Raw genomic sequence first — 144,179 nt, 5'->3', positions numbered from 1 at the left:
TGCCTAACTTGGTTTTCCAAGTTTTTGGATGCTTACACATTGAGCTTGAAAATGATTATTGTTTATTGCATAAAAGACTTTAGAATATTCTCCAATTTGTTGTTCCCTTGTGTATCCACTGCATGATTTGACGTAGAAAAACTAGGGAGAATGTTTTGTGCTTGAGGCTTTAGTTGATTTTAGGTGATACTCCATGAGAGGTTTGTATGATTACGCCATTCACAAAACATTATTTGTTATACATTATTCAAACAAGTGTGCTCCACCACAATAAACACATACAATTGCATTGGCATCAGTCACGACTTTGATTGGCTCGACATCTATTGCGTCAGAACTCATTATCATGTTATTTATCATAGGTTGTAGTCTCAGTAACTCCTTGGACACCAACTGGATTCTTTGGGATATCTATGGTGGCTGCTCTAGTAACTAGCCATTGGTAGGTGTTGGCAGTAATGCTTTTAATCAATTTGTACCCTTCTTAATATGACTTAGATAACAACGCACCACCAAAAGATCCATCCAACATTTTTCTTGATGATTGTACAAATCCATTATAAAATTTCATCGATTGAATACAGATTGGGATCCCATGGTGTGGACATTGCCTTAACAATTCCTTAAATCTTTTCCAAGCATCAAACAAAGATCCATCCTCTCTTTTCCTAAATGAAGTGATTTCGTTTCTCATTTTCACATTCTTAACATGATGGGAATACTTAGCTAATTTTTCAGCCAAGTCATTACATGTGGCAATAGAATTAGGTTCTAAAAAATTGATCCAACTTTATGCTTTATCCCTTAGAGAATATGAAAACAACCTCAATCTAAAAGCATCATTAGTAATCCCATGGATTTTGAAAATAATAGCAGTTTCCAGAAATTGCCTCAAATATGGATATGGATCTTTAGTAACAACTCTTGAACATTAGCTAATAGCTTAACATTTGGAACATCGTATGCTTAAACTCAAATCGTGCCACTGTGAGCCATGGTAATATGATTCGCATGTTCATGACATTGGGATCAAACACAACACAATCCCTAATGTTTGTTTCTTTGTCATTGTAAATGCAAACAATATCAATTTCTTCAGTGACTTATGCTTGCTCTAGTTGTGGTTTTCAAAGTGAAATTCGAAGAATTCTTCAAATAAATGAGCAGGAAGAAAGCTTTCTGGAAAGTGTATGGTTGTTTGAAATCTCATTAGTAATTTAAATGTTCTATCAGATTTAGGGTCTCCTATGTATACAAGAGTCAGCAACCTGAGCATGTAGTAATTATACACTCGTCGTGTTACCAAAAGACATAAAATGTCAAAAGCTCAAATGTATTTTTCACAAATGTTTTAGAGAAACAAAGTTCTATTTACACAATCCCCGACAACGATACCAAAAACTTGATGTGTTAATTATATGTGCAAGTACACGCAGTCAAATAGTAGCAAATGATGTAAAAGTAAGAGTATGGATTCCACGGAGATTGTAATCACTTAAGTTTATTCTCAATGTAAAATATTGTGAATAGTCATGAGAAAAATATAACAATGATAGTTGGCTATCACAATTTTAGGTTGAGTAACAATTAATAAGAGTAAAGAAGTTAAATCAAAAGCGAGAGTCGTGTTGGACAATGATTAATTTAATGAGTTTTCATATCTTGTGTGCGTCTGATGAGATCTGTCGTTAGGGGTGTACGTGGGCCGGTTTGGATTGGGTTTGGCCAAACCTAATGCCCAACCCATATTAGACACTCCGGTTTGGGTGATGTAAATTAACCACTCGTTATATCAATGGGCCGGTTTGGGCAAACCCACTATTTTTCGGGTTGGGTTGGGTTTGATAGTGGGTTGTCCAAATAATTTTTTTTGTTTATTAACATTAAAGAACTAAATGATGAATTATCATATTTTTTTCATAAAAATTACTCAAAATTTGTATCTTCTTTAAAAAAATTAGATAATTTATTTTCACTATCTTTTAGCATTATATAATAATAAATAATAATATCAACTAATAATTTTTTTTATAAATTACTAGCAACAAATTCAAGTTGCATGAGATAAAATTGTATTAGCATTAAAATATCCAAAAAATGAAACATTCAAAATTAGTTAATGTCATGGTTCATTAAAATAGTAAATGTTTAGTGACTAAAATTACAATTTCTAAGTTAATATTCATCAAAATTATTAAAATTGTAATAATAAATATTTGATTAGTGGGTCAGTGGGTCTTTTGGGTTTGAGTTGGGTTTTGCCCGAAACCCAATTTTTTAAATGGGTTTTTAGTTTTGAAACCCATATCCACCCAATTACCCGACCCAACCCACTTTTGTGGATTTTTTGGGGTGGATTTGACCGGGTTTTGTCACTTTGTGGGTTGACCCAACCCATGTACACCCCTATCTATCGTGACATATGAGGCAAAAAGTAATCTAGTGGTGTATGGTTATAACATCAAAGTATATGCATTAATTTAAGGGAACAAATCTCTAGGTCTCACAATAACATTAAAGCAAGTCTTGTTTAACTTTCGATTTCCCCTATGATTGTAGTCCTTTTTTACTAAAGTGACTAATCAAAGAGAATATGTTTATCCTACCATTTTCAACCATATTTAATATGAGTTATGCTAGTTAATAGATCTCTTAATCATAAAGTGATCGAGCAGTGAAACACACACATATATTATATATATATATATATATATATATATATATATATATATATATATATATATATATATATATATATATATATATATATATATATATATATATATATATATATAATATTTTTTCACATAGTAAAATGAATCACTTCAAATCACAAAATCGAACACAAAATACCGCTTTTCATTAAATTTCATATTGCTCAACATAAAGAGTTTTAACTCATGGTGAGCAAAAGAAATACAACAACACAAGTTCTCAAAGTTAATATTTCAAAACACATATAAAAAGAAAATGGAAATCTAAGTGTAATACTCTACTCCTTGCAATCTTTCAATCAATAGGAGGTGAATTTTGTTATGCCTGTTCGCTAATCACTTCTTCAATACGTGGAGGATGAAAGGATTTCTTCACTTCTAATTCATACTTATTTTTTTCAAACGAGATATTTTTCTAAGTTATTTCTCAAGTCTCTCAAATTCTAAACCTCTTTCTCGTTTATTCAAATTGGTCCTTTTATATCATTATAGATTTTACGGTTTTCTTTGAGCATGGGATCATAGGCCTTGTGACTATCCATTGCTTTGGCCCATGAATATTGGCTTATTAATTTTTCTTATACTTTTGTACCAGTACCAGGTAGTACACATCAACATGCAAGTGGAACCATGTCTCGTGGTAAGCCCGTTGCGCAAACATACAAGTTGCACATAAACTTTAGCATACAACAACTTTTACAGGTTTTATCTTGCAGTGCTTGATATTATCCATCTAGCTTTCTAGCTTAACTAGTGCTTTCTTCTTATAGCTCATGCCACGTTTGTCATAATATGGGGACCCTTAACTCTTTACAACATCTTTTAGCTCTAGGACTTACTAGGAAGTGAGGTTAGCTTGGAACTGTCTTTTTGTCGTGTCACAACTAATCACCATAATGGTCATACACAAGTGACAAACACATAAAATTCACAAAAGAGAGCACCTGGTGTGCTCCATGGTAATAAAGCTAAAAACAACAGAATCTACTAATATCAACATAATAAAGCTTGTTATGAAAAAACAAATCAAGTAGTAATGGCTTAAATATCTCACGAATAATGAGTTATAACTAACCATATATAGTCATGCAGAAATCCTTTAGCCCGGATAGCTGTAAGACATTGTGAAACCATGGTTCATCTGGTTGTGACAACATTTCTACCTTTCAGCCATGTGTAATACATTTCAACGTCTCATGATACTGTAAAAATAAATGCATTATTGTTAGACAATTTAATTGTTATAACACAAGTATTTAACAGAAACAATTCAAGTATTCATGTTACCTCTCCCTGCCACACATTCCTAATAATATGATGTTCATATAAAGGAGATAGTGAAAGGTTTAACGGGGCTCCAGAAAAACTATTAAGCACGATAACAACAGGTTTAACAGTAGGTACAATGGAAAGTACTAGAGTACCGAGCAATGTTTTAAAACCCGGACCGGTGATCGACCCGGTCATGATACTGGGTTAATGGGTCATTGGTCGAACCAGTGGGTTATTGGTCGAACCGCATGACTATTAACCCGGTATTTATTAAAACATATAATATAATTTAATATTTAAAAATCATATATATAATATTTAATTATTTAATTTAAATTATATATACTTATTTATTTATTTATTTTAAATAAATCAACTTTAAATTATAATAATTATAATGAATTTACTAACTTTGACATCAAATTTTACATAGTCTGGTGGCAATTACTACTTCATTAATACAAAAAGAACCTGAGTTCAATTTTGGTGGTTTGCATTTTGCATATTATTTAACTATATTGCAGAACTGGGTCATTGGTTTGTAACCGATTTGATGATGTCATACCGGGTTAACTGCATATCTGCCATGTTTCAACCTTTGTTGATTCTCAGCCATTTTTTCTTATAACTAAAGAAGAACGTGCATATCATGATCAAAGTGGTGGAAACAATGTATTATCAAATCAAATTTCAAAACATAATGCAAAATAGAGAACTCTTAAATGTTGTTATCCAAATTTCAATATTTGAACTTCACATAATCAAAAAACAAAGCATGCATTACAAACCATAACCTCAAAAGTTCAAAATTTTAAACTAAATTTATTTAGGAAAAAACAAATACAACATACGTATTGCTTGTAACCTAATATAGCGTAACTATAACCTATTTAGAAAATAAATGCATCACAAATAAAAAAAAAGTAAAGAAATGAAAAACTTATCAAATGTGAGAGATGAATTATCTTAGTTTAAATGTAGTAGATTAGAATATGACAAATGTGTTAAGCTTGAATGTAGTTAAGTATATGTTGTGAAAGATTGAAAATTCTCTATGCAGAAGTAAGCATGGGTGAACTCTATTACATTTACGTTCAAATTTGATGGAATGAAAGAGAATGAAGATGAAAATATATAAGCACAAATACTTAAATGAAGGCGTTCAAATTTGAATCTCCATAAGTTTAATCGACAGATTGGAATCCAAATTAACCCTTTAATATTTTTTCATAGTTATGAGTTTGAGTTTCAATATGGTGTAGTAAGGCGCATTCGAATTTCAATATCCACAAGTTTTTAATCTGAATTTCAGTATCTGTACTAATTTTTATTTATATTTTGCGTGCTTCAAATTGAGTTTATTGTGTTTCTAATGCATTTTGATATTGAAATTCATATTCCAAAAATATTTTAAAAATTATGCAAGTGTATGTGAGTAAGGTATGAGATATAATGAGTAATGTCCTTTGAAATTTTTTCTCACCTCTATACCTTCTGGTAAACCCTTGGTGAAAATGCAAAAAAATCCATAGAGTTTAGAGATGCTTCATCATACGCATCCATTTTCCACAAAATTGAATGCAAACGAGTGAGCCACCCCTATTTTAGTTTGAAGTTGCATCTTCAAACGTGTATTTGGTATATTTCGGATATGCATATCCGAAAATGACATTAAAATTTCAAACAAAAACATAGACATTATGAGGAAGATCTAGAAACTACAAGAACTAGACGTTAAATTAAAACACTCAACATTACATAGATAGTCGTTAACATAAACTTAACATTATATATCATTATAACAAGTAATTCTGGATGTTACAACATATTAATGATTTCTTTGATGGATCTTACAATCTTTGCATCCACTTCAATCGGACCATTTGATGCATAACGACAAAAAGTACTCCACATGACCTCTAAATCTTCATCCGTGTTCAATTAAAAGTTGGTGATCTGTATGTCCCCTTTGCTGTCAAACGAGTGTGAATGATATTTGAACTTGACAACTCTTCGATTTTCTAGATGTCACATGAGAATATTCAGTTTGGATATCAGATGGGCGGGAGGGTGTCCTCGGTGACCATAAATTGAAGTGACGACTTCACGCAATTGAAATACACAATTGCAAGGCTAGAATATGAATTCATTATCTGATTGTGGTGTGTTTTGTATAAAACATTGGATGAGAGAAATCCTATTTATATAAGTTTTGGATCATTTCAGACCTTAGAAACCCTATCCTGTCATTATGACATTTTTTGGAGATGCATGTCTGAACATATCATTCTTTTTTATTTTGCAAAAAAAAAGGGTGTTTACGGATATATATATTCGTAAAGTGTCATGTTATGTTTTTATTTATTTATTTATTTAGTATGAGATGTATCAAGATATGCATTTCTGAATTCACCATAAAAAATTAAAGAGATATATATCCAAATTAATTTTTGTTAAAAATGAAATGATTGTTTGATTTACTAAAGATAAAGTGATTTAAGATGCGTCTAAGATGCATACTTAGAGGTTGAGGTTAGGCATGGCAACGGGGCGGGTCGGGGACGGTTTTTACCTCCCCCAAACCCAAACCCGAATCCCCAATCAATCCCCGTTACCCGCCCCAAATCCAAACGGGGATGGGGAATTAAAACCCAAACCCGTCCTTAACGGGTTCGGGTTGGGTTCGGGTATCCCCGCCCCGCCACCATGTATTTCGTAAAATCAATTTTTAATAAAAATATTTACTTTTTCAAAAATCAAATTACATTATAAATAACAAAATAAAACAATCTCAAAAAATTTCATACATATATTTCAAATATTTAAAATAACAAATACAAATCAAATTATTAAAACATTAGCCACATATTTAATAATATAAATTATGAAATATAAATAATAATGTATATATTGAAATAAACGGGGCGGGTTCGGGGTGGGTACTAGTGTCCCCATTACCCGACCCATCCCCATGTTTTCTAATCGGGGAAAACCCAAACCCGAACCCAAACCCAGTCAAAGCGGGTTTTCCCCGTCAACTTCGGGGCGGGTTCGGGTGGGTACCCGTGGGTCTGGGTTTTATTGCCATGTCTAGGTTGAAGGTAATTTTGGGGTTTCAATTTTGGGCCGTGAAGCCCACATACAAGAAATTCCAACGATAAACGCCAACAGTAACAAAAACCGCGCTTCTCATACAAGAACCCCAGAATTAGGGTTTATGCCTGAAAATCAAATCCAACTCCATTTTTACGCTCAAACCAACGCTTTCTTCCACCTCACAAACCGAAAATGGAGCAAGAACCATCCACACTCGGAAAACGAAGAGAATCCGAAACCACCAACACCGGCGACGCTTCTTCAAAACCAAAGAAACCCCGCAGTTTAGAACGCACATGCGTCCATGAAGTCGCAGTTCCAACCAATTACACCTCAACCAAAGATGAATCCCTCCACGGAACCCTCTCCAATCCTCTCCACAATGGCGCCATGGCGAAAACCTACTCCTTCACGCTCGACCCCTTCCAGCAAGTCTCAATCGCGTGCCTAGAACGGAACGAGTCCGTTTTGGTTTCCGCTCATACTTCAGCCGGAAAGACTGCGATCGCGGAATACGCGATTGCAATGTCGTTTAGGGATAAACAGAGAGTTATCTATACTTCACCGTTGAAAGCTCTTAGTAACCAGAAATACAGAGAGCTTAGCCAGGAGTTTAAAGATGTAGGGTTGATGACTGGGGATGTTACGATCTCTCCGAATGCGACGTGTCTTGTTATGACAACGGAGATTCTTAGGGGGATGTTGTATCGTGGTTCGGAGGTTTTGAAGGAAGTTGCTTGGGTTATATTTGATGAGATTCATTATATGAAGGATCGTGAGAGAGGTGTTGTTTGGGAGGAGAGTATAATCTTTTTGCCGCCTGCTATTAAGATGGTGTTTCTTTCTGCTACTATGTCGAATGCTACGGAGTTTGCGGAGTGGATTTGTAATATACATAAGCAACCTTGTCATGTTGTGTATACTGATTTTAGGCCGACTCCGTTGCAGCATTATGTTTTTCCCAACGGTGGGAATGGGTTGTATTTGGTTGTGGACGAGAATGAACAGTTTAGGGAGGATAATTTTGTTAAGCTGCAGGATACTTTTTCTAAGCAGAAAGTTGGTGATGGGTTTAGGGGTGGTAAGTCTAATGGCAGACATGGGAAAGGTGGTTCTGCCGGTGCTGGTTCCGACATATACAAAATTGTTAAGGTCAGTAGTTACTTCTGCTATTCCGTGTGTTAGTCATCAACCATAGTTGTTAATTATATGTATTGTTTAACAATTTACTTTGTCGAGGATCTTGTTCATTGTGATGGAAACTCGCTTATTAAATGATTTCATCTGTTTTGGCTTTAATTGAAATATATAGAATTTTAGGAAAGTTTAGCACGCAGACATATTGGTAGACTATATGAATATATTGTATTGTATATAGGGAGTTTAGTATTAATAGGAAAATTAATATAATCTATTTTTTCCGGGTACAAAATGGGGTAATTTATACAATGTTAGGCTTTTCTCTTCGGAGAAGACAAGCCCATGTTAGAGAGCTACCACCCGTTCTTCAAGCCGAACATCCTGCATTCAGGATTCTTAAAAAAAATGCAACTACTTAAGTAGTAAATTGTTGATTGATGAGTTCTTGATTCATTTATTCGCTTGTCAGCTGATTAACAGAGGGGGAAAAAGAACGAACCGATAAACACATTGTGAATCTAGATGGATGGATACTTATTATAAAGAATATATTCAGCCAAGATTGAAACATTTTATTGTTATAAAGAGCATATTAAAGCAATAATAAAGCCCTCCTCCATACATTATGAATCTATATTGTTTTTTTTTTTTTTTTTAATGTTATAAGGGCAATGAAGCACATGTACGGCAAAATCTCTGCCGAATTGTATATGCCGTTGATACTTATCGAAGAAGTATATCTATTTGTTTATTTTAAAAATTTAATAAATTCCGACACGGCGGCGATGCATGCGGCTCCCATATATGCCATGGATATGACAATGACTCTTCATTTTTTTAGTGCATCAATATCAAATTTTTTTTCTTTAATGACCATTCACTCACCTTTAATTACATATTCTTTTTAATAACCCACTTAAGTTTTCTTATTGTTGCCATTATTCTAATTGGTTTATTTACCCACAATTCCTTATCAATTACCAATGTTTCAAATTTAATTCAGATCAATGGTTACTTTACACATTCGTAGGTGCCTAATCACATTAAACCAATAATGTGCAATGTTTTGATTTACTTTGGGTCATTTGAGAGGGGTATACATCTTGCACTTTTGATGATATCTACTAATAACCAGTTGCTTTTGAATATGATTAGGCCCTATGCAATAGGCACTAAGACATGACTGCGGATGTGTAAAGTTCATGGCATTTTAAAAGAGCGTCCTTTACACTTATATTGACGAATTTTGTAGCTTTATGATAGAAACCGGTACCAACATACAAATTAAGAGTAGAAACTGACTTTTTTTAATGGCAGAATGTGTTTACAACAGACACATAATTACAAACAATAAAGATAATACAAAATACGCACATACTAATCCAAGAGATTTGAGAGTCTTGGTCTCTCCCTCCAAGAATTAGAGAGCTTGTTCTCTCCCACCCAAAACCATTCAATAACTATACTATCATCTGTTTCTCCCATCCTTTCCCTATTTTATTACTTTTTATTTTAGTTGGTATATTTCTCAATTTTCAGATGATCATGGAAAGGAAATTCCAACCTGTCATCATCTTTAGCTTCAGTAGGAGAGAGTGTGAGCAGCATGCAATGGCTATGTCTAAGCTTGACTTTAATACCCAAGAGGAAAAGGATACAGTGGAGCATGTTTTTCGGAATGCAGTGCTCTGTCTGAATGAAGAAGACCGGAGCTTACCTGCTATCGAGCTGATGTTGCCACTACTTCAGCGAGGAATTGCTGTCCACCATTCTGGCCTTCTCCCTGTCATCAAAGAATTGGTCGAGCTTCTTTTCCAGGAAGGTCTTGTAAAGGCCCTCTTTGCTACTGAGACAGTAAGATTTTGTCAAGCTTCTGATTTTTCTCCTAAAATTCTCTTGATAATTATTTTTGGAAGACTACTTAGATGCATTTTTCTACAGTTTGCAATGGGTTTAAATATGCCGGCAAAGACTGTTGTATTCACTGCTGTTAAGAAGTGGGATGGTGATAGTAACCGATATATTGGCTCTGGTGAATATATACAGGTGAGTGATGTTTTTTTTTTTGGTTAGTGGTGATTGAGGACTTATTCATTCTACCGGGCTATCACATTTCTTACTTACTACTAATAATATGGTCCCTTTAGATGAGTGGAAGGGCCGGGCGTCGTGGCAAAGATGAGCGTGGGATTTGTATCATAATGATTGATGAGGAGGTGAGTCTATTGCCAGTCATTTTTTGTTTTCTGTTCCTCCAATGCAGCATAATGAAATATGCACTCCAATGCAGCATAATGAAACACACACCTACACTGTTTTTATTGAGCCTTTTCCAAAGTATTATTTTAACAGTCACCCTTCTTTCTTAATTTTACTTTTACCGGGATAATTTAAAAATGGCAATTTGATAGTTCTTTTTGACAAGTAGACTTGTTATATGATTAAATATATTTCCTTTAAAAAATAGCTTATATATTTTTGCTTTGATAAATATATTTCCTTTAAAAAATAGCCTATATCTTTTTTAATGTTGTTGGTCGAAAGATGGTTCAAAACATTTAAGGTTGAGTTTATTTCAGAATCATCTTGTAAAAAGTGTGAAACAAAATTCAAGATTAAGGTGGACAATTTGTAAGTGTTCTAGTAAAACTGTACCAGAAGAGATAGGAAAACAATTTGTTGGCTATCATTATTCTCTCTGAAATGGGATTGCAAAATTCAAGGGAAGTAAACAGTGTTGTCTGTTTACTATTCTAATTTTAACCAATCAGCTGTTGATACAGTAGTCAACAGAACTGTTATTGTGCTGTTCTAACTTCTAACTAAGTTCTGATACCTTGGCCAACTATACATACTTCTCGCATAGTAATCATCTAGTAGCAATTTAAATAAACTTAGCAAAATGGGTTTGATTTCTTTTTATTTTGAAGTTCTAATCTGACTAGAGTCAAGTTCAATAGCTTAGTTTTATTTTTTGTTGTAATATTATTTTATTAAAACGAGATGGAGCATGATACTATTTAGTTATGTGTAAGGCATATGTTTCAACTCTTTCAAGACTATGATAAACCCCATGAACAAGGAGGTTACCTGCTCTGTTTGTAATAGCATGTAATTATTTGTTATTATATTTTTCTGTTTTCTCTTCATATGTTCATTAACAGAATCTGTGAATTAGGCTTTCAAAAGCACTTTTTTTGTATAATATATTGGACATGTATTTGTGTGTGCTTGATAATTCTGTTATTTATATACTAAATCTTGTTGATTTTTTTTGTACTTTCCTTTTCACGTGGTATGGCTGCAAAACTATAAGTTAGATGCTTTATATCATGTTCGCATTCTATTCTTAGTTATTATGGTATATGTCAAAGTCTATGGTTTGATTTTAGACAGAAAACTAACACTTGTTGTTTTTGCAATACTATTTGCGTGTGCTTGAAAATTCTGTTATTTATATAGTGAATATTGTTGATTTTTTTGGTGCTTCCCTTTTCACGGGGTATGTCTGCAGCAACACAATAAGTTAGGTGCTTTATATTGTGTTCGCATTCTATTCTGAATTATTGTGGTATTGTATATGTCAGTCTCTGGTTTGATTTTGGACAGAACTAAAACTTATTGGTTTTGCAATACTGAACTAAACATTATCGAATTGTTTTACACAGATGGAAATGAATACCCTCAAAGACATGGTTCTGGGTAAACCTGCTCCTTTAGTTAGTACATTCAGGCTTAGCTACTACTCAATTTTAAATTTGATGAGCCGTGCAGAAGGCCAATTCACTGCCGAACATGTGATAAGAAACTCATTTCATCAATTTCAATATGAAAAGGTTTGTACCTAACCATTTCCTTTAAAACATTATTTGTATTTCGTGCACTGTAACTGTGATGTTTAACTTGTGGACTCCCCATATTAAGGCCTTACCTGATATGGGAAAAAGGGTATCTATGCTGGAGCAGGAAGTAGCCTTGCTTGATGCTGCAGGAGAGGTAATCTTTATTCCTGATCCATGTTTTTTTTGTAAATTATATTTTCTGTGTGGCTTTAATATATTGATATTGATATTTGATTTACTATTTGCTATTATTCTTTATTTGTGTAGGCTGAAGTATCTGACTATCATAAGCTGAAATTAGAATTAGCTCTTCTTGAGAAGAAGATGATGTCGCAAATAATAAGACCTGAAATGATTCTTTATTTTCTTGTCCCTGGTCGATTGGTAAGTGGTAGTTATCATTGGTGCGGAATTGAGTATGATATCATAAATTCATCCATATGTGTGTGTGTGTGTGTACGTTTTAATTTTCAGTATTTAATGTAGATTATTTCTCCTACATTGTCTCTGGTTTATACTTGTATCAAACGCCACTAAAATAGATGGTTTTGTTAATCTTGCAGATTAAAGTAAGAGAAGGCGGGACAGATTGGGGCTGGGGTGTTGTAGTCAATGTTGTTAAGAAACCTGTTGGTGGTTATATAGTTGACACTTTACTTCATTGTGCACCTAGTTCAAACGAAAACAGTATGCGGTCAAAACCATGTCCACCGCGCCTTGGAGAGAAAGGTGAAATGCATGTGGTAAGCTGCCATTTTGACTGTCACACTACTTTTTCCAGGCTCTGTTGTTTACTCACTTCACTTTACATATCCCAATAACATCTACGTTCTCTTGACTGCTTCCTTTTGCAATAGGTTCCTGTTCAATTACCATTAATCTCTGCCCTTAGTAAACTAATGATATGTGTACCTCCTGATCTCCGGCCCTTGGAAGCTCGGCAAAGTATACTCCTTGCTGTTCAGGAGCTGGGCAATCGTTTTCCTCAAGGTCTTCCAAAGCTCAACCCTGTAAAGGTAAAGTTTTCCATCCTCAGCTATCTTAAATTGTGGTATGTTCTCTACTTTTGCTATCAGAATTAAGGGGTGACTGTTCTAGGCACTTTAATGTTTCACATGATATTAGACACGATTTTTACGTAAACTGTAAGACAAAAGCTGTAGCAAATTTATTGCTCTCAATTCTCAAACATTGTATCTTGGCAATGTCTGTGCTTGTTTTAATATTTTTATTGCTGAGTCAAAGACCTGCCTTTTTGCATCATATTTTTTCCTCTTCATCGATGTTAATCTTATAATTTCTCTATCTCATTGTCTTTTAAGCAAGGAAGGTTATCTTAGCACATGCTCACAGCTGTATTTTAGTGATCTTTAAAATAATCACACCATTTATTTATTGTTCTTAAATAAATTTCCAGGACATGGATATACGTGATTCAGAGATAGTAGAACTTGTCAATCAAATAGAAGAGCTTGAGAAAAAGTTGCTTGGTCATCCTATGCATAAGGTTTGCTAAAATTAATCTGGTCGATATTCTGTACGTATAAATGTGATGATGCTGGTCTTTGGTTTGAATGTTTCTTCAACACTTTGCTGTAAGTTAGGTTCAAGATGTAGATCAAATTAAGAGCTTTGAGAGGAAAGCTGAAGCAAATCATGAAATTCAACACCTGAAAGCAAAAATGCGAGACTCCCAGGTATTGACTTTGCTGAGGCCTCATTATTTGCCAAAGTTAATTATTAAGCTGGACTTACATGTTGGAGTTTAGAACTGAATGGGAGACAATAAAGTATGTGTATGCATTATTACATATAAGCTTATGTAACCAAATGTGAATAATTGACAACTTAACAGTTGATGGGAGGTTAATATGATAGTTTTGTCCATGACAAGTAATGAGTGCACCACCATTCTTGAATGTGAACAATTTTTAACCGTACTAGTTTATTTATTTTTCTAAACTGTTGAGTGCAAACTTTATATCAATATTTCAGCTGCAAAAATTCCGGGATGAACTTAAAAATCGCTCTCGAGTCTTAAAGAAGCTTGGTCATATTGATGCTGATAGTGTAGTTCAATTGAAAGGAAGGGCTGCCTGCTTGGTTGACACAGGCGATGAACTCCTTGTCACTGAATTAATGTTTAATGGTGAATCAATATGCATTTGTTTGTTCTTTTTTTCTGTATGGCTTAGAGTTTCTGTTACATAATCTGATTTTTCTCCCGTATATTCATTTCTCTTCCTCATTAGGCACTTTTAATGATCTTGACCATCATCAAGTTGCTGCTCTTGCAAGTTGTTTTATACCAGTAGATAAATCAAGTGAGCAGATACAACTGAGATCAGAGCTTGCGAGACCTCTACAACAGCTTCAAGACAATGCGAGAAGGATAGCAGAGGTGCTCTATCATTTAACTTAATCTTTTTTGTGAATTTGTGAATTAAATCATAACTGGGATTACTCTATGGTTATAGATACAACACGATTGCAAATTGGAAGTAAATGTGAATGAATATGTCGAATCAACAGTAAAGCCATTCTTGATGGATGTAATATACTCTTGGTCTAAGGTTCGTAATATCATATTTTTGACTCGAATATCTTTTCTTCTTTTAAGCCGTTTGTTAAAATGAATTAATCTCAATACAAAAACCTATTAGTGGGGAATGGTGTGCAATGCCATAAGTTATTATTTTTTGAACATTAGATTCCAGCACTCACATTTCTCTCCCTCCCTACTAAAAAAAGAATAGAAATTGAGGTATATGATATTTAAGCCGAATCACACCTTTAAATTTAATTCTTGCCTTGCCCGCCTTGCAAATGATGGGCAACTTTAACAAGAGTTAGCTTAAGGAAAGTTAGCATTTGACAGTCCAGGTGGAGGAGGAAAGTAAAAAGGGTTGAGGATAATTAGATATTTTCTTATAATATTCAGTCATCATTCTACCTGTCGAGAACCCTTCTGATTTGGAGACACTGTTTTTTATGAAGTTGGAATTATGAACACATGCTTGTGATTAGTAAAATTCAGTCGTCGTAATAGAACCTAAATCATCCATTGAACATGCCTTGATATCAAAATTTGTGAAATGTAGGCATTTGAGTTGGTTGTCATGGTTGTTAGCCAACATAGCAACACGTGTCAGAAGCTCTCACCTATTAAAGGGGTTCTTCTTGCTTCATAATGTATGGATTTAAAGCACGTACTTAGACAATAAATTAACAACTTAAAGTGCACATACATACATACATACACACTGGCCTGTCACTGAAATTTCATTGTCAAATACACTGCGTAAACATACACATTCTGCTACTCTTGATTCATTACCAAGGGGTCTTCAAAGTTGACTCAACTGTGCTGATCTTAATTCTTTACCAAGAGGTCTTCAAAATAGACTCATCTGTGCTGATTGTTATACTAAATCTCATTTTAGGTTGCTTGCATTATAAGACACGTATAGACATCCTCACTGCAGCAGTTAGTATGCTTCCTCTAATGAGTGGAAGAAATGAGTAGTAGTTAATGTATTGGTTTGTAAGTTTTTTATTAAACTCTTGTTTATTGTTTCTTATTTTTGACCAGGGATCTAGTTTTGCTGATGTTACTCAAATGACTGACATCTTCGAGGGCAGTATCATTAGGGCTACTAGAAGGCTTGATGAGTTTTTGAATCAGGTAACCACGTGGTTTCACTTCCAATGGTTGATTTGCCTTGTACTTTCTTGCAACTAAACAAATACACCATTCTATGAATAAAAAGTGAAAAAGAGCTTTTAAAACTATCAAGTGTATGGGTTAAAGTAGCGGTTGTTGACTTGTGTTTAAGCAATTATTTTTACCGTTGTAAAATTCCCTCATGTTAAAAATTCTCTTTCAACACATTTCCGGCTTAATTAATTGTTTGAAAACAAAATGGAAATAATAAACTTGACAATGAGTTTTTAGTGTTGTGATTTGCAATGACCGTCTTTACCTCTTTCCAGTTGCGTGCTGCTGCTGAAGCAGTTGGAGAAGTTGACTTGGAGAAGAAATTTGCAGCAGCAAGTGAAAGCCTTCGACGTGGTATTATTTTTGCCAATTCTCTATACCTGTGATTTGTTATCCTGCCAACCACTCCCTACATTCTTGATTACTCTGGCTGGAGGAAAGCTGCTACCTTCACATCCCTCCTTTCTGGGTGCGCTCAATACGTTCTTAATTTTTCTCTTGTAAATACTTTTTGTTCAATTTAACTGCTCGTAGTATAGGAATTGTTGTACACTAGAGTGATAGATGACCTAATGTGGTATGATCATTGGATCCATTGATTTTAATTCAGATTGGTAATATGTTTCTCATGTAAGTCTACCTTCAGAACCCTTTGTCTGCACCGGGGCTTGGGGAGTGGGGTAGCAAAGAAATTATTTACAGATGAGTCATTCTGGCATGTAAACATTTCCAAAGCCAATTTTTTTGGTTGAACTGAGAATATGGATATGCTAATTGGAACTAGAGTTTTGGTTTGACAGTTATATGGATGTGAATGAACGAGTTCTTGAACTGTATCAATGGAGAATATATTACCGATCTCATATCTAATTTATCTACCACTTTTTTATTCATTCTATCGAAGTAAATTATTTATAATGAATTGTTATTTTTTAAGAATTTAATAGAAATACACCGACAGTGTAAAGCAGTCTACACTCAGTGAAATCATACCCGTCAATATATAAAATTTTAAAAATATTGTTATAATAAGTTCATTTAGATAATTATTGAATTGTTTTCATGGTTTGTTTTCTAATTATGTTAATTTTAATATTACAAGATCTTAGGAGTCTAATGTGAAAACTTAAAAAAGTCGGATCTTTAATTCTTGATAGAGTTTGGAGCAAGCTTAAGAATTAGATGGAAAATGTCTATTTTTTGATGGTAGAAGTACCTCAATAAAAACCGATGTTCATGCTTTATCTACACTTATGTGTAAGCATGACAATGAGTCCCGGCAGAGTCAAATCAAAATTCAAATTATCAAATAATCTCTGTATTCTGTCCTGATTTTCAATGAAAATGAAAAATTAAAAATCCAAATAGATTCAGATATCTGGCTATGTCACCAATCATTTAGTAAAACTAATTATTTTTTTAATGTCAAATTACATTTCAGATAATAAAATAAAATAATTTTAAATTTTTTGATTGATATATTTTAAATATTTTAAATAATAAATATAAATCAACCTATCAAAATATTAATTACATATTTAATATTCTTAATTATTAAAATTAAATAATAAAAAACATAACTAAATGTACGGGGCTGATCTAGGATGTTCTCATATTTTATAATTGAAGACAATTTTAATTAAGTCAAAATGAATTTGATCAAAATGAATTTTCTCCGTCAAATTCAGAATATGTTCGAGTGGTTTTTCAAGAGTATGGGGTTATGTTTCTGTGTCTAGTTATGTGTTGTTTTTTATACTTAAGAGAAATTTGTAAAAAAAACTTGTGACTTGTTGGATTTGATTTTGTAAAATTATTTAAATTTTGTTTAAAATTTTAAAACAATAAAACATGATTGGTAATCTAGTTTTACAAAATTATTCTCTATTTTAATTTTAAAAAACTAAAAAAATTAAAAAAGATTTTAGAATTTTTGATTTTTGATTTTTAGTATTTAAACTTAATAAGAAAAAAACAATAAAAATTGGTATACTCTTTATAGTTTTTTTTTTTACCAATAATCACCTAATGAAATTAAAATACATTAATAACCATATTTTGAAAAGAATCAAACAAATAATTAGGTTTCAGAAATGAAAAAAACGTGCGCGCCAGTTGAGATGACGCATGCACTTAATTTTAGAGAGGATGCACCAGTCCATTTGGTGCATGCATTGCATGTTTAGGAAGAGACACCATCTCAACTGGCGCATACGTGCATGCATTAGGAGGATTAGCCATCTCAACTGACACATGGGTGTATAAGACTATTTTATAAATGATTTTATTTTCCTCCACCATTCTTCACACATCTACTCTTCATAACATCTAAAATGGTTTTCAAAAGGATGGCTATGTTATTTTTTGGCTATCAAACCCCGATTAAAATGAAATATTGGAACATCCACTCGATGGACCATCTTAAGAGGTCATTGATCCGTTGGTTAAACGTAGGGGTGTCAGGCTTACCCAAACCCCGGGGTCCATCTGCACCCAAATTCGAGTCAACGGGTGAAAACTCGAGTTGACTGAGTTCGGGTTCAGGTGCCACCCGATATTTCGGGTGCGGGTTTAGGTTGTGTAAAACCCGCGCCCTAAACCTGAAATCACACCCGATTTTATATATATTAGAAAATTATAGAAAAATTGTAGGAAAATGTAATTTATGTATTTTTCTGTGGGTTTGGGTGAAAAAAATCGAACCCAACGAGTGTGGGCGTGGGTGTTCTTTTGCCACCTGAATAGCCTTGGGTTCAGGTGGTGATTTCGAGTGCGAGTTTGGGTAGTGTGAAAATTGCACCTGACCCTACCCGTTGTCATCCCTAGTTAGACGGGGATATCCAAGATGGCGAAGTCATTAGAAGAATTCAGAGACAAAGAACGACCACCTCACTTGCGACTGGAAAACCTCAACGTTGGTGGGAGGACGTCAAAAATGACAGCGACGTTATAGTGATGATGCATGGCACAAATGAAATTGGTTTGACACTTGTAATTTCTTAGATATGATTATGTGCTAACTAGTTTAATTTTATGTTAAGAAGGGCTCGATTTGTTGTAACAAAGATGCTTAATGAAAAAAGTTTCGTTCAGATCTAAAAATAAATTACATTGTATTAATAAAAAATTTATGTTGTTGATCTTGTAGCACGATTGAGACAATTTTTTCAGTTGTGTCCGACCTGACGACATATACTGCACTTTATTTCTAGCTTGTCAGTCGTGTCCATTTCAGTTGTAATACACTTGTTTCTGGGACAACTATTTTTCTTCCTTTGCATTTGGTCGTTGTGCAAACAATTTCCCCTTCATACGCAGAGCAAGCTCTCGGCCTTGTAAGCGGGAGATAGAAAGGATAATGCATATTGATGAGCATACACACATGCCACAATGAAATGGGAGAATGACATACGAAAGGCTTGTAACTTTTATCGCACACCTACGAGATGACAGTAGAACCTTATACTCTTGTCTTGACAACCCCTCGTTGTGATTAATCGTGTCTTTCACAATGAGATTATGGTTATGACGGTCGAATCTGGTAATAATATGGGTGTTGGATTTGGAATTTTCTTCCTTCATAAATTTCATGCAGCTTTCACTCCATAATTGTCCTGGTTGTAGCACTACACTCCACTTTATACCTCTTCTTACGAACTAGCAAAGCCATCATAGAATAGGTTGATTTCACTAAAGCGGCTACAAGGAGGTTTCACATGCCTTTAAAGACACCGTTCATTGATTCAACAATATTCGTGGTCTTGTGGCCCCGTCGTTGTCCATTATCATATGACCTCGTCCATTTCTCCACTAGAATATTATCTACCCACCTTCCGACATCAGGATTTGACAATGTAATCTCGATGCGACAGTGTTTGAATGATGGTTGAGTTAATGCATATCCCGTGTTCACAAGAGTTTACCAATAAACATACACCGTCAACAACAAACCCAACACACTTACACCACTCAACCAACACAACGAAGACATCGATCCACAAACATCCGATCAAATCACCATGACCAATACCAAGACCAACAAATGCCACATACTCAAACTCAAAACTAAGAAAAAATATCTTACAACCAAAACCCCATGTGGGTCCATCCATTAGTCACCTTAGCCCCGATCTAGGTGAACATGCAGAATATTTCCCAACCAACCTAACTCACACGCAACCATCCCATCACCGTAGCACCCAACACATCCAAAACTCGTATGGCTAACAAACTCAACAAGACCAATTTCCTTTTTACCCCACTTATTGAAACGACCAGTGCTACCGACCACTCATCGAGCCCATACCCCATCCAACACGATCAAACTTTAAGAACATTGGTAACCGACTTTTCAAAAGTGGGTCTTGTGGATATGCTGACCTGACAAATTTTATGGACTCAGATCGCATTGACTTCGCGAGACACACGATCCAACCGTAACATGAAATTCATAAAGGACGGGTTACTAGGATAGGACAGGCACAAGGAAATTAGGTCTTATTGTAATTTACATTTCCACTATGTAATAATTTATTTAAATCATTATTATTAAATTTTTTTAGTTTTATTTTTAATAGTTTTTTATTTTTAAAAAAAAGTGCAGATACACCCATGCGCCAGTTGAGATGACACATCGCCATGCATGCATGCATGCATGCATGCGCCATTCGACTTGGCTTGTATGCAGTGCATGTGCCAGTCCATTTGGCACAATCTCATTAAAATTAGTGGATACGCCATCTCAATTGGAGCGCACATTTTTTTCATTTTTAAAACATGGTTATTTCTGTAATTTTTTGTAAAATATAGTTATTGATGTATTTTAATTTCAATAGTTGATTATTGAAAAAAAATATATTTTATTGATGATAGATTTTTAATATTATACAACTTTAAAATAATTTTTAAAATTAAAATTGTCAATTTTTTTTCAAAACTATTTCTTAATTAAATGAAAAGAAGATACACAAAAGAAAAAGGTTCATGCATAAGTAGGACATTCAAAAAGCGTATGATACAGTTGAATGGTTATCCTCCTTCATATTATGATCGAGCTTGGGTTCCCGCAGATTTATATCAATTGGATTATGGCGTGTGTGACAACAATTTCATATCGTTTCTTAATCAATGGAGTTCCGTCTAAAATCCTCAAGGCAAAACGTGGTCTTCGACGGGGGATCCCATCTCACCCCTCCTTTTTTTCTTATCATGGAGTACTTTCATCGCGTCCTGCAAGGTTTATGTTTCATCCCCGATTTTAATTTTCATCCAAAATGTGAAAATTTGAAGATTATCAACCTGTGTTTTGCTGATGATATCCTACTGTTTGTGAGGGGTGACCTTGTTTCTATGAAGTTGATCATGGATAAAGTTAGGGTTTCTCATCTTCTACGGGCCTAACGATTAGCATCCCAAAAAGTAAAATTTACTTTGGAGGTGTGGACGTTACTACTACTAACATCCTTCAGCAGTAAACTGGTTTTGCTATTGGCTTAATGCCTTTCAAATATCTTGGAGTTCCACTGGCCAGTAAGAAATTGGCTATCTCTCAATGCCAACCGTTAATTGAGAAAATGCTTGCTCGATTAAAACATTGGAGCACCAGACTTCTCTCTTATGCGGACAGAATCCAACTTCTGAAAATTGTTATTTTCTCTATTGCTAATTATTGGATGCAAATTTTCCCTCTGTTGAAAAAGTTCATTTCTCATATTAATAGTTTTTGTAGGAGATTTCTTTGGACTGGAAAAGATAATATTACCAGAAAAGCTCTGGTGGCTTGGGATCATATTAGTGACCCTCTCTCTGCAGGTGGTCTGAACTTTACTTCTCTTATGGAATGGAATAAAGCAATGATAGGAAAACTCCTTTGGAATATTTATGAAAAGAAAGATAAGCTTTGGATTAATTGGATACACTCTTACTACTTGAAAAATGAGGATCTTATGTCCTTTTGTCCTGATGTTCATTGCTCTTGGATTCTAAAAGCAATTTTTAAACATCGGGACATCCTCGTGCATTCCAATGGAAGAAATTCCAAAGTACAGGAAAGTACGTTACGAGAGAGGTCTATCATATGATGAGAGGGAGCAAACCTAAAGTGCAGTGGAGGAATATCTTCTATGAGAATCTTGCTAGACCAAGATCTAAATTCATCCTTTGGATGACTTGCTTAGATAGGCTACCCACTAAGGACCGTCTGCACCGCTTTGGAATCGTCACTGATGGCAAATGTGTGTTTTGTAATGAACAAGAAAGTTGTAATCACCTCTTTTTTGAGTGCAATGTCACTAAAAGAATTTGGTTAAATATCCTCATATGGAGTAACAATAGCCCGGGGGTTGTAACTCAAAATTGATTTGGTTATGCCATATGATGCGTGCAAAAGGTAGCAAAAAAGTATCATGATAATTGCGCTAGTTGAAACCGTTTATGCAATTTGGACAACCCGCAACAAGATTATTTTTCAGAACCAACCCAGTGACTCTCTCCACAGTAGGGATGTGATTAATATTGTACTTTTGAGAGCGAGTAGTAATAGGAAATTGAACAGATATTGTAATGGAAGTAATTGTTGAGCCTTTTATGTCTGCTTGGGTTTTGTGGCCATTGTGATGCCTGGATCACTTGATCGACTTTGTACTTATTAATTTTTTGAAATAAAATTCTTCTTTTGATCCCAAAGCAATAGAAGAGAATAGCGGTTTGGAATATTTTATTTAATTATTATATAAATATTATTATATAGGTATAAGAATGAGAGTACATCAAGAGTGAGTTGGAAGTTCCGCAATGCTTAGAAAAATGGAGGTTGAACACTTTATAAGTGAGATTACTCATATACCTATTACTTTAAGATTTTGAGTGAATATGTGATGTCTCTTTCACTTGTGTGTTGCTCTTGATTCAATGTGGATGCTCCTCATGATGACCCAACAGTGGTATCAGAATGATGGTTTAAGGGACCGACTCCTAATATCGATAGTCTTCCGGACAATGGGGTAGTAATATAATTTAAAAAGTTATTTAAAAAATTTAATTAATTAATATTATATAAATATAACATAAAAATGTGAGGCCCTAAGTGGTAGTTTTGGTGGGCTACCCCTAGGACCGGCCTTGAGTACAAGTGTATCTGGATGAAAGTGTTTTCGTTTCAGAGGGAGTATAGTGGATATACTCACACTTGAGAGGGAGATTGTTGTGTACAAGTGAGTTGGAGTCCCACATCGCTTAGAAAAATAGAAGTTGAACACTTTATAAATGAGATGATCCATACACCTATCCCCTTAAGGTTTCATATGAATATGACGTCTCTTGTTATTTCCCCGTTGTCAAAAACTTGGGTGGTAATATTTTGGGGATTAAACTGGTGCCTCTCTTATTAGTGGCATTGAGAATTATGAATTGGTACCCAATGAACCTTCAACTCATCCTATTCAAGGTCTCTCCTTTTCCTTAAATTATTGGTATTATTTGTTTTATTAGTTGTCAATTACTACAAGACTTATGGGATATCCAGTCTTTGTGTTTGCTTAATAGCTTATGGGTAATTGTTTTGTAGCAAGTGCTATGAAGTCAAAGAAAAAATCCCTTTGAATTCTGGGAAGAATGGGGTGGAATGGTGAACCACCATAATTTTTTTATTGACCTTGACAGTGGAAATATGTAACTCCTAGATCAAGGTAAAATGCAACAACTCTAGTTTAAAACATATGCAATAATATTATAAAATATTTTTGCATATTAAATCTAGTTATAAAAAAGTTTTAGAAATTGACATAACAAGCTAGTTTACAAATAATATATCATCCAAAATAGGAGATGGCAAGAACATAAGCTATTGAAAATGCAGAATAATTATAGTACTAGCCACATAAAAAAAGTACTCCAAAGTGTGAGTGAAAATGCAGCACAAGAATAAGTTGCCAACATGATAACTGAGCATTCCCCTTCACTAACTCCAAATAATTGAGTAATTGTACCTGCAACATTATAGTAAAATAAGCTTATGTAAAAGTAACATTTTAATATTATTTTTCTTTAATGATTTTTTTAAATAACTTACTCATTGATACTGCAGGTGGAAGTGCAAATTGAAGTAGCAAAACAAATTGATACAATGGATCAGGATGGATCAGACCAAAATGGATAGCACCTTTGACAATTCCAATACCTATTAATGGTAATGCTATAAATCTAGCCACAATAATTCCAACAATAACTGGAAATTGCTTTCCTGGTCCCTTTAAACCTAAAAAAAATAAAAAAAAATAATCATCACATTTCTTTTTATAAAGAAAAATACAAATTCATTTGACAATTTTTTAATTTATTTATTTACCTTTTACAAGATTTGCTCCAACCAACAAGGTCATTATAGGAATGGCTGCATCCCTATAAATAAATTTTCAAAAAATTATAATTTTATTATTTAATATAGGTTTAAATAGTTTTTTTCCTGGTAAGTTGTTGTATTTTTTTGTCTCTGTATTTTTTTTTTTGATAAAATTCTTATATATTGAATTTAATTTGGTTTTAGTCCCTAAAATAAAAATCCACAGAAAAATTTGCAGGTTTCCTACAGATTTTCCTTTAAATTTTTCATCAGATTTTATTTTTAGGATTAAAACCAAAAGGATTTTAACATTCAATGTTCATTTCCAAAGAAAAAAAAACACAGAGACAAAATAAAAAATACGCTAACTAACAAGAATTAAAAGACTATTTAGGCCTTTAATATATTAAAAGTATGTAAATTTTTAATATGAATTTTAGGATACTTACCCTACCATGACTATAGTGTCTTCAATAACAGCAAGAGGAGCATTGTTTACGATCAAGAGTTTTCGAAAAATAGGAACTATGCCAATTATTAGACCAATAATCTGTTTATAAGATTTTCTTTGTAGAATGAGATGAATGAAAAATAATATAAAACACAAAAAAATAAAATAAAGAAAAATCATCTTACTGCTCCAATTGTTTCTGGTTTAAATAGTGCTTTGAGGTTGATCTTTTCTACTAATACTTTTATGTGTTCCATAATCTTTTCCTTTTCTGGTACCTAAAAAATTCTTGAAAATATAAGATCATGCATAATTTCTATCTTTTGAGTAAGAGAAAACAATAAAAAAAATTAAAGAGGAAGTAAATGATGTAAACATACCTTTACTCTTTCAATAGAAGTTGTTGTACATTCAATTTCAAGTTGCTTCACATGATTTGTATGTGATGTATCTTTTGAAATGTTTTCTTGATTAATTTCTAATGTAGAATTTGGAGTAATCATGGAATCATCAACTTTAACTTCATTGGAAATTTGGCCCGAAGATATGCTCACAAGTTTGTACACAATTGTCCAAAAACAAATGGATCCTATCTGATAAACAAAAAACATCTCGATATAATTATTGATGGACCTAGAACAAAAATTTATATTATTAGATCTGAATACAATATTGACAATGTCGAAGTATAAATTCTCTTAAGAGATTTTTACGATTTAATGAGATCGTACTCGATCCAGACACTTTACCTTTATTATTTGTGTACAAAATAGACAATTCACATAAAAAGATATAGATTTATAAGCATTACATATCGGTTAACCCTAAACAAATTATACTTAAATTTCAAAAGTTATAAATTAGTATCGTACCGCCATTGATAGAGAAATATAACCTAGTGCATTTTTTTGACAAATATCGGCATCTCCAAAAGGTTTGCTTTTTTGTTTACAAACAGCTGGAAGAATAATCAAAGGCAAATTTCCAAGATTTCCTACACATATTAAACCAATTTAATAATTAACATGAAATCTTTCTTCATATATATACAAAAATTAGAAATTATAAGTGATTGTAATTACCTGCCGCGCAACATCCTAAGATAAGACCATGAAGATGATGAGGAACTCTAATAATTTTAACAAGTAACAATCCAAGAGCAGCTCCAATTGTAAATGTGAGAAGAACATTCAATGGCAAGAACCACCTACATAATTTAACTAATTAGACATAATTATAATTCAATAATATTTTCTTTTATTGTAGTTTTAAAAAAGAAACTTACAGTGTAAGCAAGCTCTGTGGAGTTATTGTTTCAGCCAGTCTGCCACAAACAAGAGCAGGGGAGAAGACAAAAAATACAATCTATGCCAAAAAAAAGAGAATGATGTCAAAATTATCATATAGTAATTATTTCATTTTTTTTTCATGTTTTGTTTTATAAAGAAATAATAAAAGATTCATAAATTTATTTTCAAAGACTTTTTTAAATAAATTTTTATAAAGATTTTTTTCAAATATTTTTTTAAATAATTATATAATTTTAACTGTGTTTTAATTTTTGATAATAGACTTTTTAATCTTTAAATTGTTTTTGTGGTACATCTTTAAACTATGGGCCAAAAAAAGTCCCAGTGTTAAAGAAAAAATCACATCAGTGGTGTATTGAGAACCCTGTTAGATGGGCAAAAACAAAATTGATGATGAATTAATTTATATTATGTACCACAAAATTGAATGGTGATTTATATAAGCTTGATAAGAGGAGAGAGGATTTTTAGAGAGAGAATGTTTAGAGAGAGAGAGAAGTGAATGTGGTTGATCACTTCTTAGTTTTTCAAAGCAATTCCTTAGACATATATCTAATTAAAACACTTTTTTTAAAAATATTAAAATGATACATATTAGAATTTTGATTGATTGTATATGTAATATTGATTTGCTGCGCTAGTATTACACTCAAAAACAAAAATGTAAATTCATAATATTAAAAATCTAAAATATAACTAATTAAATTTAAAAGTTGTAAAATTTACAGTAAAAATTAATTACATGTTTGACTTTGAAAATTGAATACACGTGTCTGTTTATATTAGTACATGTCACATGAAGCATTTTACCCACAATTCATAGAGTAGTAAAAAAACCATTTATGAATGATTCATCACAAGATAAAGTTTCATTAATGTCTCAACCAACATAATCAATTCATTGCATGAGTTCTTTTGTTACCGAGTCATCATAATTACTACCAAAAACTCACATACATACCCAAAATAACAATATCATGAATTTGTCAATTGATCAACTAAAGTCATATTCAATATTATATGCATTTGTTGTCTTTATCATATGAATTAACTATAATTTATTTGTTATTATAAAATTGGTGAATAACATTATTGATATCATAATTTTCCAATACCATTTTGTCACGATCTATTTCAATGTGACAAAGTGTTCTTTAAAACCTTGTTAACAATATTATACATTTATCAGTTGAATAAAACTCACATATACATAATGATTCATTCTTAGATTTTGAATGCCTTGTTTTATACTTTATATTCCAAAAGAAATGAGCATTTGGAATATAAAATAATTTAAGGAAAAAAAAAAAAGCAATGAAATAAACTTACAGTATTCAACTTTTTTCTTGAACTTTCTTTCCTGAGTATATCAAAACGATCAAGTGCAAGAAATGTACCAAGAACAGTCATCAACAAAACCTTAACAGTTGGCATTAATGCAACAACAAAAAGCTTCCAGAATTCCATTTTGTTACTACCCTGTTACATCAATCAAACAAGTTTTTCAATTAAACAAACAAGCATTATGTTGATTTGTTGAAAAATTATAACTTAGTTATTTTTCTTCTTCTTTTCTTTCTTCAAAGTAACATGTGAATTAAAAGAGAAAGATAAACAATGCTGGTTACCTGATGATGCTCTCTTTTTGAAGGGACTAGTTGTTTGTAGTAAGTATAGTGAGTGTGAGAGAGATATGATGATATAGGTTTGGAATATGGAGACTTGTTTATAATATATATATATATATATATAGCTCTTCTATTCGAAAACTACGTGAAGAAATTAAACCAACTATATATCAATTAAATACTATCTCTTTGTCTGTTCCAAAATAAAAATGTCACATTTGTAAAAATTATTTGTCTCAAAATTATCATTTTTAGTTTCCAATGTAATTTTAGTTTTTATCTTTCAATTGTATTCTCTAATTAATACTCTTTATTTATTATATTTTCTTAATCCGTATGAAAGTGTCAACTATGACACTTATTTTGGGACGGAGAAAGTATTAATGTGTTTGAATGTGATTTTATAGAAACGGCTTATTTTGAATCAAATTTTAAATTGATTTTTCAAAATCGATTGAAATCCAAACTGAACCGAAGGTATGTATGTTAATACATATTTTATTTTTTTATTAATATAATATATTGTATTAATTTATTATTTGATGATACTTACTTTTAAACTATTAATTAGTTTAATTTTATTTATTTATTTTTAATATTTTATTTATTTCAATGATATTTTTATTTTGTACTATTAATTCATATATTCATTAATATTTTTATAATTTTAATATATATATATATATATATATATATATATATATATATTTTTCGCATTCTAGTTACTAGGAAAATGGGGCTCTAGTAATCCAGAGCTCGTGTCGAGAGATTATGGTACTGGTCAATTATTGTTTCCACCAAAAATCGAACTCGGTATTCCCCGACCCTTCGTCCTTAGCATGAGTTTGTTTACCACTCGATCCAAATAAATTTAGATTGGATCGGATCAATTTTTTTAATCAATCATTCAAAATAGAACCAAACCGCAATTTTTTTTTTAATTAGCTGAGTTTTTACTTTAAAACCGATCCAAATCAAACTACAAACACATCTAAAAGTAGGGGTGCTCGCGGTGCGGTTTGGGCGGTTTTGACGAAAAAAATCATCCGAACCGCAAGAGAAAAACTAGTGCGGTTTGGTTTGGTTCGGTTGACTTTTAAAAAAAATCCGAACCAAACCAAACCAAACTAATGCGGTTTGGTTCGGTTCGGTTGGTTCGGTTTTTTACAAATATTTTATTGAGCCATACATACACATATATATGACAACATAATTTTATATTTAGACATTCATACACTAACAAATAACAACAAAACTCGTCATATTTTGACAACAATTTTCCATGTAATATGTAAAAATTAAATTAGACAAAAGTGGAATATTAAACATAAAATAATAGCATAAAACAATATAAAATTATTATAATGAAACAAAAAAATAGAAGAGAAGAAAGATTAGTGAATGTGAAAAAGAAAAAGAAAAAGTGTTGAGAGATTAGAGAAGAAGATGTGCGATAAAAATGAAACTGAAATACAGAACATTTACATAAAAATGAGAAGGTGAAAAAGAAAGAATATAGGAGAGTAAAGATTATAGAAGAAGAGGGAAGATGTATGTAGCAAAGAAGGTGAAATAATGTTATTAGAGATTTGAGAAGATCGGGACTAAAATTATATGTGTAAGGATGAGAAAATTGTTCGTATTCATAAGGCTAATGTATAGGGATGGCAATGGGTAGAGTTTGGGCAGGGTACTATAGTACCCGTCCCCATACCCGCAGTTTTAAAAAATCTCCGTACCCGAGCCCAAACCCGCGTGGGTATCAATATTCATGCCCGTACCCGTATCCTGTGGGTACCTCAATGCCCATACCCGTACCCGTTTACCCGCATTTATAGTAAAATTAAATCGTTTAATTACAAAATATCATATAATTTAAGTCTTTTTAACAATATTAAAAAAATTATGTATGTTATTGTTGAGTTAAGAAACAAATAAACACTTTTATTAAAATGTGTAATGATTTAATAACGATATATTTAAAAAAAAAATAGAATCATGCATTTTTATATAATAATATAAATGACATTATAGAAATATGTAGTGTGGGTATGGGGCAGGTTGGGTAGTAAGGTACCCGTGCCCGCACCCATACCCGCATATTTTAATGGGTAATTACCCGTGCCCGTGCCCATACCCATTTTTATGGGTAATTATCCTACCCGATATGGGGTTTTTTGGGGTACCCACTGGGATGGGCCAAATTGCCTACTAATGTATAATAGGTTTAATTTTGGGTTGGGTGTGAGTTAAGTAAAATTTAGGTTGTAACATAATGCGGTTTGATTCGGTTTACAAAATACAAACCGCAACCCGAACTGAACCGTGCGGTTTTGTTAAAAAATGACCCAAACTAATCCGAACCAAATGCGGTTTTTTGCGGTTTCGGTTTGGTTTGGTTTGATTTGGTTTGCGGTTTTCTATTGGGTTGGTTTGGTTTTGAGCACCCCTATCTAAAAGATACATGGAAACCATCAATATTGCCTTTCACTTTAAAATCATCTACATTTACAAAAAGTGAAAATAGTAAAAAATTAATAGCTCATTTAATTTACTCTACCTCAATTAAATGATGTCATGTGTCAAGTTTCCACTTAACACTTTTTCAAGTTTCATTTTTTTCCTCCTACACTTTTTCCTCCTAATCATATATATATATATATATATATATATATATATATATATATATATATATATATATATATATATATATATATATATATATATATATATATATATATATATATATATATATATATATATATATGATTATTATACTAAATTAGTATGTAGAATACAATGTTGGCTTTTAATTTTGTTTTTAGAACATATTTAAGCAATTTTATTGATTTATTATTATTAAAAATACTAATTAATCCATTTTTGAATTTTAATAAAATTAACAATTAATTTTATAAAATTGAATAATACTTAATAACGCTGCACGCAACTAACTTTCTGTCTCACAAATTACAATCAATAAAATACCTATTTTATTTTAATTGAGATCTAAAATTCTTATTTTAACATGTCAACTTTTTTTTTCTTTCTTCATTTCACAAGACACTTTTTTTCTTTTTTATGGTTATTTAATACAATTGAGTTCATATTATCATTATCCATTTTATAATTAAATAACACAATTAACCAATTCATGTTATCATCATGCTTAAGAGTTGTGCACATAACTAACTTTACATCTTACGGGTCACTTTCAATAAAAATATGTATTTTATTTTAATTAATACTTATTTTTAATTGAAATACATAAAAATATTTTCAAATTTCAAAATTTTCTTTATTTTCTTACTTTACTTCACGACCATTTTTTTCTTTTTGTATAATATAATTGAGTTTGTATTATTATTGTTTATTTTAAAATTAAATAATTCTTTTTAAATTTATACATATCTAAATATAATTTATATTGTATTAATTAAGTCTTAAATAAACAGTTTATACTTACATTATATCATGGGTGGTTTACTTTCAGATTTATTATTATTATTATTTTTGGTTACCACTTCATATTACCTTAATGTATAAAGGCAAATTTCATTGAATATAAATAGAAGGAGAGGGACCAAATCAAACCCACACTAAAAAAATGCGTAACTCTAAAGTTAGGCCGACCTAACTTGTTAGAATAATATTAATAAGTTAATACTTACAATTATAAATTTATATATATTTTTCACGTCTAATGTTATTGAATTTGATATGTGAATATAAGCAGCATGAAGTGTATATATAGTTTAATTAATAGATTCTAAAATTACAAAATCATCCCATGATGAAAATATGCAGTTTGTAGTCTATATTTCTTCCAAACCTCATCCAAACATGCCTAGCATACCCAAAAATATTATACCAACAATCCGACATTACATATCATTAACGCAATATATGTGCATCAGTCCTTATACAAATTCATCAATTTTTTATAATTTCTAAAACTTTAAACATAAATCACACATAGCACATATGAACACGACTCATACCGTTTTCATAAATTAAAACATGTAATTTTCATGGTAAAATCAGTGTACGAATTTCACAATAATGACATAAATTATTTTATGTTATCACAACAATCACATTCATCTCATTAATCATTCATCAATGGGAGAAAATGAGACAAAACCTAATGGAGATTAAGAACTTCTCCATATCCAATTATGCAATCAACACCATATTTAGACTAATATCCCCCCTTATCTTAAATTTCCAACAGCAATTCCAAGCCCTAACATTCCCCAAACATGTAGATTCAAACAAGTTCACTTTTTTTTTTTTGTTGTTGTTATAATTCAAGTGTTTCTCTAAACTAAACATGAGCAGGTCCATCAAATTTGGAAGCTTAAGAAAACATTTAAAATATTTTTTTGAAATAAAAATATATAATGATAAACTTTGTATTAATTTTTTATTTTAAATTAAAAGAGACCATCAATAAATTTTTTAAACTTATTATTTTATTTAATTTAGTATGTAAATAAAATAAATTAATAATTTTTAAAATATATTAATTTGATTAATTTATTTCTTATTTAATATTTTTAAAAAAATTATATGTTACTATTTATTAATATGGTTATAGGTGAGTTAAATTTATTAATTGTATATAATTCCTAAGCCACATAATAAAAATAATTATTTATTATATTTATATAACTCAAAAGTTATATTAGAAAACAAGTGTTATTTAGAAACTTAATTTAAATATTTATTCGTGCAAAAATAATAGATTTTAGTCAATTTTTTATGATTAAATAAAAATAGATAATATTAAAATCAAAATTACACATAATTTTCTCAAATAAAAAATAAAGTATTACTATATCTATTTAACAATAATTTTATATTTTTATCAAAAAATATATTTATAATTCATTTTAAAAATGATTAAGTATACCATAAACTTATTATTAAATCAATGGCCAATATCTTTAACCATGGCTTTGAATGAAAATAAAAACCACATTAATCTTTAAAAAAAATTAAAATATACTCCTCTATCTTATAATAGGCGTCTTCTTTCCTATTTTTATTTATCTCAAATTATTTATTTCTCTAGAATACCAATGTAATATTTATTATTTATTTTCATTAACTTACTCTTATTTATTATATTTTAAATCACGTAATTATTTTACTATTTATTATTAATATAATTATTTTAGTAAATAATATTTATTTTATCATTAAAATCAACATAATTAATCATTATCAATATGAAAATTCAAAAAAAAAAATATAGTCGGACCTAACATAAAACAGAGAAAAAATAAATAACAATCTAACAATAGATCTAGTATCTTCTAAAATTGTGTGGAATTTATTTACTGCTTGGCAGGCTTTTGCTATTTATTATGGTCAAACAAAAGGTTATAGCTCAAAAAGTGAGGGAATGCTTTCTCATTTTCTTTCATTGAAAAGAAGAATATTGAAATGCTCAAGAATTTCTAGTCCTAAGACCACACCTTTCTAGTTACTAATTCAACTGCCTGTTTTCCTTCCCTTCATTGGCAAGGTAAAAAATTACATTAAATTACCATCGATTACAAAATGATATTTTTGGTGCCTAATACATTGAAATACTAAACACTAAATTCATACACGTAAATATATAACTTTCTCTTCTTCAAATTATTTTATCAAATGTTAAATATTACTATTAGATGTGACTATTTGATTTCTTAATTTTATTGTCAGTAAAAAGTATTATCTAATTTATTTTTTGAATATGTATATTTAATATTTTAAAATAATTTTTTTATTTACATAAACTATTAAAATATAGAGGATTTTATTTTCACTAGAGAAATATATAATAGAAAAAAATTTATAACTCTAACAATGAGTTTATAAGTTAAAGATATTTTAAATTGATAATGATTGTGTTTTTAAAAATATATATAAATATTTTTTTAATTTCCCAAGAAATTAACCATAACTTATTTATTAAGTTATATAAAGATTTTCTTTTAGAAAGTATATGTTAGAACTAGCAAATTTGTATTTTTTCATATACTCCCTCCGTCTCATATTATTCGTCACATTTGGTCATTTCACATAGATTAAGAAATAATAAGAAATAAAATAGAATAGTGATTTTACAAATTATCCTGATTAATTATTGATGTATTCAAATTAGCATTAATGTTAAACGAGAAAACAATAAATTAAAAGTATTTATTAGGGGTACAATTGGAAGATTAAATATAAAATTGTCTTGATAATCTAAAGTGACAAGTATTTTGGGACAAATTTTTTTCTATATGTGACAATTATTTTGAGACGGAGGGAGTAATATTTTTCAATTATATTGTATATATAATATGTGGAAAACATTCTCATATAATCTCCACCCTTTATTTTAAAATCTAATAGTTCAGATTTATTCTCACATTCTCATATAAAAAAAGGCATTCTCATATGATATGTCATATATATATATATATATATATATATATATATATATATATATATATATATATATATATATATATATATATATATATATATATATATATATATATATATATATATATATATGGTACGATGAAGGATCAATCAACAAGTGGTTCAAAATCTATATCTCAAAGATATTGAAGGGAAAATTAAGGCCTAGGACCAAGAAGGTACCCTCGTAGAGGAGAATGATGCAATCATTATACTCACGAAAAATCATTTTATCTTCATTAAGGGTCAATACACCCCAATCCAAAAAAGGACCACATTCATTAAGGCATGAATTCTCAAGGAAATCAATTTCGCCTCTTAACTTTCCATTTAGGCTGGTATGCGACCAATACAAAAGGACAAATATGACATAAGCCTTCACACTGTCATGCCGAGACAATGGCTTGTGGTAACTATTATGAGTAGGCTAGAAGAGATAATAGGTAGGGTACGATCCAAAGAAAGAAATGAGTTTCTCAATTACTTGCAAGGTAAGGGTGTTACCCTAGGGAAAAGCATAAGAGATTCAGGTCCAAGTTACATCAAACATAAATCCTACAACTCCCTGTTTTCTATGTCTTAAGAATAACAGTTGGATTATAACCACTCCTCTATATAAATGAAAAGCGCACCATTGTCAAGGTACATAATTTAAATTCAAACTTTATTCGTTCTTTTCATTCACATAACTTGAATATTAAAATACTAACTTCACATATGAGTCTCTTCATCACACCATACCTTTATTTGTGTACCTTCAAATTTATTGCAACCACAGTTCTCTAATCAATTCTAATCTCATAGTAAAACAAGTGCATTAATTTCATTACATACCTTCAAATTTATTTGATTTCATAGTAAAGTATTTAAACAATGGAATTAAATCGTTAGTTACTTTGATATGCTCCACTTCATTTCACCACTATGTTATATTATGTTTAGCTATGTTCTAGTGCATGTCACTTTGTTCCACTATGTTTAGCTATGTTGCAAAGTGTTGAACCGCAAAAATTTACCACTCAAATTATTGTTTACAAGTATTTATCTTTTATTACTTAGAAAGAAAAAAAGTAAAATCTTTAATATTTGTACTAAAATTTCCTTTCAAAATATCTAAGAATAAAATAAGTATTTTCAACTCTTATCATCACTTAATTCATTTTATTTTGTTCATTTTCTTTCAACCAACCACTACAATCACCGATTCATTTTTTTCCATGTCATGTGGCATGTGGCATGTGGCATGGATTAAAAGTCTAGCATAAGATAGGTCAAAGTCAAAACATTTCATATTGGAATGAGAGTTAGATGGGCCCTTCTAATAAAGATGGTAGGTGGACCATGCCTTCTCTCATAGGAAACAAGAACCAAGGCATGGTATAGTGGTCACTGGTCAGTATATTCTAGAACTAAATTCCTAAACATCATCTGCATGATAACCTAGTAGTTTGGAAACACAACAATACATACACTTTAAATGCTACTCACATCATACCAATTTATAATAAAGAAACTTCATTTTTCTTGTTATAAAAAAAAATTGATACAGTACAATTTTTTAGGTGAAATTTTCACTATTTTTAATAAAAATATAATAAATATATTTAAATATTATTTAATAAGTGAAAATAGGGCAAATTTATCTACTATACGTGTTTAAAAAAATTATACAATTTTATTAAAAAAATAGTAAAAACCACACTAAAAATCATTCCTAAGTTTTTCTCTAAAACATACTATTAACTTTATTTTATTTGATCCATTTATTAAAAAATTTATCGTAAAATTAAATTCAAATTGCATTCAATTTATTTTTTTTATTAACAACGACCAATCAAAGTTGTTTTTACATATTTTAAAAATATAAAATTTAAATTTTCTTAATAAATATAAAATTTTTATTTTTTTTATTATAAATTGGTACGGAGGGAGTAAATCTGAAGTCGGTGCATTGCATTAGCTTGGCTGAGAAAAAATAATTTGGAGTTAATACATTTTATTTTTATTTGATTACTCATCATTTTTATTGATTTTATCTAACTATTTTTATTCAATTTATTAAGATTTATTAATGTATTAATGAATTAATATTTCTAGTAAAACTCAAATATTTAACTTTTATTTCTTTAAATGACAATTTTCTCGTTAATTTTTTGTATAGGATTTGACCTATTTTGTAAGTCTTAAAAAGTCAAAGAAATAGTAAAAAAAAAAAAAAAGGAATGCAGTGCATTTTTACGAAGATACACAAATCTATTTTCAACAAATTTTATATCATGATATATGTGCAGTATTTTGATCATCTAAAGCTTTGTAACTGTAGTTTAGTGACAAAATAAATCTAACATCAAGAGTAACAACTTTCATGTAAAAGAAAAAGATATAAATCAAAATATAAAAGGATAAAAATAGTGATAAATTTTTTTACATGGTTACTAAAGCTTTTAAAATGGACTACCCGACCTTAAACGGGTTGGCCTTGACGGATCCTGGACTTTTTATGACTGAATCAAAAAGACCCCGTGTAATATGGGCTAGAAAATTATTACCTGAGCCCGATCCTAAATTTTGCGCTACCTGACCTTAAATGGATTTTTTTATTTTAAAAAATTAAAATAAAATTCTATAATATTTATTATAAATAAAATTAAAAACTATATTATTTTAAACCTAATACATTTTTAAGTACTATATTATCTCTTATAAATACTATAATGTGTTTTTAAATACAATATATGGCTAAATTATATAAAATAGTACTTGAATATTTAATATAAGAGAAAAATTAATATAATACGAAGAAAGAATGTTGATATATTAATGTATAATATTTAAAAGAGAAAAATTGAATAGAATAGAGATAAAATTCAGTGAGAAGAGAAAAATCAATGTGCTATTTTAAAGTTAGACAATATAAATATTAATATATATTCTTTAAAATTTAAATTTATGCGGGTCTAATGGGCTACCCACGGTCTATATGGGCTAGCCCTAATGGAACGCGGGTTTTTCAGGGCTGGGCCAAAAAGTCCTAAAAAATATGGGCTCTAATTTTAACGCTCAAGCCCTTTAGTTTTTCGAACCTAGCCCATTTTGACAGCTCTAGTTGTTCCAATGTTGAATTGATTAATTGGATTACTTTGTAGTATTCTTTCAACCCTTAAAATCCATTATCAACTCCTATTTAATTTAAAGAGGAGAAAGACATAGGTTTTGAGGTCAGGTTTTTTACTTCGAAATACACTTTTAAGAGCAACAGAATGTAATAGGAGTTTAAGGGAGCATATTTCAACAAATTTATGGGTTAAAACTTCCTCATTACCTCTACATGTGTAATCTTTATACTTAATGGAATTTTGTTGATCGATTATAGGGTGTTACACTCAATGTTTGAACAATGTGTATGACAACAAGAAGACATAACAACAAATAACAAATAATTAAAATAAGTGACTAAGGTAATTGTTAACATAGCTCATTGCAAAGTCACTTGCGGTTGGTAGGTATCAACCCAGTGAAAGGATATTCATTAATCAGTAGGCAATGATATACGACTGTCTCATCTGAACTCTCCTAATTTAATATCATTTTTCTAATACTATCCATGAATTTAGATTCATGCTCTCCTTGAATCTGAGACCTCTCTCACTTTCGCTCAAACACTCTCCCAAGTGTTTATACAATTACAGAAATATATGGCGTGATAAATTACAATTGCAAACAAATACTCCATCCTTCTATCTTATGAAAGATATTCCCAAAATAAAGTATTACAAACCTAAAAATAAAAGACTCCATAAAAACAATAAAATAACAAGCTTGATTATGCAAGGTTTGGGTCTTCACACGAGGCATAACTTCTTCTTAAATAGCAACAACATCTAGCATAAAATCCAAGTAGGGTTTCGGGACAAACACAACTAGTTTTCTAAAAGTGAAGGAAGAGTCAATCATCATAAAAGCAATTTTGAATCTTGAGTAAATAAAATCTAATTAAATCTCAACTTGACATAAATATGAATTCCAAATTCTTCAACAAAGGATTCAGACTAAAATCTTTTCCAAATAGAAACACACTATGAATCAATTCTCTAATTGAACCAAATAGGAAATAAATCTTGATGGAGCAAAATTCAATCAATTAAGAAATGCGCATAAATAAACATCCTAAGACAAAATGTCTTGCATAAAGTCCGAACATATTGCTTAACATGTTGTCTATAAAAATTGTCAATCAATTGTGATAACAAACTCTCCATTTGGCTATTTTTTTTAGGTAAATCAACAACATGCGAGTTGTTATGCACATTCTTACAAACAATCTTCCAGATAGGATCTCTATATCACACCAACTTAAAAAATCACATAAAAGCAACACAAACAAAGCCTTTTTTTGCAGCTAACATCACATCACATCACATCATAACATAAAAAGGAACATGCAAACATGGAATTGGATTCACCATTAGAGATCACAACATATAACTAAAGCCATATGGCATAATGTATAGAATTAGAATGTGTTTATTCTCCCGATATTTGCCTTGAAAGGTACAAAGGGAGGAGACAACTATCAGACCTACATAAGCATACAAACAGATAATAGAATTAGCTCCCATGGGCATAAAACATCACCAGAAAGCATATTACTTGTCCTACATAGTGGAAAAGCATCATAATATAACAAATTATCCAATCATATTAAGGCATACATCTTTAACAAAAGAAAAATGTATCCCGGAACCCATCAACCTTTTATTGAGAAACGCAACAGAGTCTGTCTCATACTCAAAATCTTCATCTTCATCACCACTATCCATGTCTTCAACTACATTCCATGTCACATCATCTTTCTTAGTATCTAGTACATCAGCTTGAGAAGATGAAGCACATACAACCTTTGGACTTAACATTTGAATTAGTCCTTCACACACACCCTTTTTAGTAGTGGAGGTTGCTATGATTTCTTTTAAGAACTTGGATTCTTGCATAAGGACCTTGAGAAGATGACTTCTTATAGGCCCAGACATGGGTGGTACATCAATCATTTTTTTGTCAATAGGTAGATTAAACTCATTAATATTTAAAATATTGGGAAGAACAATGTCTGGGACATGTTCCCCGCAAATAGCTTGTAAATAAAGTTTAACAAACTAGGAGAAACATTTACTTCATCTTCAACACAAGCAATATCACTTTTTGGTTAATCAAAATTCCAGAAATCGGAGATGGGAACCCAATAGAAAGTTTTATAGCATAGGATTATGTGTGCTTAACAACTTGCTCAAAAACATATTCACCAAATTCAAAGGTTTCCCTAGTCTCTAACCATGGTTAAAGGGTAGGTATCCTATTGGAAACACAAATTTTGTAGAGAATAATATATTTGGCGCAGAGGTTTGAGGCAAACAACACACATTTGGACAACCAATCATCATGAATGTTTCCTTTTATTTCTCAAGTAGTGGTCTTCAAGTACGGTGCATGGTCAGAAGTATGATCTTTCCTTTCTCTAGATAGTTATTAATTATTATAAGTGAGACCCAAAGCATTGCCCTCAAACACGCACCTTCATATAATCATATATTCATTATTGTCAACATCATTAAATCCTTTAAGTAGGTTCACAATAAACACCTTAACTACACTACAATAAATAACGCTTTTAACCTCGTACGCGAAATGAGTTTTAACTCGGCAAAGGCATCGAGGTAACGAAGGCCGTCATGAAAAGTTTACACTTAACACCTAGGTGATACGAAGATTGAGGGGTATAGATATATGCGCAAGGGTTCGAACCCCGGCAGCTGCACTTTTAATATTTACAAAACCGATGTATCTTTTATACCAGTTTAATAAAAAACTGAGAGGTATGGTTATTATTATTTTTTTGTTTTTTTAAATTTGTTACATTGTTTACTCAGAATATTACATTGTTTACACATAATATAAAAATAAAAATAAAAGTAAACTTACATAGAGCTCAAGATAAAAAAAAAATTCTCTAGGGTCTAGATAGAAATCAAATTTTCTTGAAATTTAGACTTTACATCTTCTAACTATTGAATCTTGTGGAAGATCTTATGTTTCGGAAGGAAAAAAGGGTAACATAATTAATATCAAATATCAAATCATTTTTCGGCTAGAATAAATATTTAAGAAAACAAACCCTGAACCCAGAAAATTATGTGCTTTTGCAATCCATCAAAGAGAAATTTTCCAAGCGTCATTAGGTTTCAAGCGCTTCATATCTTTCGTTTAGGTTAGATTTTCAATATTCACCATGGTTTTATAATGGATATGCGTTAGATTTCACGCGGATCACTAGAGCGTAAATAAACATTAAATGGACTGTAAATATTTGTTAAGGCCGGTGAATAAAATATAGAAAAAAAGCTTAAACATCAACTCGGGCATGTAAAACCACCGAGGTGAATGCGTGATCGCGACTTTATGTGTCTAAGAATCTTGACTGCAAGTGCACAGTCGTATCGCGTAGTTCTAAAAGATATCGAACCCAAAGGATCAAAAATCAATCTACCGTTATCGATAATTACTATGTAAAGCTAAGGCTAATGTTTTAATTCCCTTTTATATCCTATACTTGTAACTGTCAGCTTCTGAAATATAGGAAGGTGGAGTCATGGACTTCATTATTCTGTTGAGAGAAATCAGGAGGGAAGTTGATTCAGCATGGAGAGAAAATAGGAGAAAGTGTTTGTTCTGTTGAAAATTTGTGCGTAAAATGTAGAGCAAACTTTGAGACAGTGCCGAGGGGCACTCACTCTGCCGAGGGGCACGTATGCCATGCCTGTGTCGAGGGGCTCACATGCCATTTTGCTTCCGGGCTTCTTCGTCTCTATTTTTTCCTTTTGCTTCAATTCCTCCTCCATTTTTACTCTTTTTAACCGGCATAGATTATATTTATTTAGAAACCTGAAAACACTAAAACACCATAATAATAGCAGTATAAAACACAATTATAATAAAATTACGAAACGATCTATGTTACAATCAAGCCAAAAATGCAGTATATTTTCGTGTTAACAATACATAATTTTATTTTTAACGTTGTCTTGACATAATATTAAAAATACAGTATATACAACAAATCTTCAATGCCATAAAGATTTAGATGCTAGATGTCCCATGCAAGATGATAGAGATCTTTGGTGGAATCCAAGTTTCCTTGCACACCTTTAGGTTGCATATGCAAAAACACTCCATAACTTATCAAACTTCTGATAAGTTATATGTTTTCACCATGAGAATATTTATTTTCTGCACTTGCAATCCATCCCAGAGATATGTTATTGTGGTGGTAAATATTTCCTCTCTTTTGGGGCTACTTCATATTATTAAGAGTTAGGGTAAAATTTGTTTAACGAGTGTTTATATAGTAAACTACATCCCTCGGATAACTGTAAAACTGAGGTAAATGATCATCTCATTTAAACTATCACCTCGATTTTGGATAAAAACCGAGGTGAATAATTATACTTTTTAAATATTACATTGTTTACACATAATATTAAGGTAAATTATTTACAACAAATCTTTTCAACAAATATTTGCAGTTATTATAACAAATATTTGTAGTTATTACTGATAAGTTAAGATCCCATATTTTTGTCTTTAAAACCATTGGTCTATGTAGATACGATAATTGTAAAACTTACTTTTGATGCTAACCCAACAAAATTGTGTCGTTGCCAGGCACGAATGCTAAGTTTTAAAGATATAGCATATTTTATTATTATTATTATATATATATATATATATATATATATATATATATATAATTGTCTGTATATTTTGTTTTTAATCAATAACCTATTAACATTTAAAACTAGATATATCTTTGCAAGATTATGCAAGGTATGGTTTTTGCAACTTTTGTTTTCCTCTAAAATAGTACATCCAACAAGATGCAACATATATACCCTAGTGATCCCATCATACATAGAATGTTCCACCATTGATTGATACATATATAACCTGTTTGTAGAGATAATTTTATGCATTTTCTTTATCGCTCCACCCTTCGCTTTTTTGCCGTGTCCACCTTGTCATCTGCATAATCATTTGGTTAGAGGGTAAAACTTCAAATTATATTACTAAATTTTAATTCCTATGCTTAATCTTGTATGTTCAATGAATAAATGGCCACTTGAAACAGCTGATGTTACAGATTGATATCTCTCTAGTCAGATTGAGACGTTAGCAATCAGTTTTATTCCAATAACGATATACTGAGAGATCTTTCCAACTGCAACAAATAAACCGGTTCACCTGCAATAACATCGGCACAAAATTCTGCATCAAAAATCCAAACAACTGAGCTTCTTAAAATCGGTCTGCAACCTGCAACTTAACCAAAACCAGATCACAAAACCCAACAAAAACTTGTTGCACATAACCAAAACCTAACTACAAAATAAACTGCACCCATAATTTCGATATTTGCTAACAACAATTCAATAAATATGCAAAATTAATCCAAGAGAAAAACATATCAACAACAAACAAAGAATCGCATCAATTCAATATTTGCTAACAAAAAAAGCTAGCTGATAGAAATTGGGACCGAAAAATAATCTGCATTTCTAAAACTCTACCAAACTCCATCACTTTCTCCTTCTTCTTTTTTCCCTCTCCCGGTAACGGCGAATGCAAAGTGTCGTATATTACCTTTTAAGAAATCAAACTGCAACATAATATGTGAAATTAGAAACATTCAAGAAATAACCATACTGCAGAATAATCATATGGTATATCAATATCATTTCAGTTTGTGTGATTTTGAATATTCATGAGACTATATTCAGCCTCAGTTTGGATGAGTGTCGACCATGCATGATTAACATGAGAATTTTCATATCTGGTATGAAAAAAGTGCACACAACCTTTCTATTATTAATTTCACCTGCAAGAAGAATCACTGCTGAATTTACAATTCAACAAAAACCCAACAATTGTTTCACTGCATCATCAGCACACACGCATCACCTACAGATATTCAACAACCTTCACGCACCTGCTCCACGAAACCAATCTGTAGCCAGAATTATGCACCTCCAATCGATGTTCGAACACACAGTCATTTGATATTCAACACAATGAGTCGGATTTGAAACAACCTGGGAAACGTGCAACGGATCGAACACACCTGTAACACAACAACAAAGAAATGGAACACGGTTTTAGCAAAACAACCTGAAACTTCCATCAGCTAGTCGCGAACTCACGGATTCCATCTCTAAACTAATTTTCCAACAAATTAGTCAGTATGCAAAGAAAAACCAATTTATGTCTTGATTCAATGAGAGTAAATACTTACAAATTTTTCAATTTTCTTAACTTGGAAAACCCAGATAACAATGCTTTATGAATCCATTTGAGAGTACCCATCAGCAACTTGCTTATATCCTGAAAAAATAACCACAAAATCATCAAATCAACTAAAAAAGTCCTAACCACAAAATCAAAACTCTAAATTTCTAAGAAAACCAAACAAAAACAAAATAGAGGTGATAAAGCAAGAAGGAAGGTCTTATTCCACGTGAAATCATATTTAAAACGAGTTGCACTGTACCAAACCCTAAAAGAGATACCAAAATCGACTCCCTCTATCCAACCGATGCACCACCATAAAACCGAGCACGGAGAAAACAATATGAACAAATAAAATCTGTGGAAAAAAGGAAAAGGATGTCTCACCACAATCGCCCAGACCACCACACACTCCTCCCTTGCAAGTTTCTAATTTTTATTACATGTATTCACCGTTGGTGCCTTTTTGTTCCAATCGGTAATTGATTTCGTGAATCTGATAAACAAACAAAAAAACTGTAAACCTGTTAGGGTTTTGGTTCAGAGAAGAAACAAAAAAGAGGGATGAAGAAATGCAAGAGAAAATATAAAGATAGATAAAAAGATGGAAGAAATAGAAAGAGAAGGAAGAAGACGAAAGAAAGAGAAGGAAGAAGAGAGTGAATGAGGAAGAAGAGAAAGATGGAGAAGAGAGTGAATGAGGAAAAAGAGAAAGAGGGAGAAGAAAAAGAGAGACATGAGAGAGAGAAAGAGATAACGAAAATGAGAGAAAGAGGGAAAGATAGATAGGAAAAGGACTATGAGAGAGGGAAATTGAAATTCAAATTAAAGTGACTTTTTAGATTTTTTAGTAAGAATGATGCAGAAGACGACACGTGTATGAACAATGCAAAATGGCAATGGGGTATTTTCCAGAACATCTAATGTTCTTATATGGTAGATTATTAAAATGAGCTTTGGTTTTTGACTTATTTCTAAAGTATTGTGTTTTTCATTTTACAACTGGTTGCTTGATATTTTGAGATATAAGATATTGTTCATCAACTCCAAAACCACCTCTAAACTTGTGAAAATTGTAAGTTATAATATGTTGCTATATATACGGTATTCTTAACAATATACTTTTATGAAGTCTGAGATCATTATTTTAAGTGTCATTCAAAATGATTAGAAAATGAAAGTAGTTACTAAAAAATTTGGAAGAGATCGTTTTTGCACATATTTGTAAATGCTGTTGGCCATTGCATATATTTTTTAGTCTATCTGTTGGTGCCACAATATGCTTGTGTATGGCTTGAACCATTGTTTGTGTTAGTTAAGATACTCTCTGGTATTACTATCCGCTTGTGTTATTGATAGATTGAAGGAGAAGAAGTCTCTTATGGGAGTCACAACATGATTGTTTTGTCAAATAATAAGAAGTCTCGGGGAAGACATTGTGGTTACCTTCACTCACGTTTTTAGATAAGCCAACCGATGTGTGGACGGCCTGGCGAAGAAAAGTATTGCTTACGATCCAAGTCTTCATGTTTACGATGATTGTCCAGAAGAGCTTTTTAATTACTTTGTTAAGTGATTTATCTGGGATTTCTATCCTGGGTCTAATTTCTTTGTAGTCTCTTTGGCTTTGGGCTTAGGCTCTCTATTTAATAAAAAAAAAAACTTTTCGGTATTCTCTTCTTGAATTAACATGTTCACCATAGAGGTTTAATAGAAATATTTTTTGTTTAAATTAAAAATATATCAATTTTTAGGCTTAAATGCAGTTTTGGTCTCCCTTTTTAAATTTTTTTAAACTTTTATTCTTTCCGTTTTAAAAATTAGTTTTTTGGTCCATAAACTTGATATTACTTGAGATTTAGTTGATCCCTTCCAATTTTAGGTGGTAACAGTGATTAGGATATAAAATTAATTTGGCAAAATACCCTTTTTGGTCCCTTAAGTATACCCCAAGGTCCATTCTGGTCCCTTATCTCTAAAAAGTGTCAAAGTGATCCTTTAATTGTCCAAAAAGGACCACGTTTGTCCTTTCTGTCCAAATGGCACAAACGGACGTTAGGTCTGTATACGTGGCAAGTGACGTGGAATGATATAAACGTTCTCTTCTTCATCGTTCTTCAACGTTCTCTTCTTCATCGTTCCCAGAATTTCTTCCCCAAATTCTAGGGTTCATCGTTGCCTCCTTTCCCCAAATTCTAGGGTTCATCGTTGGCCTCCTTTCTTCCCCAAATTCTAGGGTTCATCAGTTTCCAATGAAGCAGACATCATCATCAATCGCAGGGCCATGTTCATACGAATCTAACACGAAGAATGATGGTTTTGCTGCAAACTTGAGATGGAGACCCGTATGTGGGTGTGGAGAGATAGCTTTGCTTCGTAGGGCTTCAACAAGCACGAATTTCGGGAAGCAATTCTGGGGCTGTCGTAACTACAAGGTAAGTACGAACTTCACTTGTTTGTTCATGTCATTTATTGCCTTGGCAGGGTTCGAATGATTGGTATTTTGAATTTCACAGGGTTCAACCCAAACAGGGTGTGGCTATTTTCAATGGTTCTTTGATGATGTGATGGATGAGAAAGACCAGTATATGAAGATGCAGAATAGTAGGATGGAGAAGATTCAAATTGAACTTGATGCAGCAAAAATGGAGTTGGTAACTCTTAGGGCAACAAATGACAGACTAAAACAAAAGACAAGAGAGTTGAAGAAGATGATGAATTCTGAGAAAAATTGGAAAAGGCTTTTCTGTGTTATTTTAGTGTTGGTCATTTGGAAAAGTCTGTATTAGTATGTTGTAAGGTTATGAATTAGTATGTACTGAATTTGATATTTATTCATGTATTGAATTTTAGTGTTGGTCATTTGTAATGTTATGGTTTAGTGTTGTAATGTTTTAAAGTGATCAATGGCAAAAATTATGTTATGGTTTAGTGTTGTAATGTTATGATTTGTTACACACTGCTAAGTATGTATTGACTTTTGCTAAAGGACACAAACCACTAATATTCATATGACAGAAAAAGGCAAAAATTATAGGCCAAAATACTGCATTACATTAACCTTGCCATCAGAAATCACATGTTCAAAAGCACAAAATTACTTGGCCAAAATACTGCATACCAGGTTCTAAAAACACAAAATATTCAGACACATTACAAAATATTCAAACACATGTCTAAAAATCCAAAACACTACATAAAATAAAGAGACTATGGTTTCCATTTTGGTGTGGCCCTTTTAGTAGGTGTTGTCCTCCTTGTTGTTGGACCTATAGCTATTTTTGCAGCAGTCAGCCTTGTGGTTGGACCAGGTGGGATAAAAGGGGCATTTGGCCTTCTAACTGCCAACTTCTTTGCTTTAGGAGTAGTCTTCTTGGCTGATTTTGGAGTAGTCTTCTGAGCTTGGGATGATTGTGATGGAGCTGCTTGAGATGATTGTGAAGGAGCTTCTTGAGATGACTGTGATGGAGCTGAAGGAGCTGTTTGGGATACTTGTACAGAAGCTGCTTGTGATGGAGCTGCTTGTGATGGAGCTGCTTGTGCAGTAGTTGATGGTACCTTGCAAGTAAGTTTGTTGTGTCCTTGTTTCTTGCATCTACTGCACTTCACAATGAAGCCAGTTCTTCTCATCTTTCTATCTGTGCCATCCAGTTCACCTTGTTCCAAATTCCTCCTTTTTTTGGGTCTTCCTGGCATTTTCCTAAATTTGGGTGGCAGAACATCAGGGTACTCTGTCCTCTCCCATAGGTTTGAGCCATTGACTGGAAAAATAACTGGCTGGTACACTTGCATATATCTTGATTTCCTGTAATACTCAGGGACATAATCATCAATCTTTTGGTTCCTGCTTTTGATTGCTGATAGTGAATGAACACAAGGGAGGCCTGTCAACTCCCACCTTCTACATGAACAAGTCCTATCTTTCAGATTGACTGTAAATTTTTCAGCATTGTTTTCCAAATTCCTCACTTCAAATATAAACTCATCAGACATCCTAAAAATCAGAATTTATATCAGAATAATGTCAGCATTTATGTCAGTATTAACAAACAGGATTGAAATCAGACTTTAACAAATCAGACTTTAACAAATCAGAATTTAACAAATCAGAATTTAACAACTCAGAATTTAACAAATCAGGATTCAAATCAGAATTTACCTTACAAGCCACATATTTGTGTATGAACTTGTTTTTTCAATCTTCTTTTTAATGTTTGGTAACACATCAACATCTTCTAATTTTTGAAACCTCATCCTGTTTGTTGCCCACCTTTCCATCATGTATACCCTAATCTCTTCCACCATGGTGATCAATGGTTTTGCCCTTGACTCCAATATGACACTATTAAAGGCTTCTGACATATTGTTCAGTACAGCATCACACTTGTTATGAGTTTTGAAGTATGATCTACTCCAAAATCTTGGAGGAGTGCTCATCATGTGCTTGTATGCTTCTACATTGACCTCTTTCATTACTTTCATCTCTCTCTCCCAAGCTTGGTAGTAAGTTGACTTGGCTGCTTTCCATATAATCTCCTTTAGTTTTTTTCCAGCAAACCTCTTCCTAAAATTGTTGTATAGATGCCTAACACAAAATCTCTGTTCAACTCTTGGAAGAAGTTCCTCCATTGCAGGCAATAAACCCTAAGTCATAAAAAATGAAAGTGTCATACATTTTTCTTGATCAGAAATGAAAATGAAAAATGAAAAATGAAAATGTCATACCTTTTGTTGATCAGAAATGAAGGTATATGTGAGGCACTCTTCCCTCCCACCAAGATCATCAATAAGAAGTTCCAAGAACCATGTCCAGCTATCCTTGTTTTCACTTTCAACAACTGCAAATGCTATTGGTAGCATTTGATCATTGGGATCTCTGCCAATAGCTGCAAGTATTTGACCTCCACATAAGCCTTTCAAAAAACATCCATCAAGTCCTATGAAATGTCTGCTCCACTTGAAGCTCTCCTTACAAGCTGCCAAGCATATGTACAACCTCTTGAAATGTAAATTCTCAACAGTTGAACCTTCTTGTGCAGGCTGGACACAAACCTTAACAGTTGAACCTGGGTTAGATCTTAGCAACTCATGTGCATAGTCATACACCCTTGTATAATCCCCTAGAAATGACCCATCAACCATGTCTCTGGCTGCAAACCTAGCCCTTATAGCCTTGGTTTTGTTGACCCCAACATTCCATTTCTTCTGAACCTTTTCCTTAATGTCCTTCAGCTTCAGTCTAGGGTTTGTTTTAAGTGAATTCTGTAACCTCTTGCTCAACCATTTTGTCTTTAGTAACTTTACATGATACTCTCTACTACAGCTATGGGTGTCAACTACTTTCCTTAGTTGCCATGAATCCTCAGTAGGCAACTTAGCACAGTAAGATTCCCATTCACATCCATCCTTACACCTGACCCTAACCCTTATCTTGTCATTCTTAGTGAACCTTAAATCTCTGCCAGAATGGACTGCATAAGTAACAATTGCCTCCTTGAAATCTTCCTTTGTAGTAAAATATGTTCCCACTTCCCAACTGTAATTGGACATATCCTTTAAAAGCTTAAAAATTGGATACTTCTTTCTCCTAGCCCTACTGCTATCATCACTATCACAATCACTTCCAAGATCCTCACTATCATTATCACTCCCTTTACTATCTTCTTTGTTTTCATCAGACATTTGTTTTCCCTTTTTACTTTTCATTTGTTCATTATCTTCAATATCACAGTCCATTCCATCCTCCTCTTCCAGTTCAGTACTATACTCATCAGAATCATCATCAAATACTATCTCCATTGCACTATCATACTCGAAGTTGCTATCATCAGAACTATCATCAGTCAGTCTTAAATCATCATCAACTTCACCACCCACAGGTCCATTATCAGCTCCAACTGCAGTTACATCTTCTTGTGCTACATCTCTGGCCCTCTCATCATCTTGTGTTACATCATTAGTCCTCACATCATCATCTGCTACATCATTGGCCCTCTCATCATCTTGTGTTACATCATTAGTCCTCACATCATCATGTGCTACATCATTGACCCTCTCACCATCTTGTGTTACATCAGTAGTCCTCACATCATCCTGTGCTACATCATTGGCCCTCTCATCAAATTCCTTCAATATTTCCTCAATCTCTACTGCTACCTCATCTACTATCTCATTAGGTGGCATTTCATTAAGTGGAATATCATCTAACACAACTTCAGCTTCATCAGCAAAAACAGCCTGGGACAATGCGTGCTTAATAAAGACCTCAACACTAAGATGAACCCTATATAAATCAGCAATCTCTAATGCCCCTCTGTCATCTACCAATATATTCATCCCACCAGTTGGATCCTTATAATATATGTTTTCTATGGCTCGATAACCTAGTTCCTTGATACTACCTAACAGCTCAAAAAAACTCCACTTATCAGCATCTACCCTCAGTTTAGCAATCTGACCTCCTACGTAAACGCTCAAGTCCTCACTCGCAAATTCACCACTATGGTGGATTGTAATGATTAGATACTCGTCCATTTCAAACAAAACCCTAAATAGAAGCGCACGATATAAACTTCAGAAACATGGAATTAAAACCATAATAGAGTACCAGGCATAGAGATGCAGAAACTTACCTCTGATGTCGTCTTCGTCTTTGCTTTCACCTTGAATGTCGTCTTCGTTCTCGTTCGCATCAACTAGAGATTGGAGTTTCGTCAATGGCAGCTGCGCTAGGGTTTCCTTCAAGAACCAACGAAGAGACAATGAGGTTTGTATTTCATTTTCCTTTCTATTTTATGTCAATTGATGATTTACACATCTGGCAATTAAAATAAACCACCTGGCAATAAAGATAAAAACGTAAATGCCACATGTATGCCACCCATGCCTTTCCTTTGACTTTGACTAACGGAGCTGACAGAAAGGACAAACGTGGTCCTTTTTGGACAATTAAAGGATCACTTTGACACTTTTTAGAGATAAGGGACCAGAATGGACCTTGGAGTATACTTAAGGGACCAAAAAGGGTATTTTGCCAATTAATTTTTAATGATGGGGCTCTAATGACTTGAATAATTTTTCATTTTTTTTACATATAATTAATTAATAATTAATCATTCTATCATTTTTGGTGAGGATGCAAGAAACTTCCTCACTCTTAGATTAATTAAGGACCCTTAGATTAAACAAATGTATATGATTTTAATAGGGACTAACACAACACATTATACTTCCATCATCTTTTTTCTCTCTCGATCAAATATATGTATTTTTCTGTAACTCAATCATGGCAGCCATTTTTTCACCGTCTCAAGTTTCTTAAACAAATTTAAATAACAAAATAAAGTGTATTTTCTTCATTGTCTTAACCATAAATCTAAACAAAACTTAAATTATAAAAACTTTAAAATTCAAGTAAATCTAAATCAACTTACTACCACAAATAATTGTTTGAAACTGTTAAATAAAAAATATCACCGGAGAAAAAAGGAAAGACCTTATCGATTAGCATATGAGGGAAGTTGAAAAATACCAAATTATTAACATTGAGTTTATAGATATGGAATCAGACCACTTAAAATTGAAACAAAATTGAAGAATATATATCCAATTTGAATTTTAAACCAAATAGTTTTATTTAACTTCAAAATTATCTCCAAAAATCCAACATTAATTATACTATGAAGAAACTAAATATTTCTAAAAAAAAAGAGAGAAGGTGAAAGATGATTATGGATATGAGAGAATTGAAGAGGAGAAGTCCATTCTTATATAATACAACGATGAGATTACACAAAAATCAAAATAAGATATTTAAATAAGAAAGATGAAGCATTTTTTAATTTCAGAGAATAGGTTTGGAGAGAAAATATAGTGTGAAGGGTGTATGATAAGATATGTTACAAATATGTAATCTAACGGTTCTTGATAATGGTTCATCATAAACCACTTGATAGATGGTTCGCCTTAAACATCACCATCATTTTTATTAAGTTTTTAAAATAATAATTTTTTATTTTACCATTCCTATAAATTTTTAAATATTAAATAATTAAAAATTTGAAATTAAATTGTTTTGGACTAAACTCATTTTTCATCAATAATGGGCCCAGTACCCAAATTATAAGACGATATTATTGTAACATGAGAATTTCTCTCTGCATTCATTTTAGATATACATATCTAAAACATCTTTAAAATGTGAATTTGGTGCGTTCGGATATGCATATTGAATGTGAATTTCGTGTCATTAAGCATTTTTTTGTATTGTTATGTTTTTGCACTTCATTAGCATCATAATCATAATTGAATTGCATAGAAACCCCATTAATTCACAATTTTAAAAATCAAGGGTTCGAGTGTTCTTAAACCTCTATGAGTAAAAATAGTAAAATATGAATTGATGCTTGTTTAACACAAATAATATATTCAGTAGCTTCACAACAACACCCTTAGCAAGAATTCATGATTTATTAGTCATGAGACTAGCTAGAATGACCGAATCGAGCAAACATATGCTGCTATATTTTTGTTGATTTTTGTAAAAGTTTTGTTGTTTGTTTTTTAATTCTGAACATACCATGTTGTTCGTGAGTTCGAGTAGATAAATTTTCATTATTCATTTGATTAACTCCATGAAAAATTGAGAATGTTATGGCCTAAAAAAAGTGGAAGGATAAGTTTGCAAGGAGAAAAAAGATCATTTTCCAGATTAAACTTGGACCTTCCATCATGCATTAATGGCTTGAGTGATTCAAGGATGCCGATCGCACCACACGGCGCTCGTTTTTCTCCTTACTTTTTTTGTTTGCTAGCACCATGATGGGTCTTCGAATAGGGTTTAGGGGTGCAATTTTTTTTACACCCCCATTTCCAGTTTGTGTGCTGCTTTTTTATTAGATAAAGCTAACATGTGTCCCAAGGGCGCATGTTAAGAAATCTAAAGATAGAAAATTTGTATTGAAAAATGTAATAAACACATTAATTATCAACTTTTAATTAAAATAATGCACAATTTCAAAGAATTATTTTCCATATTTAACTCTTAACATGTGCCCTAAGCCTTTAGGGCACATGTTAGCATTACGCTTTTTTATTTTCGTTTTGTTTATTATTTTGTTTTTATTTTTAAAATAAGGGTCTTAAGCCCATTTAATTATTTACTATTCCATCTATTGCATTGATAATGCATTTTCCTCTCTTTTATTATTTTTTATTATTATAATTTTTTTAGTTTATTTATATTTTTTGTTTTTGCTTTTATTTTAAGCTCCTTTAATTTTTTATTCTTTCACCTATTGTATTGATAGTGCATCATCTTCCTTTTATTTTTAGTTATTGTTTTCTAAGTGACTGCAAATCAAATATTTTATTAACACAAAGTTGTTTTCCCGCGTAATCAAATTAAAAGCGACACTAAAGTCTCTTCATAGTAAATAGGAAGAAAAATGATTGATTGGACGTAAGTTTTTTCTTTTCCCGAGTATGGATATTAGCTGTAGAAGTTATTGTTCGAATATCCGTCTTCTAAACCAAAACACAATAATTAACCGAGTTTAGTCCGTTCTTTCGCGAATGAAAAAATAATTGATTGAGTGTAGGCCTATTCATTATCAGAGTACTTGGATACTAGTTGTAGAGCTTATTGTTCGAATACTCGTTTTCCGTCAAGAAATCGTGACTCTATTCACTTCATATATTTTACAATAAAATTGGGAGAAAAAGGATTAATTGGGTGCATGTCTCTTTCCTCCCCGAATATTTGGATACCAGCTGTAGAACTTACCGTTTGAATACTCGTCATCCACCTAAAAATAATCCAACCAATCAATTTATCTTTTTCCGCCTTAGCGCGATGTCAAACGTTTTCATAAATGAATGATGCTCTATCCATTTCGATGCAAAACTCGTACTAACACTTCATTTCTCCCATGTACGGGTAGCAAGCAACAATGTGCGCTGGAATGCGATGAAAACATAATATGCTTGAATATAATTTATGTTCTCCATTTTGAGATGAAGCACAAAAAACATTCCATACTCCCATGTCAGAGTGGCAAACGATATTTTCCGCTCGAATGCGATCTGATAATCTTTTGCTAAAATCAACCAACAAATAAACATTTGCTATCCATAACTACGTAGCCTTGAGTTTCCCACCGCACATGGGAATATATAGGAGCGAGATTTAACGTCTCGTCAGACACCTTAATAAAAAGCTCTAATTTTTCTTCCTTAATTTCTTTATGTAAATATCCCGCTATAATTAGAAAAAAGCAAATAAACAAATGCTAACACTCTTTAAAAAAAACTAACTAATGTTTCTCATTGAGTACAACATATGTGAGGGGTGCTAATATTTTCCCCTCGCATAATCGACTCACAAAACCTAATTAGGTTGTGACAATCATATATATATTTTCTTTAAAGGTTTTATTGATATTTTCCATTTTCTTTTGGAATAAATAAACTTCGGCGACGACTCTGTTATATTTCGAGCGTTCCTTATGCTCATGTATTTTTTGCGCTGCGACACCTTTCGCCTCTCCTTAGCTAAACATATTAATAGTAAAAGGATTGTACTTGTCAATTGATCTTTGAGGGATCAATAATATTTTATATTAAGCACGATAAAGCCGTGCACTTGCGGGTCTATCATGAATAAGGGTTGTGAGATTTTTTTTTTTGCTGTTGTGATATTGAGAGCTAACTCACGCGAGGTGAAAAAGTATATATGTGTATTTTCTCAGTGTCGTTAGCTCTTCTTTAAGTATCACAATACTGATATATTTATAGTCTTAGGGGTCTAAAACCAAGTTTTCCTACAATGTATGAACACGCTTAAGGAATGGATGATGGATTCTCCAAAATCTATGAAATGTAGTTAAGTCTCACGACTTCCTACGTAACGTATGTTGATCCAATACACGCTTTACGCAAGACCGCACATTATGGATAGAAAGATTATATGTTTGAGCGACATATCCGAAAAAAGCGTGTCATATCCGAAAGGAGGATGCTCAAACCAGCAAAAAAAGACGATTTAACGAGGACAATGAGCTAAACATGAATATCTCGCCCAGCCTGTAAGTCCCTTAGTTTATGTTTATCAAAAATATTTTATTTTTTAAACTTAAAAATAACATTAATTAGATTTGATAAACGAAAAACAAAATTTATATTTTGATTAGTCGATTTAAACAAGATTCACTCTATTAAATGAAATAAAATATAGTTAGGTTTCTCACCAAATATGCAAAGTCCATTATTACAAGAGTGTTGTTAGATTTAGATTTTGGACGGAGCTTTCAATTTATCCACCCTCGTTTCCATCGACAACAAACACTCACACTCTTCAAAACCCCATTCATTCATCACATTCCATTTCCATTGTTCCTTCATTCTCTCAATTCACAGGTAAATCTTCAACAACTCAATTCATCTTCATCTTCATCCTCATTCTCTAATCGTTCTTCCTTCTCTTGAATCGAATCACAGATACGAAAATGGAGGCAACAATGTCGGCGGCGTGCAACTCTCTTACTTCACCTTCCACCGTTCCCGTCGTCACAGTAACGATTTCTCAACGATTACACTCATACAAATCATCTATTAATCTTAATTTATTGCATTAGTTGATTAATTAGTTAATTAATTAGTTAGTTACTTAATTAACTTGATTCTGGATCGGATCCTAGGGTTTATTTGCGGTGAGAGGTGGATTCAACAAGAATTTGCATTCTCAGTGTAGTTTCTTATCGGGAACGAACAAGGTGAAGTTTCCGAGGCAAATTGCTCAACCTTATAAACACCGCCGAGCATCTCATTGTAGTGTTCGTCGTGCAATTTGTCGTGCCGAGAAGATCTTGGTTGCGAATAGAGGCGAAATTGCTGTTCGTGTTATTCGTACTGCTCATGAAATGGGGATTCCTTGTGTTGCTGTTTATTCCACCATTGATAAGGATGCTCTTCATGTTAAATTGGCTGACGAGTCTGTTTGTATTGGTGAAGCTCCCAGTAGCCAATCGTAAGTCACTCACTCACTCACTTACACTCTCGTTTCAATAGTTTCATTTTACTTCCTAATTACACCATATTCATACATAATATTAATTTTAATTGTGTAAATTTTGTTTTGAGAATTGAAATTTATTTTGCTAATGAAAATGTTTTTCTTTTTAATTTCTTTTTTTTGCAGGTATTTGCTGAGTTCAAATGTTTTGGCTGCTGCTATTAGCCGCAAATGCTCAATGTTGCATCCTGGATACGGTTTCCTTGCTGAGAATGCTGCGTTTGTTGATATGTGCACTACACATGGAGTTAATTTTATTGGGCCTAACGTGAGTAGACTCTGCCTTTGTTTGGTTAATTTCTTGTCACTGCTCTAGTTAAGAGTTTTGCATTTTGAGTTTATGATATTGCATTCGCTTTCAAATTTTCAAATTTTTGATTGAATAAGACTTGTTCAAATTCTTTCATTAAATTGTAAGTCTAGCTTCTGTGTAAAACCATCTTGAACCACATGAATTTGATTGCCAATCATATCACCCCACTGCAATTAGTAATTGAAGCATTAAAATGATGTTAGTTTTTGGATAATGTGATATTGTGTGATGAGGATTGCTGTTTATCCACGATGACCACCAAAAACGTAATTCTTGTTACTTGTTAGTAAGAAAGTATGAAATGACTAAAGTTACTGTATCGTTTGTTGACCGTGTGCAGAAATATTGCTTTCAAAGCTATGTTTGATTTTCTGCTGTTTGTCTATTTAATTTTGAAAAGTGTTGGTTTCCAAGTGTAGGCCAGCTTTTATGCAATTTTACGCCATATGCCTAGCTAAAGGCGGCTTAAGAAGTTACTCCCTCCGTCTCATTTAAGCGTCATATTTGCAAAGGAAAAAAAAATCCCAAAATAAGTGCCATTTTTACTTTTCAATGCAACATTATTATTAATGATTTTATTTCAAATTAATTCTCTCATTTTTTTATTATGTGGATCACTCTCTAGTCATTATCATCATTTTTCATTTATGATAATTGTGAGTACACTAATGATTATTAAGGTTAATTTGGTAAAATTGTTGTTCTCTTTGTTTCATTTATAATTCTTAGTTTGAGTGAAATGATGTAGTATGACCGGAATGGGAAGGAGAGAGCATCTGTTAATTATCCCAAAATTTTATCCAAATTCAGTGTTTTAGTCTTCTTAATGTTTTCTGTGTTAAATACATACTACTTGTTTAGTTCATGAAGTTCTCTAATATTTCACCTTCAAATTATTTGTTAAAACTGAATATTTGGTCATGTCTTTCAGTCTGACAGTATTCGGGTTATGGGTGACAAAGCAACTGCTAGAGAAACAATGAAGAAAGCAAATGTCCCCACTGTTCCAGGAAGTGATGGGCTTTTGCAGGTATAATATTAGACACTGGTGATTTGATAGCATCAAATATCTTCAATAAAAAGTTGGAAGTGAATTTTAGATTCCATGACATCAGTTTAATTATAAGAATTAATTTAACAGAGCACTGAAGAAGCTATCAGGCTGGCACACGAGATTGGTTTCCCTGTGATGATCAAGGTAGATAGGCTTATTATTCTGTATATGCAACCTTGTGCCTATTTGAAGCGAATTCCTGTTTTACTGGTTGACATTTTTTGGTCATGCTTAGACTATGCACTCTTACATCCAAAAATATATACTGTGTGTGTCTGCGTCCTTCAAATTACAGCCTACTACATTTGTCTTTCTATCCCTTAATGATATACATGGGATGGTGGACCTTATTTGAAAATAAACTTATATAATGAAAAATGAAAAATTTCCGTGGACATATAAGTGAAGTATGACCCTTGAAATGCGTCAATTATTTGGAACTTTTTAGAACTGAAAAGTTTTTGTATTTATGCAGGCTACTCAACTTGCCACCGCAATTATATTATTATGTTTGTGATACATATAAAAAAATATATATATTAGTTTCTAATATAGTCTTTATGTTTCGAATATATATTAGTTTCTAAAAAAGTTTTATGATTCGTTTGGTCGCTTACTTTAAACCAATTGAATGGGCCGATGAAAGTTCTCGTGTAATCTTTTCTTTTGCTAATTTATGTGAACTGACAAACATATGATGTTTCTCAGGCAACCGCAGGTGGTGGAGGACGGGGTATGCGTCTTGCTAAAGAACCTGAGGAGTTTGTTAAGTTATTACAGGTGTTTTTTCTGCTGAATTGAAGTTCCACATATGTTATCTATATTATAGATTGCAACTATTTATATATCTGTTTATATGGAATAGCCATAGGAAAAAGATAAAAAGGGTAACCTTTGGATTAATATAAATGTCAAAACCATAGCTATCAAATTTACCTATAATCAGATTAAAGCAAAAATCATATGGAAGCAAGAAATGCTTATGCCTCAAGTCTTGCTTTCGTCTTTTTTATTTTCTAACCGAGTAACAGATCAAGAGTTCTTAGTGTTGCACTTGCGGCCAACAGGTGGAACAAGGTTTCCTTCTGTTTGAGTGTAACAATTATTGCTATGTCACGAATATGAATATCTGTAGCAGAAGAAATTTTAGGGCCAGACCGTCAGAGTGGATTCTGATGGAACGGAGATGATATTATTGTGATTGCAAATAATTCTAGAGTTTATCCCATTGATGAGGAATATATGTGTTTTTTTGGTGAGTGTGTTCAATTTGATTTCTTTACAGCAAGCTAAGAGTGAGGCAGCTGCTGCATTTGGAAATGATGGGGTTTATTTGGAGAAGTACGTTCAAAACCCAAGGCACATTGAGTTCCAGGTAATGTTATCCCTTTTCTTTTTGAAATTTGCAATTTGCAATTTGACTGTAATCGGGAATTAGGAGAACCTTTGAGGGTATCTACGGAAGTTGTGGAACCAAAGGAGACATTCAATGTTGGGATTGCTTGTGCACAAGATTGAACTTCTCATTAGTGCAATAATTGATTGCTTGCATAAAATGCGAATGTTCTGTCTGTCTTGAAAGCTCTGAAATAGAAGTTCATCTGCGCTCGTTGATTGCTTCATTCAATTTGTTAACTAAATCTATTCAATAATGAAAAAGATATATCTCAACTCCAAAAATCCCACACTGCTTTGTACTCCTATGAGTTTTAATGGCTGCTTGCATTTATGAATGATAATATTGTTGTGTCTAATTCATCTATTTCTTTTTATATGGCTTGTAGGTTCTTGCTGATAAATATGGTAATGTTGTTCACTTTGGAGAGCGTGATTGCAGTATCCAGGTGCTTTAAACTAGCATCCTCAATTTCTTATCCCTCTGTATCAATATTTAGTGTTTCAAAAGTAATTTATATTATCCGTACTAGAACTCATCTTGGTCATGTCACATTTAACAAAACTTGAAAATCTATGTTCTATATACATGCAATTTCTGACCTTAGTTAATTCAAGATCCAAAATAAATATACTATTTGACATATATGAGCAGTTTTTCTGACTAGAGTTGTTAATGTTTTAATAATTCTTTATTGTAAAAGATTAAAGTAATGTTTTTTTGTTCCGATGCACTTCTTCTGTTTTCACATTTATAGAGAAGTTAATGCTTGTGCTGATAAGCTACCTGCTTTTGGTATTTCCCTCCCAGAGTTTGTTTGGTGTAATTTAATCCCTCATTTCATTAAAGAGGACTTCTGTTAGAAATGGGATTTCATCTTCCTAGCTTTAGGTTTTCGGTCTATGTCCCCCAATGTTTTGTTTCTTTTCCTTTTATTAAATACTATTTGGTGTGTACTCTGTTAGCTTGGGTCAGAAGTGCCAACCTAGTTGGGATGACTATTCCTTTCTGACGCTACTCGTTTCTTTTCCGATTTAAAAAAATGAACTAATGTTTTTTGCTGTAACTGAAATTATTACACTGTCTTCATACTGATTATTTTAAGAGTTTCTGTTCTATTTTGTTCTCTTTGGAGTTTCACGAGTGTAACTAGTGCTGATATTGCTGGAAAATATAGGATAGATGTGTCAAATACAATTACAAAACCTTGAACTCAATTTATCATATGGTTTCTATTTTATTTAAAAAGTTTAGAGAAAGATCCGAAGGTGTTCTGATTATTTACTTTCCTATCTTGTAATAATGTTGCAAAAGATCCCACCTGAAGCAATTAGTTATGTTCACTGTGATTTTTGGTACAGAGGCGTAATCAGAAACTGCTTGAAGAAGCACCATCTCCCGCATTGACCGAAGAGTTACGGAAGGCAATGGGAGATGCAGCAGTTCAAGCTGCCGCATCTATTGGGTATATAGGTGTTGGAACAGTTGAGTTCCTTTTGGATGAAAGGGGTTCTTTTTACTTCATGGAGATGAACACTCGTATCCAGGTTGAAACTGATTTCTATAATACTTGTCTAGGAATGATAAATGTATGTGGATATTAGTGCAGATTCTATAACACCCGACCTTCCCTATACTTACTATTTTTTTTTTTTGCTTATATTCTGTAATTAGGATTAAAAGATATATATATAGATGTTTTTCTAATTGAATTTATTAAATTGTTTGGGCACGGGTTAATAGGAGCCCATCATGTATATAGGTATGACTAATGAGTATAAGCATGAAAGTTGCTAATTTTGCAAGTATGGATTTGAGGACATGTCTTTTTCATAATCGTGGATATGAGCATGTATACTCTAGTACAGTAATACCTTACCAACATCTTATCCATTGCCATTTTATGCTTGTCTAATAAGATACCTAGAAGAGAAGTTTTGGTACATCATGCCACATGTTTAATTTTTTGTGAGTAGTGCTGATTAGTTTTCATTACTTTATAATTTTGTTTTTTGGGGGTTTGGTGTTGGTCTGGATCAGGTTGAACATCCCGTGACAGAAATGATTTCCTCCACTGATTTGATAGAAGAGCAAATTCTTGTAGCTATGGGTGAAAAGCTTCGATACAAACAGGTACTAAAGGAGATATTTCCCTTGAAATTCTTTAGAATCTTTCTCTTATCATGGTTTTTCCTACAGGAGGATATTGTTCTCAGAGGACATTCTATTGAGTGCCGTATCAACGCAGAAGATGCTTTTAAGGGATTTAGACCAGGGCCAGGTATCTTGCAAATTCATAGATGTATTTCTGTAAAAATGTGTAAAAAGATAAATACAATGGCATTCTAACACCTACTTCCGCGGCCGCAACATTTACCTAATACAAAATACACAATAGATTACATATATACATTAGGCAGTTTGGTCAATTGGCATCTTTCTCTCATTTGAAACTGCTGTGCCAAGTGTTTGGATTTGATGATTTTTATTTGTTTTTAATTGAAATTTTATTAATGTATGAAATTTTCTCTCCTCAAACAACAGGTAGAATTACAGCATACCTGCCGTCTGGAGGTCCATTTGTTAGAATGGATAGCCATATTTATCCTGATTATGTTGTTCCTCCAAGCTATGATTCCCTTCTTGGAAAGGTTTGCCAATTTGTCTCTTCATAACATTTACCTGTCATCCTCGTCTCAGTTGCTATACAGCATAATGCATCTCTTTATACTCCACATGAAAGGAAAATGATATATATATATATATATATATATATATATATATATATATATATATATATATATATATATATATATATATATATATATATATATATATATCACTCAATTACTTTTAAGTTTGTTAATGAAGGTTGGTTTAGTTGGTACTAAAGATTTGAAACACGGGCTCCAATTCCGCTGCCGACGTGGGTACCTCAATAGTTGGTAATGTGTGAGCACATTTGTAAGCGCTGTTTCAGTCTTGAGACTGGCCCTAGTGAGCCCATGAACAAAATTCAACTAAACTTTATTTATCAAAAAAATTATTTCTAAGTGTGTGCATGGGCTTTCAGATTTAAGCAATGATAGGTTAGAAATATGGATACCTATAAGGTGATGACTTTTTCAATTGTGAGTTTTAACATTAGCTTATGAAGTACAAGGCAATGTTTTATTTACTTTGTATCTATGTTGTTAATCCTAGATAGCGTTGCTTAGCATTGTTAGAGAGGTTAGAGGAGTTAGTTAGAGTTCTCATTTTGAGTGTAACTAACTTTTTATTCATTGAAATGAATTAGTTACTATTACATCATGAGTTACTTTATATGGAATAACTGGACATGACCTGCTTCAGCAGGTAAACTTACACTCAGACTGACATTTGTCGGTCTTGAGACTAAAGCTATACGTTCTCTAACGCTTACACTAATAATCATCGACTCCCTAAAACGCTATACCTGATAGGAGGATAACAACTATTGCAAAGACAAAATCGATGTACAAAGTAAACAGATATTCAAATATGGAAAAAAAACAAAATTAAAGAGACCATTCTTAACAATTAAAGAACTTAAAAGTACAATGCAATAAAACTTGAAACAGAGAAGAACATAGTAGAACTTAACTAAAAATAGGAAGAACAAAACGATTGTTTGTGAGCAAAATCAAAACAATAACGAAGAACAAAACATTATCCTTAAAGGATTCAAATTGACATTTATACTCTTAAAAAAAGGGTTTAAATTAACATTAGCCCCGAAATCCTAATAGCTGACAGAATAGCAGATTGGGGCCACAATTAACGGCCACAACAACTATTGATGATGGTGGCTCGCAGGTCAAGACCGTCGCGCCGAACCCTACCCGTTACAAACTACGCTATTTCGCTTAGAATTATGGTTGGGACTAACTCAATTTTGCAAAACTGACTTGTAAGGTTTGGACTTCCTCCGCTTATACGCATATGTTCAGGCTATATATTCTTCGATGTGAGACTCTTAACACCCCCTCACGCCTAACACTATCGGGCATAGTGCATGGATATAAATGGGGGGTGGCCTGATAGAGGAAACCTGAGAGCAGTGGTCTAACAAATCTTGAACCAAGCTCTGGTACCATTTTAGAATTGTGGTATAGCCTAACTCATTATTACAAAACTGGCTTGTAAGGTGGGGATTGCCCCCACTTTTGTTCAGGCCATATATTGTCTGAAGTGGGATTATTTTCAATCTAATTGAATTTTGTATGGCCCTCTTTTCAATATGATTGAACTTTGCAGTCTTGGAATTATTATATCCATCTTAGATATATGCTCCATTTGACAATTTCACACAAATTAAGAAAATTAGATAGTACAATACAACAAATTTGTCAACAATGTATTGATTTTCTTAAGTTTCCCTTTAGTTAATGTTTTTTGTTAGACAACGGCACAAAAATATAGTAAATTAATTAGGGTATTTTTGTAAAATAAAGGAGTTAATGCATCTAGTAATTTGAAAGAGACTTATATTTAGCAACAGATCATTTTATTAAACAGGGCTTATGTTTAGAGCAATGTTATCAAATTGCCTCGCCATGTCCGCTATGGCGGATATACATGGCGGTTTTTGGGCTCGCCGCAATGGTAAATATCGGCCGCTATTGCGGGTTTTTCCGCCATAATCTGCAATAATGGCGCCGCAAAGCGGCCTGTATGTCGGGATTTTGGCTCTCCGCCATCGACAACACTGGTTTAGAGACAGGTAGTAAATCAATACTGTGATACTTTTGGTATAAGAATTGCAAATGATCATTTGTATAAAGCAAATGATCATTTGTATTAGGCTTGTAGTATTTCCTGTAGTATTTGTCAACAATGAATATATGTCTTTGTTGTTGTTCTATACAATTCAAGTGGAAATAATGAAGGGAGAAAAAGTTGAGGGGTTCAATTCAAAGTATTTAATTAATTTGACCTAATGTTTTCCACATATGGCTTTCACACTTTCCCTTTATTACATTTTAAAAAAAACTAATGTATACTTCTCACTGTATCCCAATATATTATGTTGTGAGAAGAACTTGGATGCAATAAATCAACCACATGTGGACTGCACTTTTTTTCATCTGAAACTCTTTCTCATGTCTTAACTTCGAGAACATTTTGCAGCTGATTGTATGGGCTCCAACTAGAGAAAAAGCAATTGAGCGCATGAAAAGGGCACTTGATGACACTATTATCACAGGTAAAGCAATCTGATTTTTATTATTGTGATAATCTGGTAGATTTGGAAAAGTTTACCAAAGGACCCGCAAGAGAGAGAGAGAAAAAAAAAAAAAAGACAGCTGGCATATGAGACAAAGGTTGTTAGGACAGCACATGGCAGAGCCAGGTGTCCAGCTGTGAGTGGACAAATAGTACTAGGTTTGCAAATAAATAGCAGTAATGATTGTGAGTCAGATAGGCAGAAATTGAGTAGTGGAATATCCACTTGGGAGAGTAATAGGCCTCTCTAAGAGCCTCTGTCATTTCTATCTTTTTTTCTGCAATTTCTAAGCTTTCTGCTTTTAGCTTGTACTACTAGATCCCATTTGAACTCTAGTAGCTTAATAAAAATCAGAGCTTTCTTACACAATCTTTTCCCTGTTTATTTACTGTTTTTTAGATATTAAATTGAATCCTATCAATTTGGTATCTAGAGCCTTGGTTCGAAGAACACAGTGGATGGTTGTTACTCGTAGTGAGATGGAAAACAGAGTCGACTCAGTAGAGCAAAGGATGAACACTTTCGAAGGAACGTTGGAACAGATTCGCCTGATGGTGTTGGAGCAGCAGGCGAGGCCGCACGTTACAGCTGAGCAAATCCGTCAGATAATCTTAGAACAACCACGGCGAAACCATGGAAGAAACGGACGCCCACCAAGGGGTGGGTACGACGAAGAAGAGGAAGAAGAGAGCGACAGAAGCTCCCTCTCACGCGAATCGCAACACCGTTACCGGCGAAATAGAGGTGAGGGTCGTTCACGATTCTTTGGAAGTCGAAGGAGACTGGAGATTCCGTTGTTCAAAGGTGAGGATGCTTATGGTTGGCTGGTGAAGATAGAACGATACTTCCTGTTGAACGAAGTTAGGACAAAGGACAAACTAGATGTAGCAATGATGGCAATGGAGGATAGGGCCCTAAATTGGTACCAATGGTGGGAAGAACAAACATCTTTGAAAACGTGGGAGGAATTCAAGATAGCCGTGATGAGACGTTTTCAACCAGGGTTGCTGCACAACCCTTTGGGACCATTATTGAGTCTGAAACAGAAAGGCTCAGTAGGAGAGTATAGAGAGAAATTTGAAATGATGGTGGCACCTTTGAGGAGGGAGGAACGAATCATGCTAGACTCCATTTTTCTGAATGGACTCAAGGATGAGATCCAGGCTGAGTTGAAGCTCCATGAAAGCCAGGATTTAGCTGAGTTGATGGACAGAGCCCTATTAATTGAGGAAAAAAATGAGGTTGTCACAAAGAAGGGTAGCTCATGGAAAGATAGGGGAGGCACTTTCAGATTGAAAGATCCTGCAGAGGCTGGAGGATCTAAGAAGGAAAGTGAGAAGAATCAAGGAGGAGGAATGGACAAAGGAAAGGGTCGAAGGCTGGACCCTGCAGAGCTGGAGGAAAGGAGCAAGAAAGGGCTTTGTTTCAAATGTGGAGACAAGTGGAATAGGGAACATGTTTGCAAATTTAAACATATGAGCTTGAAGCTGTGTGAAGACAGTAGTGAGGAAGAGGTAGAGGTAGAGAGGTTAGAAGAAAACCATATGGCAGTAGCAGATAGGGTAAAAGAGCTGCAGACTCTGCAATTATCTATGCAGAGTAGGGATGGGTTCACTTCTAACAAATCTTTCAAGGTATGGGTGGAAGTGAAGGGGAAGAAGCTGCTGACTTTAATAGATTCAGGGGCTACCAGCAATTTTATTGACCCAAAAGTGGCAGCAGAGCTAGCTGTGAAAATAGTGGAAACTCCTACTTATGTGATTGAAGTAGGAAATGGAGAGAAGGTGAAAAATCAAGGAGTGTGTGAGGGGCTGGAATTCAATATGCAGGGAGTGAAATTCAGTCAACATTTTTTCATGATGGAGTTAGGTGGTACTGAATTGGTGTTAGGCATGGATTGGCTAGCGAGTTTGGGGAAGATTGAAGCCAACTTTGGAGAGCTCAGTTTAAAATGGGAGAAAGAGGGTTTGGCATATGAAATCAAAGGAGATTCTGCCTTATGTGTTAGGCAATCAAATTGGAAGGCTATGCTCAGAAATTTAAGAGATGAAGATGTAGGATTCTATGTGCACTCTAGGGAACCAGAAGCATTGAAGGAAACAGGGGGGCAGGAGGAATGGGAGAAACTTTTGAAGCCTTTTGAGGCATTGTATGGGAGAAGGCCTCCTGTGTTGATAAGAGGGGATACTCCTTCATCAGCAATAGATGAAGTGAATAAATTGACTGCCGAGAGGAATGTGGTTTTGAGGGAACTGCAGGAGCAATTGCTTAGAGCTCAAGATGTCATGAGGAGTCAAGCAAACAAACATAGAAGGGCTGTGGGGTATGAGGTTGGAGAGAGTGTTTTTCTGAAAATCCAGCCTTATAAAATGAGGAAATTGGCTAAAAGGTTGAATAAAAAACTTAGCCCAAGGTATTATGGTCCCTATGAAACAATACAAAAAATTGGTGCAGCAGCTTATAAATTAAAGCTGCCAGAGGACACTAGGGTGCATCCTGTGTTCCATGCTTCATTGCTCAAGAAAGCTGTATCACCTTCTGTGGCAACACAGCCTTTACCTGTGTGCATCAATGAAGATTGGCATCTGGAACCAGTCCCTGAGAAGATTCTGGAACAGAGAAAAAATGAGCAGGGTGGACTAGAGGCATTGGTTCAATGGAAGGGCTTGCCTGAGTTTGAAAATTCATGGGAGAGTGTGGACAAACTGCAGGCTGAATTTCCAGAATTTCTCCTTGAGGTCAAGGAGAATTTTGAAGGGGGGAGAATTGGTAGATTTGGAAAAGTTTACCAAAGGACCCGCAAGAGAGAGAGAGAAAAAAAAAAAAAAGACAGCTGGCATATGAGACAAAGGTTGTTAGGACAGCACATGGCAGAGCCAGGTGTCCAGCTGTGAGTGGACAAATAGTACTAGGTTTGCAAATAAATAGCAGTAATGATTGTGAGTCAGATAGGCAGAAATTGAGTAGTGGAATATCCACTTGGGAGAGTAATAGGCCTCTCTAAGAGCCTCTGTCATTTCTATCTTTTTTTCTGCAATTTCTAAGCTTTCTGCTTTTAGCTTGTACTACTAGATCCCATTTGAACTCTAGTAGCTTAATAAAAATCAGAGCTTTCTTACACAATCTTTTCCCTGTTTATTTACTGTTTTTTAGATATTAAATTGAATCCTATCATAATCCCTTAGATATATGTACTTGCTGTAAATTGATTGGCATGCCTGAAGCCAGGAAACTGATATAAGTCAAATGCTTTTCCTTTCCACCTTGTTCATAAACTTTGCAAAAAGAACAAAAGGAGTTTATTTAAAGAATCAAATCCTCTGCAGTTTGAAGCAGAATCTTATGGTTCAAGTCAACTGAACTTAGCCATTTTGTTTACAATATTAGAAGTCTCAAGAGTCTACAATTTTAAATCATTCTGCTTTGAAGAGGACTTCAGATGATCTTGATACCTGGCTTACTCTTTCTATAATGATGTTAACACTTAAAATTTTGTTGCAGGAGTTCCTACAACTATTGATTATCATAAACTTATCCTTGATACACAGGTCTGTACATCTTTTTATGTATTTTTTTTAGTGACTTGTATCCTTTAACAAAATTTTATGTCCCTCAGAACTCAGAAGGAAATCAACTAATGTATGCAATATCATTATTGATTGTATTACAGGATTTCAAAAATGGGAAGGTTGATACTGCTTTTATTCCAAAGCACGAGGAGGAGTTGGCCGTGGTAAGAATCTAATATAGTGCTGATATTATTTGTGTTCCTTAGCGACGACGTCTTTCAAAATTATTTATGTCTCTGTTGGAAATGTTTGGATAGGCCTTTGGAACCATAATCCAGGACCTTTAAATACTATCATGGTTCTTTTCTTGTGTACTGAAAATAGAGTTGAAATCCAATGTTCTAGTCGAAATACCTCTTCTGAAACTGTGAAATTTTTTTAAAAGCTTCTAACACTCTTTTCAACACTTCCTCTTTTGTTGGACGAAATTCATGTAGTGGTGTGAACTACATCAATTCCACCCATCACATGAGAGAGTGTTGAAAAGAGTGTTAGAATTGGTGATGCTCGCAACACTTTTCTTTTTATTTTGTTTGATTTTGTAAATTATCTGTTGTCCAAATCAAATGCAGCCCCCGCCGGCGAAGAGGGTATTTGTTCACGATGAGACAGAAGTTAACAATGCGACAGAACCAGCTGCCTTGACTGCCTGATGGATATGACTATGTGATGCCATCTCTATAAAGATTTGCATTGTTGTAATCGATATGTAGTCCGTGGGCGTGTTTGTGAAAGTTCTAATGAAATTTTGATAACGAGTCTCCCACACAATTATCTTATCAATAATTATACTGTAAAATGAATTAATTATTTTATGTTTTATTTATCGTCCCAAGTGTTAGTGCTAGGTTATGGGATTTTACAATGGTTTTTATAGAGGATTTTTGTCTCATTTCATGTTTGTAATTCTTGTATTAAGAACACAATTTTAGATAGAGTAATAAACTACATATTTATTGCATAATTTATTTGTTCATTCTGCTTAAAACCAGCAAGATATGTCCAAAAGATTTGACCATTAGCGTATGTCCAAAGCCGATGAGGTAAGTTTCAAGCTTTAAGCAACAGGTACCCATTTGTGCATAAAAAAATTGCTAAATACAATTGAACAGCTGCAGTACATTCATATCTGTGGTATTGTCAATCACAAAATAACTCAAAACTAGACTTTGAAGTGGATGCCTTTTGCAGTGTTATGTCATTATGCAGCTTTGGTGCTGCATCTTGAAACACGTTTTATGCATCAGTGTTGAAAGGTAAGGTAGCAGAAGCATTACTATTTACTCTGGACTGTAGAATTTACATTTTTCCCACTGAAGACGAACTTGAACGACTCTCATATCCAGACATTCCAGACATTGACTGTGAATCACTCATCGAGTCCTATAAAAGAAAATATAATTATATATCAGAAAAACAGGACATGTTTTGGCATAGTTATTATGAATTGCTAAATGTGAATGTGACTCACTTGACTTGATGAGGAGGACAACGAGGATCGCGAATACATATTATTTCGTTGATTGAATCCTCCACCGCTACCACCACCAAACATCATCATCATAGGCATGTTCTCATCAGCAAAATCTCTGAGTTTGTTCAGCTCTGGCAAAATAACTTTCCCAAGATCAGGTCTATCTTTCCTTCTCATTTCAGCACACTGAAGAGCAAGCTTGGCAAAATGCATAGCATGTTCAATTGGCCAATCTTCAACAGCAGGATCGAGCATCTCACCAAAAGTACCTCTCTCAATAGATCTTCCAACATGGTGACTCAAACCCATTGGTGGCTTTGCTGTTATAATCTGTAGAAGCATGATACCAAGCGAGTAAATATCAGACTTTGTTCCGAGCATGCCCGTTTGCTGATACTCAGGATCAATGTAACAGAAAGTTCCAGCAGTTGTGGTCATTCGATACTGTGTCACCGTGTCTGCAACCGAAGGAGGGACAAGCCTTGCCAACCCTACATCACTAATCTTGCTCACATAATTCCGGTCGAGCAAAATATTTCCGGGTTTTAAATCACGGTGCACCAATGGTTCTGGTTTCGTCTGGTGAAGGAAAAGCAGCCCAGTGGCAATCTCCGCAGCAATTCGGAATCTTAGCTGCCATGGTAGAACTGGTGCTTTACTATTATTTCTCCTAAAGAGACAATCATCCAAGCTTCCATTACTCATGTGCTCGTACACTAGGCAACCGAACTCCGGACATGCTCCGAGCAGGAGAACCATGTTTGGATGTCTTATGCTACTTAGAACTTCAATCTGCATGAATCAAAGGTCAAATCATTATTAATTGATACAAGTCAATAATCTTCAACTATAGTTCAATCAAATCATGTGTATGTTTTAAACTCTTTATTGCCGATTTGCATACCTCTTGGTTAAACTGCGACCGTCCTTGAGCTGCATCAGGTTTCAACACTTTTATTGCAACTGCAGTGTGATCTAGTTCAGCTCTATAGACTGGTCCATATCCTCCTTCACCGATTTTGAGCGAGTTGGAAAAGTATTTTGTTGCTTCTTCTATTTCCTCAATACTGTATCTTCGGTACCTAGCCGGACCGTGTAAGAAACTGTCTCCTCCTGAGTTAGATTTCATTTCTGCACTCATTCTTTTCTGTGCTTCCAACTCTGCGATTTTTCTACTTGCTTCTGCTGCCTCTATAGCAACTTTACTTTTCGCTCTCTCTTTCTCAGCTACCGCGAATGCTGATTCTTCAGATAATTTTGCATCACTGCTTTTCTTTTGTTCGTCAGATTTCCATCGCTGAAGTTCAATTGCCTGCAGGAGAATAACTTAGTCGCCTGTTTCGTAAATCTGCGAAGTAAATTAAAATCCGCCAAGTACCTTTTGTTTTGCTGTCAATGCTTCCTTGCACGCTGTACTATACATTTCCATTGTTTGCTTCAGCTCTAACCTCAATCTCCTCATTTCAGCTTCTACTTCATCCTATAATATCGAAACACGCATTTATTAAACTTTATCTTCCTCGGCACACACGAAAAAGATAGGACTGCGACTGTAATATGAACGATTGATAGGTTAGATTAAGAATAAGCTTACCGAGCTTGATATCTTTTGTTGCGGTGACATGGACATTCCACTGTCTTGTGAACAGAATGAATAGTCATGTTCAATTGACTTAGCACCTGAGAAAGACGAACCGAAGCTTCTGATATCATAATCCGAGCCTCCTGAAAGCCGAGGGGTAATTCCACTTCCAGAGTCCATTTCTTCATACAATGAAGGGAACATCCTATCGATACTTGGCCTTCCGCTACTCACGAAGGAGATATCGGAGTCAGTGACAGTAGACTCGTACGGTTTGTGATTTGGTCTTGCGCCTCTCGTGAATGGCGATCTGTCCATAAAATCAAGTTAGTCTTCTCATGAACCATTTCTCATGTACACTTCCTTTCGTAAGGATTCGTAAGTTACTTACCTGATTTCATCTTCTTCGTCTTGAAGGCGTGAAAGTAACGATGACTTCTCTCCTGTTGCTGTAAATCAATAGAGTGTGTTTTATGAGAAACATTAACGAAAACAAAAAAAAATGACGAACAAATATTGAAAGAGAAAATATCATACGTCGTGGCGGGTGGTTTTGCATTGATTGTTGTACATAGAATTTATCAGGACTTTGTTGCAGCTGTTGTGGCGCCTGTATAGCATTACTACGCATTACGGCCTTCGCAGGTAAAGGCATAGTAGCAGTTTTCACAGATGAGATCTTTCCTTTGGAAATAATGTACACCGTGCAAAACGGAGGCGCTCCTTTCGACACGAGGCTAGGAACATCAGTTGTCCTAAATCTTCTGTCATGAATTAGAGTTCATAAAAAAATCGGATTATGTTACACTCTCGCACAGTTAAAGATGGTTCGAAATATTTTTCGTTTTCTTGTAAAGATCGATCAAGATGGTTAAAATAAACAACTACCTTACAAGACCACTCCTTGATGGTGATCCAAGAACAAGAAGCTCAATGGAATATGTTGTAACACCTTCTATGATACCCTTAGTTATATCCAAGTCTTCCAACAAGATTTCTTTGCACGTTATCTGTTATAAATAAATAACAAAAAAATATCAGACATATATCTATCTTCGGCCGAAAGCCGAAAACAATAGACTAATCCAGAGTCGGTCTCAGCCTCTCAGGACTGTCTTTGAGGGTCTGCAAGACGGGCTACCACACAGACTAACTAAAAAGGGTCTCATTAAATATTTGTCATATTAAATCGGTAAAATAGAGCCCCTATTTGTTTTACCACAGATATACCAAAACTAACAACCTACATAAGGCCTCCGGAAACTTAAGACGGCCCTGGTCGTTCTAATTACATGATTTATTTGAACTTACATTCTTTCTATTGCAGAAGACACGAAACGAAGCGAAAAGCTCTTTCGATTCATTATCCATTTGTTGCATGTAAGCTCTAGCTACATCATCATTGACATCAACAGCTATAAGGTTTCCATCTGCATAAACTCATGAATCATTCAATCAATATATGATATGATGAAAAATGTATAGGCTTCATGAATGAAGAAGAAGAATAAGAAAATTTTACTTGGTGTAGGAATTGAAGAAGCTCTTTGTCTAACATGAAGTAACAAAAGATGTTGATCTTTAGGAAGAAGATTATCAACAGCCCATTTAGCAGCATATTGGCTTGTTTTGTTGTTTTCAATTGCTACTGCAACAACACGTCCTGCACCTAGCTTCTTCTCTTGAATGATTCTTGACATTTTATTATCTTAATAATCAATTTACTTTCTCAAAAATGATTAATTGAATTGAATTGAATGAAAGACTGAATGAAATTTGTTTGTGAAATGAACATGAATCAGTTCTAACTTTATTGATTTTTTTTGTAGCTCTCTTAGCTAAGAGACAGAACATATATGAATAGAGAATTTGTAAGTGTAGAAAAAAACAACTACAACGTTGTTAATAAGTGTTTTGTAGCTATTTTAAGAAATATTTTGTAACTATAAGTAGCATTTTATTTATATTTTCTAAATTTAGTAAATAATGACGCGTTGAATTTCCAATGAACCCATAATTAGCCAAGTAAAAATATAGTACTTTGTTAAATTAATTATTCATATGATTTTGCTGTATTTTATTTTATAACGTGCTTCATTAGGTTTTATGATTATTTTTCTTTAAATCATATAAAATGAAGAAAAAAATTTGTTACAAATTGACATTGCAGAACTAATTGCCCAGTCACTTTATGTGTGTCTGCGGTCTAGTGGTGGATGTTTGGATCTTGAGAGTATGTTCCTGCTAGTTGTAAATTGTTTATAATTTTTTTTGCCGAGTTAATTGATTTTGTCATACATAATATCAGAAATAGAAGACAAATGACAACAAGTTGCGCCGCGATCACTTTTTGATAGCAAAATTGATTTTTTTTAAACTACATTCATTTTCGTAGGTGACACAACATTGATATGCATGACCCTTCGCACTCTCGTAAAAGATCTATTGCTTTTGGCGTCAGGAACCTAAAAGTGTCAAAGTAAATGGTATGAAAGCATGTTGATTGTCGGAACACGCTTTCTCATGCTTGGCTACTTTACTTGAAGCAACCTTGAGAGATGTCTGTCTCATAGTAAAACATCCAGTTCTTAGCCCCACCAGTGGAGAAACCCTAGTCAAGTCTACACATGCATGTTTCTCTCTTACCCATCCGTACACCATAACATCAGTTGGCCTAAGAGTCGTTATCCCCTTCTGTCGGTCAGTCAAGAAATTTGCAGGCGTGTCTTTCTTCCCAAATATCTCTGCACGCCTAAATCTATCAAATAGGACATCCCGAACAAGGTCATGTCAATATTTGAATCTTGGAAGCTCCTTGCAATGAATAACATGCTCCCCAAATATATCCAAGCACGCCTTACGGAAAACAGGGCAAACCTCATCAACGGAAAAGATGGGAGTCATAAGCCCACACTATGCCAAATAGCAGCTTTTACAGCGCTTTTTTTGGGCTATTAGAGCGCTTAAAAGCGCTGCCATAGCCAGCGCTGCCGTAGGTAAAGACAGCGCTTTTTGGTACGCCAAAAGCGCTCTCGTAGCCTCGCCTATAGCAGCGCTTTTTCCAGAAAAGCGCTTTTGTAGCCTCCTCTATAGCAGCGCTTTTTCTAGAAAAGCGCTCTCGTAGCATCCCCTATAGCAGCGCTTTTTCCAGAAAAGCGCTTTCTTAGGCCTACTTTCACTAAAAAACGCGGCTGATTTGCGGGACTTTTTAGCCAATTTGTGGGGGTTTTTGACCTCCGCAATATATTGTAAATATGTAAAAAAAAAGAATACTCAAACTTTCATTATTTTTCTTTACTTGAGAATGCAAATAATAAATATATCAATAAAATACATAAATGTTCTAAAACCAATACCCCAAACTTGGACAAATAATAAATATCAATAAATACACAGCCAATCTTATAAAGAAACAGGGCCTGCACCATACACAACCACAGTAAAATGTCATCGACACTATCAAAAGAACAACTTGATACCAAGCTCCCCTGGGAAATTGCAGCATCTTGAATCACTGACTTGATCAAAGTACCATCTTGAATGCTAATGGCAAGAATGGATAAGTTGATGAGTAGCCACCCACCATTCCAGCTTTAACAAAGAAAAATCTGCAATTTATAACTTTATGAGACGTATAGCAGCATATTAGAATGACTTAAGCCATATTGAATTAAAAAAATTGTCAGTTAAGATGCACGTGAGCCATACATTTAAATTTTGTTTAAAAAATATTATCTTGGAAAATAGGGACATTAACCTTAAATTTGGTCAAATGATACAACAACAATAACATTAAATGACATAAATTTTAAAATTAGGACATGAAATTAGAATGTAGAAGAAGCCACATATAATTTTTAGGAAAGTTATTCATATGTTTAGATCCATTTGAAACGTGTTTGGATTATTATTATAGTTTGTCAGTAACCACAAAACTAAACACACACCACAGAACAACAAGTCCTTTCTTCCTTCACGTTCACAAGTTCAGCAAGTGAAACAATCAATAAGAAACAGAAGCGAAAAAGGAAAAGAAACTTCGTTGAATGAAATTGGTTAAAGCCTTCTATCGAACACCTTGCGAGCAAGACTAAAAGCCGTATTTTTATGCATTTTTAACGGGTAAACGTTCATCCATTTAGCTTCATAATATTGTATGCTAGTATTTAAAATCAATACCGAAACCGCAAAAACGTACCTGACTCGAAACTATGTCAAAAAATTAACTTGAAACTATGAAAACAGAACCATAAAAAGTTGGTTATCGTAAGAAAAGAAGACAAAACTTCTAAACATCAAAGAAATAGATGGAGGATTCACTTGATCTTTTTACTTCAATTTCAGATTTAGAATGCTTCAAAGTTTGTTTCCCACTGGAATGCATAGTTTCAGCACAAATCTCCATTGCATCTTTTTACTTGCCAATCGTTACAACTGCGTAATGAGAAAATAACTTTAATATACAATTTCGTATAATAATAAAATAAACCTTAATCACAATTCCTAGCTCCTCCACAACTTACCTTGCCTGATACTACAGAAAAACAAAACTAAATACATGCTTGTACAAAAGGATATTACCGGAGAGATATTACCCAATTGAGATCTGAATCCGAATCAAGAAACAATCAAATAAAACACAATCAAAATTCAAAAAAAGAAGAAAAACATAAGATTTATTGATTATGTCTTCATTTAGAAAAAAAACTTACATGTTTGACCAACAAAATGAACCGACGGAGAAACCAAAGAAAATCACTATTACGAAAAATGGGTTTTGGTCCAAACAAGCACTTAACCATAAGAAATAGCAAAAGGAGTCTCACCTGAACGTGAAGACCGCCTCTACTCTCGCCGAAAAAGCTCCGTTCACCTCCGTCTTTGTTCGTTTTCCGCCTTCGCACCTTCAGAAGGTCGTGGATCCTCCCATTCATCTGTATCCACCTTTATGTGATCGTTTTGTGTTTGAATTTGTTTGATTTTGAGCTTAGGATTTCGAATCTTTCTTTATAGATCTGCGCTTTTCAGTGGTTGTTTTACAGGATCTACCTTCGGATTCGTGTTGAGAAGGACCAGACGAACGCATTGGTGTGAAAAAATCCTAATTCTGGAACCTACACGGCGGCGCCGCCGTGAGCACCGTCGTCCTCCGTCTTCACATTCATAACACCACCTGCGCGTTCTTGGATTTTGTTGTTGAGAGGTTTGTTCATGAGAGAGTTTGGTGAGATATTAAGAGAGGAGAGAGAGTTGATTTGAGAAATAAAATGAGAGAGAGAGTACTAGTAAAGAGATTTAAATGAGAAATAAAACTTAATTATAAAATTAGCTATACCAGCGCTTTTAAAAAAGCGCTCTCGTACCCCCCATTTACCAGCGCTTTTAACAAAGCGCTCTCGTAACCTCCCATTTACCAGCGCTTTTAATAAGCGCTCTCGTATCCCCCCTCTTTACCAGCGCTTTTAACAAAGCGCTCTCGTACCCCCCTCCTTTCCCAGCGCTTTCAAAAAGCGCTCTCGTACCCCCCCCCCCCTTTACCAGCGCTTTTTCCCCTTGTTTTTTAGTTTTGTTTCTAGCGCAACCTATAGCAGCGCTTTTCTCAAAAGCGCTTTCGTAGATGCGCTGCTAAAAGATAAATTTGTTGTAGTGCCATATTTAAGGATAGTACATTACTTTACCGGATACATATGTTAGCCTAGATCGTCAATAGGAATAACAAGGAGAAAATTTTGAGTATGCCCTGCTTGCAAACAACCAAAAACTGCTTTTTGTCTTGTGGTCATGTCAAACTTTTATTTCATGTCCTAAACACTTTTTTACTAAAAATTCACTCGCCAAAACATGTTGTGCTTTAGGAGGGACGATGTCCTTTCTAGTAAAGCCGCTAAGGTCAAAATCTGAAATCACAACACTAAGACCATCCAAAGCTCTTGAAAAATATAGGTTACGTTTATAAGATGTCTATAAGAGGACCAATATCGTATATACAACATACGATAAAAATATTTAATTGATGATAAATATGTCTAGAGATATAATATGGTTGGTGGTTCTATAATTTGTCGAGATATTTTCTAGACTCATCTAAATTTCATCAATTTGTTTAATTTTTTATATTGTTGATGGATTTAATTCAACATATAAAGTCAACACATGCTTCTAAATGTTGCTTGAGTTTGTAGTGTTAGTTATACATGAAATATTTATTCAATTGCATTTACATGTATGGAGTATAAAAAGGAAGACAATGTTAATTTGGTTTTAGAGAGGTGCTGTGATTTGTTAAAAGCTATTGATATGACTATGTTCTGCCCAAAAAATTTGGTTTTAGAGAGGTGTTGTGATTTTGTTAAAGGTATTGACCAAAAAAATTGTTCTGCCCAAAAAAAATAAAAGAGCGCGGGGCGGGATGGATCCACGGACATTGTTCTTTTTAAATCTAAAAAATTATAAATTTTTATTTTAATGCCCGCGCTTGCAAACACTTGGAAAAAAAACAGGTCAGAGAGAAACACATATTAAAATGTGCATGTCTATAACTTTGCCCCACTCCATTTCTTAAATTTTATTTCTTTTCCATTACTATAGTTTTATGTGTATATTACACGTATTTCTAAGACATGTGACACATATTTATTATTTATTTATTTTTATGCACATAAAACTATAGTAATGGACTCTCCATTTATTTTTAGAAAATGGAGTGATTCCTAACGGAAAAAAATGCAGATAAAATAGACGAGTTGAGATCCTCTCCATTTCTTTAAAGAAATGGAGAGAGAGCCATTATTAAAGTTTTTATGTATACAAATTCAAATATGTAAAATATGTGTCATATTTTTCAATAATATAAATGTTTTATACTCCCAAACCTTAGTAATGGCACTCTCCATTTCTTTGAAGAAATGGAGAGGATCTCAACTCAAAATAGACATACTTGATAAGTTGGACCCGTTTTATCACCTTTGCATTTAAGATTTATTTAAAAAACTTTGAACAAATTATAGTGACTACGTATTATCGTCATATTTAATTTCCATTAAAATGTTGAAAATTTTATGATTTTTGAGTTATTGTCATATTTAATTTCAATTAAAATATTAAAAGATATACTATTTAATTATGATATGAAATGATTCGTTAAGTTTGAATCTTACAAAATTAATAAAAGAATGGAAAAAATTACATTAATTTAAGATTTTAATATTAATATTAATTTTAACAAAAGAGTTGTAGAGGTATCCATCTAATCAAAATCTTTAAATTTATTAAATTATATTAATATCTTAAGAAACAATTTATTTTGGCAGAATATATATCTCTCATTAATTGATAGTATAAGAATAATGTATATTCTATTTTCCCTTTTAACAGAATAAAAAATTATATCTAAAAATAAAATATATATAAAAAATCCAATCCAATTATAGTATAAACAATGAACAATTTGAATGAAAATATTTTCCCTTTTTACCAATTTAAGCTTCTTTGAGCGGTTCCTTTTGCCCTATAATCTCTTTCAAAGAAAAAACAAAAACTTCATATTCTAAACACTTTGTGGCATTTCCACAAACACCTCATCTCCATCATCCATGGAAGCTCTTACCTCACTTCACCACCGTCACCAACCTCTATATTCCTCCATCTACCCTTCTCTATCATCATCAACCACCTCTTCACTCTTTCTCTCACAATCCTCACCATCATCCTCTTCCATCAGAGCTTCATCGCCTTCCTCTGACTCCCTTCAAATTCTTCAACACCCAGAACCCAAAACCCCTCAATTCCCCAACCCTCTTCTACAAATTCCAAATCTTGACCCTCCTCTTCATGAATCAGAATCCAAATCTCAATTTTTCAACCCTAATTGTAATTTTCCAAACGTTCCCAATCAAGATCCTGAACCTAAATCCCCTCAATTTCTTAACCCTATTCGTAAATTTCCCTCTTTTGTGACAGTTACTGCAGCTGCATCAGCTTTTCTCTTTCTGGGTTGTTGTCAAAACGGGTTTAACAAACCAATTACACCACTTTCCTCAGTTGTTTCCATTGAGGAAAAAAGCGATTTTGAGGAATTTTCTGAGAGTAAACCAGATAATGTTCATGTTCAATCTGTTTTACATTTGAAACTGAAGGAGAAAGTCCGCGTTGTGCATAGTTTCAAGAAAGTCAAAACTGATGATGATGAGGCATGGCAAGTGTTGAGAGGAGAGGTTTATAGCTGCAGTGAGAATTTGGAGTTGATCAAGGTTGGATTTGAAGAAATATTAGAGAAAGACATGGATTGTAACAAGGTTCATCAAAATCGGGTTCTCGAGTATCTTGAAATGATTGATCAATGTAGTAGCTTGTTGAAGGGTATTAAGGTTTCTATGGATAGATGTGAGAGGGAAGATGGAGATATAAATCGGTACCTGAGATTCTTCGGCAAGGTTGTCGATCAAATTAGGGTCTTGGAAGGAGACATGGTTGGTGCTTTGAAGTATTTTAAGCAGCTTGAACAAGGAAATTTGAATTGATGTGTATTTGATAATCACCAAAGAAGATATTTTTGAGGTTTTCAATCAGTTTCAACCTTCAACTATTACTTTTACTACTTTTGTTATATGATGTGTTAGTTTTAAAATAGTGGTTTTTTAAGATATGAAGCACATGTATATAATTAGGTGCTGAACATTTAGTTATGAGAAGCATAGAATCTTTGTTGCTGTATTATATGGTATGCATTATTTCATGTCTTTTGAGATTGCTTACTCGTATGAGATGTTGATCTACGCGTACTTTGGAGGTTTCTCAAAGTTGATTTATTTTTACGATTTTTGTACTCATTTTGGGAAGTATGGAAAGCACATTATTCTTGAGTTTGGTCAGAAGTTCTTTTGATGAATGAATTTTAATATCCATAAGAGAAACTATTAAGAAAGATCTCGAGATTAATGAATTGGATAGAAACATATGGCATAATTATGTAGCCGACTCCATTTAGCGAAAAAAGATTCGATTATTGTTGTATTTGATGAATGAAATGTATTCCTTGCACAAGATTTTGATGACTGCAATGATGCAAATTTCTGCAATAAAGAAGTCATGTGTTTCTCTAGTTTTGAACACAATCTCCGCGAAACGAAGTTGGGAAATCTTAAGCTAGAATCAATTTGGATGAAGGGAAAATGTACCTTTAAGGTGAGAGGGGAATGGGTGAGTGAGAGTAACATATACCTTACAAACACAGTACATTTTTTTAGCACTGAGAATTACAGCATTTGAAATTTGTTCATACAACATGGCGTTTAAGGATTTATACCTAGTTGGAAAGTTGTTTAACAGAATTTCAAAGTTGTGAAGAAACATAGTATACTGTGTTGATTGATGAAGACATTCAATTACATGTAGTAATACTATTACTGCAGGAAGTCCTGCTATTTATCTACCGAGTGTTGTTTGGACAGATGCAAATTCTAAGCTCAGTACGTGTGTGTGTGTTTGATTCTGCGGTGAAATACAATTCTCACTTAAATTGCAAATGGTGCCAGACTGTATACATACAAATAACTTTGACAATATTACTTATAGTTTTGAAATCTAAGAGTTCAAGTCAAGTTATCTCCATAGGTTTAATTTATATTTAGGAAAATCCTGTTGTTGATTAAGGTTAAGACTTTAAGTCTTCTTACACTTGTTTCACCCATAATAAATCACCGGTTCCTTGTGTCATGTTCTAAATTAGGGTTTAGCTTTTGATCGAGCAACTACACTTAACTACACTTTGTTTATTACTCCTCCAAGCAACTAGGTTCCCACATACTAAGGTACAATAGTCTGAAGTAGATCTTCCATCATTCATTGAACCTGCAAAGTCAACATCAATATAAGCTTTGATAGTCTTCCACCTCTTTAAACAAGAACCCTTTTCATATAGTGATTTTGAGATATTGTAGAACACATCCTACAACTTGCTAGTGCCTCATCATGCATAAATTGGTTTACCAAACTAATGGTATTTGCCAAAATTTGACCTAGTATGTGTCAAGTAAATCATCTTTCTCACTAATCTCTAATAATGACCCTTGTCAACTTTGGTATTTTCCTCCTCTGAGGTTTGTCCTTTGATTTTGCTCAATGAGAACACTTGTTAATTTGCATCTAAGTTTCACTGTTCTCTACAAAAGATCAAACATATATTTTCGCTGAGAGATAAAAATGTCTTGTTTCGAGTAAATAACTTCAATTCCTAATAAATACTTGAGTTGTCCGAGGTCTCTCATTTTAAACTCTAGAGTTAATTTCTTTCAAAGGAAATTATTGTAGTTGGTTCTTCTTCTTCTTTGATAAAGTTGCTAGAGATTCTTCTAGGTTTGAGCTTATCCCTTCATCTTTTATCAATTGAATCAACTCATTTAGTTTCTCGACGATTTGTTCCTTCTTGGATTTTTTTTCTAAAACTTATAAACATTCTTATCTTTTGATTTAATGATTGAATCAGGTTTCTAATTTCAATTCTTAACTCTTAGATATTTGTTTGCGACAAAAGTTCTAACATTGCTTCCAAGATTTCTAAAGGTTGAACACCATATGTTAAAGTAACATTCAGAATAATCTGATGTTTCGCCTCGTGTGTTCATTCCCATTTGTTTGATACTTCATAGATCATTTCCAGAGCGTCCCACCTTTCGTTGGTTAAATTATAATTAAAGACATAGAGAAATTGATTTTTATTTAAAGACATAATTAAAAAAAATTTGCTTCGAAATCAATTTTGAACTTTCTCTTGTCTTTTACGGTCCAAAATAAATCTAGTTTATCTACTACTTCATCATTAACATATTAAATAGGGATAAACGAACAATTATTTAGTGTTCTCCACAATTCAAGATCAAGACTTTGAATGAAAGTTTTAAATTATAATTAAAGACATAGAGAAATTGATTTTTATTTAAAGACATAATTAAAAAAAATTTGCTTCGAAATCAATTTTGAACTTTCTCTTGTCTTTTACGGTCCAAAATAAATCTAGTTTATCTACTACTTCATCATTAACATATTAAATAGGGATAAACGAACAATTATTTAGTGTTCTCCACAATTCAAGATCAAGACTTTGAATGAAAGTTTTAAATCTAGCTTTACAAAATTCAAACCTATCACAACTAAACGGTGGAGGTGTATTTAGGGAAGTCCTCAAGTTAAAAAAAAAAGTGTTGGAAGTCATCTTCCTCCTGAGATGATTAGTGTTAGACTTTGATAACACTTGTCAAACATGTGATAGTTTCCAAGTATTTTTACTAACAAGTATAATTATTTGAAATTATAGGTCTTTAGAGTCAAGACACCAAGAGACAAGACACCAAAATACCAAGTTACAATTATGTGATGTTATGTAATGTGTAAATCTAGATTGTTTGTTTTGATAAATTGTAAGATGTTTGCTATGGTACAATTGAATATGATGCAATTATGTGATATTATGAATATGATACAATTAATATTTTATTCAAATAACTTTATCATAAATGTGAGTTTTATTTTCCGCTCTGATATGGTGAATAGTAATACAGGTTAACAAAATGAGATTAATTATAAAATAGCTGGGAATCAAACCCATGACCATTAAATTTATCATGACGGTCTTTTGAAAACCGTTGTGATAGGGAACACGCTTTCCGGTTTATAACAACGGCTATTGGGACGTAATTGTAAGCATCATATATTCAACGACACTCTACATAACAACGTCTGGGCCCGCGTTATTATATATATTTCTCAACCGTTGTTAATTGGGTTTTCTATAGTAATGAGCCTATCTCGAGAACTTCAAGCGCCCCTATAAGAGAAACTTTTTCACTTATACCGATTCAAAGAAAAAATAAAAACAGCAATAAAGATTTCGACACCCTAATTCCACAAGTTTGCAATACCATACAAAAATAAAATATATTAAAAACTAGAGAATATTGATAAACAATCATTTATAAATTGTCAAAATTTTCCAATATTTGGAATATCAATAAAGAAGAGAAGCAATCTATAGAGAAAATGTCCAAGACAAATTAATACATCCATCTCTAATATTAATTTGACATTGTTTTAAAATAGCCATATAAATATATCCTCATAGGTAGAAATCCAAACTAATGAATCATTGAGATAATAATAATCTCAAATACTCATCCACATGGAAGAAGAAGAAGAAGAAGAAAAAAGTCATTGTTTTCATCATTTCATGTCTATTATATCATCAACAACATCTCTCTCATTCACTTGTAGAATTTTCTCAACAACTTCTTTCAAATCACATCTTTTCTCAATATCTTCTTCACAACAAGTCAATGCAATTCTCAAAAGCTTATCCATCTCACCCTCACCATTCTCTGTGTCACTCATTTCTTTATCAAACACTGAACTATTCCATTCCTCAGGCACTACTGAATACACCCAATTTGCTAAACTCACCTCACTTCCTTTACCTTGTTGTAAAAATGTAGCTGGAAATTTACCAGTTAGTATCTCTAGTATTAATATTCCAAGAGACCAAACATCACTTTTCTTTGTGATTCTACCATGTTGTAGATATTCTGGTGATTTGTATATTACCATTATGTCTTTGGCCATTTCTTGGTTTGTGACTGGTACTAGTCCATAGTCTGTGAGGAGTGGTTCGAATGTTTCGGATAGAAGGACATTTGAGGATTTGAGATTTCCATGAGGTGCAATTAGGCTTGGCATGTCTTTGTAGAGATGCTCAAGACCTCTTGCTATTCCTTTCACTATTTTCAACCTTGTTGGCCAATCAAGGCTTGGTTCTCCTAGAGCTTGATGTCCTAAAACACAAAAGGTAACATAAGTAAACAATATAAGTGAACAAAATACGCACGCGACTATTGAGCTAGGGTTTTAAAAATCAGACTGGACCGATCAGTTCAACTAGTTTTGAACAGAGAGTTAGCTTGTTGGTCGGTTGATTTTAAGAATCTATATCTCTTGATTTAACTAGTTGAACTGATCGGTTCAGTATAGTTTTTAAAACATTGATAGTATATGCGTTATTTATGCATAAATAATTCAAACTCAGATAGTTCTGATCGATTAGCCCTTTAAAAATTAGAAATGAGTTTCTACGTATATAAGACATACCGTGAAGGCGAACCGCTAGACTTCCATTTTGAACAAAATCAGTAACCAAAAGCTTCTCTTCTTTTCTATAATAGTAAGCAACAAGAGGAATCAAGTTAGGACTATTGAGCCTTCCAATCCTTCTCATGTGCTCTTGAAACTCTTCCTTCCCTACATTATTCATTTGTTTAAACCTCTTCACCACTATTTTTGGTCCATTCACCAATGAAGCTTTATAAGAAGAACTATAACAACCACTTCCCAAAATCTCAGCAGAAGCTCTCAACAACTCTTGCAAATCAAACCTCTCTCTGTCGTCTCTTATAAACGACAACTTCATCTGATCGCCTTTTTTACTATGGGTCGAACCCGTCGATCTTGTTGATCTTATACTGTCGCTACCAGGATCTTTACGTCCTATTTTGTTGTTATGGTGGCCTGAAGGCGGATTCTCGAGAATTGATGATTGCTCGCGGTTTCTTCGCCGATGAAGGATGAAAAACACCGTGACTCCAATCACAATCAACGCAACGCAAACAACCACAGCCACCATACATATACTTGCGAATGATGGCTTCTTTGAAGGACATGCAGCTAATGGTGCTCCGCACAATTCTTCATTCCCTGCTCATCATTTCATAACATAAACATTTATATCATATAATGCATAAACGATACAAGAACGTGTCAGGACCGTCTTTGAGGGTGTGCGAGATGGTTTATATCACTTGGCCTCAAATTTTCCACGGGCCTCAATCATGATAGGTTTGTCACAGTTTAACCATGGTTAAATAGAGCCTCTAGTTGTTTTGTCTCAGTTGAACCGTGACTAACCTAAACAGGGTCTTTAAAAACTTAAGACGGTCCTGATGTGTGTGAGCATACGCGCGAGAGTATATTAATTAGATTATGAGAATTGAAACTCACCTGCGAAGGAAGAAGCATGGATTTTACTAAGTGTGATTGGGATTGGACCTTGCAACTGATTATTAGCTACATTGAATGATTTCAATCTGGATTGCTTAAGATGAGGAAGAGGACCGATGAATTTGTTTCCATCCAATCTCAATTCCATAAGCTTTGGCAACATAACAATAGAAGGTGGAATAGGACCTGTAAACTGATTATTTGACAGATGAATTTTCTTCAACCACTGCATACCTACAAAGGCATCAGCAGGAATATCTCCCGAAAATTTGTTATTCGAAAGAAAAATCGATTTAAGACCGGTGAGTTTGTTAATCTCAGGCCAAGCACCATCAAATTCATTATTCATGAAACTAATAGTTCTAAGATATGGTAACTCCTTAAGAGAATCGACATCAATGAACCCTTTTAACCCCATATTCTCAAGTTTCAGTCCCCAAACTTTTCCTTGGTAACAACGAACGCCGCGCCAATTGGAGTTATCGCCGTTACAAGGAGATGTCGTTGTGTTCCATGATGTCAATATATTTGGATCTTTCTCTAGATCGTCCTTTACCTTGAGGAGCAAGTCAGAGTCAGAAGCAGCATAAGAAGATGAAACAACACATGACAAGAAAACCAATGTGATGAATATGGTTCTGTTTGGAATAGCAGTGATTAGTTCTGCCATAGTGAATAAGGGTAGATGACACACACGCGCTACGGGCGGCGTGTGCGCCCCCAGAAAGAGTTTGAATCTCAATAGAGATAAAAGGATAAGAGGAGCTACCAGGGGTGAAGAAGGATATGGTTGGAGGGAAGAAAAGTTTAGAAGGCATTGGAACAAGAGAGAGAAGGAAGAAGAAAAGGAAAGCTAAGAATAGAAGACAGAGAAAAGTTTAGATGGCATTGAAACAATGGGTAGAATTGTTCGGACAGCCTTTAAATTGAAACAAGACAACACTTTTTGTTTCCTATTTTTAAGGTTTCTGTTCTGCTAACAAGTAATGATAAGTATATATTTTTGTTTTAAATGTTATTATTCTTAAAAACATTATGTCTTTCAAATATTAGTTTATGTTTAATTTTAATCTTTTATGTTTAATAAAAAGTATTTTAGTTCATGTAAAAAATAAAATGTATTAAAAAGACTAATTTTTTTTGGAATAAAAGGGACTAATTTTTTAAAATTAAAATAATAAACATCATCATTTTAAAATATCCAAATCTATGTTTTTTCATAAACATGATTAAAGTCCTAAAGATGAAATGGAACACTTGATTATTATCAAGAGAAATAGGAATATGCACTGACAGTGTAAAATATTTTTACACTGTCAACCAATCACAACCATGTATCCAATTAAAACACAATTTTAATTTAAAAAAACTAATATGACATGGCAACTGTAATGATTTTGATTGGATGTATGTGTAAAGTTTGTTTACACTGTCAGTGCACTACCATTAAACTCTATTATCAAAGGGTAAACACAGTATCAAAAACATCCAAACAACATTATGAAATTAATTTTATGATTAACATTATAAAATTTGTTTTCATGTGCTTCCTATCAAATACATATTTTAGAAACTAACTTAAAAAATTGGAATTATAGAATAATTTGCATGTATACAAAAAAAAAAATACAATATCTGTAGACTCATTTAATATTGACCCTTAAGAGTCATTTAAAAAATGAACTTTTCATTTAAATAAACTTTTCTACAGCTTCTTAACAAAGCTCTAGTCTTTCAGAATGAAGCATTTTTCTTTGTCAAATTCTGCATACCCTACATCAACTAGACATAGGCCATCGGGGGGTGCTGGAGGAGCGGTGGCGCGCCTACATGTGGCATCCATAAGCTTTAGCAAGGCATCATCTTCAGCACCAGCTGCAGCTTCCCTAATTGTCGTTGCCACAAGAACTCTAACCATCTGCAAAAATGTGATTAGCCTCAGCCGAGTCAATATGTGATTAACCTTTCAATAAAAATTTTGCTTTACTTTTCATGTTTATATGAACAAAGTTCATGGAGAAGCCAAAACCTTTCAGCGAATATGGTTCCCACCGGGGAAATAAAAAACATACAACGATTACCTTGCGTAAAAAGCGATTAGCGACCAACTCAATGCACATAACCCTCGTTTCTTCTCCATTCTCCTAGAAATGAAACATGAATAAGCTTCTCTTCAACAACAAAGATGACTCAAAGCACAACTAGATAGTATTAATTAAATTCTTATTGTAATTCTGAAGGACAAGACTGAAAAATGTCTTGGAAGATGTGATAAATTAAAAAATATACTGGCATAAGAATCCGTATAGCTTTTGAATAGTACAAACCCGATACAAGGGTTTCCTGGCATAGTTAAATATTTTACAGGAAAAACACTAAAAAGACATTCTTGTCAAGGTTATATAGATGAAGAGAAGGAAGCCAAGGGCATATAAGTCATTTAACTACAAATATTATGGACACGTGAAATCTGTTAATATTGAAACCCATGGACAAAAAGCAGAATTTGCATGTTTTCTTGTGTCCTCCACTCAGAAAGACGTGGTTAAAGTCATATTTGGATGCATCAAACAAGTTTGGTAGGAAGGCTAATTGGCAGCCAACAATGTCAAGCTCAATCCATTTCAATGCAGATTGGACTAAATGGTCAAGATTTGTAATGGAAATAATACGACAGAACCTTCATCTCGTTGACAAGATTCCATTATTTACTACTGAAGGAGACATGAAAACACTAGTAGTACCATATATCTTAAAGGCTAGCTGAAGAACCCAATGATAGGCTGAAAACTAGCAAAATCACTAAGCCCTAATGTATGATTCAGAAATTTTTCTCTAGTCTTTTTCTAACATTTCTAACAAATAATATCTCTGAAGATTCTTTCCATGCAAAAAATAACTTAAACCAAGTGTACGTACAAAAGTCGTGACTAATGTCAAGTGGCATTAACAGATTTTGTTTTCAATTAAATTTCATGTTTGCTACTATTTTCCATTCTCCTTTTTTCATTTTGCTGGATATAAACTATCATCTGCTATATCTTGACACTTTCACTTCCCAAAGTACCCAAATAAAAACAGTTTACACTTTACTGTGCAATGTGCATTATATTAAGGTTGAAGACCTTAAATTAAAAAGTCACTTACAGTTATAGGCAATCTGGCTTCCATAGCTCGAGCGTGGTGAACAAAACACTCTGTTGGTGGACCGCTGAAACATGATACCAGACATAAGCAAACTCAGTGAAGGTCAGTTCCCCTCTTAAAAGTACTGTCAGCACCAAGGAAATATGTTAGGTAGACTAGCTATTCCTTGAGTTTTGCCAAACAAAAAATTATCATTTAAATGATAGACCTCATTCACCGAAAAATAATGTATACACCATATAATTTAAGATTAGATTCTAAATAATAGTCGCACAAGCAATAAAATTTGCTATCTTTCCCAAAAGGATCATGAGAAAGTATTTATAATGTGCACCAGAAAGTTAGAAATTCAAGTTTTAAGTTCTTACTCATTTCTTGAAGCTTTCGTATCACGAGCAAACATCTTGTAGGACAGCAATTTTCCTTCTAATTTTTGCAAAAGCCGGTTTACCTTACTTACACTGAACACAAAAGATTTATTTTCATCTCCTAACTCATCCTTGCTGACAGAATCACAAATTTCATTATATATAAGACTGTCACAGGACTCCTCATTGCCGCCGTTTTGGTCCTTATCCCATCCATCGGTGAGTGGGAAAATATATAGGTAACGCCTCCATTTGGCAGAAAAGTTTGGATGAAAGGCACGCGATACCTACAATATTTCACACTATGATTGTTATAAAATTTATGTGAGACCAGCAAACCATTTTTTTAGTTTTTTTTCTTTGTACTCATGGCAACTGATAATTGTATTAAACATTAGCTTCACGGTGCATATTACTTACAAAGATATTACCTCCTGTACAGACACAACCCTTAACTTTCCTGGTGCCGCATCATTTATTGCATCTTCAATTTCTCTTGGCTTAATATCCTTCTTCCAAGTGTCTGTGCATGAGAAACCCTGGATTAGGGAGAAACGTCCAATCAAATCCGACAGAGTGTGAAAAAAGAACCCACTCGCCTATACCTTTGTTAGTTGGTTAGTCATATTTCAATATTCGGCTTTTCATCATACAGAATTCTCTCTTTTCAGATTTCAGCTTTCATCACTTTCATTTATTTTCTCTCTTTCTCAACCTCGATGCTCATTTATCCCTATCAATTTAACTATCAAATTAAGTTAAATTTACTAAATATAATTGTTGTTGTTGTTGTACTAAATATAATTGTTAATGATATACATAACAAATGGTTGTGGAATGCTAAACATCTTTGTCATAAAACAGTTTATAAGAGAGATTTCGGGGCTCCTGTTTTGTCTTCTTTTATATTAAGTATGTAGCCATTCATTTATATGAAGGTTTGGAAATTGCAAAAGCAATAATAAGAATAGGGAAACAGCTTACAGAAAGAACAAACTTGTTGAAGGGCTGTCACTCCTTTGTCTGTTCGACCAGCAACAGCAGCACAGCCTTCAATAGGAAGACCTTTGTCCTTGAGCAGTTGAATTTTATTTTCATCAACAAATTTACCAAGTGCCGCTTCTACTATGCTGTATCAAGAAATTTGTGCAAGAGCAAGAAGCAGAATGAAAATCCAATAAAAAGAAACTAATTTAAACATACTTATTTGTTTTGTTATAGCAATCAAATAAATGGAAGGCATGTTCGCTACAGAAGGAGTGCATGAAGCAGCAAAGAGAGAGACGGAGAAACAGCTGTACCATGTTATGGACTAGTGTATCGTGGTTTTGTCGAATACATTTATATATGCAACTAAGAGCTTAACTAATAAACGTTAGAATTTTTTTATAGATCACAAAAGGAGAAAGTTGGTTTGTAAAGCATGTTACATGTTATATGACCCAAACCAAAACATACTGATTTCTTAAATCTGTAACCGCAACATCAAAAAAGAAGTTCAAAGAGCTACTGGTAATAGTTGTGGACAATAACCACTGCTTGTTAATGTATGCAGTTTGTAGTATGTTCAAGAGAATAATGCCCACATATTTTTGCAAGAAAACAACTTGCCTTTGGACAGTATTCAAATTTGGCTGCTTTTGCCACCCATCAAAAGAACCCCCGTGATACGAAAGAACAATTTTGAAATTGAACCTTGCCCACTTCCCACTGCGATCTTTGGATAAACCACTTTCCAACTCAACCTCATCAAAAACTACTGGAACTCCAGAATCGTCGAGATTAGGAAGGGTCTGTTAAGAGAGTTAAGAATTAAAAATGATAAACATACTAGAACTTGAAGGCATGCACAATTTTTTCAACTATATTTAAAATCATTATTAGGGTTTTAAGCATCGTAAAGCAGGAAATTATGAGAGTTGCATTGCATGGAAGTCAGTGAAATATGAAATTAGGGTTGCTGACCTTAGATTGAAATAGAAGGGGAAAAGAGAAGTTTCCACGAACAGTATTCAAGTAAAAATCATTGACTCGTTGCCAAGGTCTTGCGTACATGAATTCGAAGCTCTCTCTGAAACAAAACACTGAATTCAATTGAAAATGAAGATATATAATTGTGAAATAGTATGAAAGAAACATGATACCTAGCGTTCCATCTAGCGTATTTGGAAGGATCGGTGTGGTTGTAATGCACGTGATTTCGAACAGTTTCGGTTTGGTTGTTATTGTCCATGGAATTGGAAGAATGGAAAAATAACCGGCGCCGCCGTGAGTGGAGGTTTGAAATCGGCGAAAGGGGAATGTGTGTGAAAGAACCAATGAATGTGCGTTTCGCAATAGGCATACAGATACAGTGTGTTGAAAATTAAATATTGAAATGGAGGCAGTGTGTCACTGCTCTTGGAGCAACCAATCCAATCCAAGCTCAAAGCTACTTCGCGGCCTAAAATCAAACGCTCGTTTAAAAATGGTCTATTGTATTTTATAAATAGTAGAATCGAATATTTACAAAAATAATAAATACACCCTTTTTTATATAAAAAACAAAAAATCGATTTAGAATCAGAAATGATTAATGAAATGATGATGTAGTGTCTTATTGGTGAATTTGTGCTGCTGTTGTGGTTGGGGTGGATAATGGAGTTTCCTACAAGGTTAATCAACTCAATGTATAAGTTAAGGAGAGAATAAAGACTACTATAAATGAAATGAATTTGAATATTTGAGATGGTATGTTCTTTTTCTTTACTCCATCCGTTTTTTATTATAAATCGTTTTGGAAAAAAATTGTATTTAAATTAAGTCGTTTTACAATTTTAATGAATGATTAATGATACTTTTCTATTATATCCTTAAATATTTATTATTTTCTCTTTTTTCAATTATGTAAATTTATCTTCCACAAATCATTAATGAAGGATAATTTTGTAAAAACCTTCATAATTTCTCATTTTCATACAATAATTATTTTTTTTTTTAACATGTGTGAAAAGTCCAAAACGACTTATATTAAAAAACGGAGGTAGTATATAGCAAGGGAGATTAAAATTGTTTGTTTGAGGTGAGGCGCATTGAGCGAGTAGTTGTTGGGTCTAATTAGACGATGATAAATGTGTTTAAAGGGCGGAATTACATGTTCTCTGATGAATGAGAGATCATTTAATTCACACTATTTACTGCTTGATGGTGCTCTTGGGCCTTTCACTTTAGGCCGATACATAATAGTTGCTTCAAAATATATGTTTCAGCTTTGTAGGACGAGGGTTTGTTGCGTATGCCCTGAAGTCTTCTGATTGGCTAAACTAGACGAAGACCCTTGAAGGAACGTCACTCTTGTTGAGAACATACTTACTGAAAATTTTTCTTGTGAATTTCTGATACGTGTCCCTACAATAGTCAGTAATGATATATATATATATATATATATATATATATATATATATATATATATATATATAACCTTATGATACTTAAGTGCTTCGAACAACTCGTGGGAAATATAAATCATTGATGATGTGGTTTTAGCTTCCCTGTATTGTGGATTGTACGGTCCCTTGTGGCTTACGATGCATATAAAGAGTTCCCAAAGTATTGTTTTTTCTTTTTTGTCATTTGCAAACTACATAAACTCTTCTTCTTTTTGTGCCATCAGCCTCTCTTTTTCTTTCAAGCTCTTTTACACTTATTTTCTTATTAGGCACATATGCAATGTATTGTCTGGTGGTACTTCTCTCATAAAGGCGACCAACTCATTTCCTTTAAAGTAAGGTCTTTGTTTTTATTCTACTTTTGCGCCCTTTATTATTAGGGTTTCTTAAGGGTATGGTTTTGGGGTTTCGAATGTTCAAACTTTTGATATTGGCATGTTTGAACGAAGCGTTGGATATCTACCCTTGAATGTGTATAACTTCATTTCTTCATATTTGTCTTTTCTATGTTGACAATATCATTTAGAATGGAGATTCCATCTATTATATCTTGTAAGGCATGGTGGGACAAATCGTTAGCATGGGTGGATCAGGAGACTCTAGATGTCGCCTCTACTTCCATCCTTGAGGGTGGCTTAGATCATGCCTTCACTAAGGTGGGACCTTCATCTAACTGAGAGCACTTGTTCCCGATGAAGATAAGAGGGTTTGTAGCAAGTATGACAGATGTGTAATTCCTCTTCACGAGTGTTTGTTTTCTTTTATATGTTGTATTCTATTTTTTAATAACTTTGAGGTTGGTGTTCTTAACCATATATTAATTTCTCCTTCGCAGTTACACGTGGTGAATTGGGCTTACGGCGAAGTCTTTTAATACTGGTGTGAATAAAAGAAAAGTGTGCCAACATTGACATTCTTTTTCCATATTTTCAAAGCTCAAGGTAGCTCGACTGCATCAGCAAAATGTCATTACTTGATATCTCTTCGGTAGTGCACTAGGATGTTTGATGTTTATTCAGATAGTGTGAAGCACTTCAAGGATCGATTTTTCCTTATCAAGATCGTATGACAAAGATAACATCATGATCTTTCAACATCTATCTACGAGATTACTTGTCCAACTCGAGGCACACTTAGGTCCACATACACATTCTTTAAGCCCTAAAACTTATTATTCACAGACTATCATTAATTTATATGAACGTTTGCAAATACACGGTTCCTTTTAATGAGTAATTGTGATCCTCAATCACTCAACCATCTCTCATACAACCAATCTAGATTATTTTTTAGATAAAAAGCAAAGCAAATTAAGAGCACAAATAAATTGTAATTGTTGAGAAAAATCAGATATTTGAATTTAACTTTGTTAACATTTGTGAACTAATGTGATAATTTTAGTTACTAATCTAGTTATAATATCAAACTAAGAGAAAATAAAGAAGAAATTAGAATTATAACACTTATGTCTTTCAAAGTAAATTGGTGTGTATTATTTATATGAACTAAAGGGGGGGGGGGGGGGGGGGTATTTATACTAGTAGAAATATTACTATTACACTAACTAAATATTTTATATTAATATTCTATCTTTGACAAATTATACATTACCAATAATTTGTCATTACTATTTAAAGTTTGACAATTTAGATAGATATTTTTGAATAAAAATAATAATAATTTTCTTAATTATTATAACACTCCCCTTTGAAATATCTATCACGGTGCTCCATTGGAGTCTTGTTGACGAGAATCTTATGGGAAAATAAGTTACCTCGTTAAAAACCTTATTAGGAAAAACCCTTCGGGGATGAAAACCTTAATAAGGGAAAAAGAGCACGACATTATGCTCCCCCTCAATATAACACATTTGGTTTTTCTTTAAAGATATCAAATGTGACGCATTCCAATATTTTGTACATGTTTCTTGAAAACAAATGTAGGAATTGCCTTCGTGAAGAGATCTACCACATTATCATCGGAATGAATATATTGAATATCAACCTCTTTATTTCTTTTGAGTTCATGTGTGAATGAGAAAAACTTGGGAGGAATATGTTTGGTCTTTCACTTTTTATGTAATATTCTTTCATCTGAGTAACACATGCAACGTTTTCTTCATACATAATTGTCAGAATATTATCAATTGGTAAATAAGACGTTCCTTGGATATGTCGAGTTACCGATCATAACCATATACACTCTTTGCTTGCTTCATGAAGGACAATTACTTCAGCATGATTTGTAGAAGTTGCTACTAGTGTTTGCTTTTGTGATCTCCATGATATTGTAGTGTTACCATATGTAAATATATATCCAGTTTGTGATTTAGCATTATGTGGATCTAACAAATACCCTGCATCTGCATAACTAAGCAAAACTGGTTTTATATTGTTAGAATAAAACAAATCAAGATCAGATGTACCTCGAAGATATCCAAATATATGTTTTATTCCTTTCTAGTGTCTCTTTGTAGGACATGTATTGAATCTTGCTAGTAAATTGAATGTAAAAGCTATATTAGGTCTTGTATAGTTGGCAAGGTACATGGGTGTCCAATGGCACTGAGGTAAGGTACTTCGAAGCCAATATCTTCTTCATTATATTAATTAGGTATAAATAAATCATTATCAATATTAAGTGTTCTATCCATCACTGGAGTACTCAAAGGGGTTGCTTTGTCCATGTTAAGCCTTTTCAGTACCCTTTCTGTATAATTTGATTGATGTACCAATATACCATTTTTAGTATACTCGATTTGTAACCCAAGGCAGAACCTGGTTTTTCCTAAATCTTTCATTTCAAATTCTTTCTTCAAGTAATCTCTTGCTTCTTTAATTTCTCTATTAGTCCAATGATATTTAAATCATCAACATAAACATCAATTATTGCAAAACCAACTATTGTTTTTCTTATAGAAACAGAAGGACAAATATGATTATTCTCATAGTCTTCTTTAAGTAAATATTCACTAAGGCTATTATACCACATGTGTCCGAATTATTTTAATCCATACAATGATCTTTGCAACATAATTGCATACATTTCTCTAGGTTTTGATGTCTCGGGCATGTTAAATCCTTCTAGGATTTTCATGTATATAACAATATCGAGATCATTCTTGTTTTCAGTTTCATTATCAATGATCTCATTATCATCATCTTGTACTTCTTCGAGAGAACTTTTTTCAATCGTGGAATTATTATTATCTAGTGTCTTTTAAAGATCACTTTCAATCAAATTCACCTTTTCTATTCCCTTTCTTTTTCGGCGATTTTTGTCTTTTTATCCCATAGGTCGGCCACACTTCAAGCGTGCCTTAGATGTACTCGCTACATTATTTTGATTCGAAATCTCAATCCTAGTTGGGATATTTATAGCTGGTAAATGTGACTTTGTTAGTCTTTTTAAATCAATAAATGATTTTGACAATTGATTTGCTAAATCTTGTAAGTGGATTACTTTCTTTATATTTTCTTCTCATGATCTATTATACGAGTCCAAATGAATTAAATGGGAGTACATACCATGTTATCTCATTTTCGAATTTTTTATTCTCTCCCCAAGTGTTGAAAATTTTGTTTCGTCAAAATGACAATCAACAAATCTTGCCTGAAAAACATCACCTGTTAAAGGTTTGAGATATTTAATAGTAGATGGTGATTCACACCCCACATATATTACTAACCACCTTTGAGGTCTCATCTTTGTTCTTTGTGGTGGAGATATTGGGACATATATTGAACAACCAAATATCTTTAAATGAGAGATATTTGGTTCCTTATCAATTGCAAGTTGATAAGGGGTATGTTTATGACCAGCACTTAGCCTTAGACGGATGATTGCTGCAACATGTAATATTGCATGACCCCAAATTGTAACCGGTAGTTTAATTCTCATTATTAATAGTCTAGCAATATATTGAAGACGTTTGATTAATGCCTCAACTAAACCATTTTATGTATGTACATGAGGAATAAGATGTTCAATAGTAATTCCAATTGACATGCAGTAATTATTTAATGATTGAGATGTAAATTCTCTGACAATGTCAAGTATAATTTTCTTTATAGTATAATTAGGAAATTGAGCTGTATGTTTAATTATTTTTGCAAGAAATTTTGAAAATGCCATATCATGACTTGACAATAAGCATACATATGACCATCTACTAGATACATCAACTAATATCATAAAATACTTGAATGATCCTAACGGTGGATGGATACGTCCATATATATCTCCTTGAATTCTTTCAAGAAATGCAGGTGATTCTATCTGAATCATGCCTGGTGAATGATTTGTTATTAGTTTGCCAAAAGAGCAAGTTTCACATGGTCTATCTTCTTTTGTAAGTTTTAAACTTTTCAATGGATGACCATGTGTACTTTCAACTATTTTACGCATCATTGTTGAACCAGGGTGACCTAAATGGTCATGCTATAAAGTCACGATTTTGGGATCTTCTTTTACTAATAAATTACATTCAATTTCATGTATATATGTATAATAAAATCTAGAAGGCAATTTTGGTAGTTTTTCAAAAGTTTTCTTCTTTCCCAAAGCATTAGAAGTAATATTAATGTATTTCATATTACCTTCAGTTACACTTTCAATATCATATCCTTGACGATATATGTCAATAAAACTCAACAAAATTATCTTTGATTTTGGTGAGTATAAGGCATTATTATTGACAAATTTTGTCCCATTTGGTAATATGAACATAACATTACCTATTCCTTATATCAAATTTGCAGGACCTGTGATATATATTTTTAAAATTGATAAACATGAAATTTTATATAATAATATAAATGACATTATATAAATATGTAGTGCGAGAATGGAGCGTGGTTGATAGTAAGATACTTGTGCTCACACTCATACTTGCTTATTTTAATGGGTGATTACCCGTGCCTGTACCCATACTCATTTTGCGAGTTTTTACCCTACCCGTTGAGGACATTTTTTGTGGGTACCTATAAGGTATAAGCCAAATTGCCATCCCAATTCGTGTGGGTAGATCCACTGTTCGGAATGCAAATGTCTTTGATACTTTCCATGTCTAGCCTTCTTAAAAATAGAAATAAGATTAAAGAGAGTGTAAATCAATAGGACATGTTCATCTAGGGGTGTACATGGGCCGGTTTGGGTTGGGTTTGGTCAAACCCAATACCTAATGCATATAAGACACTTGGATTTTAGTGAGGTAAAATAACCACCCGCTACATCAATTAACCGGTTTAGGCAAATTCATCAATTTTTGGGTTGGGTAGTGGATTGCCCAAATAATTTTTTTATTTTATTAATATTAAATGATTAAATGATGAGTATCATATTTTTTCATAAAAAATTATTCAGAATTTTTTATCTTCTTAAAAAAATTATACAACATATTTTTATTATTTCTTAGCATCATAAAATAATAAATGATACCATCAACTAATGAAAATCTTCATTAAATACTAACAACAAACTAAATTTGCATGACATAAAATCGTATTAACATCAAAATAACCAAAGAATAAAATATACAAAATTAGTTAAAACCATAGTTCACTAAAATAGTAAATATTCAAGAGAATAAAATTGTAACTATTAAGTTATTGTTCATCAGAATCATTTAAATTGTTAAAATAAATGTTTGATTAGTGGGTCAATGAGTTTTTTGGGTTGGGTCTGGTTTTACCCTAAACCCAAATTTTATAATGGGTTTTTTAGTTTTTAAACCCATATCCACCAAATTACCCGACCGAACCCATTTTTATGGATTTTTTGGGTTGATTTGACCGGATTTTGTGGGTTGACCCAACCCATGTACACCCCTATGTTCATCATTATATATAAAGCAAATATTACACAATGTACACACTTTTAAATAGATCCAAAGTGCAAATATAAAATAATATAATCACAACATACATTATTCAAATACATATTTTTAAATAGATACTTAAATTGCCTCACCTTCAACAAAATCAACAGTCTCAAAGTAGGTATTATCATTTATGGGTTCAATCTCATTAAAATTCACTTTTTTTTTCTTCCACGTATGCCATTTGTCTTTTACACAAATGTTCTAGCGTTCTACATACCTTAAACTCGTGGCTTTTCTTTCCGCATATGTAGCATACATCATCATAACTCCTCGAGGGACCTTCTTGAATATACTTACTCCTTCCTTGGGATTCCAATTATTTTGGTCATATCTGAGAGAACTATAATTATTCATATGACCCCGTCCACGTACTCTACCAAGAAAATAGTTTCGACCGTGAAAAGGTTTCGACCATGATATCCTCCTCGATTGTGACCATCGAAACGAGTATGACCTTTATAACCATCAAAGCGAACATGACCACTACGTCTCTCAAGACGATTAAAGCCACCGCCCCCTCGATTAAAGGCCGTGACATTAACTTCATGATATGTTATTGTTCCTGTTGATCGTGACTGATGTTTTTTTAAGGAATTCGTTATTTTGTTCTGCCACTATAAGGGCTGCAACTAAATCAAAATACTTAGCAAATTCCCTCATTTTATATTGTTGTTGCAATAATACCTGAGATGCATGGAAAATTGAAATTTTTTCCAACTTTTCTTTATCAGTTATAATTGTGCTACAAAATTCTAACTATGCTATAATCGGGTGCATAACAGAGTTATATGCAATGATACTTTTGTAATCTTGAAACCTTAACTTGTTCCGCTGATCCATTAATGATGGTAACAAGACTTTCTTCTGATATCCAAATCTTGATTTTATTTTGTCCCACAAAATTTTGGAATCTTTAGCATTTGAGTATTCTGTTTGCAATCCATCGTTAAGATGGTGCTTGATTATTCTATTCACTTTTGACTTTCTCTTTGTCATTTCATTTGGATGGTCTGTCGATTTTCCAGAATTTTCTCCTTCAAAGATTTTGTTAAGTCCCTCACATGTTAGATACTATATTAAATTGTTGTTTCAGGTTATGAAGTGTCTCCATTTATGCTTAGAATTTTGAATTGATGCTTAAGCTTTGACATGATTAAATCTAGAATTCAGATGAACATAATCAATATTCAATGCATAAATAAAAAAATTAATTTATTTAATAACGACGATTACAAAAACCATGACCATGTTTTATTCACAAATTTTTATTAATAAACCAGGCTAATACTAGTAATGGTAAAACAATCCATATCATTAATACTACGAAATCTTTATCTAATTCTTCATGCTTAATGATACCGATAAAGAACAAAATTATGACAAGCAGATGAATGAATAAAAGAAGGAATTTAGCCATTTGAAGAAGATGTATAAATATGTTGAGAATGATGTGAAAGTTATGAAAGAAATTGAAGTATTTATAGAGGTAATTTTAAAAAAGACTGTTGTATTACCGTTGGGGAAAAGGAAAAAGAAAAGGGTTAAGTGTGATAAAAAATATTTAATCAAATTTTAGCGTGTTAAATATTATCTGACTGTTATAAGTGTTAGAGTATAACATATAAAGTAAATGAACACATGATAAAAATTAGTATATGCATATGGAATTTTAGACCTCCACTATATATAAAGTTAGTATTTACATACGGGGTTTTAAATCTCCACTAAATATTAAAGTTAGTAATTGCATCTGGGGTTTTAAACATCTACTAAATATAAAGGTTAGTAACTGCATATGAGGTTTTAAACCTTCACTAAATACCTCAGCTAAATATAAAGGTTAGTAATTGCACGTGGGGTTTTAAACCTCCACTAAATATAATGGTTAGTAAATGCATATGAGATTTTAAACCTCCACTAAATATAAAGGTTAGTAACTGCATATGGAGTTTTAAACCTCCACTAAATATAAAGGTTAGTAATTGCATATGAGATTTTACCTCAACTAAATATAAAGTTCAATAACTGCATACGGGGTTATAAACCTCCATACAAAATTTATAATAAAATTAGCCAACTTATTATAGAGCATTTCACGAGTTGCCAGTTTTTTATAACAAGGAGTAAAGTAACAATAACGATAATAATCACTATAGTTATAAATAACTTGACTAGTTGCCATTTTTCTATAATCGGGACAAATAATAATAAAAACAGTAATAAGATTAAATATGTAAATATAGAATATATATATCTAGTGTAGTAAAAACTTTTGATAGAAACGATCGTACTGAAACGTGTTGAGAAAAACCAGATATTTGAATCTAACAATTTGTTAATGTTCGTGAACTAATATGATGATATTAGTTACTAATCTAGTTATAATATCAAACTAAGAGAAAATGAAGAAGAAAATATAATCATAGTAACACTTATGTATTTCAAAGTAAATTGATGTATATTTACATGAACCAAATAATGTATTTATATCGGGAGAAATATTACTATTACACTAAATATATAATTGGTATTATTATTTTACTAGCGTCCACGTGTCCGTCTGTCCGCCCTTTATTAATTCGCACAGACGTATAAAATAATAAGATATTGTTTGTTAACGGTTTTAAAAAGCGGAAAAAATTGAAAATTTAAAAATTATTAATAGTAAAAGTGTGAGATAGAAGTTATTTTTTATTTAAAAATAAGATAACCAACTTTCACTACATGAAATTTGACTTATCACCTTTAATTATTTTTTTGAAATATTTACAATTAATAAAGGGTAAAATAGAAAAGAAAATATGCTACACCAAAACATAGTTTTTTCCCTTTATATATTGTTATAGATATCTTTGACAAATTATACATGACTAATAATTTCTCATTACTATTTTAAATTTAATAATTTAGATGAATATTTTACCCGCACACCCTCTAAAAAAAGCGGACAATCGACCGGATTTATTTGGGATGAGACCAATGTCCGTATGAACCCTAATTATTATAAAAGTAATAAATTTGTATAACTATTTTTTTAAAAAAATTTTAATCTATTGTCCAGTAAAAAAACACCATTTTTAGGAAAGGAGCGACAAGGAATATTTACAACTGGAGGATATTTTATTTTACAAAATTAGACTAAAAAATGATATATTTCCAAAAAAAAGATAAATATTTAAATCTAAAAAAAAATCCAAAAAAGTAAATGTCAATTCCGTAGTTTTAACAAAAACAAAGGGTGAAATTGTAAAGATGACATTGAGGTCGAAGCGGCAGCGACAAAGAACAATAGAAAATCTGAATAAATAAACCAAACCCTCACTTTCTCCTCGATTCTCTCCATCGTCATCATCATCCACACAGTAATCATCAAATTTTCTTCTCACTATACTTCACTTCACTAATCAACCTTCATCTTAAACCCTAACCACACTATCATCCACTAATTCATTGTAAGTTCTTATTTAGGGTTTTGTGATTGTGTCGTTTACAATGCTTCTTTGTTTTTCTTATTGACGTTTTGTAGCTCCTTTTGTAGTTTACTCATCGAGATGACTTCTTCTATCGATGATTTTCCTGCGGCTCAGGTAATGAATTGTTTAACTGTTAATTTTAGTTGTATTGTAGTTTCACTCGACTTGTTTTTCGATTTTGATGGTTTATGAATGATGATTAATTTGTTTTTTTTTTTAATTTGAAAAAATTGTGGATGAGTAGGAAGTTATGCTGGAGTTTCGTGCTGGTAAAATGCTTCTAGAAGGGAAACGGGTGGTTCCTGATGCTCGGAAAGGACTCGTTCGGATTGCTAGGGTATGTTTTTAGTTGAATATTGTTTGATTTGTTTCTTTGGTTTTAACATTCTTTTAGATTTGCCTGGTTGATGTTTGAATATTGTCTCAGGGTGAGGAGGGATTAGTTCATTTTCAGTGGCTTGATCGCTCGCTAAATGTTCTCGAAGATGTATCCTTTTTTCTCTAATATTTATAATTGGTGTTCTTTTAAGTGGTGCACTATTCTGTAAGCTCCTTCTTTTTGTTGCAAGTATTTTCACCAAATGGTGGAAAGTTGTAGGATTGATGAGATAAAGAACTTGGATTGCCGAATTAGGAGATTAGAATTTGCATTGAATTGCTCGATCGAATAAGTTTTCGGGCAAAATAAATCACCTGATTATTTCTGCCTATAGTGTTTCCTAATTTACTACATTACAAATCAGAACAGCATCAAATAAATATACACGGAAGTTAGGAAAAGGTTATTTGAATAGTAGGAAATATGGGAAGAATCTACTAGCTAACACTGTTGTCAATGGCGGAGAATCAAAATCCCGCCATACCAATCGCTTTGCGGCACCATTATAGCGGAGAAACCCGCAATATCTGCCAATATTTACCATTGCGGCGAGCCCAAACACCGCCATGTATATCCGCTATGGCGCCACTATTTGATAACACTGTTAGCTAATATTGTCAACCACCGGCATGTGAAAACCACAATTTTCATTTTCTTATTCAACATGTGTTATTATTTATCGGGATCTTGGTACGGGCTAATACTAACCCAAAAAATACACACATGTACCCAAATTGAGTAGCCTTTTAGAATTAAAATATTTAGTCCGTATTTGGTGTGTTCCCCTGGTTCATAGTTCTATGGTACCTAGTTTTATTTATTTATTTATAATTATTTTTTTTTAGTGAATATTTTCAGTTTCTTATGAGGCTGATCTAGCACGCCTTCTATTATGGAATAGATGATAAGTTCAGGGGTTGAATGTTTGATAAGAGAAATTACATATTAACAATGTTATAATTAGTCAAAACCTGGGGAGTGTTCATGTTTTGCCTAATGTTTTTTTAAGTTGGATTTCTGCAACATCAACCTAGTTTTTCCCCCAGTAGGCGTGTTTGGCTACATAGATCATATGATGCTACGATGCTGTGTTGTATTTAAATTTAAATATTGACCATTTATTTCTATCCTCTTTTGATTGTTTGCCATATAGTAGATTCCTTTGGTCTTACACCACCTCTAACTATTTGACCAATCCAACATTTCCTCCATCTGCTCGACCTTTTTAGTGTGTTTCTAATGGGTGTTCTCTCCACACACTCCCAAATAACCTAAGACGAGTACCATCTTTTCTCTGATAGGAGCTACCCCAATTTACTCTTTGAAATACAATTTACAGGATTCACAGAATTAGTTGTTAATAAGCATATGTTATATGTTTGTGAATAAAATTTAAATAGAGTTACCAGTAAATAGACTTTATAGGGGGCAGATTTTGAACCAGAGTGTTTGTTTTTCATTGAAGTGCAGAATTATCCTTATTAATCATCTCTTTCTTTCTGCACGAGTGTGTGTTGTATGTGTAATGGATATTGCTAGTATTTTCTCTTAAACATATACTATGGGATAATTTGTCCTACAAAAGGAAGATTTTCTTTTTTTCTTTTTCTTTTGTGCTAGATCATTACTCCACACTCCACCTTTTATATGTTGAAGAGAAAGAAAGGAAATGCTTGGGGAATTTTTTCTCAACTGGATAGTTAAAAAAAGCTAGCAAAAAAGGCTGTTAGAAGTGAATAAGTGTTGGGATAGCGTTGTTTGAATTTTGTTGCCTGTAAGAGAGTGGCACTGTATAAAAACTCACTCAAAAATCATTTAAACTGAGTAAACATCTGTAGGATATGTTTGAACATATTGTAGCATTATTCTGTTCTTCCTGCGTTTTCCCAAACATTATTATTTTGACAACCATTCTTTTTTTACTGTATCTATATAAATTCAAACATTAGTTGACTCCTTCTGGATTTATATTGATGCTTCTTGACCTAAGCTAATACAGGATCAGATCATATTTCCAAATGAGGCTACTTTTGAGCAGGTTCCAATTCTTAACTTTTAATATCTTGGTTATGATTCTTTTGATGGTTCTTCGGAGTTTTCTGACCTCTCTATTAATTGGCTGCTTAGGTTAATCAAGCATCTGGAAGGGTTTACTTATTGAAGTTTAATAGTGATGACAGAAAGTTCTTCTTCTGGATGCAGGTTGGCCTTATTCATGAATATCCACTTGTCTCCTTTAGTACTTTGCCTGCATGATTAGTTCTTTGTTCTTATATTTCTTATTTTCTACATGATCTTTTATTGCTTCTAGGAATCTAATGCTGATAATGACTCGCAACTTTGTAGTTCTGTGAATGATTATATTAACAGACCATTGGGTAAGTATCTCTCCTTTTGCTTTAAATTGTAAAATAGCAAGCTTCCTTTTTATTAACAGCCTTATGTCAGGGGAAATTCCTGCTATTCTGCCTACTTAAGAAGGAATTAGAGAATTTCAGTAAAAGAAATTTTCTGAGTTGCTTCAGTGAGTGGCTCAGCTAGTCTAATAGTGATATACATCTAGAAATAAATTCAACTTATATACCCACGATAATAGATAGGGATGCCATTTCATATATACTAGTACCTGTACGCAAACCTACAAATGCTTGAGTCTGTATATCAATTTATACTGTTAAAAACTTTGTAATGTAGTTAAGCTTCTCTGTGATGTAGTTTTTATCTTATAAATTAAAGCAAATAAGCCAGGCCAACATTATTCCCATGTCAATTTTTAAACACTGTTTTTAGGCAAAGCAAATAGCATTGTGAAGAGAGAGTGAAGTTGCAATTTGTTTCATTTAGCAGCTAACTAAACAACTAAGTAATAAGACTTACTGTTTTGCATGCACTGGTTTTTCCTCGAATGATAAGTGAGTATTCGGTATGTACCCATGTAGAGCAAGTATGTACTGACAGCGGATACGTATCCTGTATGGTTTTGAACAAAAATTTAGGAATACTTGTGCACATTGTTGTCAAATGACTGATATCATATCAGAACTTTTGTTGTTCTGCGATGTGCGATTTAGTACCAAGTGCTGTCAAAGAGAGGCTATGACATGGCAGCGTTGCAGAATTTGAACTAACTTCTCTTTCTCACAATTCACGATTTGCAGCATTTCTTGTGAATCAAATCAATTTATTTTCATTGATCCATTAAGGACAGTAATTAACAGCCCCATACTTTTTTGTAAATCTTAGTACTTTTTTTGTTAAGTATATGTGTTATAAGTATTTCCTCATTGGTTGTTTCTTCCTTTTGGTTATGGTCTGCCACGTTTTTTTCATAAACAGCTAGTAGTAGTCTGAGGTGACTCCATATGATCTTACACAGTTACACTTACACATGTGGTTTGAATGCATATTAGGAGAAAACAAATTACTAAGATTATTTACACAGGTGATTAGGATATTACAGGAAGTTTTTATGTTTTCAACTTTTTATTTGGTTTTGATTATGCCTAATGTTGCAATTGCAACCTTTCAAAGTGACAGGCAAATCGCTAGATGAAATTCTCATCCCTAGAACTAACATGTATGTACTCAATGACAGAGCTCCTTGGCGAAGAGGAACCTGATGGATCTCTTCCACTTCAAGTTTCTGAAGATATGGCTGAGGATGACATCTCATCTAGGTACTTATTTTGGATATTCAAATGTTTTCAAATGCGAGAGGTTGCAAAATGAAATTGAGCTTTGTGAATTGTGATCATGCATTTATCGTAGAAATTTAGTTATCCACTTTCTAATGCATTGCATATCTACCTATTTTCCCAACTGGACTCTAAAGGTTTTGTTTTTTTGTTGTTGTTGGAAAGAGCTGCAAACTTATTTGCCCCAAACCTGGGTGTGGATGCAACTAGCGATGTAACGTCTTCCGGTCCAGTTAAATTGGAAGATCTCCAAAGAATATTGAGCAACATTGGTCCTGCTGCAGGTAATAAGTTTCATTGAGAGATATGTTCTTTTATTCCGTTTTAACTGTGTTGAGACCTGACCTATTATTTTTCTGATGATATGTTTGCAGATAGTATTATCGATCCTGATGGAGGTAGTCACTTGGCCTTATGTTTATATTCCCTTTCCTTGCTATCTATTGAGACATCATCATAGACGTGCTTGCAGATAATATTATAATTTACATACTATAACATTCAAACTCCAATCAAAATTTACAACTTTATGTTTACTCTCTAAAATTTAAGCTGTCAACATAATATTCAAAACTGTATCTCGCGATGAGGGGAATAAGTATGCACTATGAAGTATGAAGGTTTAGGTATTTTACAGTATTTTTTCCTCTGGCAAAAGGCTGTTCACTCTACATTGACAAGTTTCTTGCTTTTAATTAGGCTTTGAACTTGGTGACATATTGAAGCCTGATCTGATATTGCCATTGATGGAGACATTATCATTGGAGCAGCGTCTTGCTCCGTATTTACCAGAGGTATATACCAATTTAGTGATTGAGTTCTAGAATTTATTTGTTTAGTGATTGATGTAGTTCTCTTTGATGTAGGGCACTTGGTCTCCACAAGAAATATTGGAGTTGTTGCAGAGCCCACCTTTCCGTCAGCAAGTAGATTCATTTACTTATGTAAAGGCTGCACCTTTTATCTGTTTTTTTTTTTTACGTTTCATTTCAAACAATACGCAGCATGATTATATTTATATTTTTTCCACAGGTACTTCGAACAGGGCAGATAGATTTGTCTCAGTTTGGAATCGATCCAAGTAAATGTAAGTCTTAGTACTTCCATACTCTTTAGCTACGCCTTTATTATTATTAATTCCGATACTTGATTCTTCAGCTGTAGTTGTTTTTTTCCCCTCCAATCTAGAATGTTTTAGGGACATCTAGAGCTTGTCTAGTTGTTAATTTTGAATAGCGGTGCGTAGCGCCGAACCTCTTAACTGCTTTAGTGGCGTAGCGGATACCGGGATGACCACTATTGTGAAGACTAATAAACAATGTACATAGTAAAACATAAATTCCAAGTCCAACAACATACATAAATAATTAAAAATAAAAATTGCAACAGCATACATATCCCATCAAAATGAGTTCCCATAAAAATTGGATTTTAAAAGTATTCATGCAAAGCATCATCCTCCTCATTGATATTAACCCCCGACATATATGCATCAGTAGCATCTTGCTTTTTATCATAACTCTCTTGCAGTATTTGTTTAATATCCGCCGGTATTTTGTTGCAAACTTTTACTTCCTTTATCGCCAACTGAAGCTTCTTTGCTCTTGTTATTCCTCCTGTTGAATGGTGCTCACAAAAATAACAATTGTTTTCTTGCTCTGGTCTTTATGAGTTCCACACCTTAAAAAAGTTAAAAGTTATATTTCAAACTATTATGGCTTACAATTTTGCCCTAAATTGAGAATAGCGGCTATCAAACCGTGATGGCACTTTTATTGCGCTGCTAAGAAAGCGCTATTAGCGTCCGCTATGACTGCTATCGTCAGTAGCACTTCGCAGGCCAATAGCGTAGTGGTGAGGGGCCTGCGCCACCTAGGCTACACCTCTATAGGAGCTCGTTTAGCATGTTTTTTCCACTTTATTTGCATTTTTCAGTTGGTATAGAAGAGGTTTTGGAAGATCTAATGTTAGTATTGTTAGGAGTGGAGTTCTATCCCTCAACTAGGGCTCCGGCTCCGACGCATGTTGGAAGTTGGTATTTCTTGCATTTCAGAAAGTAAACAAAAAATGAAGGAAAAAAGACACGAGGAACTATTTTATTGAAACTATTATCTGCATATTGACTTTTAAAACAGAAATATGCTAAATGACTTGATTATTTACTTTGCTGATTCTGTTTTCCCCCTTGGCAGACAAGTTCACAGTTTTGTCTTTTCTTGAGGCTCTTGAAGATTCAGTTTCCAAATCTGAGGAAACCAGGCAAGATGATCAGGAATTAGTATCTCAATCTTGTACTCCAATGGATGAATCTAAGTAGCCTGCTGCTTTCGCTTTTTTCATAGATACAAGGAATTTGTTTTTTTGGCAAAACATGTATATGCTTGAAAAAGGAAAGTTTAAAGGTGCTAATTTAATTGAGATTTTCAAGGCTATAGAGTGGAATTATTTATTAATAAAATTTGAATCCCTCAATTTCTTTATTATGCATCTCTGAAGCATCAATGGGACTAAATGTTTAGTTGCGGTGAGTGTTCTTGATACATTGGAAATAATTGCTACTAGCTAATTATATTGATTTGGCAAGTGTCAATTGTTGATGTTGTGTTACATTGTATTGGAAAAAAAAAGAGAAAATGTAAAACTTGTTTGATTCAATTTTGAAATACTCTTCTAATTTTTAGAAGTTATAGATAAAACTTGTTTGATTCAATTTTGAAATACTCTTCTAATTTTTAGAAGTTATAGATAAAACTTGTTTGATTTATTATTTTGTAGTTGACTTAAAAAAATTCAGAAAAATTGGAAACACAAGTACTTTCCTTTTATGAATTGGAAACACGGGTATTTATTATTATTAGTAAATTAATAAATTTTAAAAAATTATACAGGTTATATTTCTGCGGTGAAGTTGGATTGCTTCACTCTCTCACTTGTTACTTTTCTTTAATTAATATTAAGATCTCACTTGTTACTTTTGTAGTGTATCCATATTAGTGATTTAATTGGGTTTTATTTTCTTTCATAATTGATTTTCTAGTTATTCATTATGTGAAAAAAAATAATATCATTCAATTGTTACATTTTATAAATAATTGTGTTTAAAATTATAAAATTAGTACCATGTAAAAAGATAATTAGAAAAATAATAAATTGAATTTGATTTACAATTTATGAATTAATAAATATTATTTAAATTATTTAATATTTTATCAAATTGCATAAAGTTTATTATTTTTTACATTTTTAATTCAATATTTTTTTTAACTTTCATGTGTTTTCTCAGAAGCTTGTAATATTTTTTTAATTAATTTATAGCAATTTCAATATGCTATTTCTCTCAATTTATGGCAATTTTTATAATTTCTTTTATTTTTTATTAATTTGATTTTGTTACTCATTTCTTCTCTCAATTTATTATCTTAATTAAAAATATTCTCTAAAAATATATAAAAGTATATTCCAAATGTTCTTTCAAAACATCAAGTATTATATTCAAAGTATTCTATTATTGTCTGTATTCAAATTTTAAAATAAAATACTAAGAATAATTTAAAAAATGAAGTAAATAGCATATATCTCTTCATATATTATGCTCTACATTATTATTTGACTCATCTTTAAATCTTTATCATGGGAATAATTAGGATGCATGAGTGTGAGCACAAGTTTACAATTTTCCTTATCAATTTTTTGAGGTAATTCTTTTATATATTTAGTTTGATAAATGTAAATATTCTCTGCACATTGTTTAATTTGAATTCTAAGAAAGAAATTTGAATTCATCAATCCCGCTCATCACAAATTTATTATGCACAAGTATAGAAAATTTTTGGTAGAATTTACATTAGTAGAAGACTATTTCTCAACCCATCCCATGGTTATCTACACACCACGCAAAAATTTCAATTTTGCCTTCAGCTTTCGTAGATACACTTTCGGAAACACCCCATATTTTGAAAAAATCTGAATCTTTCCATAGATGTAACTACGAAAGCGTATAAAACACAGTTAATTTCACCTTATATTCAGTTTAAAATACTACCGTGGATGCATCTACGAAAGCACTCAATATTTTTGGAACAAAGGTACTTTCGTAGATTTATCTACGAAACAGTCTGCTATTTTTTGAATGCACTGTAGATAACCTAATGTTTTATTGTTGCTTTATTGTTTATAAATATACACCGCTAAATTCTAATTGTTATGGACCGACCCAATTATTCCAATTGGGCCAACCCACTCTTGGGTCCAAGGCATTATGGTCCACACGCACGACAGTCGTCCCCGACCCGATCCGGGCAAAGATAAGACGTAGCCGAGCACGCTGAAGCCTCGTGCTCGGCAACAGCCAACTCGCACGTTTCCTGGCCTAGCGCCTCACATGGATCCTCAAAAAGTGGAGTCCTTTTCGCACAAAATAATCCGATAAATAACCCTCTAACCTTAGAGGGCAAGGTAATCACTTTTTCATCCAAAATCTCTCACTTTGTTGTACCTTGTTGTCCAAACACTTACTTTGGCATCGGAGTGCCTTGCGGGTACAACCACCTTTTTTCTCCTCTAACCGTTTCGGATTTCAAGCTTCACCGTTGCTGGCCACCTGTTCTTCTCGGAAAGATCACTAATAAAAGACAACAATAGGTAGACCAATAAAAATACAATATATTGTTGATGCTCTGTCTGTTCTGTATTATTGTCTAATGTTTGGCTAAAACATATAATAGCAGCAACAAATGGTCAAAATGTGAATCTTGCAAGTTTGAAAAGAACAAAACAGGTTTAAGCAAGATGTTAGATGAAATGTCATGACATCAACTCATGACATCGCGACTGCGGAACTGAAAGGAAGATTCAGTTTGTATTTAACAGATACAGAATATTCTATGTGAATATTATGTAATCCTATGTGGCGCATATTTAAAGGTCAAATGAATAATTGAAGAATCAGATCGGAAGATCAAAGATTCAGGAAGAATCAGATCAGAAGATTGAAGATTCAGCAGTTTCTAATTTAGGAGATAAATTAGGAAACTCATGATTGAAAGACCTTATTTGTAGCAGAATATTTTCTGCATATTTGTAACAACAAGAGTGCTGCGATTTGTAAGCCCAAATTCAATTGGGATCAGGTTATAAATAAGAAACTTTGTAACCTAGTTTAGAGATAGAAAACCTTGTTTTTAACGATGTAGTCATTAGGGTTTCTATAGGTAGACCACCCATGTTGTGGGATGGCTGCCATGTCCTTCTCGAAACCTGTAGGTTAGAGAAGTGATTGTCCTCACTCGAAACCTGTAGGTAAGAGTTGAGTATTGTAAACTTGATTGAAGCTGTGAAGCAAGATCAAGTATGTGTTCATTGTTAATTGTGTAAATAGCTGTTGTAGGGTTGTAACAGTTAGGTATCACTAGGGAGTGAGCAGAGGTTCTCTTGTCTTGGATGGAGTTCTGAGATAAAGGTTGCATTGGGTAGTGACTAGGTAAACCAGAGGTTGTTTATCTGTAAACCAGAGGCTGTTTATATAAAATAGTACTACTGATAGTGGAATCTTCTTCCTGGCTTGGTAGCCCCCAAAGTAGGTAGTTAGACCGAACTGGGTTAACAATTAACTGTGTTATTTATCTTCTGCATTGTTTGTTCAGTTATCAATGTTATGACTTTGTTTATAACATCAGGTTCAGAAGTGTTAGTTGTTCCTAAACAGAACCATGTAAAAATTATAATCTGGTTATGTCTACTGAACGTGTGTGATCTCAGGTCTCATTGACTCTTTTCTAAGAGTAATAAATAAATGGAGGATCCTTCTATTCTGCTTATGCTACATTAATAACAGATCATATGTCTTGACATCGGGATTGATATTCGAGTCTGTCATACCAGAATTTTCAATTGGTATCAGAGCAGGCATCCTGTCTGTTTCTAGATGAGATCCATGAGGGATAAATTCTGGTTGTGGTAAAGGTAGAAAATTATTTGAACAGTCCTGTTCATATTGTATGGTCCCTAGAAGTGGAGGATGGACCTATATGATTAGACCAACCTGACCTAGGAGCTGTGATGCTGGAACGAGGAGTGTTAAGTCCAAGGACTTCATGCGGGAGTGAAGAACTTGAATTTAAAAACAAATTCGACTGATATCTATGAATAGAGAAGAAGCTCATCAAAACCTTCATGCGGGAGTGAAGATATTGATAAGGTAACCTCTGTTGTTTGTGAGTTTGTTAAGTCAGGATTTTGGTTTGGTCTAGTCAGTTGCTTGGTGCACAAGCAAACATTGTGCAAGGTTGAGTAGCAGTCAATCTGTAGTTGTCATACTTACTACTAACACTTAAAGTAAGCATTGTGTGAATTCTGTTGAGGTATGACTATTTTCCGCTGCATAGTCTCTGAGAAATCCTAGGGTTATGAAGGTTCAACATAATGTATGGCAGGTATTGACAGCTATAATTAAAGTGTCAAAGATACTTGAGTATCCTCTCAAGTCCACTCATAATGGCATGGTTTATTAGAGCTGATGAATGTCAACTGATCAATGATATTCATAATTATCTGCAAGTGTGTACCTTGAAAATTTCAAGGTTGAGGAGTTCCTAGAAGGAGGAACAAATGTCCTATCTGATGTTGGGACATTAAGGACTAATATGCAACTACCAGCTGAAGAACAGATGTTCTGGTGCTAAACTAATGTAGTGTGAGAACATTGGTTTGGAACCTACTCTTGGTCTGGAACAGTAGACATCTGACTAAGTTAATCAGGACACGATTATTTATGTGTATAGATAGGTGATTGGATATGCTACTGTATTTTTCCTATTTATTTTAGTCTTCCTAAGTCTATAGAACTCGCAGCCGTTGTTTTGACAATGAAGACTCGTTGAAGCGTTGAAAATTTTATCTGTAGTTATGTGCTATTATTGTTGTAAAAAAATTAAATCTGATCCATTTCCAGATATTTACACTGTATGCATTACCTATTATTAATATCACTGGTTATTATTCTTAACGTATAACGTTGGAGAATTACACGTATGGGTGTGAACGTTTATGCCGTGAAAACGAGTAAACTTCACTTTAGTGATACGCAACAAATAAGCCAAGAATGCTCATGGTGTTAGTTATCGTGAGAGTGGTCATTTTCGTACTCAATATCACTGTATTGCAATTGACAACGAACAGGTGTAACAAGCTCCATGGCTTTTTAAAAATCTCATTTGAGTTAAAATTTTAAACCATTAAACTACTCAAACAAAAACATATGTTTGCCAAAAAAAACACAGTTTCTTGTATATGCAGAAAAGAAAAGTATTGCTGAAAGAAAAATTCTGAAAGAGTAATGCTATTAGGATTCATCCATATGGTCACGAGGGTTACAAAGATTGAGATCTTAAATCCTGATAATCTTGTCCGTGGATTCCTCGGACTAGGAAAAAGAAACGTCAAGAGCCTCGAGTAAAAACAAAACTGTGAACTTGTTTGTCAAGATAGGAAAATTGAATCAGCACTACTCCTTCAGGTCCTTTGAAAGGTACCTGCAACAACAAATAAATATATGAGCAAGAAGTATATGCTGAAATGAAACTTAACAAAAAAAATGAAGTGCCACACTTAAGCTACATGGTTAATAGCCATGCCTTGATGATTCAGTTTTGAATCAATCTGAAACTCACAAAAAAATATATAAATTATAAACTAGTGTTATCAATTGCGAATAGCGGTAAATAGAAGATTGTTAAAGTTTTGCTACACAGTAGTGTTATAGCACCATTATAGCGGCTATATGACAATGTTTTGTACTACTAAATAGCATACCGCAAATCAATAGTGGTTTGTCCAAAGTCCACTATGCTATAGCGGCGATTTAACAACATTGTACAAATCAATAAAAGAAGGATATTGAATGACCTCTTACAAAGAGAAACAATCTGATTAGATTTGGTTGATGCACCATCTCTAACAGAATGGTTGTATTATATCTAGAAAATGAGTCAAATGGGAAGTATAACAAATAGATGGTCTAGAGTGAGAAGAAAAGAAAATTGAGTAAGCGCAGAAGACACATGAGCATGCATTCAAGTATCCAAAATCAAAATACCTAGGTGAGATTTCATCCTCAACCATCTCTTCAACAACTTGAGGCGGAAGGGATCCATCAGATTCTTTGTCGGATTCTTCTTTAGATTCTTCTTCGCTGAGCAACTCTGCAAGTGAGTAAACAATTAGCCTTTATTTTTCACAATGAAATTTCAATCACATCATGCATTTTGATTAGGCTATTTGCCTATGTCACTTTGAAACAACTATCAAACTTATGCAGAAGTCAAAACCAAATAAAAGGTTGCAAACTTCAAACAAAGAAAACAAATCTACAATATCCCATGCACCTAAGCAGAGATAGTTAGTTACCTGATGGTCTGATAGTGCAATCATTTGCAGAGCTACATGGGCGTGAGTCATTGGGTTCTTTGAGTGACTCGAACTCATCAGAATCAATTCTCAAACTTATTGCAATCTCCCTTTCAATGTAAACTATCATACAGCTTGCATCAAACTCATCTTCCTTCATGTTTTTCAGCAAAGTCTTGAAAGTTTTCATTGCTGAACAAGACCTTTCGGTTGTAGGCGTATAAACCGGAAGAGTCATGATAATGCGAAGAAGTCTGTCAATCAAGTAGTAAACTTCGGACTTTTTTGTTTCAGCCAAACATGTACACAATTCTTCGATAGTTGACAAATTCTTCAACTTTGAATCTTGACGAGCATCAGTAATGAAATGTTGAAGTTGACATCGTAAATCAATCTTTTCCTGCTCATTGAAATCCATAGGATAATATTTTTCTACAAGAGTGCCAATTTGATCAATGTTAAAAGCTTTGTAAGTATCCTTAGGAACCAATGCAGAGCTTAGAGTTAACAACTCCATTGCTTGGTCACTAAACCTGCTATTCAACTCTTGTATCTGTTTGTCGATGACAGTAAAAAATACCTCTACTCTAAAATAATGCTCTGTTGTGATGTGATCGTTTTTCTCACGAGAACGCCATGGTCCTGCTTCATACGGAGCATCGAGCTGAGGAACCATGATAACATTTTTATCACAAAAACATTTAACATTTTTCAACAACTTATCCCAACCATTCTGTTTCATATTTTGAAGCATTGCTTTGGTAGAACGAACTATATGTTTGACATTAACAACATCTGGATATTCGTGTTGTAAAGCTTGACAAAGAATATCAGTTATCGCCATAATATTTTTCATCAAATGCAAGATCAATACAAACTCAAATGTAATCAAGATATCGTAAGCAATAGAAGCATTCTCACGTTGATCACAACTCGACTCTTCATCATGAGATAATCCGTCCAAAACATAACATGCTGAATCATACATACTAATCAAGCAACAAATAGAAGAAAAATGTGACCTCGAACGATCATCACCAACTCGTTGCAAAGTAGAAGAACGACTCGCCTCTTTGTCAGTTTCAAGCTCATCGATCTCCAGCAAAAGCGAGATTTCGTCTAACTTGGCAGCTAGTATAGTATCACCGGGCTTAGTACAAGAACTGAAAATATTGACAATAAAATTCAATATCAAGAAGAATTGTTGAATTGCATAAACTTCCGACGACGCACAAATCAATGCAAGTTCCAACTTATGTGCAAAACAATGAATGTGGTATGCATAAGGACATTCATTCAAAAATAGCGTTTGTAAATCATTCCATTGATCTCTCAGATTGCTAGTACCATCATACCCTTGACCACGAATGTTCGAAACATCAAGATTATATCGAGAAAGTACATCACAAATTTCTTCCTTAAGAGCTAAGGACTGCAAATTACTGTCTTTAACATGCACGATATCGAACATTCGCTCTTGTATAAACCCTTCTTTATCAACAAATCTCAAAATAACAGCCATTTGTTCCTTCTGCGATTCGTCTCGCGCTCCATCAACAAGTATGCAAAATTTAGAATCACCAATTTCGTCGCGGATATGGCTTTTCACTTTACTAGAAACAATTTGCAAAGCCCTTAATGGGAGGGGAGGCAAAGAATCGATTAACGGAGTGTTGATCATAACTTTTTGTGAACTGCATAGGAAGAGAAAAACATGAATGGGAATTGAAAGTTTGATACAAGATTACACAATTAAACCTAGAAACATAATCAGCATTGAAGATCACGATCAGATAGATTCTTACTACACAATACAAGTCTCATTGTACATTGAAAATCCCTGAAATTGAAGCTAGTAACAGAATTTAGGTAAAAGATGAGAAGAATGAAAACCTAATGAAATGGTGTTGGCGATTCAGTTCCTGTGCAGCGAAGGAGAGAGTGAGTGATGAGTCAGAGAGAGAGAGAGTACAAAAGGCGCGCAATACCTTCGGTTCGTTATTCAATAATGTTCTATAACAAATATTTGGTTTAAATGTATTTTTCTCTTTTATTCTGATTTTTTAATTTTTTTTAGTTTTTTAAAGAAATTCAACCTTAGATTTGAGGACTATTTTCTATTAGGGTTTGTGGCAGAAAAACATGAAATTTCGGATCAATAATATTTTTTAGCCTATGTTTGAGAATTTGGAGGGGAAGGGAGGGAAGAACTTTGAAAAATAGGAAGAGTTGGGTGAAAAGAATAAAAAGATTTTGGGTAGGAGAGTTTGTTTTTGAGGACTTACATAAATTTTCCAAATATCCTTTAGGTTGTTTTTTTTTTAATAGAAAAACAAGCTTCATTAATATTCAATCAAGCAAGAATTACAAATGTTAGGACACAATTGAAATGGAACATACTCCATACATAGCCTAAAAGCACTTCTAACATAAAACACTACATAGTCATAAGAGACATTATACATATAATTTTCAAAAGCTAAGGCACAACCAAACCAAATCCAACGACATATCAACGAGCAATCCACTCTCTTGCAAACACCATCAATGGCAATGTAGAAGCGAGAATCCATAGTCTTTTTCCAAATCCAATTAAGGATGATTTCTTTGACTTGTGTTTGCACATTTCGACTTTCTTTGGTCTCAAAATTGCCCCAATTTTTTGAGTGTTCACAAATTAATAGATGACTAGAGATAGTTATGGAATAGATGTTGAACTCATAAGCTTCCTCAATCACTATGAAATGCCAATAGACACACATAGACATGCTATAAGACACAAAACTCTTTTGCGGCATTTTGTCAAACACTAAGAGTGCATCATTTACCACTAAAACACAAAAACACAAAACATAAATTAATAAACCGAAGTTAAACATCCCTGTTAGAATTTGCATACTGTATAACCATGGCGGCTTCGATGGTGGACGACAAATTTCGGACAACGGAGTTGTATGAGCAGCTCCTTGAAGGAGAGGAGCATCCATTGTTGTTGTGTTTGAGGTGTGTAGAAAAATCACAACTAACTTGTCGTTTCTTCTTGGCGGTGGTGGTTCCGGTGGCGGTCTTAAAAGAAGAGAAGAAAACTTGGCGGTTGGTAGTGGTTGAGAGAGGGAGATTCCGGTGAAAAGTTTGGCTATGGTGAGGGAATGAGAAGGAAGAGGGATGGAGAAGAAAGTTCTCTCAAAAGAGATGGAGGGTGCCACCATAGAGGTGGAAGGAGAGGACCACCATGGAGGTGGAGAAGAGCCACCAAACCCTAAAGGGTTGGGGAGAAATTTTCTAGAGAGAAGGAGGAGCATCTCTCTCTAGAAACTTCAGCCGACCATTAAATATCCTTTAGGTTGTTATAGTATTTTGAAAATTAAAATTTTTAATGACTCTTTTATTCATTCTAAACAAAATCATTTTTCAAAAAATGTCAAATATTTTTCTATATTTTTTTAAAAATTCGTTTTTGGAAGCCTTCTCCTCCCATTCCCACCAAACTCCCAAGCATAACTTTAGAGTGCAGCTCTAAAAAAAGCTAAAAAAAGTTAAAGGCGGTAATCAAAATTTTAAACAAGACTCAAGCATGTATTTAGGGTATGAATGTGGTTGCAATGGGGAAGAATGAGTAAAAATATCTTAGAAGCATAAAGCCTTGTAAGGATTCAATGATCGAGAATTCAAATGGAAACGAGCAAAATAATGGTACTATGACTATTATTTTTACTGATGAAGAAATAGAGAATCTCTCGAGAGATGATAAGGGAAAGTGTTTGATGGTAGAAGAAACGAAGATGAGTAAATATGATTGTTTGGTTTTCATACTTTCGGCCAAAGAAAAAGGAAAGGATATCCAAGCCATGCAAATTCAGAGTTATTATTAAACTTCTTGGTAGGATGATTGAGTACAAGGTCTTAGATACTCATTTAGTTAACAAACTTAGTTTTTTTCCTCATATTCAACTCATTTGGTTCATGAAGCAAACTCAACGATTTAGTTAAATTTTGAACTATGTTCGAGTTGATTCGATTTATTATCATCTCCAACTGTAGTTAGGCTGGCCGACCATGAGTTTAAGACACACTTAAATGAGTTTATAGATGATGTTTTCACAATTATTATTTTTACTTTGTCAAAACGTCTTATCTAATTGTTGTAAGCGAAAATCATGTTTAATTATAATAACCTCCCCCCTTCTTAATAACAAGTTATGTATAATAATCTCTCATCCACTTAATAAATAAACCTAAGCTGGAATAATAAAACATGGTAGAACAGTAATAGTTAAATAAAAATTGTGGCCACATGTTGGCTTTGTCGAATAAGACCAACATGATCTGTGGCCCTTAATTCTAAGGCAGTTAAACCATTTTCTATTGGGTAAGGTGCATTAACTCTATAAAATCTATCTCGAGAGAGCGCTTCATCTTAGTGGTGATGAATTGGTATATATTAATCGAACTAAATGAGTATAATTTACTTGTCTAAGATTTAGGGGTGGGAATAGGCCAGGCCGGCCTACAGGGGCCTACGGCCTAGCCTACATAGGCCTAGGCCAGGCTAGGTCTATTTAATAAAGAGACCAGGCTTAGGCTTTTTTAAAAGCCTATTTTATTAAATAGGCCAGGCTTAGGCTATTAAAAAAGCCTATGAAGCCTTATAGGCCGGCCTATATTTTTATATATATTAGAAATATGTTAAATAAAATGGTTCTTTTATATATATATATATATATATATATATATATATATATATATATATATAACAAATGTTAAATAGGTTTACTTATATATGACCTACAAGATTTCTTAAGTTATATAGATTAATTGAAAACTTTAATGAGATACAGGCTTTTTAAATAGGCTTTCAGGCCAGGCCAGGCTTTTAAAAAGGCCAGGCCAGGCCAAAAAATTGAGCCTATGATAGGCCGTAGGCCAGGCTTAGGCCTTTTAAGTTTATCGTAGGCCAGGCTCAGGCCTTCTAAAGCCTAGCCTAGCCTAGCCTATTTCCACCCCTACTAAGATTCAATATAAAATTTATTTATATTTATATATTAATTAATTATTAATATTTATAAATAAACAATTTTACAAAAAGAAAAAATATATTCCACTATATATAATTAATAAACATATTTTACTAAATATAAGTTACATTTTTCACTATCTTTATTATTTTCTAAACAAAGAGATAGTGCGCGCCATTTTTTTCATTGCTCTCACTCACTAAATAACCTAAACTCACAACACAACATCATTAGATTAGGGTTTCCTCTCTTCAGCTTCAACGCCAAGAACCGCACGCACCAACCTTCACTTCTCAGGTTCTTTCTTCTCCATTACCCTTCACTCTTCTTCACTATATTTCGATGCCGAAAACACATTCTATTTAGGGTTTCTAACTACTGTATAATGAAATTACTGTTGTATAGTGTATTTACTGATTCTGGTTTTCAATGGTGTCTTCTAGGTTAAATTCTGTTGTCTCATATCATAGTTTCAATTCACATAAACGTTTTTCTTTTCCTATACAGTAACGTAATGGTCAAGAGCCAAAGAATCGATTCTTTTTTCAAAAGGACAGTTGCTCAAAAAGATGACAATGTTATTCACGCGGAAAACTCGGATCAAATTCGGAAGAATCGACTATGTTTAGAGACTTCAATTGACATTACTCGTTTTTTAACAATTCAAGATTGGGCTTTTTGTGGTGAAGGCGAAACCAGCGAAGAAAGAAACCAAGATGCTTTTCTTTCACTGTTAAAACTCACAGCATCGGGTGATGATGAATTAGCTAAAGTTGTATCGGAAAATTCCCCGTATCTTTCCAAGTGTACGTCATTTCAGTTTCAAAAAGAGGTTTTGCGTATTCTTTCTGGTAAAGTGAAAAAGTATATCCGTGAAGAAATTGGTGATTCTAAATTTTGTGTAGTTCTTGATGGAGTTTGTGATAAATCGTATGATGAACAAATGGCTATTGTTTTGAGATTTGTTGACAAAGATGGGTTTATACAAGAACGGTTTTTTGATATTGTGTGTGTTGAAGACTTTAACCCGTTAGCGCTTAAGAAAAAAGTTTGTGATGTACTTTCTCGGCACAATCTTGATGTTTCTAACGTTCGTGGTCAAGGGTATGATGGGACTAGCGATATGAGAGAACAATGGAATGATTTACAAGCATTGTTTTTGAATGAATGTCCTTATGCATACTACATTCATTGTTTTGCTCATAAGTTGGAACTTGCCTTGGTTGGTGCATCAACAGAAGTTAGGCCGATTCAACAATTCTATTCGCAGTTGACTCGTATTGTCAAATTTTTCTGTACTTGTCGTAAGCCCCATGATGAGTTACTAGCTGCCGAGTTAGATGGAATTGCACATTTGCTAGAGATCAACGAGCTTGAAACTGGTGAAGGGGAAGACCAACGAGTTGGTGATACTCGTTCGAGGTCATTTTTTTCTCCTATTTGTAGTTTGATAAACATGTATGATGCAACTTGTTGTGTTTTAGAAAAACTTACTGATGATGGTTCAAATTATTGTCAACGTGGGGATGCTCATATTGCTTACTGTTACTTCACCACATTTGAGTTTGTATTGATCTTGCATATGATGAAAGATATCATGGGGATAACCGTTGATCTTTGCGAAGCTTTACAACAGCAATCTCTGGATTTAGTTAATGTCAAACATTTAGTTTGTTCTACCAAAGCACTGCTTAACAACATCGGACAAGATGATTGGGATAAGTTGTTAAAAAAGGTAACATCTTTTTGTGAAAAAAATGACGTTACGGTTCCTCAGCTCAATGCTCCATATGTAGAAAGACCACGGCGTTCTTCTCGCCAACAGGAGGATCACATCACATTAGAGCATTATTATAGGGACAAAGTGTTTTTTATTGTCATTGGCAAACAAATACAAGAGTTGAATAGTAGGTTTAGTGAACAAGCAATGGAAGTGTTGACTCTAAGCTCTGGTTTGGTTCCTAAGGGTACTTACGATGCTTGTAGCATTGATAATATTTGTATTCTCGTAGAAAAATATTATCCCATGGATTTTAATTGTCAGGAGAAGATTGATTTGCGATCTCAACTTCAGCATTTCACTATGCTTGCTTGTCAAGAATCGACTTTGAAGAGTTTATTAACTATACAAGAATTGTGTGCATATTTGGTAGCAAGGAATAAGTCAGAATTGTTCTACTTGGTTGAAAGACTATTCCGTCTTGTCATGACTCTTCCGGTTTTTACGCCTACAACTGAAAGATCTTCCTCAGCAATGAAAATTTTCAAGTCTATGTTGAAAAACATGATGGAAGATGAGTTTCTAGCAGATAGCATGATAATTTACATTGAAAGGGAGATTGCTAAAAGTTTTAGTTGTGATTCAATTATTAATGATCTCGAGTCACTTGAAGAGCGCAGCAACTGACAGTTGTGTAGCTCTGTGAATCATTGTATTAACAAACCACTAGGTAACTATCTCTTGCTTTGAATTGTAAAATATTGAGTTTCCTTTCTGTTAGTTTAAGCCAAATGTATGATGTGTGTGAAACTTATTGCTACAGGTACTTCTAAAAGGAAAGATAGACTTTTCTGAATTTGGAATCCTGACAAAATTATTCTTGAAGATTCTGTTTCCAAGTCTGAGGAATCCAGACAAAATGATCAGGATTTAAGATCTCAATAGCTTCCAGTATCTATTTTCTTTATTAAAACTCTTTTCATTATTACTTTTCTAGAGATACAAGAAACTGTGTTTTTGTTTACTAACATATATTTCTGTTTTAGAAAGAAAAGTTTAATGGTGTTAGTTTAATGGATCTTTCAAGGCTGTTAAGTGAAGTAGATCATTAGTAAAATGAAAACTCGTCATTTTGTACTTCATAGTCTGCATAACAATGTATTATCATCAAATGGTAGAATGTATGCAATCACTATCGTTCGTTACTATTAGAAATTATATTCTAATGAGATACTGTTAAGGGAGTTACTATTATAAATTATATTCTAATGAGGTACTGTTAGGGATGTTTATTGTTATATGGTTTTGAAAAAATTGACACAGAAGAATTGACTAGATCCAGTAGTTGTAGACTATGTATCTCTCATTAAGATGTTTTACGGCACTGCCATTCAGTTTTATATTTTATATCGTACGGTTACTACTTGCACGGTAGATAATTGATTTAGAAATACATCTTCTGATTGTACATAAATCATTTGAATATGCTATAAATATCACTCGTATTATTTAATATAAGCAGTCGTACTAATTTATCAAACGAGGAAAATCCAAATAATTCTTCAAAGAGAATTCAATAATAGTCATTTGACCACTCAAAATGAGTTCTCAAACAAGAGAAATTCAAATAATTTTTCAAATAAAATTCAAAAATAATACTTGATAATTTTTCAACTCAAATGAGACAAATTAAAATAATTCTCTAATTCAAGAAAGTTAGGATTATGAGAGTGAAAAAGGAAAAATTCAATAGAAGTTTTTGGTGCATTTTGGAATAAAACAAGTGATTTCTTTATATAATGAAGGTAACAAAAATATCTAATCTAAGCAATGGGTGACTAATGAATATTTTTAACTAACACACAAAAACTCTTATTTTTTTTATAAAATGTGGGACTTAAAAGGAATTTTTTCAAATTCATCTCCCTATTGATATATTGACATGTTCCAACAATCTCCCACTTGAATTTAAAAAATTGTTTCAGAAGTAACATCAAACAATTCTAAGATTGTGCATAAAGTAGAGGTGTCTACGACTTGAACCTTTGCGTAACAAGAAGGATTCCAATTCAACAAGAGAGACGCAATCTCCCACTCTCTTAAGGTGTATTCTAATAGCTCGTGCTTTAATTGCCATGCACGTGTATCCCGATTCATTGAAGGCTATATGAATTCTGCCTTGAAATTTTATAGGAACCGGCCTAAGTTTCACAATCACATAGTTGAGTCTATCAAGACTACTCATATAGCTAGTTATTCTGTCATGCACAGTATAAATCTCATTAAAAGTTTCTATTATCTCATCCTTTTATCGCTTTAGGATTCATACTTCTCTTATTCGCACTAGCATGATCACCCCATATCACTCACAACTTGTTATTATTCAATGAACTTATTTCTTAGGATTTCCATTCTATTAGGTCAGGTTACCTTCACGAACAACTCATTTCTCTTTAGTCATTAGTCTCATCTTCTTGGATGTATTATGGACTTTCTCTCTAACTAACCCTTTTGTCAAATGATCTGCTAAATTTCCATCAGTGCGTACATATGATCCACTCTTACAACTTTTTTAGAGATACACTCTCTAACTCTGTTGTGCTTTCTTCTAATTTGACGTCTTTTACCATTATAATAATGGTTCTCAATTTTTGCAGTAGTCGCAGTACTATCGTAGTTGATCAACATAATCGGCATAGGTTTTTCCCATATACGGATCTTAGTTATTAAGCATCTTAACCAACTTGCTTCTTCACTAGTCGTCGTTAATGATTATCATTTCTGACTCCATTGTGGACTAAGGCAAAATAGTATATTTCTTTGATTTCCAAGATATAACTCCTCAAGTTATATTAAATATATAGCCACCCTCTACTTTGGAATCATCTGATAAGGTGTTTAAATCTGCATCACTATATCTTTCAAGTCCACCAGAAAATATTTGATAATGTAAACCGAGATTCATGGTCCTTTTAAGGTACCACATGACTAGCTAAATAGCTTTCCAATGCTCATCACTCGGTCTACTAGTAAACCTGCACAACAATTCTTCGACATTTGCAATGTCAAGTCTAATACAATCAGTGACATATCTAAGATTGTCGATTTGATTGTAGTCAAGAGCAAATGATATGATTCAAGTAAAGGGAGTGAATGCTTTGAATCTAGACTTAAATACCCATTAAACTGATATGTATGATTAGAACTGTAACTCTTATGACTCAAGTCACATGATTTGAGTCACATAATTATATGTTTCAAATCAACTTGACATAACCAAAATCTAAGATTTGCAGACATGATTTGATTTCTTGTGATTTGAATCAAATGCATAGAAGAGAAAACTATTTCTTTCAGAACTATATTTGATTCGAGTTAAACTATGTCATGATTTGAATCATGTGGACATAACCAAGACGAACCATGCTCTAATCTCATTTATTAAAAAAATCTACATAGAGAAAATAAAGAACACGACCACCACACAATAACATAACATGAAAACTCTAAAACATGAAGAAAAAAAACCATAGTCTGTTACAAATGACAACCAGGAAATAACACTATGTAAATTATTACAACAAATAAACTACTCTCAACATCCTTACGATCCTTACCACTCACGCTTGAGCCCAACAATCTCTACCACCAGTATGAGTTTTCACCTCATATAACAAGACCAAACACAAAATCCACTCCGGCTCACCTATTAAGGCGAACCATGCTCTGATCTCATTTATTGGAAAAAAATTAACATAGAGAAAATAAATAACACAAACCACAATACATTGACATAACGTGAGAATTACAAAATATGAAAAAAAACCACAACCTTTGACAAATGATAGAAAACCAAAAAATAACACTAGATATAAACTATTACAAGACATAAACTATACTCAACAACCTTACTATTCTTAACCCACACAAACTTATTTTTACAATATTAGATTCTATAAAACTTTTTCAAGATGTATATTTTATATAGTTTTTTTTAAACACACTACAATATTTTTAGAAGTTGACGATGACGAATTTGAAAATTGGATTAAGTGCATTCAAGGTTTCATGCATTTAGAGTATTCGTGACTGTTTGATAATGATAGAACAATTTATTAATAAAATAAATATGAAATAGATGTCGGTAACAAAAGTAGAAAAAAAAATTTAAATAACAAGGTTTAAAAAAAAAATTACCAAAAAAACAAGTTTTTCAAAAAATTTACCAAAGTGTCTAGGTTTTGAAGACCCCCTGGAGTATGCGCCAAATGAATTGGCGCATTAGTATAAAAATTAGGAGTATGCGCCAAATGGTTTGGCGCAAATGTGAAATTTTTTTTTTTTTTTTTTTTACTTTTCAACATTTACGCCAAATGAATTGGCTAACTCAAAAAATTTTATACTAATGCGCCAAATGGTTTGGCGCATACTCTAGGGGGTCCTGCAAAACCTAGACATTTTGGTAAATTTTTTGAAAACCTTGTTTTTTATGTAATTTTTTTTATAAACATTGCTATTTAAATTTTTTCATCACAAAAGTATATATGATTGCTTTATTATTGGAAGAGAATAAAAAAAAAGCAAAAGAAATAGTGAAGAAAGAGTTATGAAATAGAAACGGCAAAAGTGGAAATAGTTTTTGTTTGTAATAACCGAAACGGAAGCAAAGGTTGAAAGACAAGATTGATTTGAGAACGTTTAGTTTGGCGCTTTCTACGCCCAAAGCAATGCCACTCTTGATCTTTGAATCATTCTTCACTCTCTCTCTCTCTAAAAAAACCTAACTGTTCAAAATCCACTCTCTCATTCCAACAATGAATATCGAATGTGTGTAAACGCGGTTTCTGTTAGATCCAGATTCATGGGGATTTGCTTCAGCATTGAAGAAAAACACGTTTCCCATTCCGATTCTAAACCTAAACCTAATTCCATTTCCACTGGTAATTTCATTTCATTTTATTTCTCTAAAATCTATTATTATCCGTTTTTCGCTTAACCGATCATACTGTGATTCAGATTCGGTTGGAAATGTATCCGCTGCACGAACGACTCCATTAGGTACTGGTTCGATGAATATCAAAGAACTTCGAGAAGGTGCTGGATACAGCAACGTGCTTATTTTTACCTATAACGAATTGAGGCTTGCGACGAAGCAGTTTCGGCCTGATTTTATACTTGGAGAAGGTGGATTTGGTGTTGTGTATAAAGGTGTTATTGATGATAGTGTAAGAGCGGGTTATAAATCCACTGAAGTCGCTATTAAGGAACTTAATCGCGAAGGGTTTCAAGGCGATAGGGAATGGCTTGTAAGTCACTCACTTTGATGTTAGTTGTTGATGTTGTCTATTTAATGCATATCAGCATTCTTCATAGTTGAATTTAATGTATCACATTAATGGTTTTACCAAAAAAAAAACACATGAATGGTTGTTAATAATGTGTGTTTTTTTTGGTACAAGTTTTTAATGTGTGTTTTATAGTAGTACTAAGTTGGCTTGGTTTAGAGTGAAATGATTTTTGATTGAATATTTTTACTTTAACAAAAAGTTTAATGTGAAATTTACGGTAGATTTGTTGAACTCAAAGCGAAAGATATTTTACATCTAGTTAGGTTTTGTGTCAAAATCAATTTTACAAGAGGCAAAATCAACCAATTCTGATACAGTCCAACGTGAAACGAAGTACACTTAATTTTATGGTTGAACAATGACATTGATGGTTAGAGTGGTGAGAAAGGTTTTATGGGAGTGAGCATTGGATGTGATCAAACTGAAATGGTCTGGTTTTGCTTGCATTGCAGGCTGAGGTTAATTATTTGGGTCAATTCAGTCACCCGAATCTTGTGAAGCTCTTTGGATTCTGCTGTGAGGATGAACACCGCTTGTTGGTCTATGAATACATGGCTAGTGGGAGCTTGGAGAAACATCTTTTTCGTAGTAAGCTTTGCATAATTTACTTTTGAATGGAATTAACATATGGGCCCAAAGCCTCGTCTTATCATCAATTTATGTCTTTAGTGTCCCATTTCTCATGATTCTTGCCGTTCTATTGTTTTAGTGCATTGATTGAATAAATCAATTTAATGGTATACTGAGGAAAAACTTGATAAGGAAACTGCCTCTTGCAGTCCTAATCATCCCATTGTTTCTTAATTGTAGGAGCCGGCTCAACATTGACTTGGTCAAAAAGAATGAAGATTGCTTTGCATGCTGCAAGAGGGCTTGCTTTTCTTCATGGTGCAGAAAGGCCCATCATATATCGTGACTTTAAGACTTCAAATATCTTACTAGACGCGGTGTGTTGTCTTCTAATCTGCTAAGTTTTATTTCCAACTTTTTGTTTACTAGAGGTGAGATCTTTAGTGTAATAGAAAGTTGCTTCTTTTAAACATTATTAGGTTTATTTGGGTTTTGCATAAGTATCATTCCGAATTGTTCAACCTGAATTACTAGACACTTGAACTTAAAAAGGCTCAGATGAAGTTTTATTTGAGCATCCTTATGGTCTCGGATAATGAGGTATTTAGCGTTATATAAAGTTGCTTCTTTTAATCATTATAAGATTTTTTTTTTGGATCTTGCAAATTTGAAAGGGAAAAATAGGAACAATTATCATCATATCCATAAGTATAATTCCTAATTGTTCAACCTGACTTGCTATACCCCTGAACTTAAAAAGACTTCGGAGAAGTTTTATTTTGGCATCTTTATGGTCTTGGTAATGGTTTCTTCAGAGAGATAACCCAACAAATCGCAGAGGTTTGTGAGCTTTGTTTCTATTGTCACGTAGTTGCTGTTGATTTTTCTTAAGGATTCTTATTCTCAGCATTCATATTTATCTACTCCCTTCCCCAATAATTCATTAATCTATCATCAATCAGAAGAGGAAAATATGACTATCCTACTCAATAGCATCACAAATCATCTTTTTTTTAGAAGTGAAGTTTATGTAGGTTTCAGCTATCTAATGTTGAGGTATTGAGGCATAAACCTGCAGGATTTCAATGCAAAGCTTTCAGACTTTGGCCTTGCGAAGGATGGACCGATGGGGGACCAAACACATGTTTCAACACGAGTGATGGGCACATATGGATATGCTGCTCCGGAGTATGTCATGACTGGTAAGTTACTAGAATCTATTTTTGCTGAATTATTGCCATTTATCTACACTTTTTGCCACTTTAAAAATTCCAGTAGCTTTTTTTCTGAAGTCCAATATATATATTTATATTATTAACTTGTTAAGGTATGGGAAACTGATAATCTTCTCTTGTTGGCAAGTGATGATCAATCCACTACTTTAACATATGTATCCAATATCCATTATCATAGGTCAGTTGAGATAATTTCTGTTTTGTAACCAATTTGTCAATACGAACAGGGCATTTGACTGCTCGAAGTGATGTGTATGGTTTTGGGGTGGTGCTACTTGAATTGCTTATTGGCAGGAGAGCACTAGATAAGAGCAGGCCTAGCCGAGAGCACAACTTGGTTGAGTGGGCACGACCGCTATTGAATCATAACAAAAAACTTCTGAAAATTTTAGACCCGAAAATAGAAGGGCAATATTCAAGTAAAACAGCAACAAAGGCAGCCCAATTAGCATATCAATGTCTTAGCCAAAACCCGAAAGGCAGACCTCTAATGAGCCAGGTGGTTGAAATCCTTGAAAGCTTTCAGTCAAGTGGGGGAAATGAGGAAGATCAAATCCTTCAAAGTGGTGGTAGCAGTATAACTCTTTATGAGGTTCCAAAGAGCAGCAAAGATACTCCAACTTAGGGCTTAACCAAACTGCAAATAACAAGGTATATAGGTGAGGCTAGCCCATGAAAAAGAAGAACGCGTCCCTTTTCGTAGACTATAAATTATGTTCTTCACCTGATTCTGGCGTTCGTAGATAAGTCGACTTCTAGAAGTTGAAGTTTTGTCTGTGTCGGGTAATTAAAAGTTTGTCGAAAATGTTTATAGATGGATCCCAATGATGTTTCCTGATAGAATTTGGCACAAAGGCAATTATGTAGCTTAAGCATTTCACTTCAATTATTCTTGTTTCCAATTTTGAATCATTAGGATGATGTTTATTGGAATGTTTCATGTAGTTAATTTCAAACATTTCTTTCTTAATTTGAGAGGTTATTTGATTATATCTTGGGATGCAAAGCCATAATCCTTCCGTTATAACTACAACGCAAGTCACCGCAGTAGAAGAATATGGACTATTTGATTAATTTTATGCTTCATATCATGTCATCTTGTCTGTCGATTCCTCAAACTCGGTAACAGAATCTTCAAGAGCGTTGAGGAAAGACAAACCTGTGAACTTATAAGTAGATGTAGTAGTAGTTTTTTTTTAATCTTTTTTTCTTCACTTTTTTATTTCTTATTCTAAAACACATGAAGTCACTTTAGAGTGTACATGCTTATTCTATCATAACTAGAGGTTTCAAAATGGATCTGTCTATTGGATGGATCTACAAGTCTTATATTTTAAGAGGAATGTTGTTTCCATCCTTAAGGGTGTGCCCCATATCTCTCTGGAAATTCGAATTGCCCTTAATGCGTTTGGAGATGCATATTCAAAAGCATTCAAAATCATAAAAACTTTTAAATTTATGATATCCTTTTGTGACTCGGTAATTTTTTCCAGATGGGAAGATGCAGGAGGCATGAGTCGTCATCAAGGGTGATGTTCATCTTGCCTATAGAAAGGTGGAAATATGACGGCTTTCAAACAATGAGCTGTTCTAACTCCAATATCTTTTGGTCGTGGTTAACCGATTTCAAACAATGATGCTTATGTAAAAAAATATCACCATCGGTATCGATTTAATTAGTTTAAAACATATGTATTACAAAAGAAAATAAACATACATCTCCTTTTCAAACATGCCTAACAACATGGTTTGCATATAGGTAAAGTAAGGAGGTGTCAAATGAGCCTCTTGGATAACTCTCTAAAGAGGCATCAATAGTGGGTCCCTCTTAGACTTAAGGGGGTTCAGGTGCTGATGCATCATCTGGGTACTCGTGGCCTCATGAAGTAAAGGCCTAAGACAGGCGGTTACGTGAAGTACAACCAGATGATTGGGAACCTCGGCGGTGCGAACCATCAAGCAACTAATCACTGAATAATGACGTTGTGGTCCTGGCTGCGGCCCATTCACGTTGTACCGACGCGGTTTGCGATACATGACCGAGCCTAATTATGTCGGGTGTAGTGGTGCGAAAATTGAAATTAAACTATTGATTACCTTAATTCACAAAGCAAGAGTCTCCACCAAACTTTATTTTTTTCAAAAGAGGAAAGGGGAAAGTATCAATAAAACTCACAAAGAAAAGATCTAGATAAAAGTGTTAGTTATGCATGACGAATGTATTAGCATCCCTCACATTTGTGATACTCCAGAAGAACCTTTTAAAAGTCTGTGTTTTTAAAGGCTAAAGTGGTTTGTCTGCAAAAGATTGAAGATATGTGAAAAGAAATGTTTTTTTATTATTTTTTTGTGCTCGACAAGACTTCGAGAGTCTTGTGCCTAGGTATCCTCCATGTGCAATGAAGAAGTCAGAGTCTCGTAGTTCGTGGTGATAGTAATCACAGAGGATTGTTGATAGATTTTAGCGAGAGATACTCAATCATGTTCAAATAATGTTTGCATCACTACAAGATTGGATAATTGAATCATTCGTAAAACAAATTATGGCCATCATCACATTCGAGTAGAAAACATTCGATCTTCACAGGTGGAAGTATGTTTGCATTTGAAATTGATCAAGTGTCTTGTCTATGAAAAGATTTTAAATTGAAAAGCCAAGTGGCAAAAAGATTTGAATGAGTTTAAAGTTGTTTTTAGAGTTTTTGAAAGTGTTTGAATATGCTTAAGTGTTTTAGCATTGATTTGAGAAAAAAAGTTTCTGATCACTTGACAAAGTCAAGGTTTATTGTGAAAAGAGTTTGAAGTTTAAAAGCAAGGTTGATGGCGATGCACAAGACAATCGACTTACAAAACATGAGGTATGACTTGGTTTATGGACCAAGAATGCAGTGGCATGGTCAACGATGATGCACAAGACAATCGACTTACAAAGAGTGAGCTAAGGCTTGATATATGAACTAAGAGTGTGGGGGTAAACAATTTATTTACGCAAACAAGTAAACAAGCAAATAAGAAAGCTAAAGATAGAGAAAGCGGTAAAATTATTACAAGGCTTCAAAAATGGGGAATACAACTTGCAAAATGGGAATAAAAGTAATATAAGTCAATACAAACAAGTCCATACTAACAAGCATACAAAAAGATTAAACATAAAAATGGTAAGATAGTTAAAGGTGCAAGTGTACTAGCAAAGTTGGCTAGTCTTCTAGACGATTAATTGGAACAATTAATAGAATAAGTCTCACTATAAGAAAGTCTGGGATCAAGCTATGGTGTGCAAGTGAGGTTGATTGCGATGCTTGAAAGCGACCGACTTATGGTAGAAAATGGCTCGCAATCGAATATTAGTTATTTGAAAAAGCCTTAATGTATGAAATGCTTGATGATATAACAAAGAGAATAGTAAGGGTGTGTTTGGTTCGAGGTAGATGGAGGGGAGGGGAGGAGAAATTTTTAATTAAATATGTTTGGTTAAAATTTTAGGAGGGGAAAAGAGGGGAGGGGGAGCAAAATCACTTAAAAATACATTTTTTGTGTCCCTCCGAATCGGGGGAATTTGGAGGGGAGGGAATATGAATTTTTATATTTAAAAATTACTATATTTTCTAAAATATCCTCAGTTTAATTTTAGTATTTCAAAATTATTTATTTATTCGTGTTATTGCTTCTTTTCTGTGTGATTTTTCTTGAATTCTTCAATCAACTTATTATAATTATTCTCCACATTTAAATTACTTTCGAATTTTTGTCCTTAATATAAATCATAATCATTGCACTTTTTATTTTCTTATATCTCTTTTATGTTTATTTATTTTATTTTTTCTTCTAATTTTGTTATGTATTCTATCATATTTTCTTTTATATCAAATTTTAAATCATTCATTTTAATTTTTTTATTCATTTTATTAAAAAAATATAAATCATTGATATTCAATAATAAATTATTCTATGTATTTGATGTGTTAAATGATTCATCACAATTTAAAAGTTGTTATCAACATATATTTTAATTTGTATATGAGCGTTATAATTCAAATTAAGTGCACTTAATTTTTAACGTTATGTGATAAATTAAAACTTTTTTTTGACAGAAAATTAAAACTCTTTTAATCACTCAATATCATCAATTTTATTACTAAAAAAATATGTATGAGTTTTCAACATTTGAATATCATATCACTTATATAAGATCATAAATATAAAAATGTAAACTATTAATAAAACTGCTCTCCTCCCCTCCTGAACCAAACATATTTTTAATTAAAATCCCTCTCTTCCCCTCCTCTCGTTTGAACTAAACACTTATCTAATTAAAAATAAATCCCTCCCTTCCTCTCCCCCTCATTTGAACCAAACAGACCCTAAAGAAAAGTGGTAAATATTATTACATCACAATGGGGAGTGAAATTAGGGGTGGCAAAACGGGCCGTGGCCCGCCGGCCTGGTCCGCGCACCTGCCAAAAAATGGCGGGTTGGGTTGGGATTTTAGGCCCGCTGCTCGCCAAAGTCCGCCCCGCCAAAATCCGCCGCCCACCAATGCCTGCCTTTTAGTTAATTATAGTAATTACAATTTTAAATAGTTTATTTTATATATTTATTTGTAAATATATGTAATACTTTTAAAGTAAAAATTGTTAAAAAGTTGCTTTTATAAAAAATTGTTTTAAAAAATAAGTGAAAATTTTAATTAAAAGGTAACAAAAACCTATTAATCTATTAAAAAATAAAAAAATATATATAAAAAAAATGCCGGGGCAGACATGATTTTTATGTCCATTTCACTTGGCGGGCATGCCTGCCCCGCTCATTTTTTGGCGGGCTTAAGGCGGGACGGGCGGCGGGCAGGGCGGGCGACCCGTTTTGCCACCCCTAAGTGAAATACATTTTTACCGAATGAGAATAATGAAATAAAATGTAGAACATTACATAGAAGGAAAAGATTAATCACACAATACAAAACCGAATCAAATAAAATATATTAGAATGATTAATTAAATGAAATGAAATTATTTAATAAAATTAATCAAAATGAATGATTATTTTAATTAAATTGAACCATTTAAAATAATTAATTCAATATTTTTTTTTGTATTTATTTAATTTTATAAACTAAACAAATAATAAAGAAATAGTAAAGAACAAAATATAATGGGCTAAAAAGAAAGTAAAAATGGGGTGCAAGGAGATATGGGATGCTGGCCCAATAGCAGGCCTTGAACCAATTTGAATCAGCCATGAGGTATGGAAGGTGATGCGCTGGGTCCAGCAGGGCTTGGCCCAAGTTTTGAAAAGTTTGGAAGAATAGTGTGATCCGTGTGATTCTTTATAGAAATTCTTAAATATTTTTAAAATTTCATAAAAAAATTTAAATATTCTAAAATATTTTTTTCGTTCTTTCGAAAAAAACTTAATTTTTTATTTTTTTGAAAAAAAACCCGACTTTTCGTTTCTCTGAAAAAACTCGTTTATTTGTTTTTCTGGAAAAAACTCAACTTTTTCGTTTTTCACAAAAACTCGGTTTTTTTTGTTTTTCCAAAAAAACTCGACTTTTTTTGTTTTTCAGGAAAAATTCAATTTTGTCGTTTTTCCCAAAAATAACTCGATTTTTTTCGTTTTTCCAAAATAACTCGAGTTTTCGTTTTTCTGAAAAAAAACTTGATTTTTCGTTTTTCAGAAAAAACTTGATTTTTTCGTTTTTTCAGAAAAAACTTTAGTTTCAGTTTTTTCGAAAAACCTCGAATTTTTCGTTTTTTTTCCCGCAAAAATACGATTTTTTCGTTTTTCCAAAATAACTCGATTTTTTCATTTTAAAAAAATTAAAGTATAAAATAAAGATTATTGGATTATCAAAATGTGTTGGATGAATTTAATTTATCCATGTAAATAAATGGATGGATTTAATCCATCCATTAACTAATTTTTTTATGTGGTGGATGGATTGGATGAATTTTTTGGTGGATGGATTTTAGTTTAATAGACCTACTTGAATGACTTCAAATCAAATATGGGTCCACATTCATGCTAAAGAATTTCCGGTAAAAACTCACGAAATTTTTTAGAAATTTGGTATTTTTCGAAATATCCGGTACACCCCTTCAAATTTTCGACAGAAACGTAGTTTTTTTAAAAAATAGTCAATTTTAGCACGGGTATAATGATAAAAACATAGCTGTGGGTGATATGTTTTATTTTAAGGGTGGCAAGTAAATTTCTCCTGAATTGAATGGCAACATGGCTCAACAAAAATTGGAAATCTTGGACTCAAACAATAAATGGGCCCTTGCAAATATTTCAAATGGACCTTGTAATCTTCTTTACTTTGCGCCCACCTTAAAACAATAAAATACAAACAACAAAAGAAAATAAAAAAAGAAAAAATGATTTATTCATTTTAATTTAAAATTCAACTTAAATTGAATTAAAAATTAAAACTATAAATCTAAAAACACTGAAAAAACAAACAAAAATACTATTAATCGTAAAAGCGAATAATAATGCGCAAAATGAACATGTATATATTTTTTCATTTTCTTATAGAAATACAAATTTAAATGAATAAATAATACTACATTTTTTTTTTAGACAAAATGAAATGGTGAATGCAATATGATTGACTTTCTTTTTTATTGACCTTTGCTATGCATCAAATGAAATAATAAGGGGAGAAATGAGTTATTACATCAGGACTGTTTTCATCTATTGCACATGCGACAAAACTAGATTTCCACATCACACATTCAACCAAATTTGTGTCAAACACAAATTCAGAGATACATCTCTGAAAATAACATGGGGAAAATCAGATGCGCGGCGATTTTGCAGAAATGACAGAAACGCCATTGGAATCCTCTATTACTATTTTTCAATTGTGTCATTTAATTATTACTAAGTACACTACTTTCAAGTACATATTAGTAATGTTAATTTAGTAAAAGTGCAATTTCTTATGGCAATATTATTGCATTCTTTAATATGGGTGAACAATTTTTTTTTATTTTTTTTTGCTTTCGCACCTGTTCCGACCTACATAGTAGATCGACTAATCCGGCTCGTGCTACGGAGGCACGTGCACTGGCCAAGCATTGTTTCTGCCAAGAATCGAACTCGGAATTTCCCGAATATCGTCCTTTGCAGAGACTCGTTTGCCACTCAAGCCCAAGCACTTGGTTATATGGGTGAACAACTTTAAACGACAATCTTTTTGAAACGGAAAAGAATATAATAAATGTTAATGATTTAACTGTCAAGTCAATAATTCTCATTGAATATATTGATAGATCAACTCCATAAATTTCTATAAAATTCTAAAAGATTATTTGATAGTGAATTAGATAATTTCAAATGAAGGTATGATAACATTTACGTCTCTATTTAGTGGGATACACTTGATTGTCGTTGTTATTTTTGAACATATGTTAAATATTTTGAAAACTATATGGACACTGTTTTAAAAATTAGACTGAGTCTGCGATCGAACTAGGAATTGGAGGGTCATTTGTTTAGTTTGATTGCTGGATTGGTAAACTTATGAATCGGCGTGAACCGGACAAAATCGATAAAAATTAGAAAATCGGAGGTTTTAGAAAATTGACAAGTTAAATGCTTGCTTTTTTCTTAGACAAAACAACGCCGTTTTGATCATTTAAAAAAATAAAATAAAATAAAAATATAAGTAGACTTTCTTAAATATTTATTTGAAACAACTTTTCCTTCTTAAAATTAAATTTATTAGACCGTTTATTTTGTTATTTAATTTATGTTGCAATTAGACTTTGTTAAAAATTTATTTAGATTTATACTTTCTACTATTTTGTTGTGTGTGATGACTATTTTTTGAATTGGAATTTAAAGAATAAAATTATGATCTTTTGAAATTTTGTAGGTGTCATATTTTTTAAATACCGATTCATTCGGTTCGATTGGTTTAATAACTATATAATTTTGTTATAAAGACTAATTTATTCTACCGAGTTATATGATTTAATCCGGTTTAGTCATGTGATTTGACCGTGATCTAGTGGTTCAACTAGTAGATCAATGATCTAATAGTCTCAATGATTTGATGTTCAATCCAAGTTGCAAAACATTAATATAAAGGTACCAAAGAAGGGAATGAAGATGAAGTTCAAGTGTTAGATGGACGGCGTGTAAATCAACTATGGATAGAGGCTGTTTGGGGTCGTAACCGCGGTCTATAGTGCAACAAATTTAGCTTTTAATCCTAAGTGTGGATAAAAAAAAAATTTACCCAACAATCTCAAACTCCTCACCACTATATGTTTGGGATTTCATTAGAAGCGAAAGATCAGCTAGAATTAGAGCTGGACATTATCGAGTTACTACCGAGGATGGAAAGGGAGATGAATTTTTGGAAGGAATTATGAAGAAGAAATTTGACGCTACAACTAGCGGATCACATCCTTATCATAATGATGACGAATTGAACAATAAGTCATTAGATGAAAAAACAGATTATGCATTTTATTCTAAGGGAAAAGCTAACATGTGCCCCAAGGGCACAAGTTAATTAGATATTTATAGATATTTATAGAAATATTTTTTTGGAACGCGTGCATTCAATGTATCGAAATTTTAAATATGACTTTATTGCATTTAATTACATTTAACTTTTTCTAATTATAGTATCCTTAATATGTGCCCTAAGGGCACATGTTAACATGACCCTTATTCTAAAACTTATAGTTTACCAAAGTAAGTTCTCATTTCAAAGTTGTAAATGTTTGAAGGTCTGTGTCCCAGGTGCTGTCATTTTTTACATACATAATACAGGTACTCTAAAGTGGATACTCACTTTGGAGCTTAAAATAAAGGGTTATTACTATTTTACCCCTTGCTATATAGGTCATTTCTGGTTTACCCCTGTAATTTTTTTTTTTTGAAAAACAACTTTGTCATTTCAAAATACTAACTTTTTAGCCCATAAAGTCAAAATCCTCAGGAAAATCTGCAGGTTTCCTGCGGATTTTATTTTGGATTTTCCTGCGGATTTTGACTTTAGGGGCTAAAAAGTTAGTATTTTGAAATGACAAGGTTGTTTTTCAAAAAAAAAAATTTACAGGGGGTAAACCAGAAATGACCTATATGGCAGGGGATAAAATAGTATTAACCCTAAAATAAATAATATAACCCTTCAGGCATGTCATAGAAAATTTTGAGTTTGTTGAAATGACAACTCTTCATTTGCTCACTTTACTATACGATTGCTTAAGAAGATCCAAATCCTTTGCAAACTATGTTCTAATTGCCTGTAAATGTTTAATTATGTTTTAATTTGGGTGTTTCTCTTAGGAAAATCACTACACCGCTCCAATATTCAAAGTGCATCACAAGAAAATAAATAAATATAGAAATTATGATTTGTTTAAACGATCCTTACCCGGTTGATGGATGTAGCAAGTGCTGGATGGTTAGGTTCGTGCATTATGATTTTGGCCTTAAAAATTAAGCTAGAGGTTTATGTTTTACATAAATGATTACCTATTTTATTAGTTATTGTGCATCTTGGTATCATATGTTGTTTATCTTTTACATAAATGATTGTGATAAGCCAAATGCTTTGAGGGATTTAGATGAATCTTTTAATTATACATGTATGGTTAAAATTAGATATAATTTAAGACTAATTTCAACCAACTACTAGGGAAGAAGTCATGTTTCGGTAGAAATACATGATTGAGATAGCGATCGTTATTTATCACTTATATGCACTCAAAGTTGTTGACTTTAGCATTAGTTGGACCGATACTAACCGTATTTTAGAGTAGGCTAAATCGAGGCTACCATAATTTATTGACTTTTTTAGGTTGACCGTAGAGTTGGAACTGAGGTTAAATTTATTTATTGACTTTTATTTGTTAATGGTAGAGTCGGCTTAGCTGACGCTAAAGATATGTATTGACTTTTCGAGGTTGACTATAGAGTCGGCTAGGCCGATGCTAACTATATTTGTTGACTTTAGAGTCTACTCGTGCAACGCTACACATATTTGTTGATTTTTCCTTTTGAAAAAGGTAGAGTCGGTCTATGTTAGCATCAACTTAGCCTTCGTTAAGCTGAAGCCAATTAGCCTCGGTCGTCTAACAACCGACGCTACGTCGTAGCTTCGTAGGTTTTATCCAAGGCCTGACACCGACGCTAGATCCATATTAGTGTCCGTTTTTAGACTTTTAGCATCGACTTTTGCAGGATATACAATTCTGTTGTGAAAAACGATACCAATAACAAAGTATAATAGGGAATTATAGGGGAGAAGAAGAACACAAGAATTGGTTATAACTGCTATTCTTTTACTTTCTCTTAAAACAAGATTACAAGTTTACAAGAATAACAAATAACCTCTCTCACCCTAAATTAGGATTTGCAGCTTAGCAATGATGAGAGACTAGTATGCTATTTATAATAAAACCTAACATACTAACTAATGGGCTTTTTCAGCAAGGCCCATTACACAAGCCAACTTAATACACAAGCTAACTTAACAAATTAGGGTTTAAACACTAAAACCTAATTTAACATGCTAACAACCCTAGCATCTTCGACATCTGCATGCTAGACCCATCTTCGACTACAGCATGTACGCTTCGACACCAGCATGTGAACAATCCTTCGACTTCATGCTTAACTCTGTCGAACTGTCGAACCAAGAAGCTACCCTTCGACAATACTAGAGTTCGATCCAATATCTCACAAATCTCCACCTTGGACCTAACTCTACAACGTCAAGGAACAGACTAGCTTTCTTCATGCAGTTTTATCAACTGCATACAGTGGAAAAACTTGCAACTCGGCAATGTCTTGGTGATCATATCAGCAGCATTGTCTTCAGTCGAAACCTTCAGCACTTGGACTTCTCCACGCTCGATTACTCCTCTGACGAAATGCAGCCTCACATCAATGTGCTTAGTTCGCTCATGATAGGCTGAATTCTTCGACAGGTGTATTGCACTTTGACTATCACATTTAACAGTGATACCTCGACCTTGAAGTTTCAGCTCATTCGCAAAACCTTCAAGCCACAATGCTTCTTTCACAGCTTCAGTTAGGGCAATATACTCCGCTTCAGTGGTTGATAGAGCAACAACCTTCTAAAGTGTTGCTTTCCAACTAATTGCAGTGCCAAACATAGTGAAAACATATCCAGAAATAGATTTTCTGGAATCCATACAACCTGCATAATCAGAGTCGACATATCCTTCTATTACTGCTTTACTATCTTCACCCAAGGCTCCACCATAAATTAGGACTCTATTCAGAGACCCATTTATGTACCTTAAAATCCACTTCAATGCTTGCCAGTGAGCCTTTCCAGGATTCGCCATGTACCTGCTTACAAGACTTACTGCGTATGCTATGTCGGGTCTAGTACAAACCATAGCATACATCAAAGAACCGACTATATTAGCATATGGGATGCTATTCATATAGGCTCTTTCGACATCAGTACTGGGACACTGATCAATACTCAGCTTGAATTGAGGGTTTGTTGGAGTCACAACTGGCTTCGAATTCGACATACCAAACTTTTCAAGAATCTTCCGTAGATATGCCTCTTGAGATAGGCGTAACTTCGACTTCTTTCTATCTCTTCGAATGTCAATTCCAAGAATCCTGGAAGCAGCTCCCAGATCCTTCATATCGAACTCCTTATTGAGTTCAGCCTTCACCCTCATCACATCTTCGACACTGTTGCTTGCTATGCGAATATCATCCACATAAAGAACCAAAATAACAAATGAATTACCAGGTCGAAATCTGAAGTAAACGCAGTGGTCGAACTGACTTCTAATGAAACTTATGCGTGCCATGAACTTGTCGAATCTCCTATTCCACTGTCGAGGAGATTGTTTCAGACCATACAAAGATCTCTTTAACTTGCACACATAATCTTCCTTCCCCTTTTCGACATACCCTTCAGGTTGCCTCATCAGGATCGTTTCATCTAGATCACCATACAAGAACGCAGTCTTCACATCCATCTGTTCCAGTTCAAGATCGAACTGTGCCACCATGGTAAGCAACATTCGAATGGACCTATGCTTCACAACAGGAGAAAACACATCATTGAAGTCGACACCTTCTTTCTGAGTGAAACCCCTTGCAACTAACCTTGCCTTGTATCTTTTCGACGTCACTCCTTCAATTCCTTCCTTAACTTTGAAAATCCATTTACAGCTGACAAACCTTGCCCCAACAGGTTTCTTGATCAGTTCCCAAGTATGATTATCATGAAGAGATTTCATCTCATCATCCATGGCCTTCAGCCATTCAGTCTTATTTCGACTCCTCATAACTTCCTTATAGTCTCTAGGTTCTTCGTCTAGAACCTCACTTGCAGAGATTAAGGCATAAGCTATAAGATCTGCATATCCAAGTCTCTGAGGTGGCTTGATGACTCTTCTCGACCTATCTCTCGACAATAGGTAGTCATCGTCAGTTTCCTCAACTTCAGCATCTTCTGCTTCTTCTTCGACTTCATCTGGGATATGCAATTCAGCATCAACATGCTCCACCTCAACAGGAATCTCTACCTGTTCCAGCTCTTCGTCAGATGTTTCTGTACTTCGACCAACATCATCAGTTTTCTTAAAAGCCATTTCAACTTCATTGAAAACTACATCTCGACTGGTGATACACCTCCTGTGACCTGGCTCTAGGCACCATAGCCTATAAGCTTTGACTCCTTCAGGGTATCCCATGAACATGCATTTCAGAGCTCTAGGTTCGACCTTGTCTTGCCTAATGTGAGCATAGGCTACGCAGCCAAATACTCTCAGTTTGTCGAGATCTGGTGGATGTCCCGACCAAACTTCTTCAGGTGTCTTCATATCTAACGCTGTCGAAGGACATCTGTTTATCAGATATGTTGCTGTCGAAACAGCCTCAGCCCAGAACACCTTTGTTAACCCCGCACTAGTCAACATGCATCTGACTCTCTCCAAAATAGTTCGATTAAACCTTTCAGCCAAACCATTTTGCTGTGGAGTACCTGCAGTAGTTCTATGTCTTGCAATACCAGAGGCAGCACAAAAACTGTCGAATGCCTCATTGCAAAATTCAAGGCCATTGTCGGTTCTCAACCTCTTGACCTTTCTGCCAGTCTGATTTTCAACCAGAGTCTTCCAACTTTTGAAATTCTCAAAAGTTTCATCCTTAGTCCTCTGGATGAATACCCATAATTTTCTGGAATAATCATCTACTATGGATAGAAAATACCTTGCTCCTGAATGTGATGGACACCTTGCAGGCCCCCAAAGATCAGCATGGATGTAATCAAGGGATCCATGTGTTCTTTGTTTGCCTTTGTTGAACTTCACTCTGCAAGATTTTCCAAGTACACAGGGTTCACAAAACTTCAGCTTTTCGACTTTGTCTCCACCAAGCAGATTTTGTTTCCCTAATTCGACCAGACCCCTTTCACTGACATGGCCCAATCTCATGTGCCAGATTTCTGTCTTCGACAAAGGTTTCGTGGATACAACATTTGTCGAACCACTTACAACTTCAGCCTCAAGGGTATACAAGCCTTGTTTCTTCACGCCTCTCAAGACTTCCTTCGAACCCTTCATGACTCTTAGGATACTTTTCTCTCCTTGGAAAACATATCCTTTCTTGTCGAATTCACCAAGAGAAAGCAGATTTCTCTTCAAATCAGGAACATACCTGACTTCAGTCAACAACCTTATTGACTCATCATGGAGCTTGAATCTCACAGATCTAACACCTGCAATCTTGCAAGCCTTGTTGTTTCCCAGCAATACTGATCCACCATCTTGATCACATAATTCCTCGAACAAGTCTTTGTTTGGAGTCATGTGCCAAGTGCAACCTGAATCCATAATCCACTCCTTCTTAGAGTCACTGCTTGAAACCACAAGAACATCAGATGATTCGAAATCATCTTGAACAATGGCAGTGTTGCCATTATCCTTACCTCCATGATATTTCAGGCGTTCAGGGCACACCTTTCTTGTGTGACCCTCCTTCTTACAATGGTAGCATCGAATGCCAGATGCTTCGCCATCGTAAGACTTCGACTGGCTTTTGCCTTTCTTCTTGTCAAACTTACCATCCTTTCGTAAGAGTTTTCCTTTAACGGCCAAACCTTCGCCAACAGTCGAAGGTTTATGCTCCTTTCGTTCATTCAAGTCCTTAGAGTACAAGGCTGATTGAACTTCTTCAAACGTCAGGGACTCCCTTCCATACAAGAGAGTTTCTTTGAAGTGAGCATGTGATCGAGGCAAAGAACACAATAGTAACAGCGCTTGATCTTCATCATCGATCTTCACATCAATATTTTCAAGATCAAGAATCAGCTTGTTGAACATATCCAACTGCTCAGCCAATACTTTGTCTTCAATCATCTTGAATGAATACAAAGCTTGCTTCAGGTAGAGTCGATTTACCAGCGATTTGGTCATATACAAACTTTCAAGTTTCACCCATAACCCTGATGCCGTCGTCTCCTTTGATACCTGCCGGAGAACCTTATCACCAAGGCTCAACAGAATTGCGCTGTGTGCTTTCTCGATCATAGTTGTCTTCTCCGCTGCCGTTAATGCAGCATTCATGACTGCCTCTCCCTTCAACGCTTCCAAACAACCCTGCTGAACCAGTAGGGCTTTCATCTTCAAGCGCCACAGACCGAAATCATTCACTCCAGTGAACTTTTCAATCTCATACTTTGTTGAAGGCATCTTCTCCACGCTCACCGCACCAATTTGTTGTGAAAAACGATACCAATAACAAAGTATAATAGGGAATTATAGGGGAGAAGAAGAACACAAGAATTGGTTATAACTGCTATTCTTTTACTTTCTCTTAAAACAAGATTACAAGTTTACAAGAATAACAAATAACCTCTCTCACCCTAAATTAGGATTTGCAGCTTAGCAATGATGAGAGACTAGTATGCTATTTATAATAAAACCTAACATACTAACTAATGGGCTTTTTCAGCAAGGCCCATTACACAAGCCAACTTAATACACAAGCTAACTTAACAAATTAGGGTTTAAACACTAAAACCTAATTTAACATGCTAACAACCCTAACATCTTCGACATCTGCATGCTAGACCCATCTTCGACTACAGCATGTACGCTTCGACACCAGCATGTGAACAATCCTTCGACTTCATGCTTAACTCTGTCGAACTGTCGAACCAAGAAGCTACCCTTCGACAATACTAGAGTTTGATCCAATATCTCACAAATTCCTTTGACGATGGTACAATCTCATTATACGAGTGTCTTCATAAAAATAGGATTTCGATTACAATCTCATCGAAGATCTCCAACACTGAAGGAATTATCTTCTATTCTATTCTAGTACGATAAACTTTACATATCAAATTGCTCCACCAAAAATATAATTTAAAAAATAACAAATTACTCCAACAAAAATATAATTTGAAAGATAGTTTATATTATTCCATCCATATGTGAATCTACCTATTAATTTATTTCAACTCTTACCATCATTCTGATTAAATATTCATTTCTGTTTTAAATTTTATTAATTTTCTAAAATTCATAGTAATAGTTGTTGAAGATATTTATCTTAAATAAAGTCTCACAATCTATTTTGTCTCCTCTCATCTCTCATCTCTCATCATATATACAAAGAGTTGCCTTCAAGACTACGTGAATTACAGATAATTCCGTCGAACTAGGAGTATCTATTCAGAGAGTTGACATTATGTTTAATAGATTTCATCTCTAATTAACATTGTGTTCAATAGATTCCATCCCTAATTAACATTGTGTTTAATAGATTCCATCTCTAATTAACATTGTGTTTAAGTTATACATGCATGATTTTATATATATAGTTAAGGAAATGTGATTTGCATGCTGGATTTAAAAAATGTGTTTATTTTTCCAATAATCGACCTTATATTTTTTTTCCAGAAAATATGTACAATATACATCGAGTTGCGATTTTAAATGTATTAATTTAACTTAGGGTTAGGGTTAGTGCTTCGCGAGAGAAACGCATTGCACGAGATCGTGATATACATTCATTACAATGTAATAAGAATCCATTGACCAAAAAAAAAAAGGGTTTAAGAATGATCCATTATGTGAGGGAAATTCTATAGTATTCTTGGTGTTTAGTATTATATTTTGACTATCTCTTTGTACTATTAATTAATCATTATACATACTGCTCTAGATCAATAGTATTCTTAGTACATATTATATTTTACTATCTCTTTATACGATATTATATATACCAATAAAATACACGTGTATGTATTCATATTACATGTTGTGATATTTTATTTGTCAGCTTTAAAATTTGTTTTCTAGATTATAATAGAATTATAAATATATACTAATAATATGCATCAATAGTTATGTATTAATCCAAATGGTATTTTAAAAAACAATGAAAATATGACCAACAAATTAAGAGAACATACTTATTATAAATTTGAAAAGGCAAGTGTTACTTATGTTATGTTGTAAATTGTGATTTCTTATATTAAAAATATTAAAAGGAAATATGTTTAAAAATCTCAAAATTAATTTGTCAACTAATTAACTTAATTTGTAGCTCCAACAACAGACTTCATCATTGAAGCAATAATCTCAACACTGATTTTCCATCCTACAACTACATGAAGAAATATATAATGAGACTGGTTCTTATTGAGATATTAGATACTCCCTCCGTTCCTTTTTAAGTGTCGTTTTAGAAGAATATTTTTGTTCCTATTTAAGTGTCGTTTTATAATTTAATGTTATAATTTATCATTTATACCCTTATTTTTTCAATAACTCCACCTCAAATTTTTCAATTAGTTATTGGAAAATGAGAGTGTATGATTGAATTTATTTGGAAAGAGAAAAATAAATAAGGGTATAATATAAAAAGTAACTCTAATAATCCACTATCTTGGTTGAAGAGCTTTTTGCTAAAACGACACTTAAAAAAGAACGGAGGGAGTATAATTCAAGTTGAGTAATTCAAACTCAAGCCCAATTATGGTTTGTTAGCCTACTTATGATACAAGTTAATTGTATATAATAGACATAGTTTATAATTCAGTTTGTACGATTCAATAATATCAATTATTATTTTTCTTATTCTCTCTATTATTTCCTCGTCACAAAAAGTGCCTCACGCACTAACAAATTGGTATCTAGAGCTCAAAATAGATTCTTGATTGTGTTTTTAAGAATCACACATCAGAGATCGTGTTTTCGGGATCGTGGGTTGTTGTTATTCAATCACTGTGAAGATGAATGGTAACGAAAGTTTACCAAAATCCCTTCCAACTCTTGACGGCAATAATTGACTTCGATGGAGAAAACATATGCAATCTCTATTTGGCTTTCTTGAAACTCTATAAGTGGTTAATAATGGCGTTCTTGTGTTTGGTGAAGATGCAACTGAAACACAAAAAACTGCACACAAGGATGCCAAGAAGAAGGATTGCAAG

At 33.3% G+C, this 144,179-nt stretch overlaps 11 protein-coding genes and 1 non-coding gene across 13 annotated transcripts; 7 read left to right on the top strand and 5 right to left on the bottom strand.

The window, feature by feature from the left end:
- Positions 1-590: 590 nt before the first annotated feature.
- Positions 591-697, top strand: LOC131608404 (small nucleolar RNA R71). The gene has a single exon (XR_009285667.1). It is a non-coding gene; the product is annotated as a small nucleolar RNA R71 (small nucleolar RNA).
- A 6,463-nt stretch (positions 698-7,160) lies between these two features.
- Positions 7,161-16,645, top strand: LOC131603764 (DExH-box ATP-dependent RNA helicase DExH10). The gene is made up of 16 exons (XM_058876191.1): positions 7,161-8,234; positions 9,762-10,076; positions 10,164-10,268; positions 10,370-10,438; positions 11,891-12,058; positions 12,147-12,218; positions 12,332-12,448; positions 12,628-12,807; positions 12,922-13,080; positions 13,482-13,571; positions 13,669-13,761; positions 14,060-14,213; positions 14,317-14,465; positions 14,542-14,637; positions 15,657-15,749; positions 16,058-16,645. Exons 1-16 carry the CDS (start codon positions 7,275-7,277, stop codon positions 16,166-16,168), a joined length of 2,931 nt encoding a protein of 976 aa, XP_058732174.1. The 5' UTR covers positions 7,161-7,274; the 3' UTR covers positions 16,169-16,645.
- Positions 16,646-23,535: 6,890 nt separating this feature from the next.
- Positions 23,536-27,570, bottom strand: LOC131608120 (protein PIN-LIKES 3-like). The gene is made up of 11 exons (XM_058880049.1): positions 27,510-27,570; positions 27,211-27,360; positions 25,857-25,936; positions 25,654-25,778; positions 25,444-25,565; positions 24,952-25,164; positions 24,757-24,849; positions 24,570-24,670; positions 24,127-24,179; positions 23,851-24,036; positions 23,536-23,767 (listed from the first exon to the last, which is right to left on the bottom strand). Exons 2-11 carry the CDS (start codon positions 27,346-27,348, stop codon positions 23,643-23,645), a joined length of 1,236 nt encoding a protein of 411 aa, XP_058736032.1. The 5' UTR covers positions 27,349-27,360; positions 27,510-27,570; the 3' UTR covers positions 23,536-23,642.
- A 26,981-nt stretch (positions 27,571-54,551) lies between these two features.
- LOC131603761 (biotin carboxylase 2, chloroplastic) lies at positions 54,552-67,921 on the top strand. The gene is made up of 17 exons (XM_058876187.1): positions 54,552-54,722; positions 54,804-54,877; positions 55,004-55,332; positions 55,504-55,645; positions 56,622-56,720; positions 56,832-56,888; positions 57,453-57,524; positions 58,030-58,119; positions 58,529-58,588; positions 59,502-59,687; positions 60,181-60,273; positions 60,340-60,421; positions 60,685-60,791; positions 63,292-63,367; positions 66,890-66,936; positions 67,059-67,121; positions 67,530-67,921. Exons 2-17 carry the CDS (start codon positions 54,812-54,814, stop codon positions 67,608-67,610), a joined length of 1,650 nt encoding a protein of 549 aa, XP_058732170.1. The 5' UTR covers positions 54,552-54,722; positions 54,804-54,811; the 3' UTR covers positions 67,611-67,921.
- A 1-nt stretch (position 67,922) lies between these two features.
- On the bottom strand, positions 67,923-71,857 carry LOC131603763 (U-box domain-containing protein 35-like). The gene is made up of 10 exons (XM_058876190.1): positions 71,536-71,857; positions 71,325-71,443; positions 70,902-71,023; positions 70,551-70,777; positions 70,405-70,462; positions 70,026-70,323; positions 69,810-69,911; positions 69,336-69,743; positions 68,429-69,223; positions 67,923-68,340 (listed from the first exon to the last, which is right to left on the bottom strand). Exons 1-10 carry the CDS (start codon positions 71,711-71,713, stop codon positions 68,257-68,259), a joined length of 2,391 nt encoding a protein of 796 aa, XP_058732173.1. The 5' UTR covers positions 71,714-71,857; the 3' UTR covers positions 67,923-68,256.
- Positions 71,858-77,508: 5,651 nt separating this feature from the next.
- LOC131603762 (uncharacterized) lies at positions 77,509-78,728 on the top strand. Its single transcript, XM_058876189.1, has one exon. The coding sequence runs from the start codon at positions 77,606-77,608 to the stop codon at positions 78,530-78,532; it is 927 nt and encodes a 308-aa protein (XP_058732172.1). The 5' UTR covers positions 77,509-77,605; the 3' UTR covers positions 78,533-78,728.
- Positions 78,729-82,203: 3,475 nt separating this feature from the next.
- LOC131608119 (pollen receptor-like kinase 1) lies at positions 82,204-84,867 on the bottom strand. The gene is made up of 3 exons (XM_058880048.1): positions 84,051-84,867; positions 83,145-83,747; positions 82,204-82,831 (listed from the first exon to the last, which is right to left on the bottom strand). The coding sequence occupies exons 1-3, from the start codon at positions 84,718-84,720 to the stop codon at positions 82,227-82,229; spliced, it is 1,878 nt and encodes a 625-aa protein (XP_058736031.1). The 5' UTR covers positions 84,721-84,867; the 3' UTR covers positions 82,204-82,226.
- Positions 84,868-85,526: 659 nt separating this feature from the next.
- LOC131608118 (uncharacterized) lies at positions 85,527-90,037 on the bottom strand. The gene is made up of 9 exons (XM_058880047.1): positions 89,710-90,037; positions 89,531-89,636; positions 89,177-89,358; positions 88,550-88,695; positions 87,997-88,088; positions 87,566-87,852; positions 87,198-87,261; positions 86,132-86,194; positions 85,527-85,968 (listed from the first exon to the last, which is right to left on the bottom strand). Exons 1-9 carry the CDS (start codon positions 89,907-89,909, stop codon positions 85,777-85,779), a joined length of 1,332 nt encoding a protein of 443 aa, XP_058736030.1. The 5' UTR covers positions 89,910-90,037; the 3' UTR covers positions 85,527-85,776.
- Positions 90,038-100,161: 10,124 nt separating this feature from the next.
- On the top strand, positions 100,162-106,901 carry LOC131603760 (26S proteasome regulatory subunit RPN13). Of its 2 annotated transcripts, none has more exons than XM_058876186.1 (14): positions 100,162-100,326; positions 100,401-100,461; positions 100,592-100,684; positions 100,775-100,834; positions 102,726-102,764; positions 102,854-102,928; positions 103,038-103,104; positions 104,322-104,403; positions 104,587-104,705; positions 104,796-104,819; positions 105,121-105,215; positions 105,288-105,365; positions 105,454-105,508; positions 106,614-106,901. In XM_058876186.1, exons 2-14 carry the CDS (start codon positions 100,426-100,428, stop codon positions 106,736-106,738), a joined length of 948 nt encoding a protein of 315 aa, XP_058732169.1. In that variant the 5' UTR covers positions 100,162-100,326; positions 100,401-100,425; the 3' UTR covers positions 106,739-106,901. The 2 variants fall into 2 exon arrangements, with proteins under 2 accessions (XP_058732169.1, XP_058732168.1); XM_058876185.1 differs by having other exon boundaries at positions 100,163-100,326; positions 100,413-100,461.
- Positions 106,902-111,857: 4,956 nt separating this feature from the next.
- LOC131605961 (uncharacterized) lies at positions 111,858-114,876 on the bottom strand. The gene is made up of 5 exons (XM_058878247.1): positions 114,718-114,876; positions 112,825-114,518; positions 112,514-112,619; positions 112,331-112,394; positions 111,858-111,950 (listed from the first exon to the last, which is right to left on the bottom strand). The coding sequence occupies exons 2-5, from the start codon at positions 114,503-114,505 to the stop codon at positions 111,858-111,860; spliced, it is 1,944 nt and encodes a 647-aa protein (XP_058734230.1). The 5' UTR covers positions 114,506-114,518; positions 114,718-114,876.
- A 3,128-nt stretch (positions 114,877-118,004) lies between these two features.
- Positions 118,005-120,875, top strand: LOC131608117 (uncharacterized). The gene is made up of 3 exons (XM_058880046.1): positions 118,005-118,136; positions 118,347-120,289; positions 120,383-120,875. The coding sequence occupies exon 2, from the start codon at positions 118,354-118,356 to the stop codon at positions 120,244-120,246; it is 1,893 nt and encodes a 630-aa protein (XP_058736029.1). The 5' UTR covers positions 118,005-118,136; positions 118,347-118,353; the 3' UTR covers positions 120,247-120,289; positions 120,383-120,875.
- Positions 120,876-124,176: 3,301 nt separating this feature from the next.
- Positions 124,177-127,712, top strand: LOC131603759 (probable serine/threonine-protein kinase PBL17). The gene is made up of 6 exons (XM_058876184.1): positions 124,177-124,499; positions 124,576-124,865; positions 125,360-125,495; positions 125,718-125,854; positions 126,556-126,679; positions 126,940-127,712. The coding sequence occupies exons 1-6, from the start codon at positions 124,385-124,387 to the stop codon at positions 127,335-127,337; spliced, it is 1,200 nt and encodes a 399-aa protein (XP_058732167.1). The 5' UTR covers positions 124,177-124,384; the 3' UTR covers positions 127,338-127,712.
- Positions 127,713-144,179: the final 16,467 nt, after the last annotated feature.

This window comes from Vicia villosa, linkage group LG5 (assembly GCF_029867415.1).
Source record: "Vicia villosa cultivar HV-30 ecotype Madison, WI linkage group LG5, Vvil1.0, whole genome shotgun sequence".
Classification (NCBI taxonomy): domain Eukaryota; kingdom Viridiplantae; phylum Streptophyta; class Magnoliopsida; order Fabales; family Fabaceae; genus Vicia; species Vicia villosa.
Note: the sequence above shows the minus strand (reverse complement) of the source record. Positions and strands in the feature narration are given on the sequence as shown.

Bases quoted from the DNA above. Each gene is read 5' to 3' on its own strand.
- LOC131603764 (XM_058876191.1), top strand. From the start codon at position 7,275: ATGGAGCAAGAACCATCCACACTCGGAAAACGAAGAGAATCCGAAACC. The intron at 12,059-12,146 runs GTTTGTACCTAA...CCCCATATTAAG, and splicing joins ATCAATTTCAATATGAAAAG to GCCTTACCTGATATGGGAAA. The intron at 12,808-12,921 runs GTAAGCTGCCAT...CTTTTGCAATAG, and splicing joins AGAAAGGTGAAATGCATGTG to GTTCCTGTTCAATTACCATT.
- LOC131608120 (XM_058880049.1), bottom strand. From the start codon at position 27,348: ATGGAATTCTGGAAGCTTTTTGTTGTTGCATTAATGCCAACTGTTAAG. The intron at 25,779-25,856 runs GTAAGTTTCTTT...TAAATTATGTAG, and splicing joins CCACAGAGCTTGCTTACACT to GTGGTTCTTGCCATTGAATG. The intron at 24,037-24,126 runs GTAAATAAATAA...TATTTTTTTTAG, and splicing joins TGGAGCAAATCTTGTAAAAG to GTTTAAAGGGACCAGGAAAG.
- LOC131603761 (XM_058876187.1), top strand. From the start codon at position 54,812: ATGGAGGCAACAATGTCGGCGGCGTGCAACTCTCTTACTTCACCTTCC. The intron at 56,721-56,831 runs GTATAATATTAG...TTAATTTAACAG, and splicing joins GAAGTGATGGGCTTTTGCAG to AGCACTGAAGAAGCTATCAG. The intron at 60,792-63,291 runs GTTTGCCAATTT...AACATTTTGCAG, and splicing joins ATGATTCCCTTCTTGGAAAG to CTGATTGTATGGGCTCCAAC.
- LOC131603763 (XM_058876190.1), bottom strand. From the start codon at position 71,713: ATGTCAAGAATCATTCAAGAGAAGAAGCTAGGTGCAGGACGTGTTGTT. The intron at 71,024-71,324 runs GTAAGTTCAAAT...TATTTATAACAG, and splicing joins TCTTCTGCAATAGAAAGAAT to ATAACGTGCAAAGAAATCTT. The intron at 70,463-70,550 runs GTATGATATTTT...ATTGATTTACAG, and splicing joins GCAAAACCACCCGCCACGAC to CAACAGGAGAGAAGTCATCG.
- LOC131603762 (XM_058876189.1), top strand. From the start codon at position 77,606: ATGGAAGCTCTTACCTCACTTCACCACCGTCACCAACCTCTATATTCC.
- LOC131608119 (XM_058880048.1), bottom strand. From the start codon at position 84,720: ATGGCAGAACTAATCACTGCTATTCCAAACAGAACCATATTCATCACA. The intron at 83,748-84,050 runs GTGAGTTTCAAT...AATGATGAGCAG, and splicing joins CCATGCTTCTTCCTTCGCAG to GGAATGAAGAATTGTGCGGA. The intron at 82,832-83,144 runs GTATGTCTTATA...TTTGTGTTTTAG, and splicing joins TCTAGCGGTTCGCCTTCACG to GACATCAAGCTCTAGGAGAA.
- LOC131608118 (XM_058880047.1), bottom strand. From the start codon at position 89,909: ATGCCTATTGCGAAACGCACATTCATTGGTTCTTTCACACACATTCCC. The intron at 87,853-87,996 runs GTAATATCTTTG...GAAATATTGTAG, and splicing joins GGGTTGTGTCTGTACAGGAG to GTATCGCGTGCCTTTCATCC. The intron at 86,195-87,197 runs GTAAGTGACTTT...TTTCATTTCTAG, and splicing joins AAGCCAGATTGCCTATAACT to GAGAATGGAGAAGAAACGAG.
- LOC131603760 (XM_058876186.1), top strand. From the start codon at position 100,426: ATGACTTCTTCTATCGATGATTTTCCTGCGGCTCAG. The intron at 104,404-104,586 runs GTACTTATTTTG...GTTGTTGGAAAG, and splicing joins GAGGATGACATCTCATCTAG to AGCTGCAAACTTATTTGCCC. The intron at 105,216-105,287 runs GTATATACCAAT...TCTTTGATGTAG, and splicing joins TTGCTCCGTATTTACCAGAG to GGCACTTGGTCTCCACAAGA.
- LOC131605961 (XM_058878247.1), bottom strand. From the start codon at position 114,505: ATGATCAACACTCCGTTAATCGATTCTTTGCCTCCCCTCCCATTAAGG. The intron at 112,620-112,824 runs GTAACTAACTAT...ACTCACTTGCAG, and splicing joins TTGCACTATCAGACCATCAG to AGTTGCTCAGCGAAGAAGAA. The intron at 111,951-112,330 runs GTAAGAGGTCAT...TTGTTGTTGCAG, and splicing joins TAATCAGATTGTTTCTCTTT to GTACCTTTCAAAGGACCTGA.
- LOC131608117 (XM_058880046.1), top strand. From the start codon at position 118,354: ATGGTCAAGAGCCAAAGAATCGATTCTTTTTTCAAAAGGACAGTTGCT.
- LOC131603759 (XM_058876184.1), top strand. From the start codon at position 124,385: ATGTGTGTAAACGCGGTTTCTGTTAGATCCAGATTCATGGGGATTTGC. The intron at 124,500-124,575 runs GTAATTTCATTT...ACTGTGATTCAG, and splicing joins ACCTAATTCCATTTCCACTG to ATTCGGTTGGAAATGTATCC. The intron at 126,680-126,939 runs GTAAGTTACTAG...CAATACGAACAG, and splicing joins TCCGGAGTATGTCATGACTG to GGCATTTGACTGCTCGAAGT.